Source organism: Rattus norvegicus, chromosome 7 (genome assembly GCF_021556685.1).
Source record: "Rattus norvegicus strain SHRSP/BbbUtx chromosome 7, alternate assembly SHRSP_T2T, whole genome shotgun sequence".
Taxonomy (NCBI): domain Eukaryota; kingdom Metazoa; phylum Chordata; class Mammalia; order Rodentia; family Muridae; genus Rattus; species Rattus norvegicus.
In genome coordinates, this window is record NC_141540.1 from 39,804,093 (window position 1) to 39,947,625 (window position 143,533).

At 44.1% G+C, this 143,533-nt stretch overlaps 3 protein-coding genes, 3 long non-coding RNA genes and 1 pseudogene across 11 annotated transcripts; 1 reads left to right on the forward strand and 6 right to left on the reverse strand.

Moving 5' to 3' along the window:
* Window positions 1–14,810: 14,810 nt before the first annotated feature.
* Window positions 14,811–15,592, reverse strand: LOC148004629 (proteasome subunit alpha type-4 pseudogene; annotated as a pseudogene).
* A 1,311-nt stretch (window positions 15,593–16,903) lies between these two features.
* Mrpl42 (mitochondrial ribosomal protein L42) lies at window positions 16,904–40,461 on the reverse strand. Of its 4 annotated transcripts, none has more exon segments than NM_001106782.1 (6): window positions 16,904–17,079; window positions 26,764–26,927; window positions 30,971–31,055; window positions 35,866–35,929; window positions 38,868–39,013; window positions 40,426–40,461. In NM_001106782.1, coding segments are annotated over 5 exon segments (426 nt in total). In that variant the 5' UTR covers window positions 38,935–39,013; window positions 40,426–40,461; the 3' UTR covers window positions 16,904–17,033.
* An 8,047-nt stretch (window positions 40,462–48,508) lies between these two features.
* On the reverse strand, window positions 48,509–52,954 carry LOC102556774 (uncharacterized). The gene is made up of 3 exons (XR_015625270.1): window positions 50,282–52,954; window positions 49,253–49,396; window positions 48,509–49,046 (listed from the first exon to the last, which is right to left on the reverse strand). It is a non-coding gene; the product is annotated as an uncharacterized LOC102556774 (long non-coding RNA).
* Window positions 52,955–53,053: 99 nt separating this feature from the next.
* Window positions 53,054–83,006, forward strand: Ube2n (ubiquitin-conjugating enzyme E2N). The gene is made up of 4 exons (NM_053928.2): window positions 53,054–53,422; window positions 81,126–81,372; window positions 81,558–81,698; window positions 82,276–83,006. Exons 1-4 carry the CDS (start codon window positions 53,393–53,395, stop codon window positions 82,314–82,316), a joined length of 459 nt encoding a protein of 152 aa, NP_446380.1. The 5' UTR covers window positions 53,054–53,392; the 3' UTR covers window positions 82,317–83,006.
* On the reverse strand, window positions 57,015–62,078 carry LOC148004630 (uncharacterized). 2 transcript variants are annotated; one of them, XR_015625271.1, is made up of 3 exons: window positions 60,822–62,078; window positions 58,579–59,328; window positions 57,015–57,170 (listed from the first exon to the last, which is right to left on the reverse strand). It is a non-coding gene; the product is annotated as an uncharacterized LOC148004630 (long non-coding RNA). The 2 variants fall into 2 exon arrangements; XR_015625272.1 differs by having other exon boundaries at window positions 57,015–57,183; window positions 58,576–59,328.
* Window positions 83,007–86,661: 3,655 nt separating the features above from the next.
* On the reverse strand, window positions 86,662–103,349 carry Nudt4 (nudix hydrolase 4). 2 transcript variants are annotated; one of them, NM_053598.3, is given in 5 exon segments: window positions 86,662–89,146; window positions 89,385–89,469; window positions 90,803–90,847; window positions 91,276–91,386; window positions 102,856–103,349. In NM_053598.3, coding segments are annotated over 5 exon segments (540 nt in total). In that variant the 5' UTR covers window positions 102,952–103,349; the 3' UTR covers window positions 86,662–88,943.
* Window positions 103,350–104,710: 1,361 nt separating this feature from the next.
* LOC148004631 (uncharacterized) lies at window positions 104,711–108,148 on the reverse strand. Its single transcript, XR_015625269.1, has 3 exons — window positions 108,109–108,148; window positions 105,437–105,555; window positions 104,711–104,918 (listed from the first exon to the last, which is right to left on the reverse strand). It is a non-coding gene; the product is annotated as an uncharacterized LOC148004631 (long non-coding RNA).
* Between the last annotated feature and the right edge of the window lie 35,385 nt (window positions 108,149–143,533).

Here is a 143,533-nt window from a genome sequence, read left to right on the forward strand (position 1 = left end):
CTCAGACCATTAGTCACCTCGGGACAGCTGTCCTTGAAAACAGAGTGTATCTGGGTAAACACGAGGATCAGGTTTCCTTTCAGCCTGAAGAGCTTGGCGAGAGGAAAATAAGCAGGGACAGACAGACCTGTGGAAATAAGTCTTGGTTAGACAAAGCGTGAACTTGGGGAGGCACTTGGAACTTTATATGAAACAAACAGAAAGGGCGGGGGAGGGGTGAAACATCATTTCTCTTACCAGAGATACCTTTCCTGTTTACTGAAGAAAGTGTTTGAATGACAATGGTGGGGTAGGGAGAGGAGGAATCAAACCATGATTTAAACAAGTGGTTCTCAGCCTGTGGGTTGAAACCCTTTGTGTGTGTGTGGGGGGGGGGGGCAAATGAGCCTTTTACAGGGGTCCCACATATCAGATATTTACATTATGATTCATAATAGTAGTAAAATTATAGTTATGAAGTAGCAACAAAAATAATTTTATGGTTGGGGTCACCATAATCCGAAGAACTGTATTAAAGTGTCATGGTGCTAGGAAGGTTGAGACCCACTGCTTTAGACTAAAGCTGTCTATCAAAAAAAAAAAAAAAAAAAAAAAAGGGGGGGGGGGGGCTGGAGAGATGGCTCAGCGGTTAAGAGCACCGGACTGCTCTTTCAGAGGTCATGAGTTCAATTCCCAGCAACCACATGGTGGCTCACAACCATCTGTAAAGAGATCTGATGCCCTCTTCTGGTGTATCTGAAGACAGCTACAGTGTACTTATATATAATAAATAAATAAATCTTTAAAAAAAAAAAAAAAGGGCTGGAGAGATGGCTCAGTGGTTAAGAGCACTGACTGCTCTTCCAGAGGTCCTGAGTTCAAATCCCAGCAACCACATGGTGGCTCACAACCATCTGTAATGAGTTCTGATGCCCTTTTCTGGTGTGTCTGAAGACAGCTACAGTGTACTCATATATAATAAATAAATAAATCTTTAAAAAAAAAAAAAAAAAAAAAGGACACTTGGGACCTGCCTAAATAGATGTAGCCCAATATTACATATAAAGCACGAGTCATTTTGAACATCTGCTGCTTTTACTAGGCGAAAGGCAAGTCATTTGTGGTCACTTTGTTTTTGCCATTTTGAATGAGATGTTGGGGACACTTATTAAAATTAAGTTAACTTTTAACAATAAAAACAAAATTAACTTTTGACCATGTAAATTAAAACCAGGCTTAAAAGAAGCCACTGAAGGAGTGATATTTCTCTACTGGAAAAAATTGTAACAGAAACCCGAGTCAAACCAGCGTAGGCAAAAGGGAATGTCTGTGGGGAGACTTGTGTGACTTACAGACAAAAAACGCAGTTATCTTCGCCATCTGGAATCTTCTCTCACCCCACCCTCCTCTCCCTCTCCTGTGTTCGCATTCGAGTGCATGCGTGCCTGACTGCGTGTGCGTGTGCATGCACGTGCACGTGTGTATGCATATACTGTGAGGTGTGTGCAGGTCAGAGGACAGCCTCAGGTGTTGGTTTTCACCTCCCACGTCTTAGAGACCAGGGTCCCTTGTTGACTTTTTCTGCTGCTTCCGCTGCTGCTGCATAGCAAGCCCGGGCCTTCGGGGTTTCTCTTGTCCCTACCTCCCATCCGTCTGAAGGAATGATAAGGTTAAAGATGAATGGATTGCTGAATCGGTCTTTTTGCCCCCTCAATCCCCGAATCGGTCTTATATTGGCTCTGGGGAGTTGACCTCAGGTCCTCATCCTTGTGTGACAAGCACTTCACCCGCTGAGCCCTCTCCCTAGCTCCAGAATCTTCTCTTTTCATCTGCTTGTTTCCGTCGCACCTGCTTTCTTCTCAGGGCCTGTGCCACGAGTAAATCTGCTGTCCCATCTCCCCCGTCTGTCTCAGAGAGAAAAGATGCCCGTTGGCCCAGCTCAGTCTTTTCAAATCCCGAAGGAGGGCTCGCATTGCCCAGGTCACATGCTCAACACTAAGACACTGGACTGCGGGTCAGTTGGTATCCAGGCAGGGTGGGGTAGAGGGTTCTCCCCCTTCTCAGAGGATAAGGGAAGGGGGCCTGGCAGAAGAAGCTGTGGGTAGGGTGGTGACTGAGAGGAAGGGGGCTGTGATCAGGATGTATAGTGAAAAAATAAACGAATTAATGGGAGAAAAAAAAAAGACACTGGGCTTGGTTCAGGTCGGCTATATGCCATGACTACTTTGCTTCAGCTTAACCAAGTATATGCTAGGAGGTAGGGATCCCCTGGACATGGATGCAAGGGAAATGGGCGTTTTCTAGAAGAATGAAAAACGGGGTCCTTAGAATTAGAGGTGTTCATATCAAACCTCAAGTTTGCTACTCGATATTGATGAATAATAAGTCAGCAAAAATGTTCTCATTAATAAACAGTTACTGCATTAGGAGAACTCAGAGGCTAGGGTAAATCCTTGGCACAGGCAGATGCCCAAATGTTTCCCAGGTGGCTATATTCTTTAAAATACAGTATCTCCCTGTCCTGAGACCTCAGGAGTTCCCTTCAGTACTCTGGTGCTCAGTAAACTGAGCTTCACCTCTCAGTCTGATCTCTGTTTTACTTGTCTTAGGAGGAGGGAGAGGAGGAGGGAGTGAGAGGGGGAGGAAGAGGAGGAAGATGAAGAAGACACAACAGGACCAAACAATTTGGCTGGCTTTGATCTCGCTATGTAGCTGAGAATGGCCTTGAACTGCTGATCCTTCCTCTTCCCAGATTTCGGTGTGCATCACCATGTTTGGCTTATGTGTTGCTCGGCCTCAAACCCAGGCCTCCAGGCTTTTGAGGCAATTCCTCCACTCACTGAGCCCTATAATCATCCCCTGGGACTCCCCTTTATCGTGCACACATTTTCACCCTCTCCTTCCCTGCTCTCTGGATCCGATAGAGCCACAGCTTTTTGGGTTTTGCTTTTTTCTTATTTTGTTTTGTTTTTGAGACAGGTCTGGCTGTCCTAGAACTCACTATGTAGACCACTATGTAGACCAGGAAGTCACAGAGATCTGCCTGCCTCTGCCCCCCAAGAGCTGGGATCAAGGGTGTGTTCATCACAGTCAGCTATAACCACAGCTTTTTTTTTGTTTATTTGTTTGTTTTGTTTTGTTTTGTTTTTAAATAGGGAAGATTCTTCAAAAGAAAATAGGGACCCAATCTCCTTTCTAAATTCTGATTTCCACTAAAAAGAAGCAGGACTCCTTGGGGGAAAAAAAAAGGCTGATTCCAGAGCTAGGGCCAGAAGCATGTCTCTACAACTTATCATGGGGCAGGATGAAAGGATGCGCAAACGTAACGCCAGACAGTTGCAGGGGAGCTTCGTCTCGCCTGACTTCCAGCTTGTGTCTGACATCACCAAGCCCATCCGCCTAGAAGCTCAGTCCTTCAACTTCTGGCCATCACCCTTGATTCTGATTCCTCAGACAACTCCTGCTAGGACATCTTCCCTGTCTTGTAAACATACCTGATCTTTCTTAGTACTCTGATTTCAGCCTTCTTTTCTTTTTCTTTTTCTTTTTCTTTTTCTTTTTCTTATTCAGCAGTCTTGGCTCCTACCAACTTCCATTGTTATATGAAACCCCTCAACCTTTATTTGTGAGTGTGTTGGCTTGAAAGGTGAGAGCTGTAGTCATACTTGTTACTTAAAACTGCTTTTGCTATAAAGTAACACTTCTTTCCTAGGCCCACAAAGTAAGGAAGAGCAGAGGGCTAGCCTGGCATCTGGACCTGGACCTTCATTTTGAATGAGCCTTCATCTTAAAACTCTTTCTCTCTCTCTCTCTCTCTCTCTCTCTCTCTCTCTCTCTCTCTCTCTCTCTTTCTTACACACACACACACACACACACACACACACACACACACGTGCGTGCGCACACACGCACACAAAGCCTGGCAGTGTGAGGCACGCCTTTAACCCCAGCACTCTGGAGGCAGAGGCAGATGGGTCTCTATTAGTTCAAGGCTAACCTGTTCTACAGAGCTCTTGAAGAGCCAGCACCACACAGAGAAACCCTGTTGTAGTGACAATTTTGGAATTTTGGTTTCTTTAAAATCCCAGGTGTGGGGATATGGAGATGCATCAGATTATCCAAACAATTGGCAGTTGACTATGATTTGCCTCATGCTCTAGCAGGGGTGTGATTTTATCAGAGGCAGATAGTTTCTGCGATTGTGTGATGTTTGGAATCCTGGGGACTTTTCACAGAGTACAGTGCTAGAGCTTGGAGAGTCAGGGTAGGGTATCGGTTGTCGGTTGTTTGGTGCTGGTTGTTGTTAGTTGTGGTTTGTTAAGTAGTTATGCAAAAGAAGAAAGAAGAAATTAGATATCCTAATGGAGGCAGAGATCAAACTTGTCCCAAGGAACTCCCTAATCACTCTGAGGATATCATCTCCCCCTTTCCTTCTGTCCTTTCTTTCTCTCTTAGCTAGTGTTAGGGCGTTAAAAGTGTTGGAAAGGATAGAAAAAGTAGGAGAAAGAAGAACCCACAAAGTAGCAAAAGACAGCTACAGTTTATCTCTGGATTAAAAAAAAAAAGAAAAGAAAGGAACTGAAGACACGTATATAGGTTAGAGTGACTCAGCGTCTCCCTATCAGCCTTTGGACTGCCCTGTCTCTCACCCTGACAAGGTAAAGTTCCCCTACACCTTCTCCCACCTTCCAGTCCCAGAATAGCAAAATCTCACAGAAAGATCACACGTCGGTGATATCATCCTCCGATCGTAAGGACCCACTCAGACCACCTTTGCAGAACCAGAACTGAGGCGACAGTCAACTAGAGAACAGTCTGATGAAGACTGACACCTGCAACTGCTTCTCCATTTAGCCCAAAAATTCAGGATGGGCTGAGATGCTCACAAGCCATCTTCTCAGCATAGCTAAATGCTGACTAAAATCATTTCACCAGGAACCCAAGAATTGAACATTTGTCCTCGGTGGTTACTTACATAATATCTTAGTTACTGTTCTATTGCTGTGAAGAAACATCATGACCTAGGCAGCTTATAAAAGGAAACATTTAATTGAGGGCTTGTATCAACACAAAGATTTATACCAATGAAAACCCTAAACCTGTATCAATGAACAATAATCATATCAATGGAAACAAGGTAACATCTATTGGAGAATAGCAAGCTCTATGTTGAAGAGCTACAACATAGCCTTTATTCTATTATTCCTATATGATAATTCTATACAGCCTTATCAACATTAGAGACATTATCCTTGTGTCCGTACTCTTCAACCACAGATGATCAGGAACACACGTGGAGCTGAACGAGTTAGCAAGTCAGGTGAAAACGTTTTGAGAACTCTGGCCAGAGAGTTTGGCTAAACTAAATGAAAATACCCACAGATGCCATGTGGCCCGTATGGTGCCAGTGATAGCATGGGTTGGTGTCTTGTTTTTTATTTATATTATTTACCGAAACCGGTGGTGAATCAACGTGTTAGGCAAGAATCCACAAAATATTTAATATTATCAGCCTGAGAATTAGAGTTTTGTCCCTAAGTGAGAGAGTCTCTTAGACTCAAGTGGGGAATCTCTGCTCACAGACTCTAGGTCCCCCCGCTGTGAAAAGAAACAGGCCGCTCTGGGCCAAAGAGTGTGTGGCTTAATTTAAAGACTGGCTTATTTGCTTTTAGAATAGATTTATATACAGAGTTTGTCCAAATCATGTGGGAAATTTCGCCCACAATTCGGAACTAAGATGGAAATAGAAGTCTGTAGCACCAGGCAGAGTGTACAACAGACACATATTATAGATGTTGTTAGAGAGTGGAGGTCTGAGGCTCCAGGTAGAGAGCTTAGCAGATACAATGCTCTGATAAGTCTTTCAGGATACTCATGTTCTGTTCTCTCTAACCTGGGCTCAACAAGGATTTTGGGTAAAAACTCTGGTTTGGCAAGCTGCCTGCTTCTTATTAGCAGGTATTAATAGAAGTGGTTAAATTGTTTTTATAGTTAGAAGGAGAGAATACAGATTTTGCCCAAGTCATGCTGGAAAGTCTACCCGCAGTTCACAACAAGTACAGGGGAAAATGCAATGGCTTCAAGCAGAGAACATAAGAAATAAAAGCTGCCTACTTCCTATAGGCAGATATAGTGGAAGTTTACTTTAAAGATGGTATATTAAAGTCTGCAGGAAACTCGGATTCTTTGTTTGTGGGCTCCATGGGAATTATGAGTTAATATCCTGACATGACAAATTAGAACAGGCCTAAAAATAGGCTCATACACTATTGTTTAGTTTACTTCATTTATATTGAATTACTTTAATTTTCAAAATGGTTGTAATTTTGAGTTTTGTGGTTATATTAATTTTCTGGAAGAGAATACAAGATACAAGCTTTTCTGGTTGTCGACTAAAGGAAATGCTGATTTGGGAGAAAGGTTTTGTCTTTGCCTTTTTAGAAAAGGTGATTAGGCTCTGGACATCTTCCAGAGCTATATGGATCAGATTTGATAGAGGGAGACACCTGGAACAACTAGTTTCAAGAGAAGAAAGAAAGAAAGAAAGAAAGAAAGAAAGAAAGAAAGAAAGAAAGAAAGAAAGAAAGAAAGAGAGGAATTTAATCCTAACCACTCTGTACACCCTACACAGACTGATACAATCCATGTAGATATCTTGATGATACTAAAATTTTATTTTGAGGTTTATATATTACAGAATGTACGGCTTTGGTGAGTCTTATCGTCAGACATGCTGAACTGACCTGCTGGAGCTCCTGAACCCAGGGACTTTCAGCTGGATCCAGTCAGGACAAACATCAGAGACTAAAGTGATTGTTGGTGTGGCCTTCTTAAGGCCTGGCCAGCTCCCCCATTTTCCCAACACTCCCCCCACCAGCCCCCATTCAAGATATCTCAACACCCATATTCAGCCTGAAGAAGTTGTGAAGAGTCGTTGACTCAATGTCCTGGACTTGGGCAGCTAAGAGAGGTTGTTCTGAGGTTGTTTTTCTGGAGAATTTACAAATGGCCATAACTTAACAGGGAGAAATTAACTAGAATTGATTGTACAGCCATAATCTCATTTGGTAGAAATACTTATATTTGTTACTAAGTTGAAGTTATAATATCTTACATTAGTACAGAATTTATTTGATACAAATTTAAGGTTTCATTTGTATGAATTTCTTATTGATATAAAATTGAGATTGATATTGTCACTCTCATATAGGCATTGTGCATATACAACACACTTAAGAATTCAAGGCTTAGACCCAGTCCTATAACTACTACTACGTACTGATCTGAGATGATTAAGCATGAGTTAAGGGCCAGATAGCGAATTCATGGCTCTGAGTTTACTATTAGGGCGTTTTCTAGATAACTTATTAGAAATAGCTAAGAGTAGTTAACAGAAAACAGTCCAGATTACTTTATATAGATAGATGGTTTTCAAAAACATCAGAAATCCACAAAATTTGACATTAATGTTATTTATTCTTTTGTTGTTGAGACATATCTGCTCCTAGCAGCTCTCCTTTTGTGGATTCAAAGAGGAAATTGAGAGTCTCTACCTCCAGGTGAAGTATTACATTGTGGCTAGGTAGCCACTGGGCAGAAATTGCTTATTCCATTTACAGACAAATTACCATCCAGAAAAGAACACAGTGTGCAGAATAGTCAACTGATAATCTCTGCCAAGTCAGAATAATCAGTCCTTCAAATTTCTGTGTTACAAAGGTCTGTCGGATGATCCTGGGGCAGAAGGCTGAAGTCTGATGCTCTTATGTGTTGCTAACAGATGATTGTATAGGTAGGCAGTTGTCTCTACAACTTGTCTCAGTTCTGGAAGCTGTGTTAAGCCTCCAATATTTTCATTATAGTATTGGTCATTCTCAGATTTCTGACAGGGTTGAAGACTAATTGTAGTCTCATAGCCCACCCAGGCTAATTAACATTGAGAATGCATATTTAATTGGATAGTTTTCAGATCGTATACAAACTAGCCAAGACATATCCTTTCTTAAGCTAGGATAGATAACAGAGTGTTCTATTTAATTGACAAAAATGATGGACTGGGTGTAGGCATCTCTTATACTTTATAGATTACAGGATGGTAATAATTGTGCTCAGCTTACATCTGAGAGAAAAGTTTCTTTTTTAATTAGACAGAGAGGGTGAAATGTGGATTGATGTCTATACGCAGGTGAGGGCAGGCACAAGATAAGGCAAGGCCTGTGATTGGGCATTGAAAAAGAGCTTGTCGAGTTTTGATTTCACCAGGATGCTGGGAGTTGTGACTATAACCACAGGGGGTGGATAAAGGGCTTGTGAACAGCGTTCACAGCAGAGAGTAGCCAGCATCAACATGGGGCTAGCCATGGAGGCGGAGAGACCACCAGAGACAGAGAGTAACAGAAGGTAGCCTGGGGTGGTGCTTGGTGCCCCATATCTATTTTATATTATTTATTGCTACAGAGTTTATCACTCAACACAGCAAAAGAGAACAGTGAACATGGACAACCTTGAGGTATCTCAGAAGAATGTGCAGGAAAACTGGGATAGCTTTTGGGATAAGGTTGGGTGCAGTGTACAGCATGTAAGGAAGCAGGTCTTGCTCCAGACTGAATACAGTCAGAGCGCAGGGGTATTTTATGAATGAGAATCCTAACAAACCTTATCTCCGAGGAAAGCAAGGGTAAAGCTGTAGCCCGGGCTCATTTTTCCTGAGAGAAGGATGGTAGTCATCTTTCGGTTGGCGCAGTAATTCTATTCTTAAATATGCTAGGTAAATCGTGAAGTGAACTTAGGTGGTCTCATTTCACGCAGGTCCCGGAGACATTGCCCAGAGGTTGGGATTCTGTAAGATCTTATGCCCAACAGGAAAGACCTAGGCCTCACTGTCAATGCTGGGTCATCTGGATGTCAAGAGCTGTGTGTGTGTGTGTCTCTGTGTCTGTGTTGAGTGTATAGGTGTGAGTGTGAGTTGTGATTGTAAGTATGTGATGTGAGTGTATAAGTGTGTGCGTGTAACTGTGAGTGTATGTGATTGTGTGTGTGAGTGATTATTATATGTGTGTGAGTGTGTATTAGTGTGTAAGAATGCATATGAGTAACTGTGAGCGAGTGTGTGAGTGTGAGTGTATATGATTGTGTGTAACCATCTGAGTGTATATGATTCTGAGTATGTGACTGTGTGAGTGTGTATCTGAGTGTGAGTGTGTGTGTGAGCATGTGAGTGTATGTGAGTATAAGTATGTGATTGTATGTGTGTGTGAGAATATATGTATATGAATGTGTGAGTGTGTAACTGAGTGAGTGTATGTGATTGTATGTGAGAGTGTGTGTGTGTGTTTATGAGTTTGAGTGTGTGTGTGTGTGTGTGTGTGTGTGTGTGTGTGTGTGTGAGTGTGTCTCATGCTGTCTCGTCAATTATCACTCATCTTCATTCCTGTACAACTTAGTGGTCAGGTCCTGCTCACAATACTATGTCTCTCCAAAATCCAGCTTCTTTTCATCCTCTCTGCTCCTTTCCTAATCCCGGCCATTGCCAGTTGTCCTCCTAATCACTGTGTCAAGGAATGGTGTCCCTGGCATTCCGTCTTGCTCCTGTTCCAATCTGCCCTCCTCTATCCACCCTTTAGCAAGAATGAGGTTTCTAAATGCGTCATCCCCTGCTAAAATTCCTCCTTGGTGGTATCGACAGCTGTGTGCTAACATTACATGGCAAAAATAAAAATCAGTGTGGTTAGCAATGCAAATAAATGTTCTCCTTTCTTCCCAGCAAGGAACCAAGAAGGGCAGAAAGTATATTTGCATAGAGAATCGTCTGAATTTAGAGCCTCTTTTGGTATTCTGATTCCCTCTTAGGATATTATGACTCAGTGAGGATCTGCTGGATGACAGGACTACTTAAAAAAAAAAAAACCTTAACGTGTTATTGGCACCATTAGCACAACGAAAGCGTCCTGTGCAAGAAAATCGTGCTCAGATCTGGATAACGCATTTTCAGAGAGATGCTATTAAAAGAATGAATGAATGCAGAGGCTCAAAGAGGGGCGGCCAAGAGAGAGGAGGTTTGAAGAACATACCATATGGATAATCGGTCCAAAAAAAATGAATAAGAAATATAAGGAGGTCTGACAAATGTTTTAAAATATCTAAAGAGCTGTCGTTTGTGAAATGGAGTCCATTTCATCTGTAGTTTCAGGGGCAGGATTGTTTGAGAATTACAAGCCATAGAAGCACTGCATTTGACCTCCAGAAACGCTATAATAAGACTAATAGTGGAGTAAAGGACACAGACTTGTATTAGTAGGGTTTACATCACTAGAGAAAAATCAGGGTCATGTAGACAGCAGTGCAGATTGTAACTTCCTCTGTGGATTCTCTCCTTCCACCTCGATGTGGGTTCCGGGAAACACTGTTGGTTTGCCAGGCTTGAGCAGTAAGTGCCTTAACTCACTGAGCGCTCTCACTGGCCCGACTTTCTCAGTAAGACCCCAATAGTAGAGGAAATAAGATGAAGAATTTATAAAGGGGACTAAATTAAAATGCTTCCACACAGCGAAAGAAACAATCGAAAAAGCCACAGCCTGCAAAATGAGAAAAGCAGAATAGCGCTCGTCTGATAAGGAGCTAATATCTGGAATATATGACAAGCAGTCAAAGAACGATAAGCCAACCGACTGGCAGGCAAATGAACAGAAGAGATACCGATCAAATCTTTTAAAAAGGCCAATAAACACCTGAGAAAATGTTCGGCATTCTTAACCATCAAGAAAATGCAAATCAGAACTACACTGAAGCTGGCCCGGATCCAGATCCCCCACCTGGAATCCCAGCACTTGAGGGTGGAGACCTGCACTGTGAGAGATCCTGTCTCACAAACAAACAAAAACAAACAAGCATTCCTACATTGTGATTTCACGCAATCTGAGTCAGAATGACTTTCATGAAGAAAATCAGCATCGATTGCTGGCAAAATTCTTGGTTGGTTGGTTGGTTCTTTTGAGACAGGGTTTCTCTGTGTAACCCTGGCTTTCCTGGGGCTTGCTTTGTAGACCATGCTGGCCTCCAACTCAAGAGATCCACCTGCCTCTCCCTCCCAAATGCTGGAACGAAAGGCATGTGCCAACGCTGCCCAGCCTTTTTCTTAACAATATTTATAATTAGGGCTGGAGAGGTTGCTCAGTGATTAAGAGCACTTGCTGCTCTCCCATAGGACCCAAGTTCAACTCAGCTTGCTTTCTGTAAATGCAGAACCAGGGAATCTGGTGTTCACTTCTGTCTTCCATGGGCGGGCGGGCGCGCACGCGCGCGCACGCACACACACACACACACACACACACACACACACACGCACACGCACACACACACACACTTGGAATTAAAGGTAAAGGTGTCTCCTAGAACATATGGAAGCCATTTTGCATATGAATATTATTTCAGCTTTAATGTTACGAGGTGGTGAGCTGCAGGCAGGTAAAGTTGAGGAAAGATATATTTTCCCCCACGTGGAAAGGTTTAATGAGAGAAGAGTAGAAGAAGGGAGAAGGCCAGCCAAGAGCATGTGGAGGGAAGAGGAAGGGGCATGGGGAGAGAAGGGACAAAGAGGAAGAGGGGAAGAGCAAGGGAACAAAGAACAAGAGAGCCGAGGGAAGACATATTTTAATAAGCAGCTTAAAGACTCCACATTCTATGCTCAAGAAAACACATAAATAAGCAGTCTCAAATCCCCCAGTCTCGGGAATTTTGTAGCTACATCTCCATCCTGAATCCCACAGGGACTTCTTACATTAAAATCCTCCGGGCCAAGGCAGTTTGCTTTTACAAAACTATGTTGGGATGATAAAGAGACCAGGCAGTGTCAGGCCTAGGAACCCTGCAGGACACATTAGTAGACAAGGTCATCCATCCCAATGTGAAGGTTACAGCTTAGTAGGAAACAACCACACTAGAGGATGCCTAACGGCCCGGCATAGTGGCACACGCCTTCAAACTCAGCATTCAGGAAACGGAAGCAGGTGGCTCACTTGAGTTCAAGGCCAGCCTGGCCTACACAGCAAGTTCTGGGCCTGCTACAGTATGAGACCTTGTCTCAACAAAAACAACAAAAGAAGATGCCTAACCATGGGGCTGTGAACTGGCTGATGGGTAAACGTGCTTGATATACAAGCCTGATGGCCTGAGTTCAATCCTGGAACTGACTCAAGTTTGTCCTCTGACCCTCACGCCACACCAGGGCACACACACACACACACACACACACACACACACACACACACCAGGAGTGGGGGAACTGGCAAATGCTTCAGGAGGTAGAGGAAATCAAGCCTGCCAAGTTCAGTATCCAGATCCCATATGGTAGAGAGAATTGAACACTGGCCCTTCATATATTGAATAAAGGTTTACAACAACCACAAAAGATGAAAAGCAAGCCTACTGGTTAGAACCAAGTCCTCAGCTGACTTGTCCCCACGGTCCAGCTTCACTGTCCCACAGTCCTGAATCCACCTCCAGCAGACTCCCATTGCTGGACTCCAGTGTTGACAGATGGGTTTCTTGTCTCCAGAAACGAAGAGTCTTAACTGCTGTGTCCTCTTACCTTTGATGACTGGGACTGGAGCGCTCTCAAGCTCAGTGGTAGAGCGCTTACCTAGGAAGCGCAAGGCCCTGGGTTCGGTCCCCAGCTCCGGGGGGGGGGGGGGGGGGGGGGGGGAAAGGAAGCTGGGGATTTGTGTGACCAAAGGAAGGAGTCACAAAACCCTTAGGATACCCTTTGTTATGTGAGGAGGCAGCTCAGTGGTACAGGGCTTACCTAACATGTGTAAAGCCCTGAGGTCAATCCCCAACAAAATACACACACACACACACACACACACACACACACACACACACACACAGAGAGAGAGAGAGAGAGAGAGAGAGAGAGAGAGAGACGAAGACTCAAAACCACAGACAGAAAGACAAACACACACACACACACACACACACACACACACACACAGAGAGAGAGACGCAGACTCAAAAACACAGAAAGACACACACACACCATTTAAAATTAAAAACAAAACAAAAGAAAGAACAAGGGCTTGAGAGATGACGCAGTAATCAAGAGCACGGGCTACTCTCCCAGGGGACCTGAGTTCAATTCCTAGCACCCAAGAGTCAGTTCCCAACTGTGTAACTACAGTCCCAGGAGATACAAGGGCACCAGACACCCACGTGGTACACCGACACATGCAAAGACACATAAAAAAAAATCTTTAAAATATATAATATATATTATATATATGAAAGTACAGAAAAAGTTAACAATGTTATCTTTGAGTAAGTCAGTGTTTTCTACATAAGCTCAGTCTTTAAAAAAATGGTAGTGAGTCACACGCATGGTTGGGAAATGTCATTAGATAGCACAGTTGATGTTCAGCAAGTACCACCAATCTCAAGGACCTCTGCATTGGCCAACTAGAAAGCAGATCTTCTCACAACCAGCAGTTTTATAAATACTTAATGATGGACTAGTAGAACGACTGCCGGCGGCGACAATCAAACCACCCTTTCTCAAGCAGGAATATTCAAATTCTCTGCTGATCTGGCACTTCAAAGTCACAACAGGGTAAAGCAGTTCAGGCTGAACGCTGTGTCACAGTGCCCTCTGGTGGTTTCATCAAGAATGTGTTCCACAGGTTGGGGTATCACCTCGCCAGTAAGAAAACTGACCAGCCTTCATAGCATTTAAAGGAGCATCCCACACACTAAGTATAAATGGCCACTAAAACCCAAAAGTGGTCTTTCATGGAAGGGTAGTGAGGAAGTGAACAGTTTTGTCCCAGCTTCGGGAGAGATAGGGAGATAGAGGAAGTGAGGTTGTGGTGGGTTACTATTTATTTAGAAAACTCAAAATCGGCAACACATGAAAGTCAAAACTCAGAAACTACAGTAATTTATATTTTCAGTATATTAAAGTCTTATTCTCTAAAGTACTCCCACGTAACTCTGGGTATGACATTCTAGAGTTCAACACTGGCTGACTCTGACTCAGAAACATTTTTCTTTCTTTTTTTTTTTTTTTTTGGTTCTTTTTTTTTTTTTCAGAGCTGGGGACCGAACCCAGGGCCTTGCGCTTCCTAGGTAAGCGCTCTACCACTGAGCTAAATCCCCAGCCCCCAGAAACATTTTTTTAACCATTTAATTTCACTTACAAGCCTCATTCTTTCAATTTCATAGCATATCTTGATCTTTGTAAAACTTTTAATATAAGTCAATATAAAAATTTTTCAACAGAAGTAGTTTTATTCGGTATAAACTTGAAAAGTAATCATGCTTTAAAGTTAGCAACAAAGTTGGTATTTCTGACAAGCTTGTATCAGACTTCCTTTCTTTGATACAATTAAAAAAAAAAAATGGAGAACCTAAATGTTCCCTTTGGAGAAAAGGGTCACATTGTCAATTTTTAGTAACCTTTATTCTCTTCTGTTCACTAGTCTGTGTTTTCGATCTTTCTGTTTTATTCCATAGAGTTGCATGTGTTAAGATTATGATGTTTAGGGCTGGAGAGATGGCTCAGTGGTTAAGAGCACTGACTGCTCAAGAGGTCATGAGTTCAAATCCCGGCAACCGCATAGTGGCTCACAACCATCTGTAATGAGATCTTCTGGTGTGTCTGAGGACAGCGACAGCGTATTTATATATAATTAATAAATAAATCTTTTTTAAAAATAATAAGATGTTTATAAAGATGTCTATCATTACAATAAAGTATCCAGCTGGACAAAGACCCAATTCAGTGTGTGATGCCCTAGTTCCCTGATGGGCAACTTAAAAAGAAAAAACAAGGAAGCCTTTCTGGGGTGGAAAGCCAGGACAGCTTCTAACAGAACTGGTACCTCTAAGGAGTTATAAGATCCACTATTCTGTCTGTTTACCCTTTCCACTCCTTTTCCTTCTCCCGCTGAGGTTTCGCTTCTTCCTCTTCGTACTTCCTTTTGCTTAAGGACCGTGACCACCACCACTCCATTCTCTCTTGTTAGGGTGGCTGCTTCTTCTTCAGCTGAGTTTACTAACACCCTCTGTCTTATCACCACCTTGATAGTGAGAGCGGGTGCTGACCTCAGAGTCCTTCCTCCTGCTTTGTAAGTGTGGTTTCAACACTGACACGGCCCCAGCACTGCTGTCTCCAATGCATGTGGCTCTCCACTGGGGTCGCTCTTAATAGAGCTAAAAGGCACAGTGCTGACCCCAGCCAGTACACAGCAAAGGAACAGCAAAGGCTATTTCTCCCAACTGTGCATCCGCCTGTTTAATGTCACAGGGCTGTAAACGACTGCTCACATGGAATTGGCTCCTGGTACTGTAATAAATACCTCCGAGCAATAAGTCTTAGCTCATTACTGAGAATGTTAGCATCAGATGTCGTGCCCACCACACTGCAAACCACGTCCTCAGTGAGTTTACACATTTTTTCAGGAAAGAAAGACTTCATCAAGCTTACGGATGTTGCTCCTCTCTACTGCATGCAAAACTCTATTGCTGGCTAAAATTCCCAATAACTTCCATGGCATATTCTACATGGTATAGGTAAGCAACCTTCTGGAGAAAATACTGTGGTCCTGGAGCCCTATCGAGACATAGCTTCTGAACTTCCTGTAATTCTGGAGGAAGAACGAGAGGGTGCAGATGCACGCCCTCTCCTCAGCTGGAGAACTGACCTATTTGCTACTCTTTACATTGCCCTTTCTGCTTGGATACCCAATCCTATTGCCTTCATTTTACAAACTGGACTAGGAATAGATTTTGAAAAAGAAATTATTTTCACTCAATTTTATAACATTCACACAAACGTTTTAACACTAGTGTGACTAGAACACTTTACCAACTCCCTGGAAGGGCCTGCTGCCAAGTCTGATGGCTACCAACAACTGTGAGTTGTCCTCTGACCTACTGTTGGGGCTCTGGAGAGGTGGCTTGGCAGAGGAGCGCTGGCTGCTTTTCCAGAGGACCCAGGTTCGATTCCCCACACCCACATGGCAGCTCACTGTTGTAACTCTTGTCCCAGAGAATCCATGCCTTCTTCTGGCCTCCACAGGAATCAAGAACACACATCATAGACAGACACACATGTAGAAAAAAATACTCACGTGCATAAAATAGACAATAAAACAAATAATGAATTCTGTTGCATCACATAAAAAAATCATAAACACAAATAAATGTTTCTTTTAGAGAGTCCTTACCAACCAATCCGAAATCCCAAGGCAGCAATGCTATCAAAGAGCACAGTAGTTAATCTGAGAACGTTCCCATAACGCCGATTTGCTGAAGAATTCTAATCACAGGTTTGCAGCTGTTTGCACAGGCTCCAAAGTAATTTTGTGTAGTTTTGTTTTGTTGTTTTGAAGACAGGGTTCAGGAAACATTGCAGAATGGGGGATGAGCCAAAAGACACAGACAAGCCCATCTCCTTCCCACCTCCTCCTCTTCCTTCTCCCCTCCTCTTCCTCCCCACTATCCGTCTTCGGTGTTTTGGGGTTATTTTAATTGTCACCCCCCCCCCCCGCCAAGGTTTCTCTATGTAAGTGTGGCAGTCCTGGAGCTCACTCTGTGGGCTAGGCTGGCCTCAGAGACCCCCGTCCCTACATCCTCAGCGCTGAGATTAAAGGTGTGCACCACCATTCTCACCAAGTGAGGTGGCTCGCAAATGCATCCACGTGTACACGCACTTACACAATAGTAAAAATAATAAAATAAGCACAGGTAGAAGCAGGTGGATCTCAAGGCCACTCTGGGCTTGGTCTTGTTCCAGAACACAGACAGAGAGATCCTGTCCCAAAACCCAAAGTAAATAAGGGGGGTGGCTTTAATGTTTCAAAAGGAAAAGAGGATCAAGTAGGCTTCTTAAATAAGAACCTCAAATTCAGAATCACTATAACGAAATACACACTTGAGTCCATGAAAGGGCATTTTTATTACTCCCCTGCATACCATCGGAATGAATACATGTGTACATTTTCTCAACTGGCAGACAGGATGCAGAGCAAATGTCCTTGCTGCTCTGAGATAAGAGGAGTCGGTCACCTGTCTTTGGGAGGGTTCAGTTTCTTACGGCGTCTGTGATACCTTCAGAAGAAGAAAATATTAGAGGTGAGGTTATTTCAGTAATTAGTTACTCCAGGTAGACAGCTTAAATTTCTGTGGTTATTTTCTACTTTTGTTAGAATTATTTGAAAAAGTCAATAAAAGTTTACACACTATTGCATACTTCTCAGATATTTCTTATAATAAGCCAAATTCCCCATTGCAAACCTTATTTCCTATCAATTAAACAATTTGGAAAATCTCCTTTCAGATCTTGAGAACAGATCTTGGATTAAAACCAAGAATTAAAAATAAGTGCTTACCTTTAAAGAAGCTTTATATCGTAAATATACTCTATAAGATTTTATTGATAATACAATTATTTCCTCTGAGCAGAGGCCTCTTCAACTGTAAAATCATGTTTCAATATGATTTTACAGTAGAATTTGATTAGTAATATTTTTGCAGTAAAATGCAAATGTGACCAAGAATGCAAGCAATCAAGATGAGAATGTGCAGAAAGACTTTACTTCCCTGAGCACGCAGAAGTACGCTGGAAAGTATAACCAATCCAAGTGCAGCTGTGATGTTTTGCATACGCTCGACCCAGGGAGTAGTGTGGCCTTGTTGGAGTAGGTGTGTCACTGAGCATGTGGGCTGTTAGACCCTCACCCTAGCTGCCTGGAAGTTAGCCTTCCACTAGCACCCTTCAGATGAAGATGTAGAACTCTCAGCTCCTCCTGTACCATGCCTGCCTGGATGCTGCCATGGTCTCACCTTGATAATGGACTGAACCCCTGAACCTGTAAGCCAGCCCCAGTTAAATGCTGTCCTTTTAAGAGTTGTCTCGGTCATGGTGTCTGTTCACAGCAGTAAAACCCTAACTAAGACAGCGGGGGTGGGGGCTGGGGATTTAGCTCAGTGGTAGAGCGCTTACCTAGGAAGCGCAAGGCCCTGGGTTTGGTCCCCAGCTCCGGGGAAAAAAAAGAACCAAAAAAAAAAAAAAAAAAAAAAGACAGCAGGGGTGGTGAGATCAGTAGGATCAGACCTCCTCAAGCCTCTCCACCACAAAGTTGGGGGGTTAGTCTTGTGTACTGTAGATTCAGCTCCTGATTCTTGTGCCCAGACCTCCTGTTACAGTATGGACATTGGTAAGGTCAAGCACCCTGTCCGAATGTTACATAAAACTGTTTTCCATCTTCCCTGATTGGTTAAGTAAGGTCTGATCAGCCTATGTCTGGGCAGGAGAGGGCAGTAGAGGCAGGACATTGAATCCCAATGAGAAGGTCCCAGGTAGAGGGAAGAGAGGGAAGACATGGAGAGAGCATGTGGAGACAGGAGGATTCGCCATGAGGGCATATGTGGAGCAGAGCAAGACTCAGATGACAAGTAATGGAGCATTTATCTGGGTTACTAACAGCTTAGTCAGGACAGAACAGCTCAGAACCTGCCCAGCACAGTGCCGGCAGCTTGTGAATAAAATAACAGGTCTCTGTGTCTTTTACTCAGGAGCTATAAAGTCTAAAGTGGACGTAGAAATGTCCTGCAGTTATCTGAAAGCAAAGAGGAGCACGGCAAATCTCCCCAAAATAATTGTGTGTCTTGTCTGTTTTGTAATTATTATGTGTAAGCATAAAATTTACTTGTATTTCATAGATACATTATACGCGTCTTGTTTGAAGTTTGAAGATAATTTTGAATAACACTTGTAGTGTGGCTGCGACATGACTGTGACCCGTAAGACTGAGATAATCCCAGCACTTGGGAGGCAGAGGCAGGAGGGTCTCTGTGTTTGAAGCCAGCCTGTGTCTACACAGCATGCACTACCATGTCCAGCAGACAACTGTAATCCTAAAAACAACTAACTTTTGAAAATGGAAGTTAAAAGTCCAATACTATTTACAGTGACAATGAAAGGACTTTTTGAGATAAATGTATACATTGCAACCTGCAAATGAGTTCAGAGCTGAGAGCAGGGTACTCTCTTGGGGTCCCATGTCCTCAGGAGGGTGAGGTAGGAAAGACAAGTCTGAGGCTAATTTAGGGACCATAGCAAGACCTGTGTCAAGAAAACCTGATGCCTAAGCTTTGAAAACACACACATGTAAAGTAACATTGTACTCACGGAGCAGGTTTTGCTTTAATATTTAGGAATATATATAACTATTTATAAAAAAATCATATGTATGTAACAACAATTAAAGGAAAAAGTCATGAATTTGAAACGAAAACAAGGGTGGGAACAAGAGAGATTTGGGGGAGGAAGGTGAAGGAAGGTGAAAATGGTGTAATTCCATTAGAATCTCAAAAAAAGAGCAAAATGATTAAAACAAAAACAAATGAGCAAACAAAAAGACCACAAGCCCCCCCCCAAAAAAAATTTTCTAAGTGGTAGTGGGGCGCCTTTAATCCCAGCACCCAGGAGGCAGAGGCAGGTGGGTCTCTTGAGGCCAGACTGGAACTACAGAGCAAGTTCCAGGAAGGCCAGGGCTACACAGAGAACCCTGTCCCAAAAGGAAAAGAGAAAAAAGAAAAACAAAACACAAAACCTTTTTCTAAAGACCAAAGAAAATAGAAAAATGTATCATTTTCAGAGATATATTTCATTTTCAGAAATATCTAGTTATATAAGGTATCAACTAGCCTGAAATTGGCCTGGAGACCAAACATTATCCTGTTTAAAATTCCAGCAGGTTTTTTAAGGAAAAAGCTTTTTAGAGATGGGCTAATTTCATAATTTAGACATAAATAAACAGAAGACAGAATTGCTAAGAAAACTCTGAAGAGGGGCTGGAGAGATGGCTCAGTGGTTAAGAGCACCGACTGCTCTTCCTGAGGTCCTGAGTTCAAATCCCAGCAACCACATGGTGGCTCACAACCATCTGTAATGGGATCTGATGCCTTTAAAAGCAACATTGTAATACCTCTAAAGACATTGAAAACGGGGGCTGGGGATTTAGCTCAGCGGTTAGAGCGCTTACCTAGGAAGCGCAAGGCCCTGGGTTCGGTCCCCAGCTCCGAAAAAAAGAACCAAAAAAAAAAAAAAAAAAAAAAAAAAAAAAAAGACATTGAAAACGAAGATTATACATCTCATTTTGAAATCATAGTGAGTCTCATTCTTTTGATTGCTATACCTTAAAAACTGTGAAATACTGACAAATTAGTCTATATACTGCTTGAGTCTTTAGGAAAAATGGTTCACTAATGTTCAGAAATGAATACTTTAATCAAAATTAGACATGTTGAAAAGGCAGATCAGTGAGTAAAGGTGCCTGCTACACAAGGCTGGCAACATGAATTCCATCCCTGGAACCTACAGACATCATGCACAAATGCTAATAAATAAACTTTTGTATATATTTATATGTGTGTACACATACAGATACTAGGCAAATATGTTCTGGATGATCTGAAAGGACAATAATTCTAGGCTAGATGCTTTCTTTATGCATACAAACTAGCATCTGGGGTTTTCTGCTGAGCTCTTTATTGGGAGAGGTATTGGGACAATCAATTCCGCCTAATTAAAGTCTGCTTATAATTCAAAGTGCTTCACAGTCCTGAGGGGTAAAGATATACTAGGAGATTACATTAATTAGCAGTCAAAAGCTAATTAGTAGCAATTAGATTAAAGTAAATTAAGATTAAACATAGGTAAGATCCTAGATAACATGCTCTGAATAGTCTTCCTGCCTTTAGTCTTTCTCCTTCAAGTGAAATACAGTCAGGGGATTTTCACAACCTCAGTGACTTGGTTATGAACAATGTTTACAAGAGATTAAAGCAATCTGAATGCGCAGGAAAGAAGCAAGTAACAAAAGCCAGCAAGGATGCTGAAAAGTAGGCTGGAAATCAAATTTCTGGGTAATGTGCAAAAATAAAAGGCTGAGAAGACAGCTCAGTCAGGAAAGTGTTCGCCTTGCAGGCCTATGGGCCTGAGTTCCACCCCCAGATCCCATGTAAACAGAGCTAAGCAGTGTGGCACAGGACTGTACTCCCAGCACCGGGGAGATGGAGGCCGGGAAGACCCTGGCTGGGGCTTCCTGACCAGCATAGTCTAGCCGCTGAGTTCCAGGCTACCGAGAGATTGTCTTTAAACCTGAAGGTGTCCCATAAGTCTCTCTGCACACCTGCATACAGTCCCTCCAGATGGATGGATGGATGGATGGATGGATGGATGGATGGATGGATGGATGGAGATAGAAAGAGAGAGAGACAGACTCCTGACAGTTGTCCTCTGACACCTACATTGTCAGTGTGGCATGCACGAACACCTCCATACACCTATACACACGCACAAACATTAATAATAAAATAAGAACATTTTAGGTAAAACAAAAATAAAAGATAATCAGGAGATGCAATGAGGCCATGAAGCGTGGCTACACATCTAAGAATATAATTAAAGATACAAAGCTATGGGATGGCTTCTTAATTTGCTTTCATGAACTCTTAATAGTTACAAAGCCAGGTGAAAATCTAACAATATGCATAAACAATGAGCACTAAGACATAAAAATCAGAAATAGAGACCAAAACAGAAAAGAAGTTGGACGGCGGCAGCACAGGCCTTTAATCCCTGCACTGGGGAGGCAGAGGCAGGCGGATTTCTGAGTTCAAGGTCAGCCTGGTCTACAGAGTGAGTTCCAGGACAGCCAATGCTACACGGAGAAACTGTCTTAAAATAGAAACTGAAAGACTGGAAGTTGGGAAGGAGCTGAGGGAAGATATAATCAATACATACATGTATGAAATTATCAAATAAATGTGAGATTTTTTAACTGGGTTATCCTATCCACAGCTTTCTTATTCAAACACAATAAAAACTGCTTTTACATTAAAAAACTAGAGTGAGAGACTGTGCTTGTAGGGTCTGGTGCTTGGTCTGGGGCTGCTATGTATTCAAATGCTAAATACAGTATCCCAAGACCTGTCTGCCCCAAGGAGTAAACCAGCTTTTGTGGTGCAAACCTTGCCCCCAAGTTCATTGGTCAGTAAAAGGCTAAAGCCTGTGATTGGGCAGTAGAAGAGGGGGAGGGTTAGTTTCCTGCAGGTAGAGAGAAAAAAAAAAAGGAAGAGAGGCAAGCAGAAGAGAGAGAATGCTGTGGGTTGGGGTAGGTGGATGTGAGCTCTCAGCCATAAGGGCCTGCCGCCAGTGGAACACGGCAGTCATATCTCGGGGATTCCCACAGGGAAGCAGACAAAATGGCACCGAGGGCTGACAGCTGCCCAGCTCTAGTGCTCCAAAGCATACTATAAATCCAAAGGTGTCTCTCTGTGTGCTTCATCTGGGAACTAAATGATCTGAAACGGACTCGACCCCCAGTAGACACTTAAAGGCAACCTGGGGGTGCGGCAAACCTCCACAATAATAATAACCACAACACGTGTTAGCCACACACTCTCATTCTTTTCTTAAAAAAGAAACAAAAATAGATCACCTTTACCCTGTAATCCAAGTGTGCAGAGGCTGAAGCAGGAGGGCTGTGGCCAGCTCAAGAGGTGCCTGGACTAAGGAGTTCCAGGCCAGTGTGGACTACAGAGTAATAAAATCCTGTCTCAAAACAAGGCAAGCCCACAATAAGGACCCTGCCCCCTCGGTTCTTACAGATTGTAAACTGAGAGGCTCCTTTAGAGGAGGGAAAGAAAGGCTGCTTTACTGCAGGGAACCACAAACTGGGGAAAGTCTAACTTAAAAAAAAATGTCGCCAGGTGATGGACGATGGTACAGCTGTAATCCCATCATTCAGGAGGCAGAAGAGAGGCAGGCGGATCTGAGTTCTGGGCCAGCCTGTCTCAAAGGGGGAAAAACTAGGATGAATTTATTTTATGCCTGTGAGTGTTTGCCTACATATGTCTGTGCACCACACAATGGCCTGGTACCTATGGGGGCAGAAGAGGGCATCAGATCCCCTAGAACTGGAGCTACAGACAGTTGTGAGCTGCCATGTGAGATGCTGGGGACCCAACCCAGGCCCTCTGGAAGAGCAGCCAGCTCTCCAGCCCCCGTTTAAAATATTTTAAGGACAGTGACCCTGAGGGGATTTTAAACTATACAACACAATAGGTTGTAAATCATCCATACAATGACTGTAAATAAAAATGTCAAGAGTTTAGCTGGGCATGGTGACATACACTTTCAAGTGTGAGGTAGAAGCCCTGGATCTCTGTGAGGTTTGGGCCAACCTGGTCTACGTAGAGCATTACAGGCAAGACAGAGCTAGCACATAGAGAAACCTTGTCTTTAGAGAAAAAAATGGGGTTGGGGATTTAGCTCAGTGGTAGAGCGCTTGCCTAGCAAGTGCAAGGCCCTGGGTTCGGTCCCCAGCTCAGAAAAAGAAAAAAAAAAAGAAAAAAAAAAAAAGAGGAAAAAAATGAGTTGGGCAAGCAAGATGATTGAGTTGGTAAAGGTGCTTAATGCCAAACCTAACAGGCTTCCACCTCTGCGAGTAAAATGGCGGAGGAGAGCATCAGTGCCTGCAAGCTGTCCTCTGACTGCCACGTGCTCAGCAAGGCACACACAGATCGTCTAATAAAGAATGGCAGGGTCAGCTTTGCCAAGGAAGGTAGTGTGAAGCACTATCCTCAGGAACCCTGCCACACTGAAAGTCGGGGAGAAAGGGTCTGCTGAAGAGGAACTGAAACAGTAAACAGAGTCCCAGGATGTAGAGCTTCGCCTAGGCGCGTGCGGGATGACCCACAGTCTTCAGAGTCAGCATAACTAACAGTGGCTTCTTCTTCCTCACTTCCCCATTCATATTAATGGCACCACCACCCACTAAAACATCCCAGTCACAAACGCCTCCAACGCTCCCCAACCCCTGGCCCCTGGCACTTACTACTAATAAAGTTCTTAAAGCACAGCCTATCTTTCTTCATAAAGCACCTATACACCTCACTTTCCCCTTCTCACTCTTGGGGTCAGCCTGCCAAAGTCAAGGTCTTTCACTAGACTATTATAATGGAATCATAGCAGTCTCTCTGTCTGGTCTTTCCTTACATCACTTCGTCTCCTCAAAAGAGGATCCTTACAAATGCATTATGACATAAATGTTGGATGTGCAGGTTTGCATTCTAGTTCCTCAGCATAAAACCCCCAGAGCCTTCGCACATCCACAGAGGCTCCTGCCTGTGATGGAGGGAGCTGGAGCCTGGCACGTCTCCCATGGTGATGTGATCAAGCAGCAGAGAGAAGAGAGGAGGCAGGGCCTCCTTCAGTCCCCAGAGGACCATAGCCACTGACACACATCTACCATACAGACCTGTCTTCCGAAGGTTTTATGATCTCCCAACACAACATCATCAACTGGGGACCAAGTGTTCAAACATAGGAACTTATGGGGGGACATGTCAGGATCTACCAGCATTCCCTCAATCAGAGCTACTTGTGGTTTCCTCTGTATTTCATCCGACAAGCTAATCCTTCTGCCTGGGGAGCTGCCACCATTTCTCATACATCTATCTAAACCACGTTTCAAGGTTCGATGACACTTTAGTTGTTTTACTCTAGGGAAGTTTCCATCCCCGAGCACTCACTGGGGCAGTGTGAGATTAGACTCAGGAGCTCTGTGGGTGCACCCTGCACAGGCTCAGCTCAGTGCTGGTTCCTGGAAGCCCAAGAGAACAAGAACAGAGCTTGCTCAGACAAACAGAAACAAGAAAGAACACTTCACAGTTTGGTTTGGAAGAAGAAAGATGTGAGAGGAGGTTCTGAGCTAGGAATACACAGTAGAACACACTGCTTAGAACGTGTGGGCCCTAGGGCTGATCCCTAGCATTGCAAGAAAAGAAATAAGAAGTTGGGGAGGAGGCGGTGAAGGGGGTGGTGGGGTGGTGGTGACTATAACTCAGAGTTCAAAGATTGCCTCTAATTCACAAGGCCCTGGGTTCAATTCCCAACAATACAAAAACCAAAAAAATAAGCCAATAAAGTAAACATACTTTTATTTAAATGGGGTGCAGGGGTTCTGAAATGGCTTACTGGTTAAAGGCACTTGCCATCTGGCCTCAGGACACTCGTAGTCCTAGAACTGAGGAGGCAGAAGCAGGAGCATTCCAGGGCCATGCTGGCCAATCAATCTATGTAATCAGTAAGTTCCAGGTCAAGAGAATGATGCTATCTCAGAAAATAAGGTGACAGGCTGGAGAGATGGCTCAGTGCTCAAGGGCACTCACTGGTGCTTCTTCTAGAGGATCTGGGTTCAACTCCCAGTACCCTCTTGGTGGCTCACAACCATCTCTAACTCCAGGGGAGATCCAATGCCCACCCCTCACCTCCTGAGGCACTGTACACAGGTGGTGCACACACTTGTAAGTGGGCAAAACTCGCACATAAAGTAAAAATAAATAAATCAGGCTGGAGAGATGGCTCAGTGGTTAAGAGCACCGACTGCTCTTCCAGAGGTCCTGAGTTCAATTCCCAGCAACCACATGGTGGCTCACAACCATCTGTAATAGGATCTGATGCCCTCTTCTGGTGTGTCTGAAGACAGCTACAATGTATTCATAAAATAAATAAAACAAATCTTTAAAATAAATAAATTAATAATAAATCTTTTAAAAATAAGGGTATGGGATGGAGAAAATAGTAAATAAAGTCAAGGGTGACTGAGGAGGACACTAAGCATTCATCTCTGGCTTCCATGTGCACACACACCAGCAGAAATGCGTGTGCACACACACACACACACACACACACACACAAAGGAAGGAAAGAAGGAAGGAAGGAAAGAAAACAACACTATGTGAGCATTGTAAACAAAACGAAGGGCAAGTAGTTTTTAAAGGAATTAAGTACAATATTTACTGACCAATCAGACCCGGCACGATTGGGGGGTAGGGGAGTAATAATTCAAAACTCTGTTAGAAATGGATAAACTTGCAGAGGACACAGGTCCTATTCCCAGTGGCCACATGGTGGCTCCAGTTCCAGGAGATCAGGGACACTCCTCCCTCAGACCTTCAGGAGCACCAAACACACAGGTAGTGTACTTGCATAGACACAAATCACTCATACACATAAGATAAGAAAATAAATAAATCTTTGACATAAAGAAATGAATAAAGTACTCAGAATAAGATCAGATATTATTAGGAAGGAATATTTATAAACCATAATAAAGGACTAGCACAGACTAGAAGAATTTCTGAAAAACTCTTGTATTAATAAAAATTAAGTGTTATTTTGTTTTAACTCCAGGATATACAGATTGAAAAATACACCATAGCACACTTGGATCAATGTTCGCACCCTGCACCACTACAGTTGTTAACGCAAAGGCGCAGGTGAGCGTGTGCGGGGAGCTAAGGAAAGGCAGGGGTGAGTGTGTGTGGGGGAGCTGAGCAAAGAAAGGCAGGGGTGAGTTGCGGGGAGCTAAGGAAAGGCAGGGGTGAGTGTGTGTAAGGAGCTGAGCAAAGAAAGGCAGAAGTGAGTGTGCAGGAAGCTGAGGAAAGGCAGGGGTGAGTTGCGGGGAGCTGAGGAAAGGCAGAGGTGAGAGTGTGTAAGGAGCTGAGGAAAGGCAGAAGTGAGTGTGCGGGAAGCTGAGGAAAGGCAGAGGTGAGAGTGTGTAAGGAGCTGAGGAAAGGCAGAAGTGAGTGTGCGGGAAGCTGAGGAAAGGCAGGGGTGAGTGTGCGGGGAGCTGAGGAAAGGCAAGGGTGAGTGTGCGGGGAGCTGAGGAAAGGCAGGGGCGAGCGTGTGTTTGGAGCTGAGGAAAGGATTGAACTTACTGTCCGTGTGGGTACCAGCGATGCTTTGTGGTGAAGAACACCTTGCTGAGTTGTTCTATCATGGGCCCTTGCTCAAGATGCTTGCGATTTCCTTCTAACTTGGTTCTCAGTATCTGCTCGTGTGTTTCCTCGTTATTATGCAGAAGATCTGGATGAGGGATAGGCTATAAAGTAAGCAAATTACAAACAATGAAGTGTAGAAATGTAAGCTGGGAACTGACCGGCTTTGTGATGAAGCAGCGACCACCCTCAGCAGCGACCACTACTCACAGTGGGCACGTTACCAGAGTACCGCCTTACAGTGGTTCGTTACCAGAGCACTGCCTTACAGTGGGCACGTTACCAGAGCACTGCCTTACAGTGGGCACGTTACCAGAGCACTGCCTTACAGTGGGCACGTTACCAGAGTACCGCCTTACAGTGGGCACGTTACCAGAGCACGGCTTACAGTGGGTACGTTACCAGAGCACTGCCTTACAGTGGGCACGTTACCAGAGTACCGCCTTACAGTGGGCACGTTACCAGAGCACGGCTTACAGTGGGCACGTTACCAGAGCACTGCCTTACAGTGGGCACGTTACCAGAGCACCGCCTTACAGTGGGCACATTACCAGAGTACCGCCTTACAGTGGGCACGTTACCAGAGCACTGCCTTACAGTGGGCACGTTACCAGAGTACCGCCTTACAGTGGGCACGTTACCAGAGCACGGCTTACAGTGGGCACGTTACCAGAGCACTGCCTTACAGTGGGCACGTTACCAGAGCACCGCCTTACAGTGGGCACGTTACCAGAGTACCGCCTTACAGTGGGCACGTTACCAGAGCACAGCTTACAGTGGGCACGTTACCAGAGCACTGCCTTACAGTGGGCACGTTACCAGAGTACCGCCTTACAGTGGGTACGTTACCAGAGCACTGCCTTACAGTGGGCACGTTACCAGAGCACTGCCTTACAGTGGGCACGTTACCAGAGCACTGCCTTACAGTGGGCACGTTACCAGAGCACTGCCTTACAGTGGGCACGTTACCAGAGCACCGCCTTACAGTGGGCACGTTACCAGAGTACCGCCTTACAGTGGGCACGTTACCAGAGCACGGCTTACAGTGGGCACGTTACCAGAGCACTGCCTTACAGTGGGCACGTTACCAGAGCACTGCCTTACAGTGGGCACGTTACCAGAGCACCGTCGGGCACTGTATTACTCAAGGTCAGAAACTCTTCTACACACAAAAAATGTTAGGTTTATTTTCTAATAATAAATGTTCTTACTCAATTATTTTACCTTGATGATAAGGTACTTGTTATTTTTGTTTCTATTTCCCAATATATATACTGGAGCCCATATAATTTTTTTAACTTGCAATGTGACAGGTTTTTCTATATATTACTAAGGAAAGAACAATGAAAAATATATAAAAGACCTCTGAGGGAGTTTGAGTACGAATGGCCACCATAGGCTCATATGTTTGACTGTTTGGTTCCCAGTTGGAACTGTTTGGGGAGGATTAGGAGGTGTGGCCTTATAAATCAAGGTGTGTCACTGGAGGTGGGCTTTGAGGTTTCAAAAGCCCATGGCAGGCCCAGTCTCCCTCTCTGCTCATAGATTAGATATAAATTCTTAGCTACTGCTCCAGTATCAGGCCTGCCTACCTTCCACCATGCTCCTTGCCTTGAAGGACTAACCCTATGAAACTATAAGCAAGCCCCCAGCTAAATGCTTTCTTTTATGAAGCTGTCTTGGTAATGGTGTCTCTTCACAGAATAGAACAGTGATTAAGACAGCCTTTCACTGAAAAGTGACATAGTGCCTGCAATCCCATCACCCAGGAGCAAAGGCAGGAGGAGTGTGAGGCCAGCCTGGTGTTGATAGTGAGCTCCAGTGTTTCAAAAACAAATGAGTAACAGAAAAGCTAGTAGGAAACCACTCCTCACTTATCTGTATAAGGAAGACTAGTAACAAAGAGGTTAAGAACAGTACGGGTCCTGAGGCAACACACTTACTTCCCTTTCTGAAATCAGGAGTGACAGAGATCTCATAAGCACTGGTGCAGATCAGGCGAAAGGTAATGTAGTGTGCTTGTTCCTCAGATCTTAAAGATCCCTATGAATGGTAGTTACTGACATTTCCCTTACAATCCCCCACATACAGTGCTATAAGCAGATTTTAAAGAAGCATTCCTTAGACCACTAGAACCCTTCACAGACTGACTCTTTTACAGAAACTGATTATCAGTCATTGTAAATGGCTATCCCTTGGCAGGGTCTAGCAAACATGCATTAGGGCTGTGAAAGCTGTCAGAATCAAGCGTGGCCACACTAGAGTGTAGGTGAATAAAGCTGCGGGCTCTGAGAGGCTCTCACAGACATGGATCTGATAGCAAGAACTAACAGAGAATCACTCGGAACCACAACCCTGCACAAAGTCACTGCAGTTACTCACTGAAACTACCTGCTGCCCAGCAACTGCCTGGTGAGCCTCGAGCTGCAGCCGCCCACGTTACTGACTCCTGTGAGGAGGAACCGGTGTTGCAGACAACTCCTGGAATCTCCTCAGCTGGCCTTCAGAAACGTCCCCTTGTCCCAGCCTACTGAGGATACTTCACTTCCTCAGTGTGGGGCTTGCGCACACACTGCATCTACCCCTGCTGCTACTTGGCTGACAGACCCTTAAACAAGAGATCTCTCCTTTAGGTTGTGATATCTGTCACTAAAGGTCAAATGTTTTAAGGCAGGCATGTTGACACTCACCTGTACTCACAACACCGGGGAGGCTGAGACAGAGGACACTCTCAACTACAGAAGGAGTTCTAGGATAGCCTGGATGACATAAAGAGATCCAGCCTGGGCTACAGTGAGACTTTGCCTCCAAAGACAAACAACTATTTGTTGTTTTTCAAGACAGGGTTTCTCTGTGTAGCCCTGGCTGTCCTCTAACATGCTCTGTAGACCAGGCTGGCCTCGGGCTCATAGAGCTCCGCTTGCCTCTGCCTCCTGAATAATGGGATTAAAGGTGTGTGCCACCATCACCTGGCTAGACTTTGCCACTTTAAAAAAAAATTGTAAATATTTAAAAGAGGTGTTTGGGGCCAGCACGATACTGGAAGATAAAAGTGCTTGCTGAGGAAGCATGACAGCCTGAGTCTGATCCCTGGTACCCTATAAAGATAGAGAGAACTGTGTCTACAAGCTATCCTCTGGCCTCCACACTCAAGCCACGTGTCTTAGTTACTGTTCTACTGCTGTGAAGAGACCCCATGACATGGCAGCTCTCAGAAATGAAAGCATTTAATTAGAGCTAGCTTATGGTGTCAGAGGTTTAGTCCATTATCATCATGGTGGGAGGGAAGACAGCATACAGGCAGTAGCTGGAGAAAGAGCTGAGAGTTCTGCCTTCAAGACTCAAGGGCAACAGGAAGAGAAAGACACTGGACCTGGCTTGGAATTTAGAAACCTCAAAGCCCACCCTCAGTGACTTCCTCCAACAAAGCCACACCCCCAATCCCTCTCAAGTGGCACCACTCCCTAATCGCCTATAGGGGTCATTATTTGGGTCTTTGCAGTGGCCCAGCAGGAAAGCACATTTAGCCCAGGCCTGAGGACTTGGTTCAACTTCCGGGACCCACTCGATGGCTGGAGATAACCTACTCCCAGAAGTTATCCTCTAACTTCTATGCAAGGCATGTACGTGCACACACACTAATGAATGGACTCTTAGAAAGTAAAAAGATTATCAGAATCAACACCACAAAAGCTATAAAATAGTATTCTAAAATACCAGTCTGTCATGATATATATCATGATATCGGATATATAATACATTTTACAGGTTTATTTTGTACACGAGTGTGATACTGGGAATTCAACCCAAAGCCTCCCAAATACTAGATGAGTACTCTGCCAATCTCCTTTATTCACAAAACTTTAAAAATTTTAAATTTTAAACCAGGTCTTGCTAAGATGAATTTGAAATCTTGTGCTTCAAGCCAAGGGGTTGGGATTACAGGTCTCTGCCGCAAGGTCTAGTTTTTATCAAATTTCTGAGGTCAGAAAAATAATGTCCTAATTCCCCTTAAATAGTTCCCTTGTATACTAAGAAACTTTTTAGGAAAGATGATTAAAAACTAAGAGGAAAATCGAGCAGTTCACTAGAGAGGCTAAAAGACACAGAACAAATGAAGGTTAGCAGACAGACCTCCTGTACGTACTTGGGTGTGTTCGTAGGGGACATCCACGGAAGGGTGGTAGCACACTATTGTCCTGCCATCAGACGTCAATGCCAGCTCTACCTTGCTGGAAAGGAAGGTTTTAGAAACACAGTTAAGCTGTACTCAAGGCAGCACGATTACTTTTCCGTCTGGCTTTGTTTTTGTGACCAGGTCTCACTCTGTAGCCCAGCTTGTCCTAGAACTCACTCTGTAGCCCACACTGGCCTCCAAAGCATGGCAGTCCGCCTGCCTCTGCCTCCAAAGAGACTGAATAATGAACACACACCATTGTATCCAGCAGATTTTTTCTCAAACAAATTTCTCAAACATTTCTCAAACAAATGACTTTTGTTTGAGATGGGATCTCATGTGTCTGGGCTGGTTTCGAACTTACTATGTAGTCAAGGATGACCTTAAATTCTCAATCCTCCCAACTCTTATCTCCTGTTTTTAGCTCAGGGGTAGAGCACTTGCCTAGCAAGCTCAAGGCCCTGGGTTTGGTCCCCAGCTCCGAAAAAAAGAAAAAAAAAAAAAAAAAGTACAGGTATGCCCAGCTAGAATAATTACTGAGTGAGAAAATTAATTGGAAACCACCCTGCATGCATGCTACACTGAAAGCTAAGCCTCTGGCTGCTGGAGAAGGACAAGGGTAATAAAGCCCTGAGGCCCTGGCACTGTACAGGCTCCACCCACAGGCACCAGTGTCCTAAGGTGGCTCAGGTCACAGAAAGCCACAGGAGCAAATGCAGCCCCAAGGATATGGCCACTGTTGCAAATGCCATCAGGGGACAAACCAAGTTGTTCTGGGATGACTTTTATAAAGCCACATCTGCAATACAAGTCAGTCCACCTTGGAAGTCCCATATTACAACAGAGGGTAGCCTACAGGCTAGTGTATTTTGAGGAAGCTTTCCAAGATAAACCCCAGATTTCATGATGCTATTTTAAGCTGGGGGTACTGGCACACCCCTTTAGTCCCAGCACTCCAGAGGCAGGAGCAGACAGGTCTCTGAGTCTGAGGCTAGCCTGGTCAACAGAGTGAGTTCCAGGACAGCCAGGGCTACACAGAGAAACCCTGTCTCAGAAAAACAAACAAAAATCAACAACAACAACAGAAAACAATCAAAAAATAAGAAAGATGCTGCTTCGAACTTAAGACAGACTATTCTAGACAAAGAAGAAAAGCAAAGGAAAAAATATCGAAAAGTTACTGAACGTTTTAGCCTAACTGAAATGTTAACTGAGGATTCTTACAGCTGGGTCTAATCTGAAAGAGACTCTGAGCGATTTTATGCTTAAGGGAAAGAGATTCACGCACTAACGGAACTGAAACTTTACAAACTAACAGGAGCAGGTGAGAGGGCTCAGTGGGTAAAGGTGCTTGCTGCCAAGACTGACCACCTGAGTTTGAGCCGCAGGACCCACACGGTGAAAAGAGAGCCGTCTTCTAACCTCTATGGGCATGGCCATGGCCCGCACATGCTCACACACAAATAAAGAAATGTAATGCAAAATGTATGTATGGAAAGGGTGCTAATTTCAGGCTGAGAAACTATATTGGATATATTTGTGTGGTACAAGTATATAATTATTTAAATTTAAATAGTAAAATTAATTAACCACAAATTGCTGAAGGGAACATGTATTGCTTGATTGGAAACTCTGCACCTATAGCATAAGTGACAACTAAGAGCAAAGCAGACTATGTCAGCTTAACTACCATAAAAAAATAAACAGTAATGAGACCTTAAATTGTATTTCATTCTGCTTTAAGTGTTCACTCTGATTTTACCACTGAATTCTAAACATAACTGTAATCACATTTCCACTATCAAATTATATTTATTTATTTTTTATTTATTTGTTAGTGTGTTTCTGTCACAAAGAAGGTCTCATTTTGTACTTCTGGCTAGCCTGGACCACACAGGGCCTCACCTGCACCTACCTCCCCAATGCTGGGAATTAACATTTATAGTGTTACCACCATGTCCAGCCCAAATGAATATTTAAACATTTTAAAAAGTGCTTGACTAGGGGGTTGGGGATTTAGCTCAGCGATGGAGTGCTTACCTAGCAAGCGCAAGGCCCTGGGTTCAGTCCCCAGCTCCAAAAAGAAAAAAAAAAAAAAAAAAAAGTGCTTGACTCGTAACTCAGCTGGATAGTCCAGGCTGGCTTTGAACTCACGATCCTCCTCTTTAGCTTTCCCGTGCTGAGGTAATCACCACAGCTGGCTTTAGAAAGTTTTACATAACACTGACATCACTCAATGTGTTCAGGTTGAAAAAAGATATAACCTAGTCTAATTTCATCACTAGCTACTTAATTTAGTACTCATTAAATGTGTAATTAAAACTAGGGTCAAATCCGAGGGGCCATCATCCTGGCCGAGCTTTCAATCGTCCCAGTGTGGAGAGGCTACTACTGGGGGAACAAGCCCCACACTGTGCCATGCAAGGTGACAGGCCGCTGTGGCTCTGTGCTGGTGCGCCTCATCCCCGCCTCCAGAGGCACTGGCATTGTCTCTGCTCCTGTGCCCAAGAAGCTACTGATGATGGCTGGTATAAACGACTGCTACACTTCAGCCAGGGGCTGCACTGCCACCCTGGGCAACTTTGCCAAGGCCACCTTTGATGCTATCTCTAAGACCTATAGCTACCTGACCCCTGACCTCTGGAAAGAGACTGGGTTCACCAAGTCTCCTTATCAGGAATTCACTGATCATCTTGTGAAAACCCACACCAGAGTCTCTGTTCAGAGGACCCAGGCTCCAGCTGTGGCTACCACATAAGGGTTTTTATACAAGAAAAATAAATGAATTAAGTCTGTTAAGAAAAAACAAACAGGGGTTGGGGATTTAGCTCAGTGGTAGAGCGCTTGCCTAGGAAGCGCAAGGCCCTGGGTTCGGTCCCCAGCTCCGAAAAAAAGAACCAAAAAAAAAAAAAAAAAAAGAAAGAAAGAAAAAACAAACAAACAAGCAAACAAACAAACTAGGGTCAAGGGGCTGGGGAGATGGCTCACTGCTCTTCCAGTGGTCTTGAGTTCAATTCCCAGCAACAACATGGTGGCTCACAGCCATCTTCTGGTATGTCTGAAGACAGCTACAGTGTACTTATAAACAAATAAATCTTAAAAAAAAAAAAAAAAAAAAAACAAACTAGTGTCAAAAAACAAAGTATGGGCTGGAGAGATAGCTTGTTCTTGCAAAGGACCCTGTTTTAGTTCCCAGCACCCTCCTGGCTGCTAAGAAGTGTAGTGCCATATTGGATTTGGGCCTGGCCGCTTTGTAACTGCATGGCCACAGTTAAGAAGTCATGGGATTGTTGGACAGAGGCCTCTCCCATGTATTTTCGGCACAGGAAGAAAAGACCAAGTAGTAAACACCCGGTGTCTCCACTGCATGACCTCTGCTGAGCCCGGCTGATGCATGTGGAACCGACACACCTGGACCACACCTGGGTGGTGGTCAATTTACTTCTGCCTTTTACTTCCTCAGCCTTTATCCTTCAGATTTAGGCTGGTCTTCTGGGATTTCTCCCTAATTAATTCAGGTCTCGTAGTTGGTCTTTTGTTACCAAAGTCAAGAGCCAGGTAGTCATGAGCCAGGGTTTCCCACTGTGCTTCCCAGGTATTTTCTACCTGGAGACTTGGGTATATAAGTGGTGAATAAAGCTATAGGACTCTCTCACTCTTTTTCCTCACTCTCACTCTTCCTTCCGCTCTTCCACTCTTTCTCTCTCTTTCTCTCTTTCTCTCTCTCTCTTTCTCTCTCTCTCTCTCTCTCTCTCTCTCTCTCTCTCTCTCTCTCTCTTCCTCTCTTCCTCTCCTGGCTTGACACGATAACCTGTGTGTGTGTGTATGTGTGTTTCTTTCATCCTGTAGGCTTTCGCCCAATTCTCGGTACCGTGTCGGTGCTGGCGCCAACAAAGAAGGAAGTCAGTAACTCCAGTCCAACAGATCTGACACCCTCTTTTGACCTCCCCAGACATCAGGAACACACATAGTACACATAATACAAGCAGGCAAAAATATAACACATTTAAAAGAAAATATAGAAAATGCTGGGTGTGGCAGCACGGGGGGTGGGGTGGGGGGGGATCCAAGGCCAGGTTCAACTCAACTGTGGAGAGTTTGAGTCTACTGGGCTGGTTTTTGGGTTTTGTTGTTTTGGGTTTTTTGTGTTTGGTTGTTTTTTGGGGTTTTTTTTTTTGGTCTCTGTATTTTTTATTTAATAAAATTTGCAATAAAACCTACATGATTTAAGAGAATATATTGTGGGCTGGAGAGATGGCTCAGCAGTTAAGACTGTTCTTCCAGAGGTCCTGAGTTCAATTCCCAGCAACTATATGGTGGCTCACAACTATCTGTAATGGAATCTGATGCCCTCTTCTGGTGTGTCTGAAGACAGCAACACTGTACTCATATACAGAAAATAAATCTTTAAAAAAAAAAGAAAAGAAGAAAATATATTGTATTTTCTGTATATGAACTCTGCTCTGCAAAAAAATAAAAATAAAAATGAACACAATGTATGCTCTTCTTAGATCTTAGAATAGTGACTCAGTTGAATAAATACCAAACAAATAGTGTGTAATTTGGAATTATTCAGTGTCAAACAAAAGACAGCTAACAGACATAAGCTCTAATATAAAACTATAAAAGCGAATTAACTTTTGCAAAAAGTTAAAGCCTGCATCAGAAGGGGAAAAAGCACCTAGTACAACAGACGTGAGCGTCGACTGCAACACAATAGTTGTTCTTATCTAAAATGTGTACAATCCAGATACCACACGCATAAGACAATTTTAAAGACGAAATTAAAGACAGAATAATCAGGAAAGCAAGCATCAGGTCATTTCGGATCTGGCTAAGACTGCTTTGTGAATTTCTATACCTACCAATTGTAGTCGTCTGGAAGGGAAGAATACGTAGATTTGTGACGAGCACTAGATATGGCTCCATCTGCAAAAACCCAGAGTAAAAGAGCTTAGCTCCCCTGCGCGTGAAGGTAAATCTATACATCAACCAGTGTGGCCCTTGTGCTTTCTCTTGTGCCTTTATAGAGGCGTGGGAGGAGGGGAAGACGGGAGGCAGAGGAAGGGAGAGGTGCTCCCATAGGGAAATCTAGACTGAATAGTGTACAAATACGTGAGACAAAAGTAAAGGGTGTCTGTTAGGGAGGAAAAAAGCCAGAAGGGGAGAAGGAGCGACAGGGTGGGTCACAAGGATAAAGTGTGCACAGAAATGTCAGTAAAATGGGTGGGGGAGAGGTGGGGGGGGAGTGGTCCTTCGGGATTTTTGTTTGTTTGGTTTGGGTTTGTTTTGTTCTCTTTGTTTTGTTTTTCTGAGACTGGGTTTTTCTGTGTAGCCTTGGCTGTCCTGGAACTCACTCGGTCGACCAGGATGGCTTTAATCTAGGAGAGACCTGCCTGCCTTTGCCTCCCGAGTGCTGGGATTGAAAGTGCGCTCTACACCGTCCAGTGAAAACCACTATAGTGAACGATGCCTACAAGATTACAAGTAAAGAGCATTACGGCAGTTTTATTCTTTATGATTAGTATTTTGTGCAGCTCACTGTGTAGATCAGATTAGCCTTGATTAGTTGATCACAGAGATCCAACTGCTTCAGGCTTCCAAGTGGTTGGGATTACAGACTTAGGCCAACATGTCCATCTAACTACAGTGATTTTGAGGTTGTTGTTCCTGATTCGAGACAGGGTCTCTCTACACAGCCCTGGCTATTCTAGAATTCACTATATAGTCCAGCTGCCCTCAAACACACAGATATGCTCCCGCCTCTGCCTCCGGAGTACTGGAATTAAAGGCGCACCACGACACACAGCTCACCACAGAAACTTGTTTCTTTGTTTGTCTTTCAAGACAGGGTTTCTCTGGGTAGCCTTGGCTGTTCTGGAACTTGCTATGTACACCAGGCTGTCTTCAAACTCAGGAAATCCGTCTGCCTCTGCCTCCAGAGTGCTAGGATTAAAGGCGTATACCACAACGGTCTGTTTATGAAACTTTTAAAAGCACAGATAATCAAAAGTTAAATGTGTATGGCTCTTTATAGCTACCATCTTTAGCAATATTCTGTGCTCACGAATTAATTTTAAGCTGGGCATTGGTGGCACACACCATTAATCCCAGCATGCAGAGGAAGGGGCAAGTGGATCTCTGAGTTTGAGGCCAGCCTGGTCTCCGGAGCAACTTATAAGACACTCAGGGCTACACAGAAAAATAGGATGTGGCTAACAAAACAATATTCAGAGTTTTAAAAATGAGAATTAGGTTAACAAGGGATCAGGGGACAGAATTTTAAAAATTACATGTCTGTCTGTGGAATTGGTTCCCTCATTCTACTATGTGGGTTCCACAGATGAAACTCAGGTCACCAAGCTTGGTGGCAGGGTGAGAGAAAGATCCCTGATACCTAGCCTTCTGTTTCCCTCAGAGAGCTCAGCCCTAGGGTGCTGAGAAGTCAGACCCAATACAGCCAGTCATCTCCACAGGAGTTAATGTGAAAACTACCTATTTCCCTAGTTCCCTCCTCACTGAAAAGATCATTTTCTATCGGGTTTCCCACTACGTTTATACGGTGGCCCTAGTACAGATTCGACATCCTCAGTCCCTCCTGCACACAGCAGGAGATTTGGAAATGTTTCATTAACTGACAGGAGTGCCTGGATGGCCAGAATGTTCAGTTAACTGTGAGCTAACTTAAACTGTTCCCAATTCAGTCATCCTAAGATCCTGTGACTAACCTGAGAAGGAGTCCCTTGTCTACACAGCTTCTATGACCGAAGGGAGACTATTAGTTTTGAAGTTCTATGTGGAAAAGGATGTTAACATCGGTGGCAAAACAAAATCCACAATTTAAAGAGAAAGTACAGAGAACATCAAGAAAAAGCCCTCCCATGTGAGGGCACATTCGAAACTCTTACATGCAATCAACGTCACGTATGGATGGTTATGTTTCTTTAAAGCACATGAAGCCATCTGGTCTCATAACTCACTTAGGACAAAAGAAGGTGACAGAGAAGGTATGATAAGGTCATGCGACAAGGCTTTCTATAAAAGTGGGATTAGGTAAATTCCAACACTGTTTTTAAAAAGGAGTTTAGTGAAAAACTTGCCTTGCCTCAAATGACCCCCAGGGATCTATTTATTGCTTTGGGGAGGTAGGGTGTGAAAGCATCGAGCTGTGGACAGAATTTTTACATTCTGTTTACTTATGAGCCAATAGATTGATTATCAAGCACATATTACAGACTTTAAGGGAAAATGTTCTTTAGAGAGGAAGTACAGTTATTCGTTTAATGGCTGTATGTATCCACAAGGATAAAACCTAAAATACTAACAGTGAATATTCTTGGAAGATGGGGCTCCCTTTTTATTTCCAATTTTTGAGAATTACTAAAAAAAAAAAAGTTAACAGGTGTAAAATGAATCTAAATGCTTTTCATGAAGGGGAAGTTGCTCTCTACCAATTCACCTAAATCCTTCTTATATCTCAATGATAGCCAGTGGTTAGCCTAGATCTTTCACTCAGCATTTATGCATGTCTGTATATATACACATGCACACTCATACACAGACACACACACTCATACACACACACACACACACACACACACACACACACACACGATCTTTTAAGCCCATAACACGATCATTCTCTGATAAATCATGTTTTCTTCTTCCTCTACTTAGTGATCTTTCCATGTTGATAACAGCTGGTGATATTCATAGTTACCATGTAGAGCATAATTTATTAATTTTAAATTTTGTCCCCTTTTATAATTGCAAATGGGAGGCATACAGAATAACCCAGTGCTTTAAATAGCCTATACTTGAAAAACTGAAAACTATTTTTAAGCATTAAAAAAAAAGTCTCACTTACTTTGGATTGGAAATAAATGCCTCCAGATAGTTCTGTGTGATACTGCCCATTTCACTGCTGCCGCCATGATCCAGTGATTTCAATAAATGATACTGTGAAGAGAAACTACCTCTAAAACCTGTTTCTACGCACACAGATTTTCGTTCCTGCTAAGAGATAAAGAGAATCAGGTGTAAAGGTAAAGTTAAACAGTACTACAAGATCGGAACCATTAGCTAGTGCTAATCACTTAAAAACAGGGCTTTTAAACTTGGCCATTCCCATTGAACAGCAGGACAAAGAGCACTGACATCAAAATAAGCCTCGCAACTGTGTCCTCTATCATTTCTCTTAAGTGCAGCTTTCTCAGGGCTCTGCCCAGTTTGCTTCATTTACTGAATGCTCAGCAAATACGGAATCACTCAGAGTCTTTCACGCATAATACACACTGCAAACTTTTCCTCAAACACTAGTGAGTCTATATACTAACTCCCAAGTCCCACACAGAACCCTATCCCTTACAGTAATGCTGTCTCTGATGAAATATGCAACAGGACCTGGTTTGGGTCCATGAAAAACTTAAGAGGAATCCATCGATGTCACCATCTTAGAGGTTTTTAAACAAAGCACTTTCATCCCCACCTCTTCTGACAGGCACATAACATTTAACGAAATGGCAAGCATGTTTATTTCAAATCATGAAAATTTAAAAGGACTTGCTTCCAAAGACTTTGAAGTTGCTCACTTACAAACTGGAAGATCTGAGGCAAGTCATTAACTAAACGACCTTCCCATTCTTCAGTGGTAAACTTCGACAAGCAACCACAATTTTCATGACATGTTGTAAATAAAGGGTATAGAATTACTGTGCCCTTAGTCTGTATTGGTATCAATGACTGTCTGTGCCCTTCCCTACTTCAACAGGCATGAAAAGGATTAGGACAGGGGCTCTCTTTCTTTGCACACTGATGCCTGGCATAAGAGGGATGCGAACTGCAAACCCAGCGTTCATTCTGTTGGCTATTTATTTATGCCTTGCAACCCACTTTCCTTATATTCTGTGCTTTCACAGTCGATTAGGAACGAAGGCTGAGAAAAGTCAAATGCTTTATTATTTAGTAGTTCACTGTTTAACTGGTGGCACGCGTGGGGAGAAAACCCGTCTTCTGAATACAAGTCCAAAATCAAAATGTTTGTGCTCGGTTCTTGCATACCCACGGGAGAGTCAAACTCTATTACTCCAAAGAGAGACTTTCCAGGATGAGTCCCTTGGCACTGAATTCAGTTCCAAATCAAACACCCTGGTGGGTCTGAAGTTTAAGGAACAGGAACACAGGGAGGGACTACCACCCATGAGCCGGTTTAAAGACTAGAATCTCAGGAGTTGCAAGGTCAACGTGGAGCAGCGTGACTCCCGCCTGCACCATACACCGACTCTTACTGCTAGATGGAGCTTGGGGACACCGGCAGCCTCACTCTGAGGCTAACGTCAGACAGAAAAGTCCTCAATGCCTACGGACAAGCCTTCCAGATCTGTCCGATAAAAGGAGAGGGCAGCGGTACCTCTACAGCTACTCACCGCGCGCTCGCCATCTTGCTTCAATCTGGGTCTTAAAGGCGCCGTCCAGCGCGCGCGCGCTACAGGCCCGCGCGGCACTCTGGGAGTTGTAGTCTCAGCCGGGAAAGGAACCCTAGTTGCAGAAGGAAGGCGGGGCGGGCACCTGTAGCCAAACTGCATTTGTTGTGGCCCCTTGGACTCAGGATTACCAAAGATGCTCAGACAACAACATCGCTACCCTTCCGATTTTAGTAGCAGGAACTATTTAAAATAACATAAAAAAAACAATTTTATATTATTATTCAGAGAATATCAACATTCTCTAAACATCATGAACCCATTGGCACCAAAGTCAGTTCCAAACCAAATGGATGAATTTGTTTTCCATAATGGATGAATTAAGTTTTCTCGGAGAAGACAAAATGCCAGAAAACTCAAATGAGGGCCCTAGGACTGAGATACTTGAAATGAAGCCCTAGAGAAGCTCTCTCGGATGTAGGAGCTGAAAGGCAAACATTCCGGGTGTGGCTTTGTTGACTAGCTTGCAGGCTAGTCAACATACAGGAGAGGAAAGACTGATAGACCAGGCTGGAAGTTAGACAAGGGTGGGAAAGAATTCCCTTCAGGAGTTGTTGATTTGGGAATTCATCTGAGACACACAAGCTTCGATGGAATGAACAGGCTGGTAGATTTGTTTAGAGAGTAAAGACTGGGCTAGATAGGAATGATGCTATGGTGCTAGAGCATGCCTGAGGCCCTGGGTTTGATCTCCAGCACCATATTAAATACAGCTGTGCGAACAATGAGTTGGTGTAGAGAGATGTGGCAAAAATGGAAGCGGGCTCCAGACAGGGCCAAAGAAATCTAACACTTAAAGAGGTCACCTAGCATGGGAATATCTGAAAAGAGACAGCCCAACAAACAATTGTTGGCATTCCTTCTAGACTCTGCCCAACAGTTACCTGGCAACAGCTGTGTGGGCTGGGCTTGCCTTGAAAGGGACTGTTTGACCTCACTTTGCTCTCTCTGACTCTGAATCTCTTCTCTCTCTGACACCTTTCTCCCTCTCTCATCTTCCCCCTCCTCTCTCCATGTTCTCCTGGCCGGCCTCTTCTCCCCTCCCGTCTCTCCTCTCCCCTCTCCTCTCTCTCCTTTCCCTTCTCCCTTCTCCCCTCCTCCCAGTCTTTCTCTGCCTCTACTCCCTTCTCAACTCCTCCTCTTCCCATACTCCCAAATATACTCTATTCTACACCTGTCCTATGACTGGTGTGTGGTGTGTGTGTGTGTGTGTGTGGGTGTGAGTGCCTCAGCATGGGCCCACTAAGGCAGCCCCTACCACCTCACCATACTGCACTGTTAAAACATATCCTTGGTTTTATTAAAAAACACATCAATTATAATAAATAAATACATACGTACATAAACTCAAAACACCTAGCAAAGAGCTTACACAGGTACACATGAAAGGAGTTGGGCATGCAAGAGTGGCTCACTCTGTTAGGCGCAACACTCAGGGAGTAGAGGCAGGTGGATCTCAAGGGTTCAAGGGTAGTCCAGTCTACACAGATCATTCCAGGACAGCCAGGGGCTCTATAGAGAAACACTGTCTCAAAAACAACAAACAAACAAACAAACCTTAAAAAGTAGTTTGAAATTCAGAGTAATAAAATGGCAATCTAGGACTGGAGAGATGGCTCAGTGGTTAAGAGCATTGACTGCTCTTCCAGAGGTCCTGAGTTAAACATGGTGGCTCACAACCACCTGTAATGAGACCTGATGCCCTCTTCTGGTGTGTCTGAAGACAGCTATGGTGTACTTATATATAATAAATAAATAAATCTTTAAAATAAATAAATAAAATGGCAATCTAGACAAAAATCCCAGAATGAGGTAACTGACCTGGGAAAGATGGGAAAGTTCCCCAGTGTGTGATGACTTTGGGGGAAAAGAGTCACAAGCCCTAAATGTCCTGCTGCAAATATTTGACAAGAGAGAGAAGTGCCAGGTGGGTGACACAGGACTGTGATCTCAGTACTTAGGACCTAAAGCAGGATTCCTGTGAGCTTAAGGCTAGTCTGGGCTCTGCATGGTAAGTTCCGGACTAGCCAGGACTATATAGTGAGACCCTTCTCCATAATACTAATTATATAATTATCATTTACAATATTAAATATAATAAAATAATAATCCAACAATTAAATTACCTAAGTAATAAGAACAACAGTTCAAATCATAGGCGGTTCAAGGAAAATACGGCAGGGACCAAGGTGACATCACCTTACCCTGACTCTGCTCTGTGTCTGCCTAGATACTTTCAGCCTTCTATCCTGCTCCCAGCAGCCATGTTCATCTTGGTAACACACTTGGGATGTGACTTTGACTATGGTCCAGATGTGTTAACCAAAATAATGTTTGTACAAACTAAACATAAACTAACTGGTTAGGGTATAGATCACAATTAATTGTTGTCTTTTGTCTGCAATGACTATATTCTGCCCAAACAGATATTGCAAGGCTACTCTAACCTTCGTATAACATTGATGTAAATGTATCCCATGTGGCCTTTTGCTGTTCCCCTGAGCTTCAGCACCAAGTGTCCTTCTGAGGCACTAACCCACTTTTGGTGACCAGATTCAAAATGAAGGAGTCTAATTTGCATGGTGGTCAGTAACTTTCTCACCTACACTAGAACAGTAAGTACATTCAAAAATTGGGTCTGGTTGAAATATAAATTTTTTTCATGCTTCTAAGTTTAATACAGACCATGAGTTATATTTTACTTTCCCTTCAAAGTCCGACAAATCCACATTATATCTGCACCTCTGCCCTTTCTTAAGAGCTTAGGAGCAGTCATGGTGGCACAGGCCTTTAATTCCAGCACTCAGGAGGCAGAGGCAGGGGGATCTCTGCGTTTGAGGCCAGCCTGGACTACAGAGTGAGTCCCAGAGCTACAGAGGAAAACCCTTGTTTCAAAAAAAAATCAAGATAAAAAAAATCAAGATAAAAGAAAACAAAACAAGAAAATACAAGGAAGGAAAGAAGGAAGGAAGAAGGGGGGAAAGGGAAAATGGAATGCTTTCATCTAATGTCTAAGTCTAATGATTTCTAGCCTGAAGTTGTTGTGTTTGTCAGGATTTATCAGAAAACAGATGATAACCAAAATTGGGATATAATTCTGATATAATTCCAGAAGGTACTCTTCCCTGAGGCACTGAGGTGTGGGTGGTTTATAGAACTGTAAACCATAGTATTTCTATCCCCCAGGCTTGGTTACACTGCTTGCACAGTGTAACTCAGTCCTTCATGAACCTCTAGACTTGAAGGTGGAATTGAAGCAATTCCCAGACCCCTTGAGAGAGAGGTGCTGGCCTATAGCCAAAGAGTGCCACCAACACGAGGTGACCTTAAAGGAGCCACCTGACAATAATTACCCTGACTCCTGGACATCCTCCTTCCTACACATTAAAATTTAGCTCCACAAGACTGTCCCCTGTTTCAGATGCCTGCTGCGAATTTAGATAGAGACAATATTTGTGTGTCTTTGTGTGTTATAGCCTTGAACCCGACTAGACAGACATATTACAAGGTGGGTTTGTATTGGTTTGGGCTTTTTTATTATTATTACTTTTTGCATAGTTTTGAGGAGAGTATTTGATAGAGATGACTTTAAAGTATCTAAGTTCTTGTTTTGACTCATGGTTTTACAGGGTTCATTTTATGGTGGCTTGGGTCCATGCTCCTAGGCACAGTCATGGTGCTGGGACCCTGCAGGAGAGAAGGAACATATACAGCAAGCAGAGACAACATATTACAAATGGGAAGAATAGAGCCATATTAAGAAGAGTTTACCTTTGTAGTTGATTTTCTTTATCTCTTAAGTAGGAAAATCCATGTCCCTAGCAACGGGTTTTAGAGGCAGCTTCTCTTCACAATATTGTTTTCCAAGTCACTTGCTAAGGATCATGGCAGCAGCAGTAAAATGGGCGGTATCAAACAGAACTGTCTGGAAGCCTTTATTTCCAACCCAAAGTAAGTGAGACTTTTTGTTTTAATGCTTAAAAATAGTTTGCAGTTTTTCAAGTATAGACTATTTAAAGCACTGGGTTATTCTGTATGCCTCCCATTTGCAATTATAAAAGGGGACAAAATTTAAAATTAATAAATTATGCTCTACATAGTAACTATGAATATCACCAGCTGTTATAAACATGGAAATATCACCAAATAGAGGAAGAAGAAAACATGATTTATCAGAGAATGATCGTGTTATGGGCTTAAAAGATCGTGTGTGTGTGTGTGTGTGTGTGTGTGTGTATGAGTGTGTGTGTGTGTATGAGTATGAGTATGTGTGTCTGTGTGTGTGTATGTGTGTATGAGTGTGTGTGTGTATGAGTATGAGTATGTGTGTCTGTGTGTGTGTATGTGTGTATGAGTGTGTGTGTGTATGAGTATGAGTATGTGTGTCTGTGTGTGTGTGTATGAGTATGAGTATGTGTTTCTGTGTGTGTGTATGAGTGTGCATGTGTATATATACAGACATGCATAAATGCAGAGTGAAAGATCTAGGCTAACCACTGGCTATCATTGAGATATAAGAAGGATTTAGGTGAATTGGTAGAGAGCAGCTTCCCCTTCATGAAAAGCATTTAGATTCATTTTACACCTGTTAACTTTTTTTTAGTAATTCTCAAAAATTGGAAATAAAAAGGGAGCCCCATCTTCCAAGAATATTCACTGTTAGTATTTTAGGTTTTATCCTTGTGGATACATACGGCCATTAAATGAGTAACTATGCTTCCTTTCTTTTTTTTTTTTAAAGATTTATTTATTTTATGTATATAAGTACACTGTGGCTGTCTTCAGACACATCAGAAGAGGGCATCAGATCACATTACAGATGGTTGTGAGCCACCATGTGGTTGCTGGGATTTGAACTCAGGACCTTTGGAAGAGCAGTCAGTGCTCTTAACCACTGAGCCATCTCTCTCCAGTCCCTATGCTTCCTTTCTAAAGAGCATTTTCCCTTAAAGTCTATAATATGTTCTTCATTTTGGCTCATAAATAAACAGAATGTAAAAATCCTGTCCACCACAGCTCGCTGCTTTCACACCCTACCTTCCCAAAGCAATAAATAGATCCCTGGGGGGTCATTTGAGGCAAGGCAAGTTTGTTCACTAAACTCCTTTTTAAAAACAGTGTTGGAATTTACCTAATCCCACTTTTATAGAAAGCCTTGTCGCATGACCTTATCATACCTTCTCTGTCACCTTCTTTTGTCCCTAAGTGAGTTATGAGACCAGATGGTTTCATGTGCTTTAAAGAAACATAACCATCCATACGTGACATTGATTGCATGTAAGAGTTTCGAATGTGCCCTCACATGGGAGGGCTTTTTCTTGATGTTCTCTGTACTTTCTCTTTAAATTGTGGATTTTGTTTTGCCACCGATGTTAACATCCTTTTCCACATAGAACTTCAAAACTAATAGTCTCCCTTCGGTCATAGAAGCTGTGTAGACAAGGGACTCCTCAGGTTAGTCACAGGATCTTAGGATGACTGAATTGGGAACAGTTTAAGTTAGCTCACAGTTAACTGAACATTCTGGCCATCCAGGCACTCCTGTCAGTTAATGAAACATTTCCAAATCTCCTGCTGTGTGCAGGAGGGACTGAGGATGTCGAATCTGTACTAGGGCCACCGTATAAACGTAGTGGGAAACCCGATAGAAAATGATCTTTTCAGTGAGGAGGGAACTAGGGAAATAGGTAGTTTTCACATTAACTCCTGTGGAGATGACTGGCTGTATTGGGTCTGACTTCTCAGCACCCTAGGGCTGAGCTCTCTGAGGGAAACAGAAGGCTAGGTATCAGGGATCTTTCTCTCACCCTGCCACCAAGCTTGGTGACCTGAGTTTCATCTGTGGAACCCACATAGTAGAATGAGGGAACCAATTCCACAGACAGACATGTAATTTTTAAAATTCTGTCCCCTGATCCCTTGCTAACCTAATTCTCATTTTTAAAGCTCTAAACATTATTTTGTTTATCACATCCTATTTAAAATAAAATTATCCTTTTTTGCTATTTCTTCTGCTTGTTGGAGTCAAGGATGCAGAGGCCCACAACTGACACACTGCAGATCAGTCTTGGCTGGGGATGCCATACTTAGGTAAGCAAAGAGTCTAAAGTCTGATGACCTCTGTTCCAGAATGGATTTCATCCCAATCGTTGATTCAATCCCTACAACTCTGATTGGAGAACTCTCCAACAGGGAATTGGAAGCAGGAAGCACTGAAGCATGCCTTTGATCCCAACACTCCAGAGGCGAGGCCAACCTGGGCTACCTAAGAAGTGTCAGGTCAGCTACACAGAGGGACACTGTTTCGAAACAAACAAACGAATGAACAAACAAACAAAACAAAACAAATAAACAAACAAACAACAAACAAGGAACTGGGTCAGCTCAACCTAGCCTTGTCCCTTTTTCTTGTTTCCTTTCTCCATCTTTTTTCTCTTTCCAATGCTGAGGTGGAATCTAGGACCTCATGGATGCTAGGTGAACACTCTTCCACTGAGCTTCGTCACCTCAAAACAAAAACAAAACCCCCAAAGGCTTCAAACATCTGTTCAGTCCTTCCAGAACTAAGTGCGTCATTTCCTGAAGATAGTGACGCACACGGGGAATGTTTGGGTCTTGAGACAAAGTGCTGCCGATGGGGAAGGAACGGTGCTGGTAGGAGCTGCATGCAACACAGACTTTAGTGGGGCCTCCTAGATGGGAGGAAATTATGACCAGGTAGTTTACGTTGGGCTAGCTGAGTGTACAGTCACCAGGCAGAAGCTCGGCGACACGGAATGCAAGACTTCCGGTAACCTGACAGGGTGGTGCACGGTGGCAGCGAAGAGACTCTGCTGTTACCTGTTCCTACAATGCCTGGTGCCAAGAACTGAGTCACCACCCTCTGGAATGGTCTCTCCATTGAGAACTGGACCAGAGCATGGAGGAAAAAAGCGCGTCTTGGAAAACAGAAAGCACCAACAAAGGCTACTATTACTACCCAGAAGCTCCTGGGACTTAACTCCTCGCATTCGATTTGATAGTATCAGTCGTTCTCAACCTCCTTAATGCTGTGACCCGCCCTCCCCCACCATAAAATTATTTTTGTTGCTACATTATAATTGTAATTTCACCATTGTTGTGAGTTGTAATGTAAATATATGGATGGAGTTTGTTTTTTGGGTTTGTTTTTTCTTTTTTTCTTTTTTTTTTTTTTTTCGGAGCTGGGGACCGAACCCAGGGCCTTGTGCTTGCTGGGCAAGCGCTCTACCACTGAGCTAAATCCCCAACCCCTGTTTTGTTTTTTTTTTTAATTTTTTTTGATGGTCCTAGGCGACCCCCATGAAAAGTTCAGTTGAGTCCAGGGGGTCGGGACCTACAGGTTGAGAAACCCTGTCATATACTGAGCTAATGCCTTTAGGGACTGGTGATGACTCAAGATGACTCTTCTCACATTCCTTGGGTCCTGTGTTGCTCAACAGTCTCTACGTGTTTGGAGTCTTCTGTTGGAGGCATGAATATAAGGCAGTAGGCATTTTTCCTTGTATTCAGCCTTGTCTTCCTCCCCACCCACTGCCTGCCTGAGTCAGTGTACATGAACCCTTCTCTCACAGATACTTCTGTCTTGACCACCCACAAAACAGTTTCCCTACACTGACAGAAACAATAAGGGAACTTGCAAACAAATACTGATGGTTGTTGTGAAGTGAAACAGGGCTTCTATTAAAGGTGACCAATGGACCATTTTTTAAATGAAATTTCCTTCCCCCTCCCCTCCCCTCCCCTCCCCTCCCCTCCCCTCCCCCCTCCCCTCCCCTCCCCTCCCCTCCCCTCCCCTCCCCTCCTCTCCCCTCTCTTCCTCCCTCCATCCCTCCCTGCCTCCTCTATGTTGGTTATTAGTTCTAATGTTTTGCCTTTTTTCAGTTACCAGTATTCCAGACCTGAGGGTCCCTGCCCCACGCTGGCTTCAATTGATAAGAAAGAATTGTGATACAGCCATACAGAGAGAGGTGAAGGAGGGACGGAGAATCTCCATGACAACAAAGCAGAAAGATGAAATTTTTTTATTTTATTTATTTATTGAATATAAGTACACTGTAGCTGTCTTCAGACACACCAGAAGAGGGCATCAGATCTCATTACAGATGGTTGTGAGCCACCATGTGGTTGCTGGGAATTGAACTCAGGACCTCTGGAAGAGCAGTCAGTGCTCTTAACCGCTGAGCCATCTCTCCAGCTCCCAGAAAGATGAAATTTAAAGGCCCACTGGAATGTAAGAACCTGGGAAAGTCAATCCAGGGCCCACTTCCCCTATTGGGTCTGGAGTAGCAGAGATGAAGAATACATTTTTTAAAATGTTAACTCAGGAATACTGGAGGGGAGAGTTTGGTAGCCTCGGGAGTTTTAGAAGTGCCCAACCATTGAGCTAGTTGAGTCATATCAAAATTAGCACATGTGTCTTTCATTCTTGAATCCAGAGAGCTCTTGGGCCCGTGCAGCATTGGTGACCCATCAGGAGCCAAAGCCTCCTCCTCTTCTCCCTCTTTACCTCAGAGAAGGGAGAAGTTGGTCCCCTCCCTTGTCAGCTATTAAAGAAAAAGGACAGGGGTTGGGGATTTAGCTCAGTGGTAGAGCGCTTGCCTAGCAAGCGCAAGGCCCTGGGTTCGGTCCCCAGCTCCAGGAAAAAAAAAAAAAGGACATCATGAAATTTGCAGGCAAATGGATGGAACTAGAAACTGTCATTCTGAGCAAGGAACCCAGACCCAGAAGTACATGCCTGGTATGCACTCACTTGTAAGTAGACGTTAGCTTTTCTCTTGTGTGATTGTTGTGGACTTCGACTCAGGTCTCCTTGCTTCCACAGCAAGTGCTGTTACACACTGAGCCATCTCCTCAGACAGACCCTCTAAAAGAAGTCTTTTGGCCAGTTTAGGTCCTGGAAGAGGATGTTGAGATTCTAGTTACTTGTCTCACTTTTTCCAGTACCATAGTAAGTAGTTTCCTCCATCACATGTTCTTCATGATGCTTTTTCTCCAGAGGACCCCAAACAGCAGAGCACACCATAGACTAAATCCTCCCCCTTTCCTCCTGCTTCTGTTTATTTGAGACAGGATCCTATGATGTACGCTGATCACTGATCAACTGAGCTAATATATTGTGTGAAGTACAAAAGAAAGCATTTAATTGAGGGCCCTGCTTACAGCTTCAGGGGGTTAGTCCATTTCCATTATGTCACTCATGTCAGTAACACTCATGTCAGGCAAGGTGCTGGAGCAGTCAAGGCCACACCTCCTAATCTTTCCTAAGCAGTTCCACCAACTGGAAAACAAGCATTCAACTATATGAGCCTGCAGGGGCCGGTCCCATTCAAAACACCACTTTGTGTGTGTTTACAAATGGCACGGAATCAGAAAACAACTTTTTTTTTGTTTTTGCTTTGGCTTTTTAGTTTGTTTTGAATCTGGGCCTCTTTGTGTATCCCTGGCTGGCCTAGAACTCACTATATAAACCTGACTGTCCCGGAACACTCAGAGATCCATTTGCTTCTGGGATTAAATGAGGGCACCAGCACACCCTATTCATATATATTTTTTTAAAAATCTGCTTTGAATATAGTAAACAGGGTTCTAAACTAGCCTTTCTGTATTTGTATGTTTGTGGGGTTGCATGTGGAGGCCAGAGGTCGACTCAGGACACAGGTACTGTTAATCTTTTTTTTTTTTTCCCTTAATCTCACTAGCCTGAAACCCACAAAGTGCCCAGCACTGCTTTTAATGACAGACCCAGCCATTCCAGATTTCTCGTTTTTCAAGTTCTCACCTTGACCTTTATTTCTAATCTAAAAGGAGCTGGGTGATAGTGTGTCGGCTGGAGCGGTGGCTCAGCGGTTAAGAGTTCTGGCTGCTCTTCCAGAGGACCTGGCTTCGGTTCTCAGTGCCCATGAGGTACCTCAGAACCGTCTGTAACGTCAATCCCATGGAATCTTAGGTGATCTTCCAATTTCCACAAGACCCGGGTCTTTACTGTGATGCATGCACGTAGAGAAACAACATACCCATAAAACAACAACAACAACAACAACAAAAAAAAAACGTTTTAAAGGAGCTGAAAACAGTTCTACCTCGTACGTTTTATAAGCATATCAGTTATTTCATGTGATCTTTTATTATCACACCCAGCATAAAACATTTCTCAATCACAGGCTATTTCATATCTTATAGACTAACTCATCATCGGGAACAGTGTTCTTCAACTTGTGGGTTGCAGTGCCTTTGGGGATGGTCAAAGGATCCTTTTATAGGGGTTGCCTAAACCTATTGGGAAACAGATATTTACACTACAATTTGTGATGGTAGCAAAATTACAGCTATGAAGTAGCAACAAAAATAATTTTATGATGGCAGTGCTGGGAGCCATTGTTAGGTAATGTTACCCAGCATCCCTAAGTCCCTACCTGTTACAGAGCTCTCCTGGCCAGCCAGCATAACCAGACTCCTACCTTAAACTTCTCCGTCCTGGCGGCTGGGCTGCCCTTCCCTATGTAATCTGACTGTTTTGGTTACATGGCTCTTTTCTCTACTCTTTTCTGGGCTTCCAGGCTGCTGCATCTGGTTCACCTCTCCTCTCTCCTCTCCTCTCCCCACATAGACCAACTCAAGTCTGGTCATGTCCACCCTGGACTCTTCCAGATGCCCCTGTCTCTGGCTATGTCTCCCTTTTATCTACAATAACCTTTCTTACTCACCATACCTAGGACCAGTCATGTTCTTTTCCCTTTTCTTTTTTTCATTCAGTTAAGGCCTGTGTTTTGACAGACCTGCTTGGGGAAGGAACTGTGTGTGCTATTTGGCTATAACCTTGGGAAAGCCTAAACAGCAGTTTCATGAACAGAGCTGGAGAGGGGGCTCTGCAGTAAAGGGTACTTGATGCTCTGGCTGAGGACCCATGGGATGACTCACAACCATCCTTAACGACAATTCCAGTGTATGTGACTTCAGAAGGCACCAGCCTTAAGTTCGAGTTATCAACTTGATAGAATCTAGAAACGCCTCTGGGCATGCCTTTGGGGATTGTTTGGATTTAATTGATGAATGCCTATCTTAATTGCAAACTGTAAAAATGAAGAAAGCTGAGCATGTACGATTCATTGCTCTCTTTTCCTGATTATGGACTGATTGCGACCAGCTTTCTTAAATCCCTGCTGCTGTGATTGTCTCCCTGTAATAGACTATAACCTACAACTTTGAGCTGAAATTAACCCTTTTCCTTTAAGTTGCTTGGGGGGGAGATGGGGGGCACAGCAACAGGAAAAGAAACGGAAACTCCCAGCAACCCATTTGAGACAGCTCCACTTTTAGGGTCCATATTCTATGAGTAATCCAGTTGTTTGGGAGATTACTCTCTAACCTCTTGAGAAGGCTAGATTGACTCCATGACAGGCTTCACATGGACGGTTCAGGAGATGAGGGAACTGGGCAAGCCCAGGCCTCAGAAGTTGCCTGCTACCTGGCCTGAGGCAAGGTCAGCAGCAGTTTCCAGACTTCCCCAGTAACAGTTTTCAGCCTCCCCTGCACCCCATCCCCACACCTCAGCAAAGGTTCTGTAATGTCCTTAGAGATAGAGCTAAGATTAGGATAGAGATCACCCTCCCCTCCCCGGAATTCCCCCAATGGGTTTTTTTTTTTCTTTTCCGGAGCTGGGGACCAAACCCAGGGCCTTGCGCTTCCTAGGCAAGCGCTCTACCACTGAGCTAAATCCCCAACCCCCCCCCTCCCCAATGTGTTTTAAATCCGGCCTGGGACCTCACTTCCAGGTCTCCATCTTGGAATGAGAGACCCCAGCATGCTGGACTTTCGCAGAACAAAACACTCTTTGCGTTTACATACTATTTGGATATCATTCTTCGGCGAATCATGGACCCTTACACTCTAAGCAGATCTTTCTGCTAGTTAGCAAGTAAATCTCCATTTCCAGGCTCAATCCTAAGTGGTGGCACAAGCCTGTCTATACTCAGGGAGCAGAGGCAGGAAAATCATGAGTTCCAAGACAGCTCGACGCTTACGGTATAGAGAAAATCAGGCCAGACTTGGATATATAGGGAGCCCTTTCTCAGAAAAACTAACAACCACAAAGAATAAAATTCCTGCTGGGTCCAGGCGTTTATAGGGGCCGTGCCTTTTGCCTCCTCCCTAGACATTAACGCACTTTGGGGGGTCGCCAGAGAGGCCCCCCCCTTTTTTTTTGAGCTGGTGACCGAACCCAGGGCTTTGCGCTTCCTAGGTAAGCGCTCTACCACTGAGCTAAATCCCCAGCCCCGAGAAGCCCCTTTTTATGTGAAATTTAAACGTTTAGAATTCCTTGTCGGGGCCCTGGAAACTAGCAAGACTTCCAGTTAAAATCTTTGGCAGAGACTTCGGAGGGGCGCGCGATCCGCCGGTCCGCAGAGAATTGCTGCAGCGCCAGCCCGCCACGCGCAATGCGGGCACGTTGAATGAACAAACGGAACGAGTGAATGAATGGGCTGCGTCAGGGGCCGGCATTTGTTACGTCGCCCACCGACGCAGGCGTAGTCGCACGTACACTGCTCGTGGACTCTGGACGCCCAGTTGCGCGAATTCTGCCGCGGGCGAAGAAGCTCGGCGCCGCCTCGCGCCGCCTCCCCCAAAGTCCCTGCCCCGCCGCGGAGCGTCACTTCCGCCACCCCGGGCTGGGGTTGGGGCGGGGAGCGCGGGGGAGGGGGCCACTAGGTCGGAGGGAAGGCCGCCTGAAGCCCGCGCCCTAGCAGGGACTACATTTCCCGAGGGGCCTCGGCGGAGGTAGCGACGGCGGGCGCGGCGACGTCCCCCGGAAGTGGAGCCCGGGACTTCCACTCGTGCGTGAGGCGAGCGGAGCCGGAGACAAGAGCAGAGGCCGAACTCGGGATCTGACAAGATGGCCGGGCTGCCCCGCAGGATCATCAAGGTAACCGCCCAGGCAGGCTTCAGGCCTCTGGCTCTGCTCTCCTCCTTCAGCGAGCCAGTCCGTGCGGCCATCTGCTTCCCTCGGCAGCTTCTGAGAAGCCCGAGGCATCGCAGAGAAGGGTCTGGCCTCCGCAGCGAGGAAGTCGGGCGCTGAGGAGGGGGCGCCGGGAAGACTTCCGGCCGCCTCTGAACGCCGGACACCCGGGACTCCGGGGCGGTGAGGCCGCGGCAGGGGAGGCCTGGCGGCTGCCCGGTAGAGGGCGGGGCTGCGGGCTTCGAGTCTGGCGCGGGGTCGGTGCGGGCCTCCGCAGGTTCTGTTCACCCGCGAGCGGGAAGAGCGGCGTGGCCTGGACTCTGGGCGCGGGTTGTGGCCCGGGCCGGCCACTCTGCCCCGGAGCTCCCTTCTAGTCCTCCGCAGGAGCGCGGGGCTGCGGCAGTCCCGGGTGCGGAATGAATGGACGGACACCGAGAGCCGGGCGGGGCCGCGGGGCCCGGAGAGGCGGCTCTGGGAGGGCCGCGCGTCCTGCCGCCGACCGCACATGTTCGCCCTGGCTGCCCTCACCTAGCGACGACGGGGGCTTGCCGCCCGGTTGCCCTGGCTTCCGCGTTCGCTTCCCAGTGTTTCTGCGGGTTATCACTGTGAAGTGATTTTACTCCGGTTGGCAAACTCTTTGGAGACTATTTTCTATTCTGAGGCACACGGGCCTCATTTATGGGGATAATCTGTGAAATAGTTTGCCTCTCAGCTTTTGTGCGCCTTATTTGAGCGGCTCTGTGGTTCTTTAGGGATACCGTATTTTGATAAGTACATATGGAACCACGGGGGCCGGGGGGAGCCCTAGTATCTTGATCTCCTAAAGTCTTTACGTAACACCATTGAGTCTTCGGACTCCATAGGTATTATAACCCAAGAAAACGAAATCCTTAAATTTTTTGGCATCTGTTTTTTTATGAAGGAAATCGGTTAAAAATATGCACTGCTCAATATGCCAGCTAGGTGCCCAAATCGAAGCTTCACTTTGCTTGCCGTAATCCAGTGAACATAATATTTATAGCATTATTCCACTCTTCCAAAGTTTTAGGGGAGATTTGTACGAAGGGAATGGAGGACCTCTTTGAAGGGTGTGAGACACAGGGTATTTCTTCAGGCAGTCACAAATGTCTTCGAGAATGGGGTGTCATTGACAGAAAGGTGCTTGAATTAGAAAAACAAGACCTTTTAGAGGGTAAAAATTCTTAGGAAGGAAGAATAAATTTTCCTGGAGCACTGGAGCCTTAACACCAATGTTCATTGCTGTTATGAATCTCAGAATCTTTTGCAAGTAGGTTTTCATGCATTGGAAGGTCCCGAATGTGGCTTAGTTCTGATACATGCACAGAGTGATACATCCACTAGTGATCATGTTAACCAGGATTCCATTTGAAAAAACGACTGCTTCCCACCACAGACCATCAAGGTTTTTTTTATTGTTACTTTATATATGGACTAAACATAGCAGAGATTGATAATGAAAACAGTTCTCTGTATTAGTGTTTACAATGCTCGGTAAACTGAACAGTTCTTCAGTTTTGCTTGATTCTGGAAATTGATATGCTGCAGTAATATGAAGACCTTGAAGGAGAAAATAAATGCTGTGGAATATATTGGTTATATACTTACAGAAATGATTTAAAGCAGAAAATTGAAGTGCTCCTACTTCAATTCATTTGGCACCCAATGCTTAAGTGTACATTCAGTGTTTCCTTTTGCTTATTTAAAACAAGATAATGATAAATTCATGCTGTAGTGTGAACTCTTCACTTTATAGTACTTTATTATACTTATTCAATAATGACTTCAGTACTTTTAGCTTTAAAGGGCCGGGCCCCCCCTCCCCCCAATCACTAGGGCAGATTAAGAGATTAAGAGGTTTTTTTGGTATCCATTTCTTTTGGTATCCGTTTTTTGTATTATCGGTAAAAAAAATTTCTAGTTTTGGGAATTGAGTTGAAAATTTGTAAGGGCTTTATACATGCTATGCAACGGAGCAACAGCTCAAGCAGAAAACATATTCACATTAAAATTTAATTTGAACAGTAACCTTAGGGCTGGAGATGTAGTTCAGGCAGAGGCCTAGCATGCCTGAAGTCCTGAGTTCTATCTACACTGCACATAAACCAGCCATGGGGTTTTCTTTTGTATGCATTTATTGCTTTTTGTTTCTCTGTAGCCCTGGCTGTGGTGGAGCTCACTCTGTAGACCTAGTTGGCCTAGAACTCAGAAACTACCTACCTGTCTTTGTCTGTCTCTGGGATTAAAGGTGTGTCACCACACCCATCTCAGTCATATAGTCCCAGTATGATAGGAGCCGTAGGGTTTAGAAGTCAATTGTCCTTGGCTGTTAGGGGCTTGAGGCCAGCATGGGAATGTGAGACCTAACAGTAGGGGTAGCTGAGGCCACAGAGACACATTCTCTTCTATTGAATCAGTTTATTTCTTGGTAGTCTTCGATTTTCAAAGGATGAACTTTACTATTGATTATATTAATATTACTTTTTTTAAAATGAGACAACACTTCACTGTGTAACTATGTTGGCCTCAACCCTGATCTCTCTGCATCTGCCTCTGAGTTTTGGGATTAAAAGTGTATGCCAGGGGTTGGGGATTTAGCTCAGTGGTAGAGCGCTTGCCTAGGAAGCGCAAGGCCCTGGGTTCGGTCCCCAGCTCCGAAAAATAGAACCAAAAAAAAAAAAAAAAAGTGTATGCCACCATACCTGACAGTATTATTTCTATCTTGCAAATACTAAGTAGTTTGTTTCTGTGTTCCCATAATCCCCTTCTTTTCATTGTGTAGCACTTAACACTGATTAAAGCTGTATGTGGCTTTGGGTGATCCTGGCATAGCTCATTAAGGCCACAAGAATCTTTGGTGCATATATGATAGGCACTCAAACATTAAATGACATGAGATTTATTTGAAAGAAGTTTACAGGAGCTGTGATTTTATATTATAATTTGGCATTGTTGCTGTATTTAGTTGCATTCATTTGAACCAGCACTGTATGAAAAAATATTTTTCTTCTTTCTTTGGACACAGGCTTTTATATAAACTGACATCTAACTTCATTTGTAGCTGAGGATGACCTTGATTTTCCTGCCTCCAAGTTTGCACTGTACCTAGTTTTACGTGGTGCTAATTATTGAACCCAGGGCTTTTAAGTTCATCAAACAGTAGCAAAGACTGAGACCAAACTGGTCAAAGGCCCCAAAGGGGACACAGAGAAGATAAAGGTCACACATGTACCCATAAGCATGCCAGTGTCTTACCGTGTGTCCTTTCAGGAAGACCACAGGGCTTCTTCATGTGTGTCCTGCGTCTTCCCCTACTCATGCAAATACTTGCCATCCTCTCCGCCCACCTGGTCAACAGTTTACCTTCAAGATGACTCACTTTTTATAGAGCTGCCTTGTAGGGTTTTAACTAATTGCTTATTGATAGCTTTTAACTCATGCAAATTGTGTTATCCAATATTAACAGTGTTGATAGTTTTGTTTATATGGCATTTTTTATGTATGGGGGTAATACTGAGGTTTTTTTTTTTTTTTTTTTTTTAGCTATTAACCCCCACTCCCACCCCTTGCTGTTCTCCTATAAGTTCTTGCTAAGTACCCCAGACTGGCTTCAAACAAAGACCTTGCTTCTGTCTCCTGAATGCTGGAATTACTATAACCCACCACATTTGACATTGGAATTTTTCTTAGTTTAAAGCTAACAAAGACCACTCAAAAGTATCCCTAAAGGGGCTGGGGATTTAGCTCAGTGGTAGAGCGCTTACCTAGGAAGCGCAAGGCCCTGGGTTCGGTCCCCAGCTCCGAAAAAAAGAACCAAAAAAAAAAAAGTATCCCTAAAGTGAGAGATTTCTTTTACCCTTTTTATCATAACGAAGATTTCAGTTTTATGTTACATTGATATGATACTCTGATCTTAAAATTTTTAATTTATAGCAGGGTGTGGTGGTGCATGTCTTGGAACCTAGTACTTAGGAGTCAAGGGCCTGAGGATCTATTGAGCAAGTTCCAGGAGAAACAGGGCTGCACAGAGAACTCCTGTCTTAAAACACACACATACACTCTCCCCCACTTTTTTCAGCATGCACTTGCTTGGTTGCTTGTGTTCATATGGGTTATGGCATACTTAGGGAAGTCAAAGAACTGTTTTGGGGAGTTGGTCCTCTTTCTGTGTGAGTTCTGGGATATAGCTAAGGTTGCTAAGTTAATGTTTACTCATTGAGTTATCTCTGGTCCCATTTGGTTGTTTTGATACTAGGGTGGTCTTGTACTTGACAGCTTGTGTTACTTCCAGTGTGGTGGGGTCACAGGAATGCCCTCACACCCAAAGTGACATTCTCTATGTTTTTAAAATTAGTCAAGGACAATAAAATAGTCTGATAAAATATAGCTGACCTACTCAAGGAGTTAGTTGACTGACTTCATTAAAATCTAGCAAGCTAAGGGGGAGGGATGTACCTCACCTGATAGAATGCTTGTCTAGAGTGTAAAAGTCCTGGGTTTGGTGGCCCATGGGCTATAGTTTGAATACTCGAGAAGTAGATGCAGGGAAATCTGGAACTTCAAGGTTATCCTTTTCTATTGAGTTCCATCCAGCATGGAATACATGAGACCATTTTAAAACCAACCAACCAACTAGCCAACCTAGCAAGCTGGTTTCCTGAGTAATTAGACAGTCGTTCTTTTTACCAATTTTCCTTTCCTGTATGGTGAGGGTTTCTGTTTCTCTCCCCTTTCCTCTTTATCTTTTATTTCATTTTGAGTCAGGGCCTTGCTGTGTTAGATGGGTTCTTGCTTGTGTTCCTCCTGTTCCAGCCTCCTAAATGGCTGAAATTATGGAAGTGCGTCCTGCTTGGCCCTATTCTAAATTGTTTTCTGCTCTGCAACTGTGTGGTTTAGGCTTGCTCTGCACATTTTAAGCATGAGCTCCTGCTAAGCAATAACCAGCCCCTAAAGTACTTTGAATCGTTGACTTCAGCATCTAATTGCTTGTGCATCTTGCTTTTTTTTTGTTTTGTTTTGTTTTGTTTTTTTGTTTTGTTTTTTTTTTTCCCGGAGCTGGGGACCGAACCCAGGGCCTTGCGCTTCCTAGGCAAGCGCTCTACCACTGAGCTAAATCCCCAACCCCGTGCATCTTGCTTTTAAAAAGAAAATTGGCTGTTCCTTTTGCAAGGTCTCCTTTACTTTTCAGTGCTATCATTTGTTTCTCTGTGTTTGGCTAATTTTAGACAAAAAATTTGTATTTTCAAAGTATTTACAGATTTAGGGATTATAGCTATTGTAGCTAAGAAAAACATTTCACTAAGCTATTAAGACTCTAAGGATGCATATCATTCTTCCATAACTGATTTGCCTGTCTTTCTGCCCTCTACGCAAAAGCTGGGTTATGCAGAGGTAATAGTTTGAAGTGTGGAATAAAGTGGAGAGAAAACAGTGAAATACTTCATAAGTCTAGTAACTGTGACATATAACACCTTAAAAGTTTTAGGGTTGTTGAAAATCATTACTGTTTACTTGCTGTGTTCAGAGAGTTGGCATTAAGAACTGTTGAATAGTCAGAAATAGTGGTGTGTCACTGCAATCTTCTCTCAGGAGACTGAAGCAGGAGGATAGTGAGTTTGAGTGTCATCTGGACTACATAAGGGGTGGGTATATTATTAGAAGGTGGCTCAAAAAAGAAAATAAGACTTTAACTCGGTGGTGGTGGCACATAACTTGAATCTCAGTTCTCATGAGGCAGATGAAGGCAGATCTCTCTCTGCATAGAGGCCAGCCTGGTCTACTACAGATACAGCCAGGTTTACACAGAGAAGCCCTGTCTCAAAAAACAAATAAACACAGACTCTTGATAAAAACAACTTAAAGGGGTTGGGGATTTAGCTCAGTGGTAGAGCGCTTGCCTAGCAAGCACAAGGCCCTGGGTTCGGTCCCCAGCTCCGAAAAAAAGAAAAAGAAAAAAAAAAAAACAAAGGAAGAGAAGGATATTTTTTATTTCAAAAGTATTTTATTTGTATGTGTATTTTGCCTGTACGTATGTCTTTGTACTAGGTACATGCCTGGTGTTCCAGAGAAGCTGGAAAAGGGTATCATATCCTCTGGATCTGGAGTTAAGCACCTTTGTGAACTGTTGTGTAGGTGCTGGGAATTGAACCCAGGTCCTGAGAGAGTAGCTTTTAACCACTTAAAGTACTTTTAACCACTGAAACATTTCTCCAGCCTAAGAAAGGGTTTATTTTGACTCACAGTTAGTGAGTATGGTCCATCCTAGTTAGGGAGTTCTAAAGGCAGTTTGAGACAGCTGGTGAAGTTGTAGCTGCACAGGAAGCTGAGAACAGTGAATGTCCACGTTCCGTTAACATCCTCCTTTTTTAATACAACCCAGAAACTAAGCCCAGGAAAGAAATGGTGGTGTCCGCCTTTAGGATAGGTTTTCCCACCTTTAACAAATCAAGGTAATGCCTTACAGGTGTGCCCACGTTCTAACTTGGCTCCAAATAACCCCTCATAGGTATACCTAGATGTTTGTCTTCTAGGTGGTACCAGATAGACACTGTCATAGTAGACATCTAATTGTCATGCTCAGGCTGTCCTGGAACTAACTAACTTTTGCTGGCCTTGGAATCTGCAGCCCTCTACTCTAGGCCTCACAAATAATGGTATTATTGGCATACAAGGCACCATGCCAAGCTTTGTGACAATGATTGTTTAAATGAGGTTGGTCATACAGGGTTGGGATTTTTTTTTTTTTTTAATTCTCTAGAATATATCTTACAATGGCAAGGCACTGTTGTAAGCACTTTGCATGCATTAATTCCAGCAGCAATCTTGTTAGTGTATCATACCCTTTCTATAGATCAGCCATCCCGCACAGAGGACTAGTGATTTGTGGAGCAATGCTTTGAACCCAAGTGGTTTGGTTCCCTGGGTTAAGTACTACACATAGCAATGCATGCATTTTTATGTCTTGTCTCTTAGAGAGGGAGAATGGGAGAGTGTTTTACTTTGTCTGCATTGTCTGTATGTGTACCACGTTTGTTCTGGTGTCTGGAGGCCAGGTGGGGATGCTAGATTCCATGGGACTAGAGTTAAGGACAGTTAAAAGTTGCCATGGGAACCAAACCTGGGTCCTCTGCTAGAACAGCAGGTGCCTATAGTTGCCGTGCACCAATCCTTGTTTTTGTTTTTGTTTTGTTTTGGGGGGGTGTTATCAGAACTCTTTACTGTTTAACCACAAGCTTTTTTTTTTTTTTCTTTTTTCTTTTTTTCGGAGCTGGGGACCGAACCCAGGGCCTTGCGCTTCAGGCCTTGTGCTTGCTAGGCAAGCGCTCTACCACTGAGCTAAATCCCCAACCCCTAACCACAAGCTTTTGCCTGTTGAAGTAGTATTGTAGTTGTAGGTTTGGTCAGGTTCCTTGAATTCAGAGAAATTGTGTGTGGTACTTTAGGAGTGAACTAGAAAGCACTTACCACCTACAACCACTAGCTATTTCCTGTATTCCCTTTGTCTCCTCCCCTTCCTTTCCCCATGAGGTCGTGCTGTGTGGCCAGCATTCTCTAACAAGCAGTCCCTGCCTCAGCACATCTGAATGCTAGGATGTGATGTGATGTGATACTGTGTGACACCATGTTTAGTTGTTTCTTACTAGGAAGAGACATTCAAGGTGTTATCACATCACAATGAAGCCATTTTAAGGTTAACTTTAACCAAAACTAAAAGTAGGTTTAGACTTTTTTTTTTACACCCATTGTGTTTTCAACTGAGAGAAGGTATTTGTACCTGACTGCTGTTTGGAGAGAGTAAGAAAGCCTACCTCCCTCATACAGCTTTCTTTTGCCTGCAAATATAATTCTTGGCATCGGCTTAGGGAAAAAGTTTGTTTATCTTTGCAGTTGGAAACTGGTTTACAGTGGTAAAACTCAACATTTAAGATTTATTTACTAGTACACTGTAGCTGTCTTCAGACACACCAGAAGAGGGCATCGGATCTCATTAAGATGGTTGTGAGCCATCTCTCCAGCCCAATATTTCTTAACATTGCCTGTAAAAGCTATACTTCTTAATCAACCCCTCTCCCCTAATGAAGACCTGTTTCTGTTTTGTTGTTGTTTTCTTTGTTTTGTCGTGCTGGAATGCAGCTAGGACCTCATGTATTCTATTACTACATATCACCACTCTCACTCACCCCTTTTATTAATTTTTTTTCCCAGAGCTGAGGACTGAGCCCAGGGCCTTGGGTTTGCTAGACAAGCGCTCTACCACTGAGTTAAATCCCCAACCCTATTTTTTAATTTTTGAGACAAGGTCTGATGTAAAAGTGCCCAGGCTAGCCTTGAATTTGAATTTCTCCTAGAGCATCCAGCTAACCTGCTCCACCAGGTAGATCTGGGGTTTTTTTTTTGTTATTTTGATTTTTTTAAGATTGCATCTCAGGTATTCCAGACTAGCCTAGAACTTGCTGTGGAGGATGACCTTAAATTTCTGATCTTCCTGTCTCCTGCTTTTTTTTTTTTTTTTTTTATCTTTATTAACTTGAGTATTTCTTATTTACATTTCGATTGTTATTCCTCTTCCTGGTTTCCGGGCCAACATCCCCCTAACCCCCTCCCCTCCTCCCCCCATTACCGCCCTCCCCCCAACAATCACGTTCACTGGGGGTTCAGTCTTAGCAGGACCAAGGGCTTCCCCTTCCACTGGTGATCTTACTAGGCTATTCATTGCTACCTATGAGGTTGGAGTCCAGGGTCAGTCCATGTATAGTCTTTGGGTAGTGGCTTAGTCCCTGGAAGCTCTGGTTGGTTGGCATTGTTCATATGGGGTCTTGAGCCCCTTGTCTCCTGCTTTTCAAATTAAAATCCATTTCAGATTTTAATTTGAAAAGTTCTTTCCTTTTAGAAATGGTATTCGTCAATACATTACTAAAAATCCAGTTACTGTATCAAGTGTTAAACACTAAAAGTAGTCAATAGAAAAGTCTTTCTCCCTTTTTTGCTAGTCTAGTCTTTAGTGTGTAGGTTAAATGTTGCCCTCTCACTGAATATTGAAGGAAAAACTAATTTCTTCATTTGTTTAATTTTAAGGTATAATTTATATAACAAAATTCAGCACTTTCAAATCTTGAAATTTAGTGGTTTTTAATATATTCAGAGCCATGTTTCCAATACTACCAATTCCAAAAGAAATATTTCATAACCTGTGAAAGAATTCTCTACATACATATATTGCTGTAGGACATCTTTGTAGCTCAGTTGCTAAAGTGCTTGCCTAACCTATACAAGGCCATGGATTCAGCAGTACCTCATATCCTGGGTGTGAGGGTATTTGTATGTAGTCTCAACACTGAGGATAGAGGTAGGCCCTGACTCTGTACTGAGTTCCAGGATTGTGACTGCCTGAACAAAACACAGAACAAACTGCAGTTTAGGCTTACCTCATTTCACTGTTTTTGTCTCCACTTAAAAGTCTTTTACGTTTCACCCAACTTTGTTTTACACAGAAAGATTTGTGTTTCCTGGCCTGCTTTCTGAAGTGTGTATAAGCACTTCTAGTGATTCTTTTATTAGCCTCACTAGTATCTTTTATTAGCCTCACTAGTATCTACTTAGTGGTCTGAGATCCATTGCTCTTCCTCCAGATTTTTTTCTTGGGGGTGGGGTGGGGGCTTTTGTTGTCCTCTGGACAAAAAACAAAACAAAAAACCAATAATCTGTGAATTGTCACCTTTTACACTGAAACATCTAAAAACATGATCTTGAGGGGTCTAGGGGTCTCTACTGTGGGTATAATTGGGTTCCAACTCAATCTGCTATGTAAAACCTTATAGGCTGATGAGATGGCTCAGCGAGCAAAAATGCTTTTTTTTTTTTTTTTTTTTTTTTGGTTCTTTTTTTCGGAGCTGGGGACCGAACCCAGGGCCTTGCGCTTCCTAGGTAAGCACTCTACCACTGAGCTAAATCCCCAGCCCCGCAAAAATGCTTTTTGCCAAGCCTGACGACCTGAGTTCACTTCTGGGACCATCATTGTAAAGAGAGAACAGGCTTGTACAAGTTGTCTTCTGACCTACACATCCATGTGCAGGATACACACATGCATACACAGGAAATAAATGAGTCTTCCCTTTCATCTCACTTCATTGACAGTTCCTTTCTGTGCTTCCTTCACTGTGCAGTTTCCATGTTTATTGATCACAGTGATGCATTTTCCTGCTCCTGAGTTAAATCATGCCTGGGTGTCTAGTGAGGAATGATGATTAACTTGGTTCTTTCAATATTGGATAAATGTCAAATTAGATGAATGTTGGGTGATACTCAATAGGAAAAGAATCCTTGAACAGGTTTTCTTTGTTTCCCTTGGCCATTTTTTTGCTTAGAGTTTAGCAGTTGTAGAACGATAATTGAGAGGTGTTGACTTCATAGCTGACACTGATTTTTTTCTTTTCCCCCCAGTATAGGCGTTTTTAGAAGAAAAGTAGCTGACATGGCCCTGCTTATAGATAGGAATCATTCTTGTGATGTTTTAGTACTTGGCTTGGCTTCAGTCCTGCAACTTGTAGGCTGTTGGTTAAGATTAGAAGGACTGCATACGCTAGGATAAGTTTAAGTAATCATTTCATATTAGATAGAAATGAATTTAATGTGATCCAAAGTCTACTATTGTAGATGTTTTTGTGTACTTTTTTTTTTTTTCTTTCTTTTTTTCGGAGCTGGGGACCGAACCCAGGGCCTTGTGCTTGCTAGGCAAGCGCTCTACCACTGAGCTAAATCCCCAACCCCCTTTGTGTACCTTTTTAAAAGATGTTTTTAGAGATGGTTCTGAGGATTAAATAGTTTATATGAAGATACAAATTAGTTTCAAGGGTTAATCCCTACTCGGGCCTCTTTACATATGTATTCTAGCTAAATCTAGCTTTTTTGTATTGTTTTATTTCTTGTTTTAATTTTATTTATTTAGTTTTGAGATAAGATCTCAAAAAGTTTTTTATTAGCCTTAAATGTGTCAAGTGTACATGAGAATGTGCACATGAATGAGGAGGCTACAAAGAGCCCAGCAGTGTTGGTTCCCCTTGAAGCTGAAACAGCCACCAGCCCCTTACTAAATCCCAGAGCTTTAAAGTTTGGCTGCTTACCAAGTAGTTTAGCTAGGATCTCAAGGATTCTTTTTGTGGTTTTAGGGTACGTGCTGTTAATATAGGCATTTTGTTCAGTCCTTTCAACAGTTTCAACAGAGGAATCTACTTACTCCAAGCATTTTGTAAGACTAGTGTCTGTACTGAAGATTTAAAGAGTTGAGGCCAACTACAGTGTAGAAACTGACCATAAGCCACCCACTGACTCTCTTCCTGCTTTCCTCTTGGGCTGCTCCATCGCTCAAGTCTGAACAGGATGCCTTTTCATACAATGGGCTGGTTGTGTCCCCAGATTAAACATGTCCTCTTAAAAAAGTAAAACTCATTGTCTTTTTCAGTAAGCTCAGCATGTATATAATCTCTTTTAAGTTAACTTTATTATGTTATGTATCTAATTTATAATATGTAAGGTTGGTTTGTTTATTTCAACCAGAGTAGCCTAGATTCTTTTCAAACTTAAAATTCTTGCTTCCACTTCTCAGGTTTTTGAGAGGGGAATGCCACCACACCCAGCTACTATTTGAGTGTTTTGTTTGAGATGGGGTCTCAATTAGTCCTTACCATGCTTGAATTGGAGGCTGAAAGGCTGGCTTTCAAACTCTGATCCTCCTGTCTCAAACTTCCAAATGCTGGAATAACAGCTGTGTGCTATCAGCCCCAGGTGAGTGCTAAAAATGTATGCAATTGTGAAAACATTCCTTCACTGAAGCCTAACACTTAGAATTGCACTGTTTAACAGTGTGCTTCACTGCAGAGTGAATACCTTGCTTTAGTGCTAACATTATAGGTACAGTAAGTAAAAATAGTAGTGCTGTGCTCACTATTTCTGGAGGTTTACTTCAGTGTTTCTTAGATGAGTTCTAAACAGTAGATTGGTTAAAAGATGGGGACATTTTTTGCAATACCAGAGGCCTTCTCCTTAACATTAAATATTAGCATTGCTTTTTTTTTTCTTTTTTTAAAAAATTAATTCTACATTATCAGTTGCCATGGAAATGAGGCGATGTCATTTCAAAACGGATTACTTAAAAGGTTTCTTCTGTTTTTCTATTTGATTTTATCTTGCTTTTTAGAATTAGTTAGATACATATTTTATATGTATATTAAGATCAAATAATATTAGATACAAAACTCAACAGAAAAATAACTCATTGAAAGATGTCTTCCATCTCTGTTTCAGGACATTCAGTCACCCTAAAATCTTGTAGAATGCTTCCCTAGCATGCACAAGACCTTGGGTTTGAGTGCCAGCACTGTTTATAGCTTTTATTTATATATTTATATAGTTTATGATATTAGTATATAACAATATGTTAGTTTATAGTTATATAAACCAGTTATTCTAAAGGTAATTTTTTTATGATTTTTGTGACCCAAATTGGTAACATGAGGTGAGTTCACATGTATATTTTTAATTTTTTACATTTATTTTATTGATGTGTATATATATATATATATATCTGTGTATGAAGTATATATATATATGACATAGTTTGCATATGGATAGCAGAAAACGGTTTTTGAGAGTCGGTTCCCTCTTAATCTGTGGGTTCAGTGGATTGAGGATAGGTCCTCAAGTTTAGTGGCAAGCACCTTCTGTCATTGAGCATTCTTACTGGCCCCTATTTTTTAAAATGTGAATGCAGGTATGCGTGTGCAGTGGCATGCATGTGGAAGTCAGAGGACACCTCTGGGAGTTGGTACTTTTCTTCCTCTGAGTTTTAGGGATCCAGCAATGTTTTTACCTGCTGAACCATCTTACTGACCCCCACATTCACTTTTTAAAAATATACTGTTAAAATTATTTCAGAGAATATTTTTAGGTTATCCACATGGAGTGATTGAATTTGACCTGATACTTATTTATTTATTTATTTATTTTTTACTCTGTGCGTGTGTGTGCACACGTACTTGTGTGTGTGTGGTGTGCCCTGTGTACTTGTGGCAGTTATTTCTCTCTACCTTGTGGGTGGGTTTTAGGCATAGATCAGGTTGGCAGTGCCTTTGCTTTTACCAGCTACACCACTTTACTTGCCTACTTGCCCACCCTTCCCTCCTTACATGAGTCTGGATTTCACCTAGTTGATCTGGCTGGCTTCCTTCACATCTTCTTCCTGTCTCAGCTTCCTGGATAGTTGGAATAGAGCAGATAGCACCATGTTCCAAGTTTTGTTTCTCAAGCTGTTTATTTTCAGATTCTGTTACTTAATGTTTATTTTTTATGGGTATGAGTGTTTTGTATGCATGTGTATAACCATGTGAATGTGGGATCATTTGGGGCTAGAAGATATGGTTGTGATCTGCCATGTGAATCCTGGGAACCAAACCTGGGTCCTCTACAGGAGAACCTGAGTCATCTCTGCAATCCCTCAAATTGTTTAAAAAAAGTTAAAACCAAACTAAATAAAAACTTTGAGGAAGAGAACAGGCATTAACAATGATCTTTGTGGAAGCAAGAGGCCTACCTCAGGTATCCTCAGGAGTTGTCTGTCTTGTTTTTGAGATAGGGATCTGGACCTGTTGATCAGGTAGGATGACTGATAGAGAGCCCTGGAACCTGCCTGTCTTTGTCTCCACAGTACTGCGATTATAAATGCATGCCTGGCTTTTGCCTAATGCAGGGAATTAAATCCAGGTCATTTTACTGCTGGAGCACAGTCCTGAACAGTCAATACTGAGGCTGTGGTCATTATTGACATCATCCTAAGCTTGAGATCAGCTGTGGTGACATAGTAAAACAGCATTAAAAAAAATTGGGGTTGGGGATTTAGCTCAGTGGTAGAGCACTTGCTAGGCCCTGGGTTCGGTCCCCAGCTCTGAAAAAAAGAAGAAAAAAAAAAAACCAAAAAACTAAAGAGGGTGGAGGAAGGGAAGAACAAACTTGGGGAAGGGGAAAAGGGATGGAAGGTGGACAGATTTTCAAAGCAGGTTGGAAGAGCAACAAACAGAGCCTGGTGTCTTTGGTTCTTGGATTTGGTCCCTGTAAGTGTATGACCTGTAGTTACACTGTTCTATTGAACAGAAGTGTAAATGGGGAATTGGGGATTTAGCTCAGTGGTAGAGCGCTTGCCTAGGAAGGGTTCGGTCCCCAGCTCCGAAAAAAAGAAGTGTAAATGGTTTGTGAATGTTGAAACGGCCTGTCCTCATTCCCCACGCCCCCACTCCAGCCCCACACATATTTTCTACCATTTACAGCCACTCTCTGGCTTCCTAAATCCTTGAGTTGTACATTTTTGGGAGTTCTCATCTATTCTCAGCTGGTCATTTCCTTTTCCTCGTGGAGATGCTCATTCCTTCCACTAATATAAGATTGAGACTCATACGTGGGTACTTTGGATTGGGCTGGTGCTGGTTGATGGAGACAGCATAACGTAGCTAATTGTGTCTTTCTTCTACAACTGGTCTTCTACAGAAGGTGTACTTCTGAAGTAGTGGTACTCAGTAGTACTTAGTGATTCTTTAAACTAGTGTTAGATTTTCCAGATGATGAAAATGTTGGCATTTGGGCAGCTAAAATATGATTCATGGCTTAGATTTATCTTCTAATACTCAAGAGCAAAATGCTGGGGTTTTTTGTTGTTGTTGTTGTTGTTTGTTTATTTGTTTGTTTTTTCCCCCCGAATGTGATGTGTGGCTATGCATGGTAGAAGCACAAAATCTGGGGCCAGATTGTTTTGGCCATTTGAAAGCCAGTGATACCTGTTTACCAACAGTGGTTAGGAAAGTGGGAATTTCATATTAAGAACCAATATGTAAAAATCTGTTTTCTATGAGTTAAACAATAAAAAAAGTTAACTCTGGAACCAGCAAAATGACATGGTGGGTAAAGGAGTCTGCTTCCTAGTTTGATAACCTGAGTATGAGATAGGGTTTCTCTAAGACCAGTCTAAGAGAAGTCAGCCAGCCTCTGCTGCCCAAAGGCATTAGCTCACCATCACCCCCAACTTAGTTTTAGGGCTTTTGTCTGTATAAGAATAACATTCTTGAATGTGACTGGTTGTGATTTTGGTTGCTAGTATAAACTAATTTTATTTAAATTAATTTCATATTTTATGAACAAGTTAAAACCAAAAATTTGGAACTTTTATGGTGACACATGCCTTAATCTAGTAATTCACTTTACTGAATCAGGGTCAAGATTTAGAGGTTAGCCTGGGCTAAGCAACTGTGCCTTTCCTCAAAAACCAACAGCAACCACAAACACCAAACTAGATCTCATTGGTAATATTTCTTCCTTGTTTAGAGGATGTACTGGGGACACAATTTGTTATATAGGATTATTCCCCTGGGCAGAAAGACTATCAAACAGTACTTACAAGCCTCAGAAATACTACAAAAGGGAAGCTTCCAGTAACAATAAGTTTTAACTTATTTTAATAATATAATAAAATGCTTAGAAAGTTTAGTGCCAGAGTTTCTTGTGTTCAGGGCAGGCCTCAATTTTAAACATATCCTACAAAAAAATTTTTCCCTCATAAGGTGTAATAACACTTCAGGCTAGATAGCTGATTTTCAGCTCTGTAGTATGAATTTAGTACTATCTTAAAATGATTTTAAACTGTGTAGAAGGTCTTTAGTAAGAGATTATAATTGACTTAATTTGTTCCACAGGGATCCACCCCATTCCCTGTCTGTTAACTTCCTGTCCTGCTCTGGTTTCTGTTGCTGTGATGAGTAGCATGACCAAAAGCAACTTGACGGGAAAGGGTTTGTCTTATTGTACGGTGGAAGGAGAGGCCAAGGAGGAACTGAAGCAGGGACCTTGGAGGGACACTGCTTCCTGGGTTGCTTCCATTGCTTGCTCAGCTTGCTTTCTCCTACAACCCAGCCCCACCTGCTTGGGGTGTTATTTAATCCCCCCTGCAAAGTGCGCTGGGCCTTTCACACCAGTAATTAATCAAGAAAATGCCCCCAGAGACTTGCCCATAGGCAATCTGATGGGGGCATTTTCTTAATTGAGGTTCCTCTTCTCGGATAATTCATTTGTGTCAAGTTGACAAAAACTAGCCAGCATGTCCCCTTTTCACTTCTCTAATTTTAGAGACTATATGGTTACCAAGCAACCAAGGCAGCTTTAAGTAATTTGAGCAGGAACAGCATCTATTAGGCATCTCAATCTTTAGGAGAGTCAAAGAGCTAGCTAGTGAGAGGGTTTAGAATTGGACAACCGTGATTTCACTGCATTGATAAATAATCAGTATGCTCTACATTGAAATTTTTTTTATACCAAAGTTCAGATTAGTTCAGTTTTGCTAATGTATTACATGGGATGTTAAGTTTACCACATAGAAAAAACAGTTAACAAACAGCTCCCCTAGTTGTCACTGATGATGAAGTCAGACCTATGTTTCTTCCCCTACCTATTAAGTTACTACTATTCTAGGATATAAAATATGCAAGCTAAAAATAGAGCTACCAATCACAGAGCGAACATGGACTGGACCAACTCCACCCCCACCCCTTAATCCCACTCCCACATATGTAACGGTGCAGCTTGGTCTTCATGTATCCCTTAACAACTGGGCTGTCCTTGAATCTGTTAACCTGTGTGTGGATCCCATTTCCCTAACTGGGCCACTTTGTCTGGCCTCACTGGTAGAAGATGACCCTAGTCTTGTAGAGACTTGATGTGCTGGGGAGGGTCATACCCAGAGAGGGCTCCCCCCTTTCAGAGAAGGGGAAGGGGGCCTGATATTGGGACATTAAGTGAGTGAGTGAGTGAGTGAGTGAGTGAATGAATGAATGAATGAATGAATGGTTTTAAAAAGTTATTAGTGTTTTAGAAACTTGGCCTACAGGAGTCACAGTGAAGTGTTACTAAGTTTGATACTTTTCTTTTAGTGAGCAGTGGAAACTCCTTTTTGAAATAACAAGCACGGGGTGCTCCATAGCAGAAGTGAAACAGTTTGTGACCTTGCAAGTGTGGGTGCCCTGATTGAAAGCAGAGAGCTTTATGACCCTGAACACGTCGTCTCCCTCCTTTTCTTCAATGGCCAAGTAATGGAGGGTTACAGTCTTAGATTTATTTTTATCTTTGAGTGTTGTTTGTGTACCACAGTTACAGATGGTTGTTAGCTGCCATGTGGTAGGTTGGGAATTGAACCTGGGTCCTCTAGCAAGAACAAGCAGCCAGTGCTGTGCTCTTAGCTGCTGAGCCATCTTTCCAGATCCAAGGGTTATGGTCTTATATACATTGTCTTCTGCCACTTTCTCAACAAATACTCCTGCGTGCGTTTAGCATCATTACATCTCGGCTAAAAACCATTGCACAAATGTTAGCTGGGCAGTGGTAGTGTGCATGTTTAATCCCAGCGCTGGGGAGGCAGAGGCAGTGCCATTAGTGCTTAAATTTACTTCTTTCATGAACTGGTGATTATAAAGGTCTAAAAATAGCCCTCTTTAACTCGAGCTGTGCTCTTTATTGCTCCAGCAGACCAGTTGGACTTTTATTGTTCACTGTCCATTACTTGCCTGTCTGTACCATTGAGATCAAGAACCCAGGTGGACTAGAGCCCAGTGCCTGTATTCAATCTTGGCTCTGCTGTTTCCTAGTTTGGTTCTTTTCTTTCTTTCTTTTTTTTTTTTCCGGAGCTGGGGACTGAACCCAGGGCCTTGCAAGCGCTCTACCACTGCGCTAAATCCCCAACCCCCCTCCCCTTTTTTTTCTTTTTTTTTCTTTTTTTTTAGTTTGGTTCTTTTCTAACTGGTTACTTTTTGTTCCTTGTTTATTGAATGAATATGCGGATTGAACGAGTTAATTCATGTAGAACATTTATTTGGCATGGGTCATTGTCTCTATTCTTTTTTTTTTTATTTTTTTTTTTTTTATTTTTTTTTTTTCATTGTCTCTATTCTTATCTAGGAAAGTACGAGCTCCCCTTAGGGAGCTTACCAATCAGTGTGAACTGTAATAGTAGGTGTGTTTAGGCATGCTTATTTAGGACAGAACATCTGGGAGATTAGAGGGAAGTTTTCTTAAGATTTTTTCTTGTCAATGATTGGATTAACCTTAAATGCTAATTATTCTCTCTACTCCCTTTCTTCCTTCTCCCCCTCATGCTGGCCTCACTTTTTAAACAATTTTCTTGCCTGAGCCTTCCCCAAATGCTGGGATTGCAGGCCGAAGACACCACGTCTGCCTTTAAATGCGTTTTGAAGTAGACATTTCCAATTTTGCACTTACTACCATCGGATAGCTTAGGGCAAATAAGTCAAAACCATTGTGCCAGCTTGAGTGATGGTAAAGAGCAGAAGAGTGGAAGTCCAGGAGAGGTTTTCCTTTTGTCTGCAGACCTGAGCAACGACCTGATCATGCACATATACTTAGCCTTCAGAACTTCTGTTTCCTTGAACATCACAGAAGTATCCATTCTAATCTATAAGTAACATCTGCCCTCTCCCCCCACCTGTTGCTTACTACTTTTGTTTTTCTTTGGATATTTTATGTATTTACATTTTAAATGTTATCCCCTTTCCCCCTCTCCCATGTCCTCTTCCGCTGCTTCTATGAAGATGCTCCCACTCCTACTCCCACCACTCCAGCCTACCTCCTTGCCCTGACATTCCCCTACACTGGAGCATTGAGCCTTCACAGAACTAAGGCCTCTCCCTCCCATTGATGCCCTACAAGACCATCTTCTGCTACATATGCGGCTGGAGCCATGGGTCCCTCCACATTTACTCTTTGGTGGTTTAGTCCCTGGGAGTTCTGGGGGGGTCTGGTTGATTGATATTGTTGTTCTTCCTATGGGGTTGCAACCCCCTTCCGCTCTTTCAGATCTTTCTCTTAACTCCTCCATTGTGGTCTCCAAGCTCAGTCGATGGTTAGCTGCAAGCATCCTCATCTATATCAATAAGGCTCTGGCAGAGCCTCTCAAGAGACATACCAGGCTCCTGTCAGCCAGTACTTCTTGACATCAGCAATAGTGATTGGGTTTGGAGGCTACATATGGATCTCCAGGTGGTGCAGTCTCTGGATGATTTTTCCTTCAGACTCTGTTCCACTCTTTGTTCCCATTGTTTTTTTTTTTTTTTTTTGTTTTTTTGTTTTTTTGTTTTTTTTTTTTTTTTGTTCTTTTTTTTTTTTTCAGAGCTGGGGACCGAACCCAGGGCCTTGCGTTTCCTAGGTAAGCGCTCTAACCACTGAGCTAAATCCCCAGCCCCTCCCATTGTTTTTAATAGCTGAGTAGTACTCCATTGTGTAGATGTACCACATTTTCTGTATCCATTCCTCCGTTGAAGGACATCTGGGTTCTTTCCAGCTTCTGGCTATTATAAATAAGACTGCTATGAACATACTGGATCATGTGCCCTTGTTATATGTTAGGGCATCTTTTGGGTATATGCCCAGGAGTGGTATAGCTGGGTCCTCAGGTAGTACTATGTCCAATTTTCTGAGGAACCTCCAGACTGATTTCCAGAATGGTTATACCAGCTTGCAATCCCACCAACAATGGAGGAGTGTTCTTCTTTCTCCACATCCTCACCAGCATCTGCTGTCCCCTGAGTTTTTGATCTTAGCTGTTCTTTTTTTTTTTTTTCCCGGAGCTGGGGACCGAACCCAGGGCCTTGCCGCTTGCTGAGGTAAATCCCCAACCCTGATCTTAGCTATTCTTACTTGTGTGAGGTGGAATTTGAAAAATCCAGGATAGTGAAAACTATTCTTAACAATGAAAGGACTTCTGTGGGGATCACCATCCCTGACCTCAAGCTGTATTACTGAGTGATCGTGATTAAAAACTGTGTGGTATTGGTACAGAGACAGGCAGGTAGATCAATGGAATGGAATTGAAGGCCCAGAAATGAACCCACACACCTATAGTCACATGATCTTTGACAAAGAAGCTAAAAACCATCCAGTGGAAAAAAGATCTCATTTTCAGCAAATGGTGCTGGTTCAGCTGGAGGTCAGCATGTAGAAGAATGCAAATTGACCCATTCTTATCTCCTTGTACAAAGCTCAAATCCAAGATCTCCACATAAAACACATACACTGAAACTAATAGAAGAGAAAGTGAGGAAGAATCTTGAACACATGAGCACAGGAAAAAATTTCCTGAACAGAACACCAATGGCTCAGGCTCTAAGATCAAGAATCGACAAATGGGATCTCATAAAACTGCAAAGCTTCTGTAAGGCAAAAGACACTGTCATTAGGACAAAATGGCAACCACCAGTTGGGGAAAATATCTTTACCAGTCCTGTATCCGATAGAGGGTTGATATCCAGTATATACAAAGAACTCAAGAAGTTAGACTCCAGAGAACCAAATAATCCTATTAAAATTTGGGTACAGAGCTAAAGAAAGAATTCTCAACTGAGGAATATCGAATGGCCAAGAAGCACCTAAAGAAATGTTCAACATCCTTAGTCATCAGAGAAATGCTTAGTACTCTTAAGTGGAATAGAATTACATTCTTGACACTGCTTACCAGTGGGATGAACCAAGACCTTTTCTTTGTTCTTTGAATTTCTGTGGAAAGTTTCTTTAGAGACAAGGTCTCTAACCCAGACTGGCCCTTCAGCTCACCTTGTAGCTAAGGATGACCTTGAATTCCTGTTCTCTTGTCTGCCTTCTGCTGGTGTATATGGTGTTACGATTGAGCTCACAGCTCCTTGCATGCCAAAGAGAATGCTCTATCAACTGAGCCTCATCTTCGCCCTCCCTCCAAATAAAGCTTTTTTTTGTCAAAAAGCCTTACACTAGATTCAAAATCTCAGATTTAGTCCTTGGTAACACTTCCTGGAAAATACCTCTCCCCTCCTTTGAATATGCTACCGCAAAATATCCCAGAGGGTAGAGGAGAAGGGGAGTGTGTTGAGAACCATTATTTTTTTTTTTGATTTTTGGATAACCATAGGCAAAGGGTCCCTGTGGGGACTCGTGGCTTGTCTGGCATTAGAGGAGACAAGGTAGCAGCATACAGAGAAGTGAGGCTTAGCTCAGTTTGCTTGATTGCTTACATTAGTTTTCTTAAACTCTTTTTTTTTTTTTTTTTTTGGTTCTTTTTTTTTTTTTTTTTCTTTTTTTCCGGAGCTGGGGACCGAACCCAGGGCCTTGCGCTTCCTAGGTAAGCGCTCTACCACTGAGCTAAATCCCCAGCCCCTTCTTAAACTCTTAAAAAGGTGCATTTGAAGTCCGGATCAGAATGGGCCTCTTTTTTGGACATTTACATTAGTGCCAACCTTAGTTTAGAAAAGTGAGCAATTTGAAGAGAAGAAAAACAAAAAAAACTTCACCTATTAGAGTGAAATAAAGAACTTTTAAAGAATATTTTGTTTTTGTTTCATCTGTTGATGTCTTATGTCCACTAGAGGGTGGTGTTCACTGGAAGAATTAAAATGGTTTCTTGGTGATGATCAGTTATTTCATAGTGCCTTGCTTTCCTGTTTTTTAAACCAAAGTCATCATTTTCAGACAATGTCTTGACTGCAGTAGACTGCAACACTGACCTAAAGGGACTAGCAGAGTGCCTTCATGACCCATAACAGTTAGTGATTCCATATCTTTCTATATTATAGATTATTTTTGAGTGGAAAACAGTAATAGTTTAAAAATTGCTCTACAAAAATTTACCATGTATATGAAGTTCATTTGTTCTTAATGACCAGTCAGTAATAAACTTACCTTCATTTTTACTTTGTAGGTGCTAGCATCTAGTGCTATAGAAGAGTTGAAGTATGGCTGGTTTGAATTGATAAATGTGCTTAGTATGGGTTAAAACCTGGACTTGTGAAGGCTCAGTATGAAAAAAGATTAAAATATACTGTTAGTCATTATATATTAATGACATGTCGAGATAGCATTTTCAATATATTGGGTTAAATGTAAAATATTAAAAATTAATTTACCTTTTCACAAAAAAATGCTAGTCTAAGAACTGTGAGGGGGTAATTGATGTAGTTGGTAGAGGCGTGTTTAAAAATACTATTTTTGCCAATTGTCATGGTGTACAATTTTAATTCCTGCACTTGGGAGGCCAAAGCAGGTGGGCTTTTTTTTTTTTTTTAAGATGTATTTATTTTTATATATTTGAATACACTGTTGCTGTCTTCACACACACCAGAAGAGGGCATCAGATCCCATTACAGATGGTTGTGAGCCACCATGTGGTTGCTGGGAATTGAACTCAGGACCCCTGGAAGAGCAGTCAGTGCTCTTAACCACTGAGCCATCTCTCCAGCCCCAGCAGGTGGGCTTCTTTTGAGTCCCAGAATAGCCTAGTCCCTATGATTCCCTATGTCAAAGTGAAACAAAATAAAAACACTGTTGAGATGGGTCTCTGTGTGACTCTGACTGCCGTCCTGAAGCTCACTCTGGAGACTGCTCTCAAGCCCAAGACTTCTGCCCTTTTTTGTCCCTTAAGTGCTGGGATTAAAGGTGTGACAGCAGGCTCAAATGTATCTTAAGTATTGCAGTTTCTCCACTTACATAATTTGAAGTCTGATGGGCAGATTTTTTTTTCTTGAAAAACTTTATAAGTTAACACTTTTTGTTTTAGCTGGGCAGTGGTAGTGCATGCTTTTAATCCCAGCTTTAACTCCCAGGAAGCAGAGGCAGGCAGATCCCTGTAAGTTCAAGGCCAGCCTGGTCTACAAAGTGAATACTAGGGCAGCCAGTGAAAGACTATCAAAACAACAAAACAAAAACAAAACCCCACCACCAATAAAAAAACCAAACCTGAAATTGTAAAATCGTTGTAAAAGTGCATAGTTAAAAAAAAAAGAAAACCTAAAAATTGCTGAAGTTAAGATCTTTCCGTCAGCGCTTTCCCTCACCCTCTACATTTCTGGCTCGGGGCAGTGCTAGTGCTGGATTATGGGACTGTGCTACCATGCCCAGGTAGGGTGTGTGGTGCAGAGGACCAACAGTAACCTACAAGCCAGACAAACACTGTCAGCTCCACTCTGTAGCCCAGCGTTTACCTTTTCAGTAAAGGAAAACGGGTTTCTTTTTTAAAGGATTTATTTATCATTTATTATTTATTATATATATGTACATTTGTGCCACTAGGTACCCACAAGGTTCAGCAGAGGGAATTGGATCCCCTGGAAACAGAGATGGTGTGAGACACCTGGGATGGGCGCTGACAGTCCAAGCTCAGCAAGGAAACTCCAGCCCAGGAGGAGCATCTTATTGTTTCTCTTGGTACTCACAAATTGCAGGCATCACTTTGGTGCTATCACTAAACAAAATGAGGATTATCTGAACACACATCCAGGTGTGCAGCAGTGTGAGATTTTATGCTATAGCTAGACAAAAAGGTCATGGGGGTGGGGGTGTCCTGCTGAAGGGATGAAGAGTGCACAGTTAAGACCTAAATCAAAGCCAGGAGTGACAGGCAGGCCAGTCTCCTGCATTTGAAGCCAGCCTGGTCTACACAATGAATTCCAGAAATTACATGTTGACCCTATCTAAAACAAAACAAAAATAAACCCCAACAAACAACAACCTTAAAAATCAGTTACTTATGAAAGTTACCATTTACTCTTTTACAAGTTATTACTTGTTTTAGTTACGCACCATAGCACCTGTGTGGGGGAAAGCAGAGGGCTTTGATAGAAGACAGGCTGCCAGGGTTGTGTGCCAAGTTGTACCTACCATACCGTCTCACTGGCCCATCAACTAATATTTCTTGATTGGGGTTGACCAAGGATAACTGCAGCTATGGACAGACAGATTGTGTGGGAAAGTACCACAACTGCAAAATACAAAGAGCGGGTTTGCTCAGAAACAGTTACACAAGTAAAGAAGCAAGTAGGAACTTACCTTTGTCACTCAAAAAAACCACACTGCACTTGACTGTCCTTAGGACAGAAGCACTCTTAAGACCTGAAGGTTCCTCATAGTTAAGCCTTATGTTGGGTAGTAGGGAGGGAGAGAAATTATTTCCTACTAGTGTTTACTTCCCTTCTTACTACTGTGGGCACGGATTTCAGACACTGGTGTCAAATCTATCTATCTTTCTTTCTTTTTCTTTTTTAAAGATATATTTATTATATTTATATAAGTACACTGTCACTGTCTTCAGATACACCAGAAGAGGGCATCAGATCCCATTACAGATGGTTGTGAGCCACCATGTGGTTGCTGGGATTTTGAACTCAGGACCTCTGGAAAAGCAGTCAGTGCTCTTAATCCTTGTCAGGTTTTCCTATTTTCACATTTATGCTAAGTTTGGAAAATGGAGAGTTTCATCAGATAAAATTACCTGTTTATTGTGTCAAATTTGTGGCAACTTGAGAGGGATATTAATACATCTAAAAACCTAACCACAGTGTACATTCCAATGAAATTTTATGATCAGTATGGTCACATTGGTGCTTTATACATCCCTTTTGTTTTTTGAGACAGGGTCTTGCTGTGTAGCTGGCCTGGAACTCAGTAATGTAGCCCAGGCCAGCCTTGAATGTAAAGCCACCCAAGTGTCAGGCATACAGGCATAGGCACACACTAATGCATTCTTTGGGAAGAGCGCCTGACAAAGAGTAGTTAAACAGACAACAAGAGTGTGAAATGTGCGATTTGACAGCGCAGTGATTTTTAAGCTATTTTAGGATCTGATCTTGGTACTTTGGGTAACTTGTTAGAGTTTTCAATAGCTGCTACTCTGTATAATCTGGGAGTGGTGGTTGCTTAGATTCTTGGACCCTGTTCCCCCTTTTCAGCTTACCCTTTTCATGGAAACGGGATAAAACAAAATTGAGAAAAGGCCAAAATTGAAGAAAATTTGCCACCTAATTATTTTTTTATTTCTCTGCCCCTCTGCTAATCTTTAACATTTTTCCCCTTAAAATAAAGGCTAGGGTCCCATTTTGGTTTTTTCTGGGGGAAAAGAACAAGTAGAAATAATGTCTTATTAGGTTGAGGACCTGTAAGCACATGGAATGGGCTTGAAGAAGAGTCAGGGTGTAGAGATCGATGAAGGTGAATGGAGAGGTGGGCGAGTCCAGAAGTCAGTGCAAGGCTTTGACTTTGAAATAAATGTAGACTCTGGTTCCAGGAAGTGCAAGGCAGCAAGGTTGATGTTGGAAGCCAGGGAATGTGTTGGGAGGTTATTTAGTCTGCCAGTTAGAGCTTGTGGAGGCTTGAGCAGAGGGGTAGGAGTGGTGAGACACATATTGTCTTTGCTGGGCATACACATAGCCTTCTTGTCCCTGATCTTCAGTAGGCCTTGGAGGTTTTTCAGGCAGGTAAGAAAAAAGTCAGGCTAGACACATAACCTATGAGTGAAGAGGGATCAGTGATGGGGCAACTGACATGGAGAAAATTTGGTGGCTGGGGTTGGGGTCAGAAAGTTAAGTTTAGGGTAAACTGGACTCTGCTGTGTGTTAGTCTGTTTCTTCCATTGTACTAAAATGTCCCCGCCAGCGGGGACCCAGTTATTCAGGGTCCCGAAGGGGCGCTACCCTTGGGCCTAAATGGGGGGCGAGAGAAGGAGACCAAGCAAGATTCTGTTGTCAAGGTCTCGTTTATTGGGATGAACGTTACAGCTTTTAAGGCTTTCAGGTAGGGGGAGTGACCTTTGTGAAATATGAAGGAGGGGGAGATGAGGGTATAGGCAGTGATAGCTGGAGGCAAAGAGGTCAGGTGGTGGAGACACTGGGTGTTGACTGAGGAGATCACTGGTATCTGCTCGAGCTGAGGCATCCCTTGAATGTTATCTTGTGTATCTATGTTTCCTGTGCCGTAAATTCATGGGAGAGGCTTTGTCCAACAATCTTAAGACTTATGGCAGTCATCTTAGGGGTGAGTCTCTGTGGCCAAACAGCCCAGAGTCACTTTGAACCATGCAGTCAAAAAGCGGCTAGGCCCAAATCCAATATGGCTCCGTGCACTAAAATGTTAAAGCTGGGTGCTCAGAAGAGATTTAGAGGGTGCAAGATCAGGTAGCGCTGTCCTTTTGCTTCTGAGGTATCACGACGTGGCAGATGATGGGAAGGGAAATGGTCGTGTGCAGAGGAGCTGTCAGGAAAGCCAGCTTTGTTAGCCCAGGCCTTGTCCCTCGTATTAGGAGAAAGAAAAGAAAATGTGTATGACTCAAGGAAAGTCAAAAAAGGAAAGGACTGATTCTGGAGAGTTGTCGGAGGGACCTTCTCAGGAAGGTGGGGAGAGATCTGTGCTCAAGGAGGAAAGAGTTCAGAGTAAGAGGGAAGAAGCCCAGAAGCACACGGGGAGAGGCAGGGGTGCAGGCGCAGGTGCCATTGTGGGAACTTAAAGGATGTTTGCCTGTTCATGAAATAGGTAGGAAGCAGAGCCTCAGTCAAAAGTAGGGATGAAGATAGACATCTAGGGGTTTCAAGAGAGTTATGGAAAACAGAATGTGGTGTAATTATTGGAGAGCATTAAAGGTCTTTCAGAGACTGTCAGTTCTAGAATCTTACAGCATGTGCCAGACACTGTCTTCTTTTCCTTCATCTTGTATGTCTCTTGCCCCATTGAAGTACCCTAGAGGTATTCTTGTCTCTCCCTCCTCCAAAGACAGGATCTTAGCTTTGTAGCTTTGGCTGACCTTGAACTCAGAGATGTGCTTGCCTATACCCTGAGCACTGGGATCCAGGGTTGTGTAAGTGCTGTTGTCGCCACACCCAGTTTCCTAGACTTGTTCTTTTCTCCAGTACCTCTATGATATCTACAGTTGGAAGGTCCTGTGGCAAAGTGTGATCTTTATCGAACAAGGATTTTGTCATTCTTGCCTATTTTGTGTATTGCAACTTAAATAACATTCCCACTGTATTAAGCACTACAAGTTATCTAGAGATTGTTTGAAATATACAGGGAAATTTTTGTAGTTTAAATACAAATACTGTACTGTTTTATGTAAGAGACTTGAGCATCCAGAGATTTTGGTATTATTGATATTATTGTCCTTGACTACAATGAATGACCAATTTTTAAAATTTTTTTAAGAATTATTATTTATTTTATTATATGAGTACACTGTAGCTGTCCTCAGACACACCACAATGACGGTATCAGATTTCATGACAGATGATTGTGAGCTACCATGTGTTGCCAGCAGTTGAACTCAGGACCTCTGGATGAACAGTCAGTGCCCTTCAGTCTAGTGACTTGGTTTTTTAATAGAATTTAGAGCAGGTTGTTCTACCCATTGTAGCAATCCCGATGTCATTTTTTTTCTTTTTATGTGAACATAAAATTGGTTTTATTAATCTAATCTAGAATGTGATAATATCCTACAGTTGTATTCAGTTGGTAAATTCAGTTCATTACATGAACTGGTTTTTGTCTGTTTTTGGAAACAGGGTTTTCCTACATAATCTTCGCTGCCTGGCTGTCCTGGAACTTACTCTGTAGACCAGGCTGGCCTCAAACTCCCAGAGATCCACCTGCCTCTGCTGGGATTAAAGGTGTATACCATCATGCCTGGCATGAAGCCTTTTTTGTGAAAGTTATGTGTCACTGGGAGATTGTGTTATATCTAATTTCAAAAGATGAACTTCCTAATTTTAATTTTGGTATCTAGTGAAACGACATTTGTTTTACAGGTATGCTTGTTCTTCTGTTGTAGGAAACCCAGCGTTTGCTGGCAGAACCAGTTCCTGGCATTAAAGCAGAACCAGATGAGAGCAACGCCCGTTATTTTCATGTGGTCATTGCTGGTCCCCAGGATTCCCCCTTTGAGGGAGGGACTTTTAAACTTGAACTATTCCTTCCAGAAGAATACCCAATGGCAGCACCTAAAGTACGTTTCATGACCAAAATTTATCATCCTAATGTAGACAAGTTGGGAAGAATATGTTTAGATATTTTGAAAGGTAAGTGTTGTTTGTCACTGTGCTTTTATTAACAAATCCCTTCTGTCCTAAGCATTCCACATTTAGAATGTAAACATTGTAATCTCACTGTATGCTAACAGCACTAGAATGTGGTGGGTGGGGGACAACAGTTCTTGGCCTGTTGTCCATGCTTTTATCATATACTGGGCCTGTTACCTTCGTAGATAAGTGGTCCCCAGCACTGCAGATCCGAACAGTTCTGCTATCAATCCAGGCTTTGTTAAGTGCTCCTAATCCAGATGATCCATTAGCAAATGATGTAGCTGAGCAGTGGAAGAGCAACGAAGCCCAAGCCATAGAAACAGGTACTTCATATCTGTTCTCTTTTATCTGCCTCTGCTTCTCAGGATAGGTCTCTTTGACGTTTTATCTGAAACCTCAAATTATTTAAAAGTAATCTATAAAAGATTTTGCAGTGTTTAACCAATAATAATGAGTGTCTAATAATAATGAGTATCTACTATACTGGCAGTATGTAAAGATATTAGAAAACTTGGCAACTGTTCTGAGCTATTTTTATGGTTCACTTGAATAATATAGCTGTTTGTAAAGAATATGGAACTAACAAACTTCTTTCTGCTACAACAAAATTAGTGAGGGGACATATCTATTCAGAAATGAAAGAATTTTTTCCTTACGTTGAATTTTATGAAAAGTTTGAAGCTAGTCTGGACTGTACAGTGAGACTTTTAGAAAAAACAAAACCCCTTTCTAATTAATTAAACTGTTTTGATAGTACGGTATTCAGAAAACTGACCTGTTTCTAGGAGATGGTATGAATGTAGGAGGGTAAGATGTATGACATTTCCACAAATTGTACTTGTTTGCTGTTTATGGTGTTTGGAAAGAAACTAACAGCTGCATGTTTGTTTTTGTCTACAGCAAGAGCATGGACTAGGCTATATGCCATGAACAATATTTAAGTCGATCAGATCATCAAGTGTACACCACTTCTCCTGTTCTGCCAAGACTTCTTCCTTTTTTTGTTTGCATTTAATGGACACAGTCTTAGAAACATTACAGAATAAAAGCCCAGGCATCTTCATCTTTGGTGATCACATGCACTTAGCAAACCTGTCTTGTCCTGATTCACTGTTGTAAAGCATGAGCAGAGGCTAGAAGCATCACCCGGGTTGCTGAGAGATGCTGAGAAGCAGGACTCTCTGCTTTGACTCCTTTCCCCATCATGGTCTAAGTACAAGGCACTGTGAATGAAGGTAGTTGTCAGGGTTAGCTGCCAGGGGCATGGGTGTTTTTATTTTATTTTTTAGGGGGAAAGTAGTTTTATTTTAATTTTATGGCCTCCCCTCTCTTAAGGGATCTAATTGCAGTGGTTAAATGCAGCTAACCGGTGTTTTAGAATATGCTCTCTAGCCAAGTCTAACTTTAGACGCTGTAGATGGACAAGCTTGACTGTCTGATCCAAAATGGGAACATTAAATAAACATCACAGCCCTCACTAATAACATTGTGACTTTGCCGTCAGGTGTAGATTCTCTGTCCCCCCCCCCCCCCCCCCAAAAGACGAAGAAAAAGCTTGTGACCATTTTGTATGGCTTGTCTGGAAACTTCTGTAAATCTTATGTTTTAGTAAAATATTTTTTGTTATTCTACTTTGCCTTTGTACAGTTTATTTTACTGTGTTTATTTCGCTTTCCCGATGTGACAATCATATTTAAAATTAAAGTAGATGGAATATTTCTGTTTTAGTCCTCTCCATCTGACAAATTGGCAAGAGCATTTACCAGTTTGTCTGATTGCTGCAGGTCTGTATTAGGTCCTGCTGAGAGTATTTATAAACTGGCTCTGAGCATGCATGAAGCATCAGAATCTGACTTTTTTTTTTCTTAAACCTCCTAGAAATTTGAAATAAATATTACCTGATTCAATTAGGTGATCCTTGGTGTCTTGCCATGTTTGAAAGTTGACCAGCAGTCACAATGAAGGGGATAGTTGAATGTCACATAGGGCTTTCCACATGTCTACATTTGAGCTTCAGATGTAGGCTATCTCCTGTGACCATTGGTTTGTGCTGTTAGGAAACCTTAGTTAGTTGATTTTTGCTGAGACAGTTTTTGGTTCTTTTTTTTTTTTCGGAGCTGGGGACCGAACCCAGGGCCTTGCGCTTCCTAGGCAAGCGCTCTACCACTGAGCTAAATCCCCAACCCCATGCTGAGGCAGTTTTGATCCCAGGAAACTGGTATTATTGGCTCTTTGATTCCTGTGCATTTGCTATGAGAACTTTTTTCATTTTCTTTAAGAGGGGAAGTCTTGCTATGTGACCCTGGCTATCCTGGACCTCACTATTACAGACAGGCTGACCTCCAACTCAGATCCAGCTGCCTCTGCTAGGATCAAAGGCCATCGTGCCCATCGTATCCTTTAACTTACTGTTAGTAATTGTTTTCTTCCCGTGTAAAACAGTCCCTTTCCACCTTTTTCCACATGGAATTTCTGCATTGTTATTTTTAAGTCATGTATCTGTAAATGCTATCCTTAGGGTCAGGAATCTTCCTCTCCTGCAGTATAAGGCTGTGGATATTGTAGCCCATCTGCATATTTCTTCGTAACTTCTGAAGGTTTGTTTTGTTTTGTTTGCTTTTAGAATACAGTCTATTTTATTGTGTTCTTTGTAAAATAAAAATTACATTTTCAACATATAAGATCTTTTGACAACTGGTAACTGGATCCTTCCAGATAAATGCATTTTGTTAACAAATGTAAAGTTTAGACTACAATTGCTAAAGGTCCTTCCTACCAAGCACTGTAAAAATTTAAACTCTGTAACAGCAGTTGTTACAGTTCTTTGGCCTGAGTGCATCTTTGTTGATGGCTAAAACAGTTCTCATTTTAAAAAGCAAACTTGATGAGACGGAAATAACCATTCACCAGTCAGCATTATAGTGCTGCTCCTAGTTATAGTAGCAGGCATCTTACACATTATCCACGGGGCCTAGTGTGCACTGAGGTTTCCGTTTTCCCAATTTACTTTGACTCCTCATTTCCTGGTATCACATTTTCTTTGGAGATTTTGATGAGTTCCCATTGTTTGAAATTTGCTCTCTTAGCCAGTTGGAAGAAGCAAGAATTGTTCCATATACCTGGACTTTTCCTAAAAGATTGGAAACAACAGGTCATGGTGGAGGTTGAACCCTGGTAACTACATCTGGCCTATGTGGGCCTGTTTTCGTAGGCCAGGAAAATGGTTCAAAGTGGTTAAACAGCAGTATTGCAGAAACTCGGCATAGTTACACAAAAAATATCTGTAACATTTGAATAAGATGTAGCACTAATAACCGATCCATCATTGAATGGCATCTCCTGGCAGGAGTTGAGTAGCAATTATCCTTCTCTTTTTCTGTTCAGGTTAGAGTCATTCCCAGCCTACCTGTTTCTGTATGTGCAGTTGTTTTCATGTAGAGCTTTGACTTTGTACCCCAGAAAAGGAAGACACATTCACTTAGCAAAGGCATTGTAACATTTGCCTGCTCCTGGTTGGGAATGTAGATGTGAATGAGTAGTTCCGGCCTTTCCTTTGCAGGGACAGCATAGGGGTGGGGCACAACACAATAGTTGCAGCTCATCTTCTGGACTCAAGTCAGACAAATGCCTCCAACCTCCAGAAATCTGCTCATGCAGAGCTCAGAGAGCAGAAAACCAACTTCTCTCAAATTGGCATCTTGAAGTCAGTTCTGAAGCTCTAGGATGTACATTTGGGCTTTGTGGTTTGAATTTTTTGTTCTGTTTTGTCTATTTTGCTGTGATTCACTTCTACTGTGAGATTAGTTATCTTTGGTTCTCTCGGATCTGAAGCATTCTGTATAATACTGAATACCCACACTAGACCGGGAATGTACTTGTAAGATAAAGTCCAGTGTAAATGGATAGATTAAAACCACAGGAATGCTTCCTCAGCACTTCTCCAGGGGGCGGGGAGAACATCTGCTGTTCTAAGTATTCCCAGTCAGCCAAGTAGACCTCAGTGATGCCATGGGGACAGTAGGGTGGCTTTGTTTCTCTGATGGTTTAGGTATTGTTCTCTTGGCTAATCTAATAACTACATCAGTTTTTTATTACTTCAGAAGCGAAGTTTTAAGGCTACAACATAGGGAAGCTATCCACATACAGATTACAAAATGAGAAATTGGGTACCTAACCCACTAAGACTTATGTAATACTTCATTGGAATGTATTCTGGGAGCAAAATTTCATTTAGCTATGAAGCATGCTGCCTTTTAAGGAGCTCTATCAGGGTTTATATTTTAAGTAAAAGGAAAACATGTTGAATGTATTTCGAAGTATAAACAATAAAGACGTTACCAATCGGATGTGATTTTTGTCTTTCCTGCACTGGGCTCACCACCTCTACACTGATTTCCATTATCACTAAGGCTGGTATTAGGGTTAGTCAGTCTTTCCCTCTACACGTTTTGTGTTGTTAGTAAGGGTTGAGCAGAATCAAGTTAAATAGCTTGATTTCTGCTTGTTGTCAAGGAAGCTGGCTAAGTAGGCGTAAACAGACATTCTTAGCAGCTGGGTATTTCATCCAGCATGACTGGAAATTCTGGTTCTTCGAGTTGGTTTCTCTGTAGTCCTGGCTGTCCTTGAACTGAGATCAACTGCTTTGAAGATTGAATTGCCACCATTCCTGTCTCCTGACTTGCTAAGAGGAGTGAAAGTCACTAGCCTAGGCCTTATCAGACTAGACTGCCTGGTTCCCGAGCTCCAAGGAGGGCCTCAGCCTGTCTCTGCCTTCCTGTGGAATAGAACTCTGACCTGATGCTTACCTTGTGCATGTGAGTGCCGTCAGTTTCTCATCAAGCTGGGTTTACAGGTCTCACAAACCACCTAAAGTCAGTGCTGGGGGGGCCTCCTGGAGTCTTGGCTATGCTGGAACTCTACCTAGACCAGGCTGGCCTTGAACTTGTGATTAGCAGAGGGGCGCTGCTCCAAAGCTGGGATTAAAGGCATGTGCTGGTACTCTGCCCAGCCCTAACTGCTGCTTTTAGTCGCTCTGAAACCTCGAATTCTCAAGTATGCTTTTGAGAGGATGCTTTTTTATTTACATATTTTGAAACTTCATTGGCAAAGATAGATCCTTTTAACTCACCAATCCATGTGATGTTCAGAGGCCAGAACATATAGAATGTTTTGAGTCTCTTAGTGGGTGCTAGAACCAAGTCATATATATCATTTCAAAGTGGAGCGAGCACTTAAGCCCCCTGGTGTAGAGCATGTACCTTAAAAGATTAGCTTTGAAAACACACACACAGATTATGTTTGTTTTTATTTGATGTTTCCAAATGTAAAAAAGTCAAGATCCTTACAATTCTTAAAACAGTTCGAATGCAGCCATCTCATGAGACCATGCAAAGCGATTCGTGCACACATAACCATTTCTTCCCTTCACCTTCCCTGTTTCATAGTGTGACTGACAAAAGAACTGGATGGTTCGTTCTTAGTGGGAAGATGCCATTTCTTTACGCCGCCACACAAGTCAAGTCTAACATGTTACTTTGCTTTCTTTTCTTTGAACTTCGGAGGCATATGGAACTGGAGAATTTAGCTGCCCCATTTTATTCAGCGCACAAATAAGCACACACAGCAGGCTGCAGGCTGCAGGCGGCTGGGCTGGTAGACATCTCGCTGGTAGACATCTCTCGTGGATTCAATTGATTTGCAAAAAGAACTGAATTGCCTTAGGTCTTTTCCTTTATAATCTTGCAGTCTGGATTCCAGAATGAGGAACCCTCAGGTGAAGTTTAACAGTGAAGTTGCATTCTGTCACACTCAGTGACTCGCTATTTGCATAGACTAAAGACAGTTTTGCTACACGGCATTGAAGAAAATCCTGACCCAGGTGACATGACTTAGTCCAAATGTTTCTGACCAAAGAAATTATACAACAATGTTCATAGGCTAACTTTTAAAGAGATGGTTGACATTAATACTGTACATATTTTACATGGCAATACACAGTTCAAGAGTTTATAAAACAGGTTCATGCATTATTACCGCCCAGAGTATCTATCATGTCCACATAAACTCCCGGGCACTTGTGATGGTTTTAGCTGGAAGCAGTATTCTATACAAAACAGTCCAGTTTCTGTTGTGTTTAGTACATGGAAAAATTGCAGAGAATCGTGAGAAAACGAAAAGATAGAAAATGTCAATCTGTGGGTTTCTTTAAAATGTTTCTTTTAAAACACACCCAGAGTACATGACCTCTGTACAAAGAAAAATAGAAAAGGTCTGGACGATCACATTTGTTTACGCTACATAATTTAGAATGAACACTACTGGTTGGGTTTTTCTGCTTTGTAACCTAATGTTTTTAGTTCTGCTGCATTTGTGGCACGAGATCTCATTTTCCTTCCTTACAGGTAAGGACATTGGCAGCAGCAACATTACAATTTAAAGGTTAACAGGTTACAGATGTCCTAACTGTACTGCGAAAGATCTTTTCCTCTCCCCCCTCCCCCTTCACTTCCTCCATGACTTCCTGAAGGAAATGTAGGTACTTTTCCATGGGGTGGCCCGTTTTGAGAGAGCACAAAGACAAGGTAACATAGTTCTAGTTCCCTCACACTCATCTGACAAGCTGCTTACTGACACTCAAGACAGTGTCTTAGGCCTAGGACAGCCATTTTGTTTAGTGTGATCTAACCTTGGATGCCAGTCAGTGACTGCTGTATCTAAGGTTAGAGTCTAATCCACTGGTCAACAGTGTTGTTGCTAGACTGAAAATATGAAGAGCACTGGCCATGGGAGCAATGTGGCCCCTAACACAGTCTGTGTCGGAAGGAGCAGGGAGGAAGCAGCCGCAGAGCGTGCTGAACAGACTTCTCTGAACAGTTTCAGAATGAGCTGTGCGGTGCCACAGGCAAGTTCCTGACAGTTTTCCCTAAAAATGGAGTGATTCATATGGAATCACCGTGTCAGAGGGGAGGCAGTGCCTGTGCACTGACATAATTCTTGCTGTGTACAAATTCTCGGATAGAGTAAACTTGAGTGCTTGGTCAAAGGCAACTGGCCCGTCCATACAAATCAGCGCAAACCTGCAGCTTACAAGTGGAGAGAATGCGACTCTCTTAAACAAGTTTTGGGGCACATATATATATTTTTTTAAATACCAAGAATATTTTTCATTAATTCCCAAAGATTTGGTGACTATTTGATACTGTAAGAAAAAAATATTAGGGCAAAAACATACCCAACAACCAGTTGATCTGTCAAAATAAACCATAGAATGTTGAGTGTTCAAAAGTGAAATTTTAAGAAAGGTTATAAAAATGAGAACCAAAGTAATGGGGTAGACTTACAATTAAGGCTTTAAAAAAAATCCACATGGCTTTGGCATCTTAAAGTATTTTTGCTATTTTGTTATTTATTTTAAAAGAGTTGAAAGCATCTGAAATACATGCAAATTATTTGAAACCCCTGCATGGCAAATCTAGAGTCTGCCAGCAGCAGTCAGATGTGTTAGAAGTAAAAAAGCCTCTCTCCCTCTGACATGTGCCATGACACGGTGGGGGAGGGGCCCCAGCTCTCTATCTTATACTGGATGGCACCCCAGAGGGTGGTGCGGCAGTCACAAACAAGGCATTGTTATCTGGGAGGGAAGGGACCGTGGAATTCCCGTTGGTCGGAGAACACCCCAGCTTCAGCCTTTCCAGGTACTCTGCGTGGACAGGCTTGTGACACTGAAGAACCTTGATTGCGTCTTCCACTTTGAACCACTCTCTCTTCCTCCCTAGGACAGGACAGCAACAGTTACTGTATGGTCGGTTTAAAAGGCATATCCTACTAATTAACCCCCCCCCCCCAATGAATGAGTTTTCTACTTCCTAAATCACTTAATAGGCAGGGCAAAACAAGACAATTGCAAAGTAACATACATGTTCACCTTCCCCCCTCAAAGGAGTAACCACAATATCAGTGGAGATGCAGTTACAAACGTCGGAGTGACTGGGTAAAGAACAGGGGCTCACCTATGTTAACAGAGTCTTCCCAGTCTTCCAATATTTCAGTGACTGTCAGAACATAAACATATGTTCTGTGCTTCCGGTCTTGATTCTGCTTCAATAGAAAAGAAAAGCATTTTAATTCACAGCTCTGGCACAGCGACCAGCACAGCATGCTGTGCCTGTGTGACAGTGTAGACACAAGGGTGTGTGTGTCTGTATCTCAAAATTGGCATTGGCAAGATGGCTCAGCACTGAACTGAGTTAGGTTTTGGGTTGTTCTCCTAGCCAGTTGAGGTCAGAATTAAGACCCTATCTCAAGACAGACACTTGCGGGTATGGTGGTGTACCCCAGGAACCCCAACACTTGGGAGGGTAAGGCAGCTTGCATTACAGTGAAGTATCAAAATCAGAAACAGAGGACCAGCAATGCCCATGGGAAAATTGCTAAAAATGTCACTATGCTATGATACTCAGGCCATATTGACAAGTGTAATGGTATCCATGTTATCATAGAAAAACTTGTATTTCTCAGTTCAGCCAGAAGATGGTGCTGTGCAACTGTGTAAACCAGTGCCACAGAGGCTTTGAGTGCTAGCTGAAGAACTGTATTTTTAAATTTTACTTCGTGTGCCTGAGTGAAGGTCAGATCTCCTGGAACTGGAATTACGGTTGTGTGAACCACAATGTGAGTGGGAATTGAACTCAGGTACTCTGGAAAAAACTAGCACTCTTAGCCATTTCTCCAGCCAAGAACTGGTGAATTAATTATCAATTCCAAGTAATACACAGTTTAATTCCTAAAGGCTTCACCTCTAAGGTTCTGTCACAAAGACTGAGCTAACTCTTGATCGTTGATAAGGGAGTCCCCTTATCTCTGGGGTACCACACTGACTAGAGGTGGATGCACTGACTTCACTCCCATCGTCCCTTTCTGAGGATTCCATCCTGCCTTCATTTAGGATGAGGCAACACAGACGAGGTTTTTATTTTAGCATCTATTCCTTGTACCTGAGTTTTCTGTCTTCTGGTCCTTAAAGCCATTTTTTTCCCTTTTTCTCGGAGCTGGGGACTGAACCCGGGGCCTTGCGCTTTCTAGGCAAGTGCTCTACCACTGAGCTAAATCCCCAACCCCCTTAAAGCCATTCTTATGTTGTCCAGTGTTACATCCTGAACTGGACAGAACCCACAATCACCCCTAGATCTTAGGACTGCTGAAGCCGCTGCCTGTGCCCAGGTCCCACTGAATTCCAGGAGAGTCTTTCGGTCAGTCCCACCCCACGGTCAGACACCGGTAACCATCCAAGCATGCAAACTTGAGGCAACCTCCCCAGTCCTCGCCACTGACCTGCCTACTGGTAGTTTTAGAGGAACCTGGTTCGGGCAGCTGTTAGGAAAGAATTGTGAATTCTAGATCAGTAAGTGAGGGCTATTTTGTAACTCACCTCAAATATTCCCAGGAGTCTGCCTAATTTTCCTTTGACTCCAGCCTGTTAAAAAAGAGTTGGTAAGTGAAATACTTGTCTTCCATAATAACCTTTATAAGCTTTGTTTATTCACCACCTATGTACAGAATAGTGGCTTAATTCACACACAATCCTGCTGACTGCCTGGGTTCATTAGACTTCCATTCGCAAGGCTGATAAAATAAAATGTCTCTGTTCCATACAGTACTGATAGAGCTCTCAGGTAATGTTATACATTTTTCATCACTAATCAAGCAATGTCTGATAACAGTGAAACTGCATTAACATCATTTTAGCTGTTACCACATACAAAAAACAAACTTCTTAAGCAAAATGTAATCTAAACAATATCCTTCTAACCACTGCAGCAGATGACAGCACTATCAGCTGCCGATTACCTGGCAAAGCACCAGAAGCCCGTCCTGTAAAACCCCAAGACAGTCTCCTCTCACCTCTTCATACACTTCCCTTGCAGCAGCACCGCCAGGCTCCTCCTCCGGCTCCACCCCTCCTCCCGGCACGATCCATTGGTCTGGGTACCGACTGCTGCTCACCAACAGCACCTGCAAGACCCGTGATAGCCCCGTGCTGTGATACTGTCTACTGGACTCCGGACCAACCTGAAATCTCACGGAAATTATTAAGGGCCCAAGATACAGAGTCACATCACTAAACCATCCTGCCTCTGCAGACTCAATTGTACTGGGGTGGGGATCAGTGACACAGGTTCTCACAGTGTAGCTTTGGCTAACCTGGAACTCAGAGTGTAGACGAGGCTGGCCCGGGACTCTGGCCCCTTTGGGATCATTTAAGCTACCAGGATTTAAGGAGTGCAGCTTCCCAGTTCCTAGGCAAATGTATTAACCCCAAGTGGATGCACTGAGGTTGTGGTTGGTCATCACCTCAGTTACTTTGGGGGGTGGTACATGTGCATGCATCCCCATGCATGACTATGGAGACCCGATGGGAGTGTCACTCTCATCTCACAGAACCTGGCGCTCCCACCATGCACCCGGGATCAGCCTGTCTATTTCCCCCATCCCCAGGCTGGAGTCAGTCAAAGGTGTGCGCCGGCACACACAGCACTCACATGGATGCCGGGGTACTCTACCCACCAGGTCGCTTCCCAGACCTACATATCAGTAACTCGAGCTATAGAATCTTTTCTCTTACAATGAAGGACACATGGCCACAGGCAGGCCACCCTATTCTATTCCCCCATGATCTAAGAGAAGACAAGTCCTGGAGACAGGAGTGGGGAAATGCATGGACACACTAGCTGGGCTGAGTGTGAGGCACCCACATACTCCACAACCAGTGGGTGATCCAGTCTATGGCCAGCCGTTAGCTCAGCAAGGGCAACCCACTATGTGCATACAGCCCACTAGCTTTAGAGTCCAAGCAAAAAGGAGAAAGCTTCATTCTTTCGAATGTACTCCTCGGGCTCTTGAAAGCTAGGGGTTCTTTTAATTTATTTTAATTTATTTCAAAGTGTAATTTTAAATTAAGTTAATTTTAATTAGTATGTGTATAAATTGTGAAAAATTATAAACATTTCAAGGTGTTTCATATTTACAAATATACAAATTTATAACAACTTTAAGGACTACTGATTACCATATTTGTATGTTCATCTTTTTTACTGGATTCTTAAAAAATTTATCTCAAACGTTATCCACTTTCCTGGTTTCCCCTCCATGAACCCCCTATCCCATCCACCCACCCCTTCCTGCCTCCCCCCCTGACATTCCTTGTAGTGCCATATTAGATTTGGGCCTGGCTGCTTTGTAACTGCATGGCCTGAGCCCGGCTGATGCATGTGGAACTGACACACCTGGACCACACCTGGGTGGTGGTCAATTTACTTCTGCCTTTTACTTCCTCAGCCTTTATCCTTGAGATTTAGGCTGGTCTTCTGGGATTTCTCCCTAATTAATTCAGGTCTTGTAGTTGGTCTTTGTTACCGAAGTCAGGAGCCAGGTAGTCATGAGCCAGGGTTTCCCACTGTGCTTCCCAGATATTTTCTACCTGGAGACTTGGGTATATAAGTGGTGAATAAAGCTACAGGAGACTCACTCTTCTTCCTCACTCTCACTCTTCCTTCCGCTCCTCTCTCTCTCTCTCTCTCTCTCTCTCTCTCTCTCTCTCTCTCTCTCTCTCTCTCTCTCTCTCTCTCCCTCCCTCTCCTGGCTTGACACGATAACCTGTGTGTGTGTATGTGTGTTTCTTTCATCCCATAGGCTTTCGCCCGATTCTCGGTACTGTGTCGGTGCTGGCGCTGACAATTCCTCTGCACTGGGGAGGTCCAGCCTTGGCAGGACCAAGGGCTTCTCCTCCCATTGGTGCCCAACAAGGCCATCCTCTGCTACATATGCAGCCGGAGCCATGGGTCTGTCCATGTGTGCTCTTCGGATGGTGATTTAGTCCCTGGGAGCTCTGGTTGGTTGGTATTGTTGTTCTTATGGGGTTGCAAACCCCTTCAGCTCCTTCAGTCCTTTCTAACTCCTCCAATGGGGACCCCATTCTCAGTTCAATGGTTGCCTATGAGCGTCCACCTGTTATTTGTCATGCTCTGGCAGAGCCTCTCAGGAGACAGCTATATCAGGCACCTGTCAGCATGCACTTCTTGGCATCAGCAATATTGTCTGGTTGTGGTGGCTGTGTGTATATGGGGTGGATGCCAGTCTCTGGATGGCCTTTCCTTTAGTCTCTGCTCCACTCTTTGTCCCTGTATTTCCTCCCATGAGCATTTTTGTTCCCCCTTCTAAGAAGGACTGATATTTTCTAGTTGCATCCATTTGCCTATGAATTTCATGAAGTCATTGTTTTGATAGCAGAGTACTCCATTGTGTAAATAAATAAATATACCACATTTTCTGTATCGATTCCTCTGCTGAAGGGCACCTGGCTATAATAAATAAGGCTGCTATGAACACAGTGGAGCACGTGTCCTTGTTGTATGTTGGAGCATCTTTTGGGTATATGCCCAGGAGAGGTAGAGCTGGATCCTCAGGGAGTGCTGTGTCCCATCTTCTGAGGCACTCCAGACTGATTTCTAGTGGTTGTACCCAAGCTAGAGCTTCTATAGGAGATACCGCGTGGCTTTATATTTTATATCATGTACTATTCAGATTTCAGTGCTCATTAACTAGGAAGTAGTCACCATTACTCACTTTGCATTTTTTCTGGTGCTTTTTATGCTGTTGTGACAGCAGGGTGAAAACAGACCAGAAGAGCTGCAAAGTCACCTGTCCTTTTATAGGAGAGACTTACACACTGACCAAGAAGAGCATAAGCCCAAAGGATTAAAAACCAAACCAACCAAACAACAACAAAAACCCTATTCTCGGGGTTGGGGATTTAGCTCAGTGGTAGAGCGCTTGCCTAGCAAGCGCAAGGCCCTGGGTTCGGTCCCCAGCTCCGAAAAAAAGGACCAAAAAAAAAAAAAAAAAAACAAAAAAAAAAAAACCCTATTCTCACCCTAAACAAGGATCCAAGTCTTCAACAGTTTACTTACTAGCACTGAGGTAATAAACATTACAATCATTGAACAAATGAAAGACTGAAATGCATTTATTCAAGTATTAAAAAGGTTCAAACAACCAAATCCTCAAGAAGGTAACAGGCCTTACTCATCCTGAACAAAAATGCTGTAGAATTACTGCAGCGTGCTGCCTTCCTTCCTCCCTTCAAGTACATTTCAGTAGGTCTTCCTGTGGACTGTGAACACACACACAGTTTATTCGGTGGTGGATCAAACCCAAGGACTTGAACATGCCTAACTGGCTTCCTGTTGCTGTGATAAAACTCTCAAAAACTTGGAGGAGGGAGCAAAGGGTTTATTCGTTCGGTTTATACCTCCAAGTCATAATCCATTACTGAAAGCAGTCAGGGCAGACGCTGAGGAAGAACTCATGGAGCACTTTTACTCACTGGCTTATGCTCACCTAGCTTACATAACCCAGACCTACTTGCCTAGGGATGGTGCCACCCACAGTGGGCTGAGCCTGCCCTCCCACTTTTCTCAGTCAATCTCAGACAATCTCTCACTGACATAGCCTCAGACCAATCTGAGCTCAACCAAAGTTCCCTCTTCTCAGGGAAGTTTATAGGTGACAATAAACTTAGCAGCACAGCAGGCACGAACTCTAGAAGTAAGCTTTACTCTTATCTCCCCTCCCCTCAAGGAGGTGGGGGGAGACTGATCCCCAATGTGGATACTATCTTTTTGACAAAGACAATGTGTTTGTATGTCTGCATGCATGAGGGTGCAGAGGGAGATGGATGTCTGTGTCTTCCTGGTGCTCACCATTTCGGCTAGGTTGACCAACCAGCTCCTGGATCTGCCGCCCGCACCACTCAGAGCATTGTGTCACTACGCCAGGCTTTTCATGCAGGCGCTAAGGAGTCAACTTTCTCCAAATTCAAAGCTTCAGTTGACCATAGTGTTTCAACAGTTCCTCTAATCTGCTGTTCTTGCCATGCAGGTCTAACACAACACTGCTGTGCTGCCTACACGATTCCTTTAAGCATGGCAACCCAGGAAACACTGACACAACATAATGGTTGGCAAGGCATTAGCTGAAGCACTTGTGGCTGCTTTGAGGGCAATAGCATCCTGGCCAAATAAGAGCTTTAAATTTAACGCTTACTATCTGCAAACAGGGCCTAAGTTCATTCCTAATTAGAAGTGAAGAAGCAGGTCTTGGTCAGAGCTGGCAGTGATGGAAGACATGAGCCTGAACTTGACACACATTGAGTACAGTGAGTGGCTGGGTGCTAAGGGAACCACTTACCCTGCAGGCCTAAGGTGAGCGGCTGGACTCGGCAGGCCCTGACAGCTGCTGTGAGCTCCATGCTCTCCTGCCTGCTCACTGCCAAATACTGCTATACAGCTGGCTTTCTAACTCTGACATGAGGACAAGATGGCAGAAAATACATATTTAAAAACTGTAAAGACTAAAAATAGGGGGTTGGGGATTTAGCTCAGTGGTAGAGCGTTTGCCTAGGAAGCGCAAGGCCCTGGGTTTGGTCCCCAGCTCCGAAAAAAAAAAAAAAAAAAAAAAAAAAAAGAACCAAAAAAAAAAAAAAGACTAAAAATAGGCCACACACTGATGTGCAATACAGTATTGAAAAGTTGGGTAAAATTTAAATAATCAATCCAGAATCCTGTAGGGCAAGAGTCTTTATGTTCAAATTCTACCTCAAAGAAAGCAAGGCTGCAAATCCCACTTCAGTAAGGCATGACCTGACCAATGACCTGCAGGCTTTTAAACACACACACCCCGTTTGCCCTGCAGTGAGGCTGACCCTGGCTCTGACTCTCAGTTTCTCAGTTACTAGCCTCCGGCTCTGGTCAGAGTTAAGAGGTGACCTGGTATTACTTTTACCCCATAATTCTGTGCGGACTTCCTTGTGCGGACCTTCCTAATGGGTCAGGACAGCGCACACAGATGGCCAGCCACTTATTTAATAAAGTCTCAAAACCACTGGTATTCATTGAGCCCTAAAAAATAAAACCAGTGTCAGGAATCTAGGTTGCTGAGTGTTCTCATTCATATTCATCCCCACCCCCACAGACACACTCTGCATCCCCTTCAGCTGTGACGGGGTCTCCTGTAGAACTGGCTGGCCTCAAACCCATTATATTGTTAAGGATGGCCTTGAACCCCGGACCCTCCTGCCTCTGCCTCAAGAGCTGTATGTTCCACAGTGCCCAGCTCCAAGCCTTGACAAGATTTGTCAGTGTCCACACCTTTGTGAGGCAGGTTTGCGATCTAGCACATTTCTCTAAAGGCTTCTCACCCCACAACTCTACTCCCTTCACCTGCCACTTCCACTGTGCCGAAGGAACCCTGTGACTTTCTGACCTTTTCTGGTTTATGGTGCACCAGAGACGCATGTAGTGGATACAGCTATTTAAGAAACAAATTCAAAATCCAGTACACCTCAACTCCTGTCATATTTCAGGTGCTCATTCCAAGTGCCACAGACCACACTACAGAGATCCAGACTTCAGGAGGGGAAAGGTGTAACCTGGTTATCCTCAAAGTATTCTTGGAGGTGAGAAGAAAATCATACACTGGGTTAGTACTTCATGGCTTTAAGCCAGGACATTGGACAGGACATACATAAATTTTGGGCAAGTAACTTAGCCTAATCCAGTTACTTACCCAGAGTCTCTTGATATTCTAAAAAAGATTAACTCTGACCAAACCAGTAACTTCAAGGTTACTTTTCCAAGAAGGATCAACTTAATAAGCATGTAATACTTATGGGTACGAGAACTATGGCATCAAACTACCAGCTTCCCTAGGTAAAGAGAAGACTAGTTAAAGTATTACTAAGTACTGTCTACTCATCCTGAATATCCATCACATCTGAGAGGGAAGGGAAGGGTGAGGAATGAGCAGGAGGCCTGTGTGACACAAACTTGAGATCCCCGCACTTGAGAGTAGAGGTAGGAGTAAGACTTTGAAGTCAGTTTGGACTGCATGAAGCCATGTATAGAAAAAAACAAAAACAAAACAAAACAAAACAAAACAAAAAAAGGTGCAGGGGGCTGGAGAGATGGCTCAGTGGTTAAGAGTGCTGACTGCTTTTCCAGAGGACAGGGTTCACATCCCAGTGCCCACTTGGTGCCTCACGACTATTTACAATGCCAAACCTTCTAACCTCCCCGGGCAACGGGAACAGACAAATTATTTTGGTAAAGCCTGAGTGCTGTTTTCCCTAACTCAAAATAAGGTATATTTATAAAAGATTCACTTATCTTTTTCCAGTTAAGAGTTCAAGCCAAGAAAAGGGGAGTGGTGACCCAGGCTACAATCCCAGCTATTCTGGAGGGAAGCAGAAGGTCACAAGTCAAGGCTGAGTTAGTACAAGGCCACCGTGAGCAATTTAGTGGGTTGTTTTTTTTTTGTTTTTTTTTTTTGTCTTTTTGGATTTGCTGTTTTTAAGATTTATTATGTACAATGTCCTGCCTGCATGTAATGTATGCATGGTGGCCAGAAGAGGGCACCAGATCACATAGATGGTTTTGAGCCACCGTGGAATTGAACTCCGAACCTCTAGAAAAGTATCTAGTGCTCTCTCTGATAACCTGAGCCATCTCTCTAGTCCTCAGTGAGATCTTGAATCAAAAATAAAGGCAATGTGACCCTGAATTCAGTGTAATTCCTGCCTCATACCCACAAGCCTGAGCTCAAGCCCCAGTGGGGGCTGTGGCAATTGTAGGAATTCAACCTGCAGTGCAGTGTCTTTCAACTGAAGTGAGTGCCCCACCAGGGAGCCACATTGTCTGAGATAAGGTCTAGACCAAACTAGCCTGGAGTCTTAAGAAGACCAAGCTGGCCTTGAACTTATGACCCTTTGCCTTGGCCTCGGGAGTGCAGAGACAAAAAGCACGAACCCTCATGCATAACAGAAGTTAAGCCAGGAAAAATATAATGAAGTATACTCTTCAAATACGAACCACTCAGAACCCGCCTTTTACCTTTCTTCTTTCATTACGAAGAGTCTTTCACAAATCACTCTCTTTCCAGTGCTGGGTCTTACACATGCTAGGTAAGTTCTACTGAGCTATATCCCCCACCTTTAAAAGAGACTGATGCCAGACCTGGTGGCTCCAGAGTGCAATCCCAGCACTGTAGCAAAGGACACAGGGAAGATACTGTCAACAGACAAAAGAAAATCTGATCTTGGGTCGGCAAGATGGCTCAGCTGGTAAGGTCGTTTGCTGACAAGCCTGAGTACCAGTTCAATCCCATGGACCCACATGGTAGAGGGAAAGAAGAGAATTCTACAAACTGTCCTCTGACCTCCATAGCATCCCCTCCCATCCACATACGTGCATGCAAGTAAGAATTTGAATGTGGGGAGCAAGTGTCACTGTTCCCATGCGAACCTTGGGACACTAGTGCTCGCTTGCCCAGGGACTGTGCTCGCCAGGTGTGAGTTCACCTGGTTTCATTATATCTTTCTTTGTTGGTGGGCAAAACAGACTAGGAATATCCTTTGCACGTGTAGAATCTAAAATCATGTCAACACCATTTATTTTTGGGTGTGTGTGGGGGGAGGTGAGGGACGAGGGAATGAAGCCATTTATCTACCCAGTCACAACAGCAAGCAACAGTTCCTTCAGAAACTGGACAGCTGACCCCCAAACTCCCTCCATAAACACTGTAGACTCCCCCAGAGAAACCTATCAAAAAGAACTATTGCTTAGCACCCCCAAAGCAGATAAATGGGACCTACCGGGTGTGCAAACATTCTAATTGATAAGCGGATAGCATCACTGAAGCAACGAAGCAGAACTATAGAGAACTCTTCCCGGCAGAAGAAGCAACCACAGCCAAAGAAAGGCAAGTAGACATTCAGTCTTCAAGGTAAGTTTGGCTAACTCCAAAGGAAAGAACAGCCCACCGGGCTGTAGAATTATCCTGAAATCACCCTAGGACAAACACCCCAGAAGCAGCTCCCTGGTTTGCTGGCCTAAGGTCCTCTTTCAGGTCTGGGGGAGCCAGTCACAGATACAATGTTTCTAAAAAGTGTACCTGGGGGAGGGGCACTGCTCAGCGCTAAGAGTGCTTGCTTGCCTACCACACAGAAGTTGACTTCCATTGTCCAGCCACCAAGGAGCACATAGGAAAGAAATGTTGACGAAGTAGTCTCCATTGAACAGCCTACCTTTTCAGTGACTCAAATATCTTGGTCAAATATGCCAATACCTGTGGACTGGGAGACTGCCAGGGGGTAAATGACAACTGACCCTACCAGTGAAGACCAGCAGGGGCGGTTTTATTGCACTAGGATTCTGGATTAGGACTGACACCTCTTCCTCCGCCCTGGTCTTAGTTTTACATCTCGAGGGGCCTTCATTTCACCATGCCTTACTTTTACTGTTTGATTTTGCTGGACTTGGATTCTCCTAAGACATCAATCTCTACAGCAGACTAGCTGGGAGGGAGGCCCCACAATTAGAGCCACTGGCCCAGACAGGACTGGTGTCCTTGCAGACTGATTTGCCTATGCCTTCCCCTTGCCTGGATTCAACACAGGATGGAGTTGCTTCTATGTCCCATTTTGCTCTCAAATCCCCCTCAAAAATCTAAAATTGAAATGTACTTCCTGTCTTGCCTGGTGTTACATATGAGGTGCTGTTTTCTGCTGGAGGCTTTGTGTGTGGTAGGTAGGCAAGCATTTCCACCACTGAGCTACATTCTCTACCCAAGGTTCTTAGTTGCCCTTGCTGACCAGAGCCCCAAGTCATCCTCCTCTACTTGGGATGCTCCAATTCCATCAGACACACAGTGGGCTCCAGAACCAAGGCACACAAAAGAAAGCACTCTGGGCCTCTGTTATTTCCTCCTGTTTCATCTTCCCGTCCGCTACAGTATATGTTCCTTACCAGCTCGAACTATCCACTACTCAAATACATATGCAAACATATTCAATGGAATCGCCATGCCAACATCATCTGTCCCCATGGAAGGAGTGTACCAGCTACTCTCCAGACACCTCGGGTTTGTCTGGAAGCTGAAGGCACAACTAGAGATACACTGAAGACTTAGAAACAAAAGACTTCATGCAAACAAGTCCTGCTTGCTCTGTGACCTTGGGACAAGTTACTTCTGCACCCCAATTCACATGCCCTGTCACTCTGTAGACCAGGCCGGCCTTGAACCCAGACCCCCTCTTGCCTCCCACAAGCTGGCATTTAAGGCGTGCACAAGTATGAACCGCTACTATTAGAAAAGCCCGTTCTAGGTGGGCATCAAGGCTCTCGCCTATAATCCCAGCACGCAGGTGAGCCAATGGGAGCTCTCTGTAGCCTTTTAGGATCAGACAGTAATTAACTCTTTATTTGAAGTTACTCTCGTCCTTGAAGCATACATTTAAATGTTCTAACCAGGACCTACAACTCCTTAAGCCAACAGATAAGCACTGTTTACCCATTAGCTGGAGAGGTGGGACAAGCGGCTCGTGTCTATCCTTGGAAGGCTAGTAGTTTAATCTCATCGGGAAGGACATCTGTAGCTTTCCTAGACATCTTACTGTTTTGCTAAGTTTATCCGTAATTAGCACAGAATAAAGAGCCTCAGCTGTACGAAACCACAGAAGTAAAATTTCTCAAGAGCCAAACCAGATGCTGAAAGTTGGCTGTGCGCTCAAGAGAATTCCAGAGTCTTCCCTCTGAACATATCCCCTAACAAGTTGATTCACTGGGCTCCCCAGCCTACAGGCTCCAAGAGCCAGAGCTTTATATAATGATTTCTCTAACACTCCCAGTCTTGCTCATCTCACTGTATTTAAAAGTACTAGTCTCACTTTGAAAGCAGGCTGTAGCAATTATCTTACAGCAACTTCCTGGAGGGCAGGAGAGAGGGAGAGAGCCCAGGATTTAACCTAGGGCTTCAATGATCACAGGAAGCTCTACCAAAGCCACCTCCTTTAGCACCACTCCCAGCAGAAACAATTTCCAAGCACACACAAACCTACCTACCTTCTTAAGGCCATCTAGGAAGCTCTCATCAAGACTGCTTTTGATTTCTCCTATCTCCATAGCTTCCCCTAGGGACACAGAGATACAGCCCCCCCCCACCACACCCCCAAATACCCACACACACTAAAAACGGGGCCTGAATTTCCAACTGTATGTTATGGCACAATTCCAAAGGTAACTTACAAAGGCCTTTAAATTTAGCCTCACAAAATACAGGGCATCTGACTGCTGAGCAGAGCCCCTTTACCAAGAGGCCAGCTTTCTGTAGTAGGAACTAGATCCCTACAAGGACGGCTTCCTAATTCTATCATCCTGGACAAAAGTACTTCTGCTCAAAGCTGTCGTCTCACCTAGAAAACAGGGCTGACCAGTACTACCCCAAGTGCTAAAAGGATTAAATATAACCCTCCCCTGGCTGCACCTAACTCATTGTAAACGCTCAACGATGTAAAAATCCGACAGAGCGGTGAACAGGTCAGACAGGATCCTTGGTCACTATTCGCTACTACGCGCTTTTATGTTTAGTTTGTCTGGCCCTAGAACGGTGCCTCCTTCAAAGAGTCCCCCGACCCCTCCCTCGAGAGACTGAATTTAAGGCTTACTGGCTTTTCTCCCTTTGTGCACTTTTAAAAAAGCCCTTATATTTCGTTCTCTTCTAAGTAGAACCGCTTCAAAGACCTTTCTTTCTCTGGAAGTTCCTTCAGGATTCGGGTTTAACACTTAAAAGGTTTCAAAACAACCTGAACTGTTTGTTTCTTAAAAAAAAAATAAATATAATGCAAGAGCGGTTTAAAGATCATAACTTTCTAGCACGCGGTTTTTTTTTGTTAACAACCACTGAGTGTATGCTGTCATAGCTAACTACTGGGCCTTGCAATAAGGAAGCCATTAAATTCCCATCTCCGGCTTTACATCTTGTGCTCTTCTGGGCACGGGTATAGAAGCAGAACTCAGAACGACAACTTTTTCCTCTATCAGTTCATTTTAGGTGTGGCAGCGTTACAAGATTTCCCCCAGCTACCAAGTGACTTAACTATCCAGAGCAAGATTTAAAAAAAATCAATCATTTAAAAACCGAATATAACTGAAATTAAACATAATAGGCCCTCCCAGAGAATACTCCAAAGGCCCCTATCAAACCAATGCGGTGGGGAGGGTAAAATTACACGCCGCTCCTTCCCAGATGTCAAGTCACATCGCAGAACAGTCTTGAGAAACCAGAAGAGCGAGAGATCGCCGGGCCGAAAAGAGCGACTTTGCCCCGGTTTCTGGCCTATCTTGTCCTTTTTGGCCTCATTCCATCTCTCGCTGGCCATCTTTCGGTCGTCAGAGAAACTTTAAAAGCGGAGGCCGCTTTGCCAAAAAAGAGGTATCTAACGTAATTAAACCAACAGCCTGCGATCTAATGGGCGAGCCCAGCGACCGGTCTCCAGCTCCGGGCGTGAGGGTTGCCGGTGACCCGCAGACCGGGGGGATGCAGGGGGCTGCGGGATGGAGCCCGGCCGCCAGCCTTTGTCCCCGCGCTTACCTCGTCCTCCTGCTCGCTGCGGAAGCACAGGCAGGCCGCCCGCTTCTTGAAGCCCTCGCGGTCGTATGTCCGCGTCTGGTTGGGCTTGAACTTCATCCTAGAGCCGGGCTCCTGCAGCCGCTGCTCCGGCCGCCACCGTGGGGACCCGGCCGCCGCCACCCCGCCGGGGAGTCGGACCGAACGAAGTCGCGGTGCTCCGGAGCCGGTGGGACGGGAGGCGGCGGCGGCGCGGACACGGACGGCGAGGCCGGGCGGCCGCCGGGACGCGGGGCGGAACGCGGGTCACTGCAGTCCGGGCGCAGCGGTGGTAGCGCCGCCTCTGCTCGGGCGCCCGCCGCTCTCCATGGAGCCCGCAGCCGCTTGCAGCCACTCTTTGCTTGCACCCGCCGCCGCCGCCGCCACCGCCGCCGCCGGGGGAAGAGCGCGGCTCGTGGCTCGTGCCACGCGGAGACAGTTGGAAGCGGCGGCGCAAACCGGGCAGAGACGCCAAGGATGCGCGCCGCCCCCTTCGCCCGCATTTAAGCTGGGCTCCCGCGCGCGCGCGCGTGCGCGCGCTCTTTTGCGCGCGCCATTACGCCTGCGTGCCAGGACCGTTGCCGGGAGGGGGTGGGGTGGGGAGCTAGGGGTGCGGCTTCGGCCCGCTCGGGGGCGGGGCTTGAGACCTAAGTCTAGGGCTCTAGCAGCTCTGCCCTGCCCTCCGGCCAGTGCTCGAGCCGAGTCGCCTTGGAGGGGGTTGGGGCGTGCTTTGTACAAGGCCACAGAAGGGAAGCGATCCGAGACTTCCTGGCCCTCCGTTTTAGTTGTTCGATAGAGTTCCCTTTAGGGACGGGCCCCCAGTATGGGGCCTGGAGCCAGGGTTCCCGGAGCCATTGCATGACTACGGAAGCTTCGCGGTTAGCGCCGCTAGCGAAGGCTAGGATGGTTAAGTTCATTGAGTTCTCTCTCTCCTCTCCCCTTCCTTCTCCTCTTCCCCTATTCCCTCCTTCGATGAGGGTGCCTTTATGTGCTCTTCAAGAGTCAGCTCAAGGGTTGGGGATTTAGCTCAGCGGTAGAGCGCTTGCCTAGCGAGCTCAAGGCCCTGGGTTCGGTCCCCAGCTCCGAAAAAAAAGAAAAAAAAAAAAAGTCAGCTCAAGCTTTGAAATGTACTATAGACAATTGTCTGTGTTTGTAGCATCCCCCCTCCCCATCTCGGTTCACCCTCCAGAGTGCATTCAGGCACACGGGTTATGGCTGTTATTCTGTGTATATCTCATTCTAAGTAAGGCCACAGCAGTAAATCAATGGTATTTTTGTTGTCTGGAAGCTTACAGTCTTAGGCACTTGGAACAACTCCCCATGTTTCAGTGCCATTGAGGGCCAAGATAGAAGGTAGGAGACCTGACATCACTGGAATTCAAGAAAACTCCTAATCCAAATCAGGTGTGGAATCCCAGGTATGTAACTCCAGCACTTGAGAGGCAAAACCAGAAGGATTAGGAATTCAAGGTCATTCCCCAATGTATTTGGAATTGGTGAGACTACACAGGTCTACATGAGACCCTATTTCAAAACCCCAACTCCTAACCAACCCACTGGAGCTCCGCTTCCCACAAAACTGTTTAGACAGCCACATCCGTTTGTTTTTCATTCCTGGAAGGCCTCCGATGTGCCAGGCATCTTACAAAACCGGTCAGACCCTGCCCTCAGAATAAGAACCTAAGAACAGAGAAATAGTGACCAATCACAGGATGACCCATTAAACTGATGTGGGAGTAGTGGGTTCCAGAGATCTTTGACCAGAGGAGAAAGAAGTAAGCTTCGTAGGAAGCTAAGGCAGCAAGGGGAGGAGCCGAGAAGACAAAGAGCTGAACTCTCAGGAGCCCAGAACTGGAGTTTATGCAAAGGTCAGGGAGGCAGAGAGGGAGGGTGCAGAGCTCTTAGCAATGAAACACGGCAATGCGGCTGTAGAGGGAACCGGAAGCTTATACCGCAAGCCCTGTGAGGCTTCACTGAGAGCAGGGCTGCCTTGGTGAGCTACGTCACTCCTTTGATTTGAAACTGTCGTGCTTGTTTTACCCCAGAGCCTAGAAGAGGCAAGTTTGGAGAATGAGTTAATGTTGAATAGGCGGTTTAAGGAATGAAGCTTCACCACAATTAGAAATCAAGTCTGTACAGAGACACTTTCCAAGCTGTTCTTACTGAAGCCACTTGAAGTCCAGGGTTTACAAACATACATTTACCCAGGAATTCCAGTAGGACTGATACACAAGTGCTGTTTTTAGATAATTTGAGTCCTGTTGATAAAGTGTTTTTTTTTTTTTTAATCATGTTTTGTTTTGAGATAGGGTCTCCTGTAGCCCAGGCTGGCCTAGAATTCCTGATCCTATCTTTGAAGTGCTGTGTTATAGGCATGTTTCCACGTGCCTGGCTTTAAGGTAATCCTTTCAGATGGATGAAGAAGATTCAATTTCCCCCTCCTCAAATTCTTCAGTGATCTGGCTTCTCGAAGTGGGCGCTTAATAAATAGGATGGCAGAACCGAATGGTAATTTGTTCATCTCATTTATGTGTATGAATTTTTGCTTACATGTTTGCGTACATACCTGCACCGTATGTGTGCGTGGTGTCCTTGGAGGACAGAAGAGGACATCAGATCTCCCTGAAACGAGCTGAGGATGGTTGTCAGCCACTCTGTGACTGCTAGGATCTGAAACTGGGTCACCTGGAAGAGTAGCAGGTGCTTTTAACCACTGAGCCATCTCTCCATCCCCTTTCTCGTTTATTGGTTACAGAAGATGAAGGGCTAGAATAAGGGAAAAGATGTTTGGAACCAAATTGCTAAAGGGAAAAAGTCCAGCAGAGACTTGGCGAATGTGAGCAGGAGACACCTTCTTTTAGCTTCCAGGCACTAAACTTGGTGGAAAAAAAGTCCTGGCTTCAGCTCCTACAAGTACTAACGATTACATGTTTGGGTGTCTGAGCCCCCAAAGGTTCTCATCTCTCAAATGGGTAGACTAATTTGCTACATTCTTGCACAAGGTTGTAAGTCTGAAAGCGCTTTGAAGTTCCAAAGAATTTAAAGGAACACATTAAAGGACAAAACACTTTTTGTTGTCTCTCAAAATAGGGTTTCTGTGTGTAGCCCTGGCTATCCTGGAATTCTCTCTGTAGACCCTGGTTGACCTCAGACTCAGACATGAGATCAGCCTGCCTCTGCCTCCAGAGTGCTTACAAACCACCACTACCCAGCTCAACAAGGATTAGAATCGTTGCTTTAAGAAGGAGTCTTTCCTGTGGCTCAGGCTGACCTTGAACTCTCAGGCTTCTGGCTCAGTCTCCCTGGGATTACAGGCCTGTATTTTGGGTTTTAATGCACTGCGAGGGGGGAGATTCTTATCAGAGAGCTCTCCAAGTCCCTCCCTCTTCCCCTACTCAAAGTTTAGAAGAGTATTGCAGAAGACTTGGAGTTTAACATGGGATGGAAGGGGCTTAAATATTGTAATAAATTATTTAAACTGACAACTTTGTTGTTGTTGTTTATTGAGACAAAGTTTCTCTGTGGAACAGCGTCCTGTCTGTCCTGGACCGCATTCGTAGACCAGGCTGGCCTTGAACTCACAGAACTCCACCTGCCTCTGCCTGCCAAGTACTGGGATTAAAGACATGGGCCACCACACTCAGCTAAACTGAAGACTCTTAATAGTCTAAATCACCTACTCCTTTCCCATACGTAATTATCAATTCACTTGTAATTATTTGAGACAGGCCCAACAGAAGAGGAAGCTGGTCTGACTAAGACAAGGATAAAGACCAGCCACAAAGCCAGGCCTTCATGTGCCCTTGTCAATTCTTGGGAATCAGGGAGCTCAAATCTCCCAGTTTAGTGTTGTTTAACGAGTATTATGCATCTGAAATGAGCTTAGGCACTGTTCAAAGCTTAGATCCTATCCGCTCAGATCACGGTTGAGATAGACAGGCTGTTTTTCCTCTGCAGAACCAGTAAAGACTGAGCAATACCGGTCAGTTCTCTTGGGGACCGGAGTCTAGTTTCAGATTAATGTCTGTTTAGTTCATTGACCACACAGTATTGTGTTACTTGGAATTTAGCACCCACAGTGCCATTTTGTACCTTTATTCCCAATTTTTCTGAACCCTGTTTAACATGGGCTTTATAGGGTCTTTGCCCGCCCACCTCCCATGTGCCCCCCGCCCCCCATTTTTTAACCAGGTAGCAGAGACTCTTCAGAGTATGACCCCTGGGTACGGAAGGGTGTCTGCCTTGTCCTAGATCCCAGTGTTACTTTCAACTGAGTTCTTTCTCTGGGTGAAACTGTGATCCTGAAATGGTTCTTTGCAGGACCTTCTACTGATGCTGGAAGTTCTTCTTTCTCCTGTGCTGACTTGGTTGCCTGATCTCATTTGACCATCCCAGTTGCAGCACCACGGGACAGCTGTTGGGGCTTTTGTTCTATCCGTTTTGTTTTGGTTTGCTCCATCAGAGTAAGTCCCAAGCTAGCCTCAAACTCATCCTGTCCCAAGGCCGACTCGACCACTACGTCCTGTCTCAGCCTCGGGCGTTCTGGAAATACAGGCCTATTCTACCACACTCAGCTGTTTTTTATTCCCATTTCATAGACTGCCAGACTCTTTGCAATGCCTGCCTCGCTGCTGCGAGCAAGTCCTGCTGACAGTACATAATAACCATTAGTTAGTGTGTGGCTACTTTCTAACACAGAGTTTCTTTAGTGTTTAAAGTGAAATGGAGCTGGGTGGGGATCAGGAGGGAGGACTCTCTTGAGGCGGGACATGGAAGTGTGAATCCGGATTACAATTCAATTTACTCTCGAGTTTTTCTTTTTTGTTGTGTTTTGTTTCATTATTCAGACACGCTGGTGACTAAAGGCGTAAGTCTTTAAACCAGTGGTTCTCAAGCTGTGGGTCGCAACCCAAGGAGGGGCTGCAGGACCCCTCCCAAGGGTCCCTTACCAGATCAAAATTACAATTATGGAGTAGCAACAGAAATAATTTGGGTCAGGGTCCCAGCATTAGAAAAGTTGAGAATCACTGCTTGAGACCCACCCGCTCTGGAGGATGAAGCAAGAGGACCATAAATTCCAGGTCAGCCTGAGCAACGTAGTAATATCTTAAACTAAGAAAGAGAGAGACAGAGACAGAGACAGAGACAGAGAAAGACAGAGACAGAGAAAGAGAGAGAGAGAAAAGAAAGAGGTGGTCTGGACATAAACCTCACATACTTCTATGGTAAAATACTTACCTAGTTTATAATTAAGACTTCAGGTTCAACCCTTGCCACTGCAAACAAGGAAACAAAATATAACAAAAACACATGTGAGCAAGGGTTAAACACGAAGATGAAAGTTCTTTAAAGGACTCCTTATTGACCCAACTACTATTTAAACTTCAGAGACAGACCTCTGTAGCGTCACTGTCTGTAAACCGCCCGCTTATGAGAATAATACTGGAGTTTCATATCTGCAACCGAATTTCCATTTTCTCTCTTCTCCTTCCCCACCGGGCCCTTGTTTGCAAACCTCCTGTTTACAAGCAGTCCTCCAGCTGATGAAAACGTGGGCCGGGAAGTAAGATTCTCCCATCCTTATCAGCCAGGGAAAGGCACACGCCAAGGAGTTATCTCCCTGCAAAGACATGACTTGCTGATCTCAGAGACTTTGGGACAGCTTCTGGCTCTGACCCCGCCCTCAGAAGCTTGTTTATTTGCTACATAACAATTCACTTTTCAAGATAAAGGCCATAACAACAAAGAGACATGCTAAGTATTTACAATGCATGAAACTCGTTTTAATCTACTATTTATTTATTTATCTATTTATTTGCATTGGTGTTTCGTCTGCATGTATGTCTGTATGGGGGTGTCAGATTCCCCCATATACTGGGAGGCTGGGGATTGAACCAGGGTCCTCTGGAAGAGCAGTCAGTGCTCTTAACCAATGAGCCACCTCTCCAGCCCTTTAGCTACTTTCTAACAAACTAAAATAAAACCTTGTAGAAGGATAGTTATTTTGTACTTGATATCTGGAGTCAAAGTAACTGCTGTGCTGGGGGGTCGGTCTTTAAAAGGGAGAATCCTTGCAATATATGAGCTAAGTACATTCACTAGAGCAGGACGGTGTTTTGAGTTCCTTCAGAACAATCTAGGATGTTGGGAACAGGGAAAAGTGGTAAGAGTGTAGAATAAGCAAGATTATTGATCACTATCAAAGCTGAGATATAGGTACATAGGGACAAACTACATCCTTTTCATAACTTTGAATATTTATTTATTTATTTATTTATGTTTTTATTTATTTAAGATAGGGTCTTGCTATATCGTCCTAGCTAGGCTGGCCTCCAGTTCACAGAGATCCATCTGTCTCTGCCTTCTGTGTTCCAAGTGCTGGGGTTATAAAGGCAGGCAACATCATGTCTAAGTTGCAAGCCATTAAAAAAAAAAAAAAAAAGCAGAGAGAAGGAGAAAGAGAAGGTGTTTTGTATTTCCTATGGCCACAGACCTAATCTCTGACCCTGCTAGAATGAATGTTTGAACATTCAGAAGGATGAGTCTAGATCCTAGGCTCGAGAGAAACAACAGGCTGGCTAAACTAATTTGATCTGAAATAGATGGAATGCATTCGTGTAGCTTTAGAGATCTGAGTTAACTCCTCCTTTCTATTTAAAAGGTAAAAGGAACATTGATGTTGACACATACTAAAAATCAGCTCTAGATTATATAGATATATATTGTTCTGGCATCCTTATATATTTATAAATTGTGACTATTACTTCTTTTTATGTGTATGGGTGTTTTGCCTGCATGTAAGTCTGTGAACCACAGTCCATGCCTAGTATTCATAGAGACCAGAAGAGGATATTAGATTACTAGGACCGAAGTTACAGATAGTTGTGAGCCATATGGGTGCTGGGAATTGAACCTTATCCTCTGGATAGAGCATCCAGTGCTCTTAACCACCAGGTCATCTGTCTACCCCCAGTGGAGGAGTCCTTACATGGATTTTTATACTATAAACTACCACCAGCCAGATGCCCCAAGATGGGTTTATAAAAGATCAGGATCCTCTTGAAACTACATACAAATGTGTGTGTGTGTGTGTGTGTGTGTGTGTGTGTGTGTGTGTGTGTCTATTTGGAGAGGCAAATTCATAGCTTTCATAATTTCAAGGGGAATCTTCAAAGAGATTAAGAACCTACTTGAACAGGAACCTCACTTAAATGACAGCAGAACTCTGGATTAGACTGTCAGAATTCAGTTAGTTAGAAGCAGACAAAACTGATCTTCAACAATAACAGGCATGCTGGTGTACACACACACACACACACACACACACACACACACACACACACACTCCTAATAAAAATATCTTTCAGTATAGCTCTCTTTCCATTTTAAAAAGAAAATCATGCTGTGAGATTGGGTTTCCTAGTAATGTCAGAAGCCACACCCATAAAAATCTCGCTAACATGACTGCCCAACATGAATTAAACAAGGACAATAACAATAGACGTGGCAAAGTGGGTGGGGGAAAGCCCACGAAGCCCCCACCACACACAAAGAACTGCAGGTAGCTAAGGAATGCTGAGAGAGGAGAAATATTACCTACTCCACAGGTAAGAGCACTCAACTGGGCTCCCGATACCAAGTAGTCAGCCCTGACAACATAGTTATGAGCAACATTACATGGACTGATCAGGTTGTTTGTAGGAATATATATGCATATACATATATACATATAATATCAATTAATGAAAAAGAGGCCATGCATTTGGAAGAGAACAAGGAGGGATGTATGAGAGGGTTTGGAGGGAGGAAAGGGGAAATTCTGTAAATATATTATCTAAAAATAAAAAAGAGGACATGAATGGTATGTGTGTGTGTGTATCCTGGGGTAGACTAGGAGTTGGGAGGGGGAGTGGACTATGGGATGGGAGGGGGAAGTGGACTATGGGATGGGAGGGGGAGTGGACTAGGGGATGGGAGGGGGAGTGGACTAGGGGATGGGAGGGGAAAGTGGACTAGGGGATGGGAGGGGGAAGTGGACTAGGGGATGGGAGGGGGAAGTGGACTAGGGGATGGGAGGGGGAGTGGACTAGGGGATGGGAGGGGGAGTGGACTAGGGGGCGGGAGGGGGAGTGGACTAGGGGATGGGAGGGGGAAGTGGACTAGGGGATGGGAGGGGAAGTGGACTAGGGGATGGGAGGGGAAGTGGACTAGGGGATGGGAGGGGGAGTGGACTAGGGGGCAGGAGGGGGAGTGGACTAGGGGATGGGAGGGGGAAGTGGACTAGGGGATGGGAGGGGAAGTGGACTAGGGGATGGGAGGGGGAGTGGACTAGGGGGCGGGAGGGGGAGTGGACTAGGGGATGGGAGGGGGAAGTGGACTAGGGGATGGGAGGGGGAGTGGACTAGGGGATGGGAGGGGGAGTGGACTAGGGGATGGGAGGGGGAAGTGGACTAGGGGATGGGAGGGGAAGTGGACTAGGGGATGGGAGGGGGAGTGGACTAGGGGGCGGGAGGGGGAGTGGACTAGGGGATGGGAGGGGGAAGTGGACTAGGGGATGGGAGGGGGAGTGGACTAGGGGATGGGAGGGGAAGTGGACTAGGGGATGGGAGGGGAAGTGGACTAGGGGATGGGAGGGGGAGTGGACTAGGGGATGGGAGGGGAAGTGGACTAGGGGATGGGAGGGGGAAGTGGACTAGGGGATGGGAGGGGGAGTGGACTAGGGGATGGGAAGGGGAATGGACTAGGAGTTGGTGGGGGACCTGAGAATACTCGGAGAGGAACAGAAGTGAGCATGACCAAATGTCTTGTAGGCCTGTCTGAAACTTTTGAAGAATTAATTTAAATTATTACATACTTTAAAACTAAATTTTAAAAAAAATCAGTAATACACTAAACTCTAATAGAGTGTGGATCCGTATGTTCTTTTTTTTTTCTTTTTTCTTTTTTTTTGGAGCTGGGGACCGAACCCAGGGCCTTGCGCTTGCTAGGCAAGTGCTCTACCACTGAGCTAAATCCCCAGCCCCGAACCGTATGGGTTTTTTTTTTTTTTTAAAGATTTATTTATTTCACATATATGAGACTGTCACTGTCCTCAGACACACCAGAAGAGGGCATCAGATCCCATTACAGATGGTTGTGAGCCACCATGTGGTTGCTGGGAATTGAACTTGGGACCTCTGGAAGAGCAACCAGTGCTCTTAACCCCTGAGCCATCTCTCTAGTCCGAACCGTATGTTCTTTAAGAGTCTTCAAGATTCCAGTTTGACAGATGGGTCAGAAGAAGGGACAAATGGAAAGAAAGAAAAGGAAAACATCAGTACACAGGGGCATTTTTTTTAAATGTTATTCTTTATTTCTGAGACAATCTCATGTGGCCCAGGCTGGCCTCACTTTGCTATGTAGTCGAGGATGGCTCTGAGCTTTTCATCTTCCTGCCTCGACCTCCCGAGTGCTGATTACAGATGTGTGTCTTCAGGAGTGGTTTCTGTGGTGCGTGCGAGGCAAGCACCAACCGGGCCCTATCTGCAGCCATCTTAGGGTTACTAGTGCTGTGACATCACACCGTGACCAAAAGCAACTTGGTGGGGAGTTTACTCAGCTTACACTTCCACATTGTACTGTGTCATTGAAGAAAGTCAGGACCGGAACTCAAACAGGGCAGGAAAGGGGAAGCAGGAGCTGATATAGAGGCCATGGAGGAACGATGGAGGGGTGCTGCTTCACGACTTGCTCATGATGGCTCACTCAGCCTGCTCTCTCATAGAAGCCAGAACCACCAGTCCAGGGATGGCACCACCCACCTACCCCCCTCAATCACTAATTAAGAAAATGCCCTAAGACTGGATCTTCTGGAGGCCTCTTCTCAACCGAGGTTCCCTCCTTTCTGATGACTCTAGCGTGTGTCAAGTTGACATGAAACCAGCCAGCACACCAGTCCTAGGGGTGCGCCTAAAGAAAATCATGACAATATTTCAGGCTCAGCTTTTGTATAGCCAGTCATTCTAAAAAGTAAAAAGCGGGCCTGGAGACATGGCTCAGGGGTTAAGAACACTTGCTGCTCTTACAGAGGACTAGAGTTTGGTTCCCGTTATCCATGTCAGGCAGCTACAGCTGCCTTTTGGTCTAGTTCCACAGGATAGAATACACTCTACTAGCCTCCATGGGCACCTGCACTCCTGTACATGCGTGCTTGTTCTTGTCTACATACATGTACACACACACAAATGATAATTTTTAAAAATCTTAAAAAGTAAAAACCTGGATGTGTTAGCTTATACTTGTAATCCTCATATTTTGGAAACTGAGACTGTGAGGCAAGTCTCGACTACATCTTGAGATCTTGTATTAATAAACAAATTAATTAAAAGATGAAAAAGACATCGTTCTATCTTATTTAACACAGTTTGGTAATGTTAAAGTGATTATTAACTTATTTAATGTAGATCTACCATAGAGTAGATTTTTCCACATTAAAGTGATAAGTAGCTTTCCTTACGCTTCTTTGCCATTTAAATCAGGTGCAAAGGTTCTCACGTTCGATGAATTAAACTTGAGGCAATCTCTCTATATAGCCATAGCTGTCCTGGAGCTTGATATGTAGACTAGGCTGCCCTCAAACTAATGGAGATCTGCCTGCCTGTGCCTCTCAGGGCCAGGATTAAAGGTATGTGCCACCAGGCCTACCCTCGAGTATTTTATTTTACGTCAAGGTTCATCTTTAAGTATTTGGGAAAAAAAATAAATCCCCAAACTACTTTTGGTTCTTATACCTGTATATGTGACTTCATAAGAAGTTTTAAAAAGAGACATCTAGAGAAATTTGGGAATAGTTTCATGTTGTTTGATTTGAGGCAGAGCCTCATTCTGTATTGTAGATTGGTCATGGGTTTATTATATCGCCCAGACTTGCCAAATACTTGCAGCAATCCTCCTGTCTCAGCCTCCCAAGTGCTACCATCGCAGGCTCGAGCCAGCATGGGTAGTTGAGGATGCTTTGAGAACGACTGCTTGTGTTTGGCATGAAGACTCAGGATTTACGTGCCAGGCTTGAAATGGAAGAATACAATTGTTCTGAGATATTGATCCCAGAAGCTCCGGCCCTGTGGCGCTGGACTCTGTAGCAGTGCCGTCTGTTAGAGGCATTATGGGAACAGTAAGGTAATCCACACTGGGCCAAAAACCAAGACACTTAGCAACTGGTGGCAGTGCCTTTACTGTCTTTGTGTTTTCTTCTCTCCGGCTTTATGAAGACAAACTTGGATGCTTGGAAGCTCTCCGGGGAAAACAAATAGAGTGGATTAAAACCCTAATTCTAACCCAAGTTCTAAGAAAATGTTAAATGAAAATCACATGGAAGCCTTCAGTTTTTCCCCAGCTAGACACAAAGGCCCAGGGAAATGAGGTTTAGGATGGGCTCTCATCCTCTGTGACTTCAAAAGGTTCCTCCTGGGTTCCACTCCTAGCTGCCCCCTCTATTGTTGGTGAAGTCTGGGCAGAACAGACAAACAAGGGCTTGCTGAAGGGCGTGGAGGGTGGCTGGGAGGTACTTCCTAGAAAACTTTTGTTTTAGTTATCTCTGTGTTAACAAGTGTCCCACCTAAGGCTGGTCCAGCTGGCCCATATCTGTCTGTGATACAGTATTCTAGAGACTGGGGCAGAACTGCTGTGAGCATGAAGCCAGCTTAGGCTACAAACTGAAGAAAAGTGTTCTACTCTGGAGTTAAGGATTCACAATAAGCTTTTCAGAGTCTGCCCCACCCAAGGCAGCCAGGGCAGAAACTTACACGTTCATTCTTCTTATTCAAAGCTTCTCTTCCCCCAAACCTTAGATCTTCAAGGAGATGTGCTAGCTTAGGGAATGCCTTATGGAGGGAGGTGCAGTATTTCCTACTTTGGGCTATAATTCAGTAGCATTCTTCCTATTTTTCTTGTCTTTAATCGCAGCTCTGGGGAAGCAGAGGCCGGCAGATCTCTGTGAGTTCAAGGCCGGCTTGATTTACACAGTTCCTGAAGAACCAAGAGTACACAGTGATACATTGTCTCTAAAAGCCAGGAGGAAAAAAACAAACAAAACCGGGAGGAAAAGTCTTCCCAATTACTGCCGGCCTTCCTTACCTTTCAGGAATTCTTATTTACTTGTGGATGGTATTGAGAGTTTTTTAAAGTTGAGATACCTATTATTTTAAGATGGTTGGCTAGAAAAGCTACATGCCCAACTGCAAACTTGCTACATTAATGACACATACTATCAGTTTTAAAGAGTACTAGGTAGCTATAGAAAAGGATGCCTAATTTCTAAAAAACAAGTCAAAAGTTTGTTTCAAAGCCTTTGGAGAAGCCAGAGGAATTGGACAGTCTGGAGATGCAGTTCCGGGCAGTATGAGCTACGGAACTTAGATACTAGGAACGGAACGAACTCAGGTCCTCTGCAAGAGCGGCTGTGCCCTTAACCCCTGAGCCTCCTCCTCTCCAGTCTCCTTGTTACAAAGACTTTTAAGTATAAAACGCTGTGAACAGTCAGTCTAAGGCAGGAAGATCGATAGTGGGTTTGTGGACCATTCTCTACACAGGGACACCATGTCTCACAAAAAGTGAAGTAAATCGAAACAGATTCTAAGCATAATACACTGTGAACAGTGAACAAAGGGGCCTCAGGCTGTAGCTCAGGGGCTTGCCTGGGTCCCATACCCAGCACTGCAAGAGAAGAAGAAGAAAAAAAAAAAAAAAAAAAAGCCCCAAAAAGCCAAAAAACCAGAATGCAGCCTGGATGGGTCCGGCATTGTGGTCCTGGCACTTGGGACGTTAAGCCAGCAAGACTGCTGTGCATCTAAGTCTAAGGAAACCCAATTCTTTTCCTCTGGGTGGAGTACAGGTGACAGTTCCTTTCCCCCCCCCCCACTCACTTTCTTGTATTTTTTAAATGTTTTATCGTAGCATATCTCATTTTATTAGGTTATAATGTTATTCCTGTGATTTCCCTGCACTAAGTTATCATTCATTGATAAGAATAAAAACACTCTAATCCCACTAAAGATAACAATATAACATTCTGGGAGGAACTGGTATGCAACGAATGCATTCTCTCCAGACCACTGGCATTCAGCCTGCTAGCAAACCACGCACCAGGTCCTGAGCTTTCCGGCTCACTTTGTTTAACCTCTTCCAGACAGACAGGCACAGACCACTTGAAAGCCCCCAGCTTCGTTTCCCCTTAGCCCTGCCCGTCCAGACTTGATACTTGATTGCTTTACGTTGGAACCAATGAGCACGAAGGAAGGAACAAATGGGGCAGGTCAAGTGTGAAGAAGGTATGGGGGGGCTTTTTTTTTTCCTTCCTTCCCTCCTCTCTGCGGGTAGGGTAGTCTCAGGGACAAGTTCTGAGCTGCAATTCCACACAGCTCAGACGCACTGGGAGCCTGCAGGGCTGGTGACCCAGTTGTGGGAGTAGAGAGATGAACTCCCTTTTAGTCCTTAGAAAGAAAGAGAGAAAGAAAGAAAGAAAGAGAGGAAGGAAGGAAGGGAAGGAAGGAAGGGAAACAGAAAGAGGTGCCGGAGTGTGTAACACCGTCTGTCTCCCCCAGCCCTTTCAGAGTGATTAATATTGCCTCATTAACATTTTGTGAAATCAACCAAGGCCTTCAGCAGCCCTTCTGGCCTCACAATACCCAGCAGCCAAGCTTAGCTGAGGAGTCCATTTGAAAGCCCATTTTAGACTTTCTGTTGGCTCCCAGGAACACCAACGTTTCTTTTTAAGTAAAAATTATATTCGGTATTACAAACAATGATTTCTCTCTCGGCCTCATTTAAAACATTGGGCAGGAAAACTGTCTCTAGGAAAAACTGCCTTTGCTGTTGACTTCCCAACATACAATTTGTGCAATTATAAGACAAGCCGCCAAAGTACTACTTGTATGGAAGAAAAATAAATATTTGCGAGCTTGGGAAGAACAATGACCGAAGCAGGTCCAGGGCTCAACTTTCCCTGGGGCTCCACAGAGCCTGGCAGACAAACCTTGAAAGGACAGTTTCCAAACAAGGCAAGGAGAGGAGATGGACCCAGGCACCGAAGGTCATGTTCACTGGAGGCCTCATGTAAAGTGGGGGCGGGGTGGAGTTAAGGCCAAAGCAAACTGCTTGTGGTAACTGAGAGGTCAGAGACCCAGGCAGGCCTTGGGTACAGCACAGATGTCCAGACGGGAGAGAAGAGTTGTAAACAGATATTTGGATCTTGAATCAATATGGACCCAAGGGCTGGAAAGATGGCTCAATGGTTAAGAGCACTGGTTGCGGGGTTGTAGGGTTGGGGATTTAGCTCAGTGGTAGAGCGCTTGCCTAGCAAGCGCAAGGCCTTGGGTTCGGTCCCCAGCTCCGAAAAAAAAAAAAAAAAAAAAAAAAAAGAGCACTGGTTGCTCTTCAGATGACCCAGGGTTTTTTGTTATTTTTTTTTGTTGTTGTTGTTGTTGTTGTTTGTTTATTTGGTTTTTGATTTTTGTGGGGGAAGGATTGTTTTTGGAGGCAGAGTTTCTCTGGATAGCCCTGGCTGTCCTGGAGAGTAGGCAGGCCCTGAATTCACAGAGATCCCAGCTTCCTGAGTGCTGGGATTAAAGGCACCTGCCACCACCAACTGGGTTAGGACCCAGGTTTGACTCCCTACATTCTGTGACTCTGGTTCCAGTGGGTTGGACAACCTTTTCTGACCTGTTCAGGCAACACACATGGTTTTGTTCACTCAGGCCAAACACTCACACATATAAAATAGTTTAAAACAAGAAAAGCAAGCAAACAAACAAAACGGAAAGCATGGACTGGAGGCTCCCAAGTTGGATTCAGTCAGCGCAGCTACTTTTGAAGTCCGAGAAGGAGACTCTTTCAGGCGAGCCAGGCTTTCTGTGTACACGACACACCTACTTGGGCATATCGAGCTCCCTGACTTTGAACCCTCACTTGCATCTGTGTGCTTTGCCGGGAGGCCTTGACACTCATTAGGTAGCCCAGGCTGGTTTTGAACTCAGGTTGAAGGAGGAGCTTCCAAGTGCTCGCTTGGCTTTCAGGCATGTGGCATCATGCCCAACAGATACTTAGTGTCCAGGACTTGGAAAGGGATAGATGCGGAAGACGAAGCGTCCTAAAGAACTGCGTTGGCCAGGGCGTTACTTGGTGCTCATTTACAAGTCAACACTGTGCTGAAGGAGAAGGGTGGACTGAGGAAAGGATGTTGTGTTCAGCCTAGGTCATGAAGTTATTATGATGGCCCCATGGAGCAGTTCTGCCAAGATGTCTGGTAGGCTAGACACCCAGGTCCCAAGGCCATGAGGTTTCACTCCTCATCCAGCTCCAACCCAAGCTGTTGGGCAGAGCTTCTCTTAACACGGTGTGCACACCTAGCTTCTCTGGCTGTGTCCCAACAAAACCCTAGGTTTCTGCTCTCACTTGGTCTCTACATCAAGCCTTCAGTTGTATCCATCCTGTGGGGGTTTAAGGAGCAGGGGCGGGGCTCTGTGTCCTCTTCTTGTGACACATCCTTCCCTCTGTTCAGCTGCCCCATGATTGTTGGTACCGTTGATGGTAGGCAATCATATCTGTGTTATCAACTGCCCCATAGCCTGTGCTGAGATTTGCGGGCTGCATGCGAAATGGGAAGAGTCACCGGCATGAGGTGGCTGACGCCCAGCCTTGGCACAGAAGGTGTCCCAGTCACATGAAGACCAGCTGACTTCTCTGTCACAGGCCCGCCATCGTGGGTGAAGTTGGGGCTGCCCTGTTTGGAGGATCACAACTAAAGACAAAAGCTTTGGAAGCTCCTCAGGATGTGTGTAAAGGAAGAACAGCTACTTTTCTGGCAATATGGCATCTAGACCGCCTTGTTTGAAGCATTTCCTATGGGCCCAAGAGGGGCTTGGGATGCAGAAATAAAACCTACCGGTAGCTTGCTTCAAAACGATCTACTTCATTGTTACATGTTGGCACTTAGAAGCTGTCGCAAAGTATAAAACAAATGGCCGGCAAGTGCATTCCTTCAGGGTCTGTCAGGGACTGTCAGGGACTGTCTTAGGGTTTTATTGCTGGGAAGAGACACCATGACCGAGGCAACTCTTATAAAAGAAAACATTTAATTGGGCCTGGCTTAAAGTTTCAGAGGCTTAGCGTTGTGGTAGTTTATTAAGCTCAGCTCCTATCTTCCTGGCAGCAGCAGCGCGTGTTACTCACCACCCGCCCAATGGTCTAGATTCCCAAATGAAAAGACGCACACGCACGCACATGCGCACAGAGCATTGGCCGCCCTGGACCCAGGCCTGCAACCCTCCAAGACCATGATCCCCGACTCAAACATGTTGGCAGTCTCTCTGCCCTGCATTTCTCAGGCCTCATCTTTCTGCCCCCTGACGCCCCCTCCCCCTCCACGGCAGTTCTAAATCTTTCCTCTTCCCTGGGTTCCCTTGCCCAGGAAATCTAAAGCCCCCTCCCTCCTCTGTCTCCCCGCTCAGCCATTGGCCACCTGCGACTTTATTTACCAATTAGAGCCAACAGGGGGGGCAGGGACCCTCGGCATCTTACATGCAGATGTGCAGATTTCTGAATAATTTGGGAACCCAATTAACATAATATAAGCAATAAACCAAATCCAATTATCGTGGACTCATACCTCTGACATGGTACTGAGGGATTTGGAGAGTTCTACATCTTGATCCAAAGACAGCCAGAAGGAGACTGTCTTCTGTAGGGGTGGGGATGAGGGGATCGGGTGTCTTTTTCCACACTGAGTGGAGAGTGACCACAGAAACCTCAAAGCCCATCCTCTCAGTGACGCACTTCCTCCAATGAGGCCACACCTCCTAATATTGCCTCTCCCCATGGGCCAAGCATTCAAACACACTGTGAGACCAAACCTATTCAAACCACCTCCAGAACCTTCTCCAGAGATGGGACTCCATTGGTACCCTGCCACGGAACAGTGGGGAGGGTCCAGGATATTGCACACTGTTCTTTGGGCTGGTAAGGGTTATCTGGCTAAAGGACAAGGTGATGTTCCTTGAAGCACAATTGGATGTCTTTGTATATTTATCTTTACTTTAATTGCTATCGTGCTCGTTAAAGAAAGTCAGACATTATGAGCTGCCACATGGGTGACAATCGAACCTGGGTCCACTGAGAGAGCAATGCCCTGAAACACTGATTCTTCTCTCTGGCCCTCTTTGTCTCTTTTGTTGTAGCTGTGATAAGACACTCTGACAAAAACAACTTAAGGGAGAATGGATTTATTTTGGCTCACATTTCAAGGTTCAGTCTGTGGTGGTGGGGAAATCAGGGCAGCAGCATTTTAAAACAGCTGGTCACATAGCATCTATAAGAAGCAAAGAACAATAAATGTATGTAGCTGAGCAGTTCCCAGGGAGTGGCACCGCCCACAGTGGGCAGGTCTTTTCACTTCAAGGCAATCAGGTTAGTCACTGAGCATCTCTCAGATGATTCTAGACTTGGTCAAGTTGACAATTAACAATAACTCTGACAACACTCACTGTGGTGGTTTGAATACGCTCAGCCCAGGAAGTGGCACAATTTGGAGGTGTGGCCTTGTTAGGGTGGGCGTGTCACTGTGGGTGTGGCTTTAAGACCCTCACCCTAGCTGCCTGAAAGTCAGTATTCTGCTAGCAGCCTTCAGATAAAGATATAGAACTCTCAGCTCTGCCCGCACCATGCCTGCCTAGGTGCTGCCATGCTCTTGCCTTGATGATAACGAACTGAACCTCTGAACCTGTAAGCCAGCCCTGATTAAATGTTGTCCTTTATAAGAATTGCCTTGGTCATGGTGTCTGTTCACAGCAGTAAAACCCTAAGACACTCATTAAATATTCTCTCTTCCCCTACACCCCTCTCTTTCTCAAACGACAGTCTTTTCGTGCAGTAGGTAAGTGCTTTGCTATTGTGCTACACGCCCCAGACATTGATGAGTTTTAATAAGTGGGCATAGTGCTGTGTCTAAATCTCAGCACTCGGAGATCGAAGCAGGAGGATCCTGAGCTCCATGCTAAGCTCGGCTATATAGGGAAATCTGTCTGAAAACAAATATCCCAAGCCAAACCAAAACTGCAAGGATACCCTCCATCTTCAGAGGCCATACATCAAGATTGGAGGGGCACCACTCCCACTCCAGAAAGTTCCCTCAATCCTTTCTACACAATCTCCACTCACTTTCTCCACCTCTCAGACTGTTTTCTTTTCTTCTACAGATTGCCTTTGCCTACTCGCACGAATAAAGATAGTGGTTTTTTTTTGCTTTTTAAACCTAGTAATGTGAACGATTTCTACCTTGATGTTTATCTACAACTCTTTCTTTCCCTTCTCTTCCCTTCCTCATTTTTTCTTGTTTTGAGATAGGATCTTACTTACTCTACAGCCTACGATAGCCCCAAACTCAGAGCAATTCTCCTGTCTCAGCCTCTCTAGTGCTTATGTCATAGGTCTATGCACAGGATGTCACTTTCTTTTTTTTTTTTTTTTAAAGTTTTTTTTTTTTTAAGATTTATTTATTCTATAAGTACACTTGTAGTTGTTTTCAGACACACCAGAAGAGGGCATCAGATCTCATTACAGATGGTTGTGAGCCACCATGTGGTTGCTGGGATTTGAACTCAGGACCTCTGGAAGAGCAGTCAGTGCTCTTAACCACTGAGCTATCTCTCCAGCCCCAGGATGTCACTTTCAATTGAGAAATAATATTGCTTCTGTGCATGCTTTAACACACACACACACACACACACACACACACACACACACACACACACAGATCCACCAATCACTTTCTTCCTGGTGGAGATTTGGTTTCATCTGTCCTTTCTCTGTCATCTTCCTTCCATTCCACTCGACACACAGCACCACCCACCAACATCTTTGCACACAGGCTTGTTTCTGCAGGCAACACTCCTAAAACTGGAAGTTCTGTGTCAATAAATGAACATCTCAAACCACGTTGCTAAAGACACCTAGAAAAACTGTCTCCAGACACCTCAGAATTGCTGAGTTTGGGGCTATCATAGTCTACCTAAAAATTTCCAGGTCAGCCTAGACCACATCATGTCTCAAAACGAGAAGAAGGAAAGGAGGGGAAATTGCTGTTTTCCCACAGTACAACAAGCCCTGAGTTGAGAACGGGGTGGAGTCTTTGTTTCTAATCTACTTCATATTTTAAATACGGCAGTTGATTTTAATCTATATTTCTCTTATTAGTAATGGGTTGAACACTTTCTTCTGAGAAAAGTTTCACCATGTCACTTTACAGTGGAACTTTTTCTTTTTCTAAATAAACCTTCTAATGATCAATAAACTAGTCATGGAGAGATGTGATCTGACTGAAGACAGGAAGATAAAGATAGAACAATTTGTAAATCTGCAAGCTGAACTTTCCTTCAGCTTTTTTTTTTTTTTTTTTTTTTGGTTCTTTTTTTGGGAGCTGGGGACCGAACCCAGGGCCTTGCGCTTCCTAGGCAAGCGCTCTACCACTGAGCTAAATCCCCAACCCCGTTCAGCTTTATTTTTAGCTAATGACTTGTTCTATGATCTTATTTTTAAAATAACTTTTGCTGCTTTAGACAATAGTTTTATTTACTTTTAGAAAGACTTAGATTCTGCTTGAGGGAAAAATGAATGCAGTCAGAGAGAGAGAGAAAGAGAGAGAGAGAGAGAGAGAGAGAGAGAGAGAGAGAGAAAGAGAGAGAGAGAGAGCGCCACAGAGCTGGTGCCCACTTGCCCTCAGCTAAGTCCAGCAACAAAATCTAATTCCTTGTTCCAAATCCCTGCATAGCCTGATGCCATCTTTCTAGTTCACTGTCATCTTATTTCAAACTGGAATTAACATCAACATCATATGGGTTTTTAAAATTTTTACAATTTTTCTTAAAGATTTATTTATTTATTATATTTAAGTACACTGTAGCTGTCTTCAGACACACCAGAAGAGGGCATCAGATCTCATTACAGATGGCTGTGAACCACCACGTGGTTGCTGGGAATTGAACTCAGGACCTCTGGAATAGCAGTTGGAGCTCTTAACCGCTGAGCCATCTCTCTAGCCCAAACCATGGGCATTTTATTGTACTTGTGTGTCTGTGCTCATGCAGGAGTGTGGAGGTTAGGGTCAACAGTAAGCATCTTCCTTAGCTGCACTCCACTTTACTTTCTGAGACAAGGTCCCACTGAACTTGGAGTTCACTGATTGGCTAGACTGGTTAGCCAGTGAGTTGTGGATTCACCTGTCTCTCATCCTGGTGTTCATTCTCTGTTGTGTCCCATCCAGTCCCTGCCCTTCAACACACACACACACATACACACACACACACACACACACACACACACACACACACACACACACACCGGGGTTACAAATGTTTGCCACCATGCCTTGCCTTTACGTGGGTTCTAGGGGATATGAACTCAGGTCCTTATGTTCCTGTGGCAAGATTTACTTCCCAAGGCCCATGTAGTAGGGTTTTAAAGGAAATGAGAAGCTGTCAAAGCTTTACTTATGGCTTAATTCAACCTGGATGATAAGGTCCTTGGTAGACTGTGGGATTTGATTAAAGACCTCCAAGTTTCATTTAAGGCATAAAGCCTGGGGCTGGAGAGATGGCTTTCCAGTTAAGAACGCTGGCTGTTCTTCTAAAGGACATTGGTTCAGTTCTTAGCATCCGTTATGCCAGCCCACAACTGTTTATAATTTGAAGATCTGACAGCCTCACACAGACATACATGGAGGCAAAAAACACCAGTGCACATGAACTAAAAGTAAATTATCTTAAGAAAGTTTTAAAAAGACAGTAAACTCACAAAGTAAATATTGTTGTAGTCGGGGTTGGGGATTTAGCTCAGTGGTAGAGCACTTGCCTAGGAAGCGAAAGGCCCTGGGTTCGGTCCCCAGCTCTGGGGGGGGGGGGGGAGAACCAAAAAAAATTGTTGTTGTCACTCAGAATGTTGCATTAATGGAGAAAACAACCAAAACAAAACAAACACAAACAGCAAAAGCAAACAACAAAAAACAGGTTTTTTGAGCCACTGAGAGAGTCAGTAAATATGCAGACTGAAGTGTTGAGTTTGAAATCCAGCTTCACGGGGCTGGGGATTTAGCTCAGTGGTAGAGCGCTTACCTAGGAAGCGCATTGCCCTGGGTTTGGTCCCCAGCTCCGAAAAAAAAGAACCAAAAAAAAAAAAAGAAATCCAGCTTCACCATGAATTAACTATGGTGCCTTCAGCTAAATTTGTTTCCGATGTTTTTTTCCTTTGTTGTTGTTGTTGTTTTCTGCCACCCCCTCCCACCCCCTCCCACCCCCTCCCAGAGGTCCTTCATGCAGCTCTGGTTGTCCTAGAAAGCCATCTGTAGACCAGGCTGGCTTCAAACTCAGAGCTCAGCCTGCTCCTGCCTCCCGAGTGCTGAGATTAAAGGTTCGTGCCACTGACACCTGGGTTTTGTGTTCTATTTTGTAAAGTGGGGATAACAATATTGTGTATCTTGGGGTGCTATGGTAAGAGACACATAGAAAGCTCTCAAATCATTGTCTGTCCCAGAAAATATCCTTGACAAAATAGTGGCCGCTCTTCCTCCTCTTCCTCCTCTTCTTCCTCCTCTTCTTCCTCCTCCTTCTCTTCCTCCTCCTCTCCCTCTTCTATTCCTCTTCTTCCTCTTCTCCTCCTTCTCCTCATCCTCTTCCTCCCCTTCTCCCTCTTCTCCTGCTTCTCCTCCTTCTCCTTTTTCTCCTCCCCCTCCCCCTCCTTTTTCTTTCTACTTCTTTGCAACCCAATGGAGAATACATAGCATCAAACACAATACTCACGACTCTGTCCTTCCTTAACCCACTCTAATACACACTTAAAACTTTGAAACTGATAGTTCAAGTTATCAGGGAAACAAGACTCTAACGTCCTCATTCTACCTGGGTGGACGTAGTCAACAACTGTCCATAGATTCTTCCTCACCACAGCCTTCTCAAGCTGCTGGGCGGTTAAGTCGTGTAGTGACCAGGTGTTCTGGTGCACTGACTTTCCCAGTGTCATGGACTAAAAAGAGAAACAGATAACTTATGAGTTGACTCAGTAAGTTCAGAATAGATGCTGGGCCTGGAGATCAAAGAGCTTTATAGAAAAGGACAGGGGTCACAGCCCAGCAGTAGAACATGTGCTTTGCATGCAAACAGCCCTGAGTTTAATCTGTAGGGGCAACAGCAGCAACAACAAGAAAAACAACAACACAGACAGACAGACACACAGAGAGAAAAAGAGAGAGAGAGAGAGAGAGAGAGAGAGAGAGAGAGAGAGAGAGAGAGAGAGTGTTTTCAGAGGGATAAGGTAAGAGAGGGGCCCCTAAAGACCTAGGGGTTTTTACTTCTGTTGGTTGCCTTGGTCTGTTTTTCGGGGGTGGGGGTTGATTTTTTTATGAGCTCAGCTGTGACCGATCTCAGTATCTATCTCAGTAGTGATGTGCAGAGTTATGATTCTGACTTTGCACCTCCTACTATGATAATAGTAATTTGCCAGTCCACCTGGAGTTCTCAAAATAGACAGGCTCTGTGGAATTGCTGTTTGCATTACACATGAGCCTACTTCAAAGTATGAAAGGGATGCAGCAGGGGGAGTGGAGTGCATATATATATATATATATATATATATACACACATATATACATATATACACATTCTTATCTAGATAAAATTTCTCTTTGTCTGTCTGTATCATATATATATATCACCTATCTAGATATCTATCAAGAGAGAGTATTATTCCTCAGGCACCATCCACCATTTTGTTTGAAGTTGGTTTCTCTCTGGCCCAGAACTTGTGTGGACTAGGGATAGGCCAGGCCCTCCCATTTCTGCCTCCAGGTTGGTTCTGGAAACAGGTTCTGGGAACTGAGCTCAGGTGCTGGTAGGCAAGTCCTGTTATTGAGTGCACTTATCACCCCAGCCCATTAATGGACTTGAGCATAATCTGGCAAGCATTGTAGAAGGTTTGCAGCAGTGGATGCCATCCAGGGCCTTGCAACATGCTAGGGTCTACCCCTGATCTACACGCCCAGAGAATTATAGGTCACCCTCTCCCCATATGTTTTTGTTTTTGTCCTTAGTTTTTAGAGACTATTTCTCTAAAATAGTCTTTGGCTATCCTGGAACTCGCTCTATCGATTAGACAGACCTTGAACTCACAGAAATCCATTGGCTCTGCCTCCAAAGAGCTAGGGCTAAAGTCGTGAGCCACCACTTCTTACTGGCAAACACTGTACTAATGGGGAAGTTAGGGCAACAGTATATGGAATTTTAGGTTTTTTTTCTTCTACAGTGTTGCAGTAGGCTCAAAAACATGTTTCGTTTTTACTGTTTTGATATGTACTAATGATTGAACCCAGTGTCTTGTTTGCTCTAAGCTTATCCATCTCAAATGCTTCTAAAAGATACGCAGTATTTCTTTCTTAGCATCACTAAAGTTTTAACCTTTTGTATTTCATTAAAAGGTTGTGATAAAAACAAGACTGTTATTCAGTTTGGATTTCTGGTGGGAGAGCTTGTTATTGTTATAAGGGAGGTAATGACTGGGTTTCATTGTGTAGAGCTCCAAGAGAAAGCATCTTTGAAAATCAGAAGTTGTCGGCCGAGAGAACAATGCTCTGAGTTAGACTTGATGGCTGGGTAATGGTCTTTTGTTTGAGAGAGTGCAGTTTAGGGTAATTGAAAAAGAACCCTACCCACTGCTTTCTCAGTCATGTAATTGAATTTCACACAAAGGGGGGGGGGGAGAGAGAGAGAGAGAGAGAGAGAGAGAGAGAGAGAGAGAGAGAGAGAGACACTATTTCCAGGTGCATTTCCTACAGATTCCTTCATTTTCCTGGTGCCTCATTCCTGTTAAGTACCCTGCAGAGGATTTATGATGGTGTTTATTTTAAGAGATTCGAAGAAGGAGAATGACATTTCTTTCGAAACCAGCCTCTGATTTGATTGGATGTTACCTTTTTTAAAATAGCAAACATTGGCTCATTGGCTCTGGGTCACATTTTTGGTTTATTTCTACCAACTTGCCAAAGAAATGAAATTAGGAGACATAATTGTGTTTCACAATCCCCGAGGCTATGATTTCAAAACCACAGAAAAACCAATATAGAATGCTCCGCCACAAAACAGGAAAACTCGTGTACCATGCAGGTTCAACTGACCAACATTATTTTGTGTCCTTCAGTCTCGGCTGGGGTGTGTACATCCAGAAGAAATTCCATGTGCCTTTATTCTGACCAACAGAATTGTTTGTTATTTTGTTATTTTTGTTTTTGAGTCAGGGTTTCTCTGTGTAACCTTGGCTGTCCTGGAACTTTCTCTATGCACTAGGTTGGCCACGAACTCACGGAGATCAGCTTGCCTCTGCCTCCCAAGAGCTTGGAGTGATGGCATGTGCCAAGCCTGCTAAGTCCTCACTGTTGTTTCTGAATGGTGTTGGAACGGGTCTTAGGAGGGCAGGCAATGGAGAGCTGTGCCTGTGTGGGTTAAAGAGGCATTCGGAGGAGGATCAGGGATGAGTGTTCACACCGGGCGCCACCGTAAACCCACATGAGGGACTACAACAGTTGGCCTTCCGCTTTCCTTGGATGCTTTAATTTGTGCGACTCAAGCATTTTTCTGGAGCTAAGTAAGCGTGGTGGAGCATACCCACCCTTTGCATAATCCCAACTCCATTTAGGACGCTGAGGCAGGAGGACCACGGTGAGTTTGAGGTTAGCCTATGCAACATAATGAGGCTGTCTCAAGAACAAAACGAATATAAAATACTTCCTAGACATAACCCTGAGTCCTTTTCACTTGTCAAATGGTGGTTGGTTTTGTGCCGATTCAGTCACATGAGCCATTGGGGAGAAGGCATTAAGGAGTCATATTTGCAAGGACAGTAGTGAGATACTACAGAAGGGATAACAAGTATTCCTTGGGAGTAAATCACAGAAGCATGTTTACTTGTTTCACGATCTCAGTAACTACTAGATGACTGCCTTGTGGTAGGCTAGGCACTTCACTAGATACTGGGTGTGGTAAGGGTACAAGAATGCCCATGTAACTGATATACATCAGTATATTTGTACCTATTTTTTAGGCCTCTCTCTCTCGCTCTCCTGCCGACTCACTCTCTCATCCTTGCTCTTGCTCTCTCAACAAGGGCTCGCTATAATAGCTGACCCGGAGCTCACTATGCAGAGCAGAGTGGGCTTAAACATCTGGTGCCACCACGAATCATTTCCTTTTTTTTTTTTTTTTTTTTCTTTTTTTTCCGGAGCTGGGGACTGAACCCAGGGCCTTGCGCTTGCTAGGCAAGCACTCTACCACTGAGCTAAATCCCCAACCCCTGAATCATTTCCATTTTATTGTCACATCAATACACTAGGAACAAAATGAATCTGATCGGAGTACAATTAGGAATTAGCATTCTGTTCAGTTGGGCAAATGTGTACAGTCCCACAACTTTGCTTAGGATAAAAGAACAATATGCTGATAGAGTAAGAAGATTACTATTAACAGGCAAATAAAAATTTCTATTCAAGTGGAGAGTGAACTAGGGAAATATATCTTAGACATAAAACATTTAAAATGCTTCTAAGAAAACAGGTCCTAATAAAGAAAAACCCTCTTTCTCTTAGACTCTCATAAGAGTTAGTAAATGGGGGGCGGGGACAGTTTAGTGGGTGGAGTGTTTCCTTTGTTGTGGTGGTTTGAATAAAAATGGCCTCCTTAGGGCCCTTGGCCTCTTATTTTTGTAGCACTAGGGATCAAACCCAGGACCCCAGGAATGCAAGTATCTTAGGGTTTCTATTGCTATGAAGAGACACCATGACCACAGCAAGTCTTACAAAGGAAAACATTTAATTGGAGGTGACTTACAATTTCAGAGGGTTCAGTCCACTACTGTCCTGGCAAGAAGTATTAGCAGCAAGCAGGCAGAGATGGTACAGGAGAGGGGCTGAGAGTTCTACATCTGGATTGACAGGCAACAGGATTTATTTTACTTATATGACTACTTGATACCTGTCTTCAGACACACCAGAAAAGGGAGGGCATCGGATCCCACTACAGATGGTTGTGAACCACGGTGTGGTTGCTGGGAATTGAACTCAGGACCTTTGGAAGAGTAGTCAGTGCTTTTAACCACTGAGCCATCTCCCCAGCCCCCCTGGGACTTTATTTTTAATTACATGTATTTCTGGGTGTGGGTATGTGCATGTGAGCATTGGTGCTGGAGGAAGCCAGAGGCATCCGATCTCCATGGAGCTAGAGTTACGGGGCATTGGGAATTGCTTGATGAGGATGCTAGGAACCAAGTTCGGTTCCTTCCCAAGGGCAGCATGTGCTTCCAGTCACTGTGTCGTCGTCTGTCCAGATCCTCACCTTTCCAGTTTATGATACACTTTTGAGGGCCTTCAGCAGCTTTCCCACAGGAACTGCCATTCCCTGATACCCTCCTGCTCATTTTTCCCCAGTGGAGACCTGGCTACGTCAGGAACACTGGCTCCTTAGTGGTGTGTGTACACTGGGGAGAAGGAGATACAGAGGGTTCATTTCTTCTACACTCCTGAAATGATGGATTTGCAAATAGGTGGGTATTTTCATTATGGGCTCCAGAATATTTTCCCTAGTATGTTTAGCCACCCCAAGGTCAACTAGCTCCTACTGGTATGTAGTAGTTTTCTATCATAACAATCCCTCGTTCTGTAAAAAATTTACCTCCAGATTCATCTTCCTGACAGCCCATGCCTTCTTTCACACTTCTTCTTTAAGTTTGTTTGCTTATTTTTTTTTTTTTTTCGGAGCTGGGGACCGAACCCAGGGCCTTGCGCTTCCTAGGCAAGCGCTCTACCACTGAGCTAAATCCCCAGCCCTGCTTATTTATTTTTATGTACACCGGTGTTCTGCCTCCAAGGTATCAGATCCCCTGAAACTGCATTTCCAGACAGTTGTGAACCACCATGTAGGTGCCGGGAATTGAACCCGTGTCCTTTGGAAGAGCAGCCAGTGCTCTTAATCCCTGAGCTATCTCTCCAACCCTCTTTCATGCTTTTGTCCCAGTATCTGGCCTCAGAGTCCGTAGTAGTTACTTTTCTCATTTGTGGTAAGCGACTTGAGGAAGGATGGTTTTAATCTGGTTTGCAGTCTGAGGGTGGGTCCTGTCATGGCGGGAAGGCAGGGCAGCAGGAGAGGGATGTGTCTGGTGGACTGACCTCCCTTGGTAGAGCCTCTCTGGAAACACCCTCACAGACTCAGGTGTGTCTTCTGGTTGGTTACAATGACAGACAAGGTGACAAAGCTTGTGTCACCATAGTGACGTCATAGTGTCTTTTGGATTTCCCCTCGCCAATGACTCCCTACCCTACCGAATTTACTCCTTTGGTGTGTATGTGTGTGCGCGTGTGATTGAAGATTGACCCAAGGGCCTTACGCACACTAGGGAAGAACTGGGCTCCGTCCCCAGTCCCTCAGAGTCAGTCTTTAGTCCCAATCATTACTAACCCTGCAGCTTTCCTGTCACCTCAATTTCAAGGCCTTCCTGTTATTGCTACACTGACTACCGTATAGAATTGGCTCCATCCGAGCACTGGATGGTTAGATCACCTCGGGCAAATAGGTTACATTCATTCGATTCCATTTGCTCTATTCAGACGCTGTTGTGCCAGTTAGCTGAGGTCAGACGTTAGCAGAGAGAGGAGCCGAACAATGAAAGGATTAAGGACATTGAAATTAAGCTTCAAAGAAAGAGGGAAACTGGACTCCTGTTGGGTCAGCAAGGGTGGACGGGAGAGATAAAGGGGGCCGTAGGATCCACAGAGAAGAAAATGTTCCAGAGCACACAGTAGGGGCTGAGTAAATATTTATGGAGAAAATAGGTGGATTCTGTGGAGGCAGGCAGGTTTTGATGTCTCCTCAGCCTGTTTTGGATAGAGCCTGCTAGGGTGTCCCATTTCCAACAGGTGCTGAGGGAAGGGCAGACTGCTGTTTTGCTGGCTTTTGAGTTAAAAAACCACACCAGGGGCTGGGTGTGATGGCACTCCTCTGACAAGCCACACTCAGGAAGAGAGGGGAAGACAGCCAAGAGTTCAGGGTCAGCATCAGCTACACAGTGAGGCCAGCCTGGGCTACATTCCATCCTCCACCCCAAGTCAAGCAAAGTGAGCTGGACTTGACTAAGTAGGTGTTACACACACACACACACACACACACACACACACACACACACACATACAGAGTATATGTGTACATATGAAGATAGGCAGAGATTTGATCAAGATCTGTTGTACATGTATAAAATTGACAAAAGACAAATAAATAAAAATATTTAAAAGAAAGGAAACAGGAAGGGGGGTTGGGTACGGGATGGAAGTGTGTGTGTGTGTGGGGGGGGCGGACAAAGGAAAATGAAAATTTTATTTTGTTGTAGGGCCACCCATTTTCAGTTAGACGTTTCCCTTGGAAAATGGATCTTATTGTATAGCTCTGGTGGACCCAGTATCAGTATGTAAACAGCCCAGGCTAGCCTCAGGTTCGTGGCACTCTTGCTCAGCTTCCCCAGTGCTGGGTTTACCAGTGTGCACACCTGACAGGGTTAGACATCCTAATACATGTCACATTTCACTCTGCACGGCAGTCTTTCCAGGCCAGCGCTAACTGCCGTTATTCTTCTTTATTAACTTTTTCTTTACTCTTGAGAAATGTATACATGTATGCAATGAAACATGATACAAACCTGTCCCCCTTTCTCCGCCCCAACTTTCCTCACATTTCTCCCAACAAAGTCCCTTCCAACTCTATGATGTATATATGGGATATATGTCATACCTACCACACACACACACACACACACACACGCACGCACGCACGCACGCACACACACACACACACACGCACGCACGCACACGCACGCACGCACGCACGCACGCACACACACACACACATACACACACGCACACACACTAATTCAATCTGTGCTCCCCACAGGAGCATGAGCAACCTACCAATGGCCACACATACAAACCAATCAATCAGTCCCTCTCCTCAGCAGTGAACGAGGCCAACAGCTTCCCTGTAAGGGACAGGGTGTGGAGATTCCTCCACCTATGCTAGCATTTTGGTGAGGCTGATCTCACGCAGGTAGCACAGCCGCTGTGGTTCGTGAGCACCATAGTCTATGAAGTCCAGAAGGCAGCTTCTTGTAACATTGTAACACCTCCTTTATCCTTTGCTCTTTTATTCTTTCTGCCTCCACCTCCGAGACGTTCCCTGTGACGTGGTGGTAGCGTTGGGGGTGGAGTGGGGTGATGTGTTAAGAAAGATGTCCCATTCCGGGCTGAGCTCTCGGTGTATCCTCGACTCTCAAGGGTTAAGTCATCTCAGCACTGACTGCTGCCCGATGCCAAAAGAAGTTTCTCTGACCAATGGCGAGAGCAGCCCAGGTCTAGGCCTGACCCTGTCTCCTCACCCAGGTCCGAAGCTTCTAGTCATGGTCTCCTGTGGGTCTTCACTGCTGTTAAGGTCCAAAGAGAACATACGGTGTGGGAAGACATGGAGCACGAGTGTGTTTAGCCTCTCGGTCCACGTGTTTCCTGTTCTTTTGTTGAAATACTTTACTAAATGAAAACCCACTGAGGTTAGGCTTCTGTGTGTGTGTGCGTGTGTTGTGCGTGCGCGCCCATGTGCGCATGCGTGCATGTTTATATACTGGTGGGCGGCAAGTCCTGGGCACTGACCTTTCCCTTCCCAGGTGCTGGATTATGAGCACGTGCTGACACACCTTTCTTTTCATATAGATACGGAGGAGCTGTGCTCAAGTCTTCACCTTTACCCAGCATGCACTTTGCAGACTGAGCCAGGTCCTCTCAGCTCCTAGGCACTGCCTTATCTTTTCAACTTCTATCCTTCCCCACAATTAGTATCTTCCCTACCAAGAAAATGCTTAGTCAAGGTCTGTGTGGTTGGACTGACTTTGCTCGAGCTAGCTTCTGCCCACTATTGCCCTCCTCAGCTGACCCCGGCAGGCCCATGTTTTCCAGGGCCTTTCCAGAAGGTCTGGATGACTCGTGCTTCCTTCTTTCCTCTCCGACAGAATTACCTCACCGCGGTCCCTGACTCTCGGTACGAGTGCTCAGCCCTTCTGGTGGTATTGGTCAGTGTTTCCATAAGATTGCTGAGCATGAAACGGGTGGGGGTGCACACTCAAGCCATATCCGAGCCATTCCATCCCTCCACCCTGCACTTAGCAATCGCTCAGTTAGTGATTAGCTAGCTTTTCAGTTAGTTAGCGCTACACTGATACTCTGCTCACAGGCCATGGGGCAGGCAACCTCTTACCCTCACTCTGACAATTGCAGCTTGCTGCCTTCCGTGTTTCTGACAAGTAGCTTGCTAACTTCCTTCCTTCTTTCCTTCCTTCCTTCTTTCTTTTTTCCTTCCTTCTTTCCTTCCTTCCTTCCTTCCTTTCTTTCTTCCTTCCTTCTTGTGTGTATATATATATAAAATTCTAGACATAGTTTTTCTGTGCAGCCCTGGCTGTCCTGGAACTCACTCTGTAGATCAGGTTGGCCTTGAACTCACAGAGTTCTGTCTGCCTCTGTCTCCCCAGTGCTGGGATTAAAGGTGTGCCCTTCCACCGTCAGGCAACTAGTAGCCTTCTTTTTTTTTTTTTTTTTTTTTTTTTTTTTTTTTTTTTTCCGGAGCTGGGGACCAAACCCGGGGCCTTGTGCTTGCTAGGCAAGCGCTCTGCCACTGAGCTAAATCCCCAACCCCAACTAGTAGCCTTCTTCCGCTGTGACAGACCCATGAACTGATCCACAACAGTGCTACTGCTCATTCATGACACCTTAAACCCTTTAAAAACCCTATGAGGTAGAGGTGACGGTTGGGAACAGTTCTTTTCATGGCTGGGCATATAACTGTTTATTCATATTCTCTCTCTCTTCTCTTCCCTCCTCCTCCTCTTCCTCTTCTTCTTCATCCTCTTCCTCCTCTTCTTCCTCTTCCTCCTCCTCCTCCTCCTCCTCCTCTTCTTCTTCTTCTTCTTCTCTCTCTCTCTCTCTCTCTCTCTCTCTAAAAACTACTAACAGTGGTTCTTGTTATCCTCCTGTACTCTCTCTCTCTCCTGTCACAGGCATCCAAGTTCCCTACCCTCTCCTGTAAGCTCCAGTATCCCTCAGCTTGTTAGGGAGGCTTTGTCAGAGACTTAGTTTTCCCAGCTACCACCTCCCCTTCTTCATCTTTTCTGTCTTTGTTTTTTTTTGAGACAGACGCTCATGTAACTCAGGCTGGCCTCAAACTCCATGTAGCTGAGGCTGGCCTTGAGCCGATCTTCCTGCCCCCCAATGCCAAGTGCTAGGATTCCAGGTGTGCCCCACCACTCCTGGCTTTAAACCCTTCTGAATTGCTTTACTATTTTCATTGTGTGTGTGTGTGTGGTGTGTGTGTGTGTGTGTGTGTGTGTGTGTGTGTGTGTGTGTGTGTGTGTGTTTGCAGAATGAAATACCGAATTGCAAAGCCTTCTTCAGTTCTCTCTCACCCTTTATTGTGGTCTCTCTTAACCTTAGAACTTCACAGTACTGAGGTCAGACCAGGAGGAAGCATAAGTCTGCGTCAAGCAAGAGAACAGAACTGGCAGTTGTGGTAGAGGTTAAGCGATTTTGGGAAAGTGAGGCATTTTCAGAGGGACGTGCGTGGCTCACATGATCTCTTCAGGAAATTTCATGCAACCTGACGTTTCCCTTAGAGTTGCTTAGGAACCCAAGGAAATCGAGGTTCCAAATGATAGGATGGTAATAAATTGGTCTATCCTGGGCCAGCCATCTGCTTTAAGTAAATTAAGAGACTAACCCATATGGGATTCATCTAAAATAGCAATTCTCGTTTTCTCTGCAATTTTCATTTCTCTTTATTTGGCTCTTTGAATTGGTTTTACATGGAACAATCCAACTGACTTCTATCCTATGCTTTCTGTATATCCACTTCTTTGCCAACAAAGGCCGCCAGACCTTAGGGTCTCACTTACCTACCCCCAAAAGGTCCTTTTAAACGGTGACAGTCTTAAATGTTTTAATTTGACAGTTGTTGGATTCAGGGGCTAATGACTTTTACTGTATTTTGTGTTGGTTGTTTGCAGCAGGGTTTTGCTATGTAGCCCAGGCTAGCCTCAAACTCACACTCCTGCCTCAGCCTGTCGAGTGCTGGATTACAGGCTTGTGCTATCACGCCTGGCACCTTGGAAAACGCACTGAAGCCACTCTGCTTCAGTTCTGTCTGGCACTGTTGTCTTCAACTCTTCTCCTTTATTACCTTCCATGGCCCCTGCCACCCTGCACCGGTCTGGCCCCTCCCATTTTACACCGCGTTGGCCTCTCCCATCTCATGCCAGGCTGGCCCCTCGGAGCATTTGGCTCTCCCATTAGTAGTAAGTTTGACTTGTTTGCTCTTTGCTCGCCAGACTAATCTTAATAAATCATTTTTTTTGGTCATGCTTATTTTTTTCTACTGTTGTTCAGGAATCTGCACTGCTTAGGGGATGAGCCAAATGTTTCTACCACAAATCCCTCCATCAAGTTCCAGCTCGCCTCGAAACGTGGTTCCTCCGCTCACCACCTTCCCCTCATGGGAGGCAGTCTGCTGTCTTCACTTCCTCTGGGGCACACCTACTTTCTCCTACCCATCTTACTTCAGTGTTTACAAATTACAGCCTGCTTTGTCTCTGCTTTGCCTGTTTGATGCATTGAGTTCAATTGTCAGCTTCTAGAGAGAAGCGCCAGGCTTGGAGTTCCGGGTTCCAGACTAAGCGTGACTCTAGGCAACTAACCACGGAAAGAATGAACAGCTTAATCCTGGTTGTGTTTCTTGTGGGTTGAGACAAATAGTAAACATGTCAAATATGTAGCAGGTGCAGTTGTCTACCTTGGTGCTTCTCAACCTTCCTAATGCTGAGACCCTTTAATACAGTCCCTCCTGTTGTGGTGATCCCCAGCCATAACATTATTTTTGTTGCTACTTCATAACTGTAATTATCTGCTATGCAGGACATCTGATATGTGACCTCTGGGAAAGGGGTCACAACCCACAGGTTGAGAATCACTGGCTGTAACAGATTTAAGTGAGTGGAATTAATTGTGTGAATTACTTTCAGAGTTAATTGGAACTAATTCTGCTAAGAACAGAATTAAGCAGAGGCAGGGTGAACAGATTTAAGCAAGGGTGACCAGAAAAGGCTTTTTGGGAAGTCGCCTTTGGGTAAAAACATCATCGCTGTGAACTTGAATGAGTGAGTGAATGAATGAATGAGTTTCTGAGATGCAGTCCTGTGTGTGGGTCACACCAGCCTTAAACTCTCAATTCTTTTGCCTCAGCCTTGGTGATCAGAAGCATTCCCAGCTAACAAGGCAAAGTTTTAGTCATTCAAACCAAACAGGGGGATGGAGAGATGGGTCACTGGGGAAAGTGTTTGCTGTGGAAGAATAAAGACCTGACTTCAGGTCCTCAACACCCAGGACTGGCAGAAGAGCCTACAGCCCCAGTGCTGGGGCCAGGGGCAGGTGGCTCCTCGGTGCCCCGGGGCTCACTACTAGTCTAGCCAAAAGGATGAGCTCCTGGTTGAATGGCACCTGTCCTGAAAAAGGGAAGAAAGGGAAGCTCAGTGGTAGAGCACTTGTGTGTGGCCATGGGTTGTAGCCTTAGTGCACAGTTAAATAGAGCAAAACATTCCTACAGTTTAACCCCCAAACCAAAGAAGTTTTCCAGTGCATGACAATGGATATATTAGAGAAAGGTAAAGAGGACACCTTAATATTAACATCCGGCTTACGCTTGCATGAGCCTGTGCAGGTGAGTACATCCAAGCACATATGCATATATACTGCACATACATACACATATACCACACATGCATACACTTATACATACCCACATACATATATACGTATACACGTGCATATACATATATACACATACAGAGAAATGTGGATAACACCCAAGTACATACATGCACACTGTTTTAGATAGGGTTTTACTGCTGTGAACAGACACCATGACCAAGGCAAGTCTTATAAGGACAACATTTAATTGGGGCTGGCTTCCAGGTTCAGAGGTTCAGTCCATTATCATCAAGGCGGGAACATGGCAGCATCCAGGCAGACATGGTGCAGGAGGAGCTGAGAGTTCTACATCTTCATCTGAAGGCTGCTAGCAAAATACTGGCTTCCAGGCAGCCATGATGGTTTTAAAGCTCACACCTACAGTGACACACCTACTCCAACAAGGCCATACTTTCTAATAGTGCCCAAAACACAGACATACATATATACATGAACACACACACACACACACACACACACACACACACACACACACACCAGGTTATGAATGTAGCTTTGTTCATAGAATGGCTTGCATAAAGGCTTGGGTTCAGTCCTCGAATCTTGTAGACCTAGATTGATAGCATACTTCTACCATATCAGCATTTAGGAGGTTGAAGTTAAAGGATCAGAAGTTCCTGGTCATCTTCAGCTACGGAGTGAGCTTGAGGCCAATCTGGGCTCCATGAGACCCGGGCTCAGAAAAACAAAAACAAAACTGAAAAAGTCCACAGAAACCAACCAATGAACAACCCAACCAAAACCAAAATAAATAATAACAAAACCAAAAAGAGATGGGGGTGCAGCTCAGTGGTACAGAGCACTTGCCTCGCATGTGTGGCCATGGGTTGGACCCTTACCTCTCGAGTTACAAAACTCATATCCACAGCTGAACCCCCAAAGCAAAGAAGTTCTCCAGGGCATGACAATGTGCATGTTTGCGGCATGAACTTGAGATTGTCTCACCAGTGATAGACAAGAATTATGGTTCATGTGAATTGTGTTTAAAAGAAAGACAAACCACACGTCGGTCTACACGTAACATGTATGCAGCAACATTGGGACAGAATGTGTGCTCGTAACACACGTGGCTGGAGAAATAGAAAGCCGTGTAAGATCCTGGACCGCCAGTGAGTAAGCGACCTCTCTGTGCCCTGTGGAGAAGGCACAGCAACTGAACTGAAGCTTAATCCAACGATGGCTGGAGGATGCTGGGTAAGCAACGATGGCCAGAGGATGCTGGGTAAGCAGGTTTGTCTGCGATATGAAGGCTAGCGGAACTGAGGTCCACCAAGGAGGACCTTTGCTGTGGCTTAAAGTCAACCTGCAGGAACAGCCAGCACATAATTCTTTATTTACATTTATGATTTCCTTAGGCTACATTCCTAGACATGAAATCAATAGATGAGAGGAGATGAGCTATTTTTTTTTTCTTAAAGGAAACTGTCCTCCTCCGGCTTATTGATGCAGTTTGCAAAGCTTGTGAACTTTGAACGGCACCAGAGATCTTAGCGGTCATATGTTTTGATCGGGCATGGTGATTCCCAAGGATCAAGACTCCAAGGCTGGGATGTGGGGCTGATCCGGATACAACATCTGTCACCCCATGGTTGCCAGGGTTGATTTGGCTGGCTTTGGCGGGTGCCCTGTTCCTCACAGGTCCATGGATGTCCTTCCTGAAGTTGCTTGCTCACAGAAGACGAAGACATCCCCTGACTAGAAGGGGACCCGTCCTTCATTAAGGATATGTGAGTGACTGTGCTCCCCTGCTAGAGCCTCCAAATAAGTTCTCAAGAGTTGAAGGCCTGCATCTGCTGTATAGGCTATGCAATCTCACTTCAGAAAAGAATTATGTCATAAAACAGTATTTGGTTGTTTTTAAAAAATCCATACATTATCTTATAGTACTCACCATTTATTGAGCTTTTTATTAGTCTTATTACTATTTTGATACAAGGTTTCACTGTGTAGCATTGGCTGGTCTGGAACTCTCTTTGTAGACCAGGCCAGCCTTGAATTTACAGCGATCCACCTGCCTCTGCCTCCTAAGTGCTAGGATTAAAAGGTGTGCACCAGCACACACAAATGCATGTTTGTTTTTGAGACAGGGTACCATAACATGTAGCCCAGGCTGGCCCTAATTAGCTAGGCAGTGCAACTGACCTTCAATTCCTGATCCTTCTTGCCTCCACTTCCCAAATGTTGGGATTATTAATATGTACCATTTGCTTGGCTACATATGAAATACTACTTATGAATGTGATTCTTAATGTAAAAAAGAAAATGGCATCCATTCATTTATTTTTTTTGTGTGTGTTTTTGAAATAGGGTCTCGTGTGGCCTAGGCTAGCCTGGAACTCACTTTAGTTTCCAGTGCTGGGATCAGAGGTGCCACCTCACTCACGTTATTTTTTGAATTTACTGAGCACATTAATGTTTCAGACCCAGGTAGATTTTGGGTGTTTGGATTGATCTAGCTGTACATTGATTTACAAAGCTAACAACAGGTGCTTCTTCAAAACTTAGCATTGGTCTCGCATGACAATCATTTATCTTTTAGTTTGGAAAAAAAGGGGTTGGGGATTTAGCTCAGTGGTAGAGCGCTTGCCTAGGAACCGCAAGGCCCTGGGTTCGGTCCCCAGCTCCGAAAAAAGAACCAAAAAAAAAAAAAAAATAGTTTGGAAAAAAAAATGGCTTTATTTTTTCAACGTCTGGCGCAGCGAGATTTGAGGGCTCCCGAGCAAATAAAACCCACAGAGCCCTTCTTTCCCTTCATGAGAAGTGAAGACAAGCGACCTTAGGATAAACTGCATTTTAATGTGGGTGGCACTGGACAGACAGGAAGAGCACTCGACCCGCCCCCACTTCCATCAGTGTCTGAGGCTTCCGGACTCTGCGCCCAACTAGGGTGAACCAGCACAGCAGGTTTGTGGTAGCGTGGGCTGCACCGGTGGAGCAACTAAGATTTGAATCTGGGATTAGCAGACAAAACAACACTTGTGGAGCTGAGCTTCTCCTGCGCTGTGGTTCTGTCCTGGGAAGACTGGGAACCTGACGCCCCCAGAGTGGAAAGAGAACTGGAGTGGGAGGATACTTTTGTGCCAAATAAGGTTTCTAGGCAACGGCTTATTTAAGGACTTCAGTGACCCCAATCATTCGGCGTCAGTGACTTTTAGAACATGGGTTTATGGTGAGAAGTCATGTGGATGAGGCTGGCCATCGTGTGGCTCCTGCCTCACTTTTTTCCTGCTGGTGGATCAGTTTCTTCCAAAATGGGGTCTTGAGGTTCACAGGACTGAGGAATGCCAAGACTTCTGCCTACGCTCTTCCCATTTAGAACACCCTTTTGGACCACACAATCTATTTGAGATTTGGCTCAAATTTAACTTGTATGCCCATTATGCACTTATAGTGCATAAAAATCCTACTGGACTCCAGTGGTCTTCATGGTGACACGTTCACAAACACATATAACCTAATTTGACCTTGCCTGCTTTTTTTCTCTTCTCCCCCACACTCCTACCTTGACCCTCTAGCATACACTGGAGACTCACCGAATGCATACTTGAACCAATGGCCTTTCTGTTTACCTCTTCTGGGAATTGTCCTTGGTGTCTTGCACATGCTAGGCAGATACTCTGTCACAGAGGCATTTCTGGGTCCGGTGTGTTACTTCTTATTTTGAGACCGGATCTTTAAGTTTTCCAGGCTGGCTTTTTGTTTTGTTTTGCTTTGTTTTGCTTGAGACAAGGTTTCTCTGCACAGCCCTGGCTGGGACTATTCTGTCTCCTGGAGTTCTGGGATTAAAGCCGTGGGTGAGCCTATGATTCTCCCAAGCTGCCTTTCAGGTAACTCTCCAGTTTTAGGCAGGGATTGGAACTTTTGTCTTTCTGCCTCAGTCTTTTGAGATTACAGGTTTCCACCCCAAGATGTGGTGTAGTAGAACCAACGTAAGCGTATTCCTGACTGGTTTATGCATAAATGAGATTCAGACTACGGTTATTTTATTTGGCTTTGGTAATTACTGGGGGCTAACCCCTAATCTACTCTTCTACCTTCTGGCCTGGCTACCTCCTCAGTGGTGTACCCCAGATACTTACTGTTTCTCCTGGTCCTGGTAAACTCATCATCCATTCCTCATACCCCATTCTCTGACCCCCCCCTCCCTGCCCCAGTGGCTTCCTTTCTTTTCCCATTCTTGCTCCTTCTCTGGACTCCTCCAACCAGGTCACTCTAAACCCACCCACCTCTAATCCCTCCAGTGATTCTCTGTAGCCACTTTCATTTAACTAATAGTTTTGAATCAAGGAACAAGGTTTGCATGATAAAAGCTTGTAAACATGAGAAGTCACTTGTAGACCTAGACTTTTGGGTATAGAATTTAACATTGCAATACATAGCAATAGACCAATCCTCTATAATATGGCTCCATTAACTTTTCATTGAGGAATGTACATGATTTCCTAGGGATTAAGTGAATATTAAGTTCAAACTATCTGTTCAACCATGTTTATGTCCATCATCCATTCATTTACCCATCCGTCCAACTACTTACCCACTCACCCATCCCCCACTCTACTCCATCCCTCTACCTCTCCTCCACTATCTATCCATCCATCCATCCATCCATCCATCCATCCATCCATCTACCCATTTATACATTCACTGATCTGTCTGAGTTAGGGTTACTATTTCCAATAAACATTACAACCAAAAACACTTCGAGGAGGAAAAGGTTTATTTGGCTTATAGGTCTATATCTACTGTTCATCACTGAAGGAAGCCAGGACAGGCACTCAAACAGGGCCGGAACCTAAGTGGAGGCAGGAGCTGATATAGAGGCCATGGGAAAGTGCTGCTTACTGGTTTGCTCTCCATGGCTTGCTCAGCCTGTTTTCTATACAAGCCAGGACCACCAGTCTAGGGATGGTGCCACCAACAATGACCTGGGCCTTCCCCCATCAATCACTAATTAAGAAAATGCCCTTCAGGCTTGCCTCCAGGCTGATCACATAGATGCATTTTCTTAATCAAGGTTCCCTTCTGTACTGGCTGTGTGTTAATTTGACATAAGCTAGAGTCATCAGAGAGGAAGGAGCCTCTGTTGAGGAAATGCAACATGAGATCCAGCTATAAGGCACTTTTCTCAATTAGTGATCAATGGGGCAGGGTCCAGCCCACGGTGAGTGGTACCATCTCTGGTCTGCTGGTTTTGGATTCTATATGAAAGCAGGCTGAGTAAGCCATTTGAAGCAAGCGAGTCAGCAGCACCCCTTCATGGCCTCTGTATCAGCTTCTGCTTCCAAGTTCCAGCCCTGCTTGAGTTCCTGTCCTGATTTCCTTTAACGATGACTATTATCTGGAAATATAAGCCACTTTCCTCCCCAACTTGTTTCTTGGTTATGGTGTTTTTACCGAAGCAATAGAAACCCTAACTAAGACACCTCTTTTCAGATGACTTCAGCTTGTATCAAGTTGATGTAAAACTAGCCAGCACACGTCCATCCATGTGTCCAATAGTCTTTGTTAAATACCTACAACAAGCCAGCACTGAGACAGACACCGGCTCTGCAGTTGTGTCTGTGAACATCACTGCATAAAGGGAAGAAGGATATTATTTTCTCCAGTAATACCCTGACCTGAAACTGAACTTTGTAATTTGGTTGTTGTCTTTCCCCATTTGTCTACAATAAACTGTAGAAGAATGGAGACTATAATGTACTCGGCCCTTTGTAGGTATTGGATTCGTGTTGGCTGGCTGACGTCAGGAGTGGTTATACACACCTGTAATTCTAGCCCTTGGGAGGCTAAGGTAGGAAGATCTCAAGTTCGAGACAGCTTGAGCAAGATGCCCCATCTCAAGATTAGAATAGTCAAGCCTGGAATGGTGGCACCTGCATTTAATCCCAGCACTTGAGAAGCAGAGGTTAGCCTGGATACGTAATGAATTCCAGGACAGGTATGTTGTGATGGTTTGTATATGCTCGGCCCAGGGAGTGGCAGGATTAGAAGATGTAGCCTTGTTGGAGTAGGTGTGCCACTGTGGGCGTGGGCTTAAGACCCTCATTCTAGCTGCCCGGAAGTCAGTCTTCTCTCAGTGGCCTTCAGATGAAGATGTAGAACTCTCAGCTCCTCCCACACCATGCCTGCCTGGATGCTGCCATGTTCCTGCCTCGATGATAATAGACTGAACCTCTGAGCCCGTAAGTCAGTCCAAATTAAATGTTGTCCTTTACAAGACTTGCCTTGGTCATGGTGTCTGATCACAGCAGTAAAACCCTAACTATAGGGTAATATAGGGATATAGGGTAACATACTAAAATAAAATAAAGTAACCCTGCTTTGTCAAGTAAACTAGAATTGTACGCTATCCTAGTTAAAAGAAATAAGGGTGGGAATCTATGGTGTGTTACAAGGATGCAATAAAACTCTTCCCCTTCAGGCATCGCTCCAGCGAGAAATGATTAAATACTCAAGTCAGTATGATGTTTCTTGGCGACGACAGTGATTTATATGCCTTATTCCTGCCTGTAGTTAGAGAATGTCTGAGAGATTCGGTCAAGCTGACACAGGAGGCTTTTTGATAAAAGCTTGATGAACGCTTTGAAGTTTTAGATTAATTTTGTGATTCCCCCAGTGAGGCTTTGTTGGATCCTGACCGTGTGACAGTGATGGAGGATGCAGAAGGGTCATTGAGGGACAGCATTAAACCGTCTCTGAGCACAGAACATTCTAGATAGCATGCCATGCAGTGCGATTCTGCTTAGCACTTGAAAACGGGTC

What these genes read in the sequence shown, in the direction of transcription:
- Mrpl42 (XM_087556311.1), bottom strand. Translation starts at nt 38,934, where the DNA reads ATGGCGGCAGCAGTGAAATGGGCAGTATCACACAGAACTATCTGGAGG. An exon ending in GCATTTATTTCCAATCCAAA is followed by an intron (nt 35,930 to 38,867) that starts GTAAGTGAGACT and finishes GGGTTTTTGCAG; the next exon opens with ATGGAGCCATATCTAGTGCT. An exon ending in CGCTGGTACCCACACGGACA is followed by an intron (nt 17,080 to 26,763) that starts GTAAGTTCAATC and finishes CTTCTTCTGAAG; the next exon opens with GTATCACAGACGCCGTAAGA.
- Ube2n (NM_053928.2), top strand. Translation starts at nt 53,393, where the DNA reads ATGGCCGGGCTGCCCCGCAGGATCATCAAG. An exon ending in ATGTTTAGATATTTTGAAAG is followed by an intron (nt 81,373 to 81,557) that starts GTAAGTGTTGTT and finishes TTACCTTCGTAG; the next exon opens with ATAAGTGGTCCCCAGCACTG. An exon ending in AGCCCAAGCCATAGAAACAG is followed by an intron (nt 81,699 to 82,275) that starts GTACTTCATATC and finishes TTTTGTCTACAG; the next exon opens with CAAGAGCATGGACTAGGCTA.